This window comes from Lethenteron reissneri, chromosome 24 (genome assembly GCF_015708825.2).
Source record: "Lethenteron reissneri isolate LAM-NWPU_2019-01 chromosome 24, ASM1570882v1, whole genome shotgun sequence".
NCBI lineage: Eukaryota > Metazoa > Chordata > Hyperoartia > Petromyzontiformes > Petromyzontidae > Lethenteron > Lethenteron reissneri.
In genome coordinates, this window is record NC_083802.1 from 7049778 (window position 1) to 7175968 (window position 126191).

Here is a 126191-nt window from a genome sequence, read left to right on the forward strand (position 1 = left end):
TGATCATTTGAATCGCCTTGGTAAGAGCTCATCTCCGTCGTTATAAATGATCATTGACAAATTATAATATTTTTTATTAGGACCTTGTTTTGTAACAGCTTGGATACCAGCTTCAGTTTCTACTGCATCAATGTCTTTTTCCGTCCGTAAATGCCAGCCGTAATGTTATTTTATATGTACTTGCCTATTCCAGGATTTTATGAATAGTATGTATTTGGTAAATGTTAGAAATACCTTTTCTCTCTCAATCTTACTTGCACATGTGGCTAGTTGGCCTCCAAAATGTTATCTGTAGTTCCCTATAACCTCCGTGAACAATGTGATAAGAATCTAATGATCTATAATTCTTCAAATCGGTTGTCTCACTTTTGAAGGTAAGCAAATATGAGCAGACTTTACCCAAAAAACCTAAGAGTATGAATCCTTGCAGTCACGAAAGCTTCAAATCTAGAATGAGCAGAACTCTGTTCTATACATATAAAATGTCTTTGTCCATTGGCCTATTGGCTTTCCAAACCAATATTATCCAGCAGCATGTCTTTAAGCAAGCATACTCTGGACAGGAGACCCGGCATTGAGGATTGTTAAACAAACGCTGCTTTGGTGCCAGATGTGACTGAATGGACTTCTGCTTTTATATGCTTTTACCCATAATTATCACAGCACGTTGGTGTATATAGTTTGGAATAGAACAATTAAGAGATATTCCATGATTGATATTTCACACATGAATTGCATTATAGTGTGTTGACTGTGGTGTGCTCTCAAAAATGTTATGCAATGAAAAGCACATGACAAATAACGCAAATACAGTAAAGTCACATTCCTTTTATTATAGAAACCCAAACCTGCCCATTTGAGGATCAAACAATTCAATGTTTGCTTTGTACTACAGTATTAATACAACGGGTTGATTTGCAAAGTTACAGTATATGTTAAAGCGACCATCAAAACAGCATAAAATATATGGAAACCGTACCAATTTAAAAATTTTCGTAAAAAGATAACGCGAGGCATGACATACCTAAATGAGCACTTTTGGTAAAACGTTCAAGCTAGTTTAAAAATAAAAAAGGACACTCCCCATGTTTAAATTAATGCTTACCCGCCAGTGATTCCATTTACCGTTTCGTACATATAATTTAAACTGTGCATTCGGACCACAGCGTTTCTAAGGCACGCACAATGGACCAACCTATCCAAAGAAAATGTATCAACGTAAAGCACTTCAGTAGCACACACATACATTCTGTACAGTGTGCAGGTACAGTACCGCGTTCGAACGACCGCAACAACTAATTCAATCTCAAACCTACTCAAGTCAGGCCCTGTGTGGGTGCAGCAATATAATTGTCGTTTCTATAGGGTACACAAAAAAGGCATTTGCTTCGATGCACAGAGATTGCTCCTTTAGTCACGGACTCGCGGTCCTCCAAGTGCTGTTCAGGAGCCAATAATCTCATCTTGGAATCCAGAGGGGGTGGGCACAGTCATTGGAGTGTTTGTCTCACAAGCGGAACGTTGCTCGTTAAAATCATGGCTATGGGGCGGACACAACCTATCATCCCACCAGGGTGGCTAAACCAGGAAGTACTTGTGGGAAGTCAACAGCTGTCCTATAGAAATTAGCCTATCTATGCATGGAGAATATGAGATTTCCACCAGTGGCCTGAGCCACTTATGGAGGTGAGCAGCAGCCCTCATTCTTTGTTTGTGCAAGGAGATACTGGAATTGATTTGAGATTATTTTTTTCCTTATGGCACATCTTTTGAAAATGTATTTATTAGTCTACAATAATTATACAATACTTGTAGCACATATTGTTGTTACACACAAAATGCATATTCCAAAATGACAAGCAATAAGGAAAAATGTGTTGACATGTTGCAAGTAGATACTCAGTTGCATAGAATGTGTGGCCAGATGCACATTGATTGCTCATTTCCTTTTCTAGTCATTCTTTTCAGGTCAAGCTGACCTGAGAACAAGTCTCAAGGGCTACAGAAACCAATTGAAGTTGCACGAAATAAGGCCCTTGCCCAGGCATGGAATCAAACTCTGATCAATGATGTAGCAGCATTGTAAGCTAATCACTGTCACACCTCACTCACTGTAGCAAGGTATAAATGTTAAGCTCAATCTACAGTCAACCCATTCCCTGTGTGAGTAATTTACAAGGTCCATAATTTCACGCTGTGAAACGAAGTAAAAAGGCACTCCGCGATGTGTTCTGTGTTTGCAGGAAAGCAAACGTGCAATCAATTTACACCACGTACTCCAGCTTCCATAAAAAGGCTAATGCTTCACAATTTAAGCGTTTTAAATTTAGATTTGTCCTCTGGACATACACAGCAATGTTTTGCATGCAGATTTCATGCATCATTTTTTTTGTAATGCAATTTTACAGTTCTCATTACATTTACATGAACTAACGACTGCTCCCCCTTTGCATCTATCTCACTGGCGTTTCTCTCTTAATGATCATGCCGATTCATTAAACACAGTCGTGCTCCAGCTTCCATGACATTTTCAATATAAAAAAAAACCGTACGATCGCTTAAAAATTACCACTCGTTCAAATGATCCCTGCAACCAATACGCAAGTCCATCAGGCAACCGTTAAGGTATGATTGTGCTACGCAAAGAGACAACTTTCAGCATTAGACATAACACCCAACAATATCACTCGTATGCATTTACAGTGCTGTGCGAGAAACAGACTTCACGCCTCGGTCAAGCAGCAGCAGTAATGGAGACGTGTGATTTTGTGAGATCTGCTCTTGGATTCACCCAAAGGGCCTGGGATCTGATGGTAACGTTGTACTGTCTGACACCTCCACTAATTATCCTGCGCTTTTAAACAGGGCTCCAGCATTCACACATGTGCTCTCAGTGCAAGTAAACGTGTGCACCTGGTTCAATTCTGACCCTGATGACCTTTTTTTCCAGTTGCTGATAGTGGAAATGTTAGTCTACTGGATGGTAATATTATGTTTTGTATTACAGCCATCCAACTTTGGTTATGAATTCCACTTTCAGAAGATACTTTACATGAGAATAATTAAACGTAAAATGAGTCACTTAAATAATTCTGGTTTTAATTAGTACCACATTGAGGCGTGTGGGTGTATTGCTTTTACAACTAAATTGCTAATAATTAGGTGTAAAATGAGGACAATATATTTTGGAGAAATGTTTTGCTCCGTTGCAACAACATAACCGGTTAATAGCCCACAAAAGATTGTTGTGTGTGTATATTTAATATGGTATTTCCATTTTTGTTTCTGTAAAAGACCAATATACAGTACTGTATTATGAAAAGGCATTTCTTATGCGTAAGATAATGTGATTAGTAAAACAAAACCATTGGAGTTTATACATAGTAATTTCATGCAATTATTATGTTTCTGTAACAAAGGGGCTTTGAAAAGTGTAGCCTGTCAATGTCCAATTGTGGGCTATTCGCTGGACAATCACTACAAAACCTTCAGAGCAGAGGTGATTTTTAGCTAAGAAGGAATGTACCGGTAGAATTGATAACAAATCCTAGGCAGGATGGCAGCAGACCATCCATGCAGAAGCATGCAGGCACATTTGGTTACAAACCACATTGAAAATGCTTGCACTGCTTACTTGTATTATACAGGCAAAAACTGCCTAAATAGTTTAATCAGTCCAGAATCCCACACAGCCAGTGAGGTCACCATTGGTCGTAGATTTTTGCTGCGATGCAAAGGTTTCAGAACATTAGGTTGCATTTGCATATGGAAGCGTGTTTTCATAATGCACAGCTACAATGCATAAGTCATTAGATGCAGGATATCAGCCGATAGTATCCTACTTAAACCAAGCAAGAAAACTGTATTCCACTTATGCCACTCGACAAAATTGGCAGAGAAGAATATGATCACGTGAACGCAAACAGCCAATTTGGAGTCGGCTGCCAATGATTCCAAAATCCCAACCACATGAGTATAAAAAATTATAGATTTACAATCCAATGTAAAAAGTAGGAACAGTGATGTGCAGCAGAAAAACATGTTTCCAAATGCAAAAAGGGCTTAACGTTCACACACACACACAACGGTGCATACATTCATACGCACGTACACACATAAACTAGCATGAGAGCACATGCGAGCCATGAGAAAGCTCAGAGTTTCTCGACGTAGTTTCCAGGGAAGAGGCCTTGCTTGTTTCGTAATCGGCCAGTCCACCAGCCGGAAGGATCTGTGACCAGAGGAAACAGAAAACAAATGTCCTATATACAGTGATGAAGTGTCCTATATACAGTGATGAAGTACTGTAAATCCATATGCAATATAGTCCGATGCAAAGCATCAGATGTATAAGTTGGCAGAAAGGCAGTTTGGTAGAAAAACTAATTTAATTGCTTTAAATTTCGATTGAAAGCTTTCGTGACTGCAGGGATTCATCTTCTTGGTTCTTTCAGACGCTGTTTTTCCGACAGACCTGTTCTTCACATGAGGACGGCTGCTTGCGTTGTGGCCGAAACGTCGTCTGAATTATTTTATTATGTTTTATTTTTATTATTTCCCTTCTACGTGACTTTACCGAAAGAACCATGAAGAAGACAATTGCTTTAGTTGAGATTTTGCCGATTTTTTTTACATTGCCAAAGATCTGCATACATTGTCTTTCTGGACCAGGTCTAAAATACAAAAAACAAATCAGGACACTCATGATTCAATTAATGTTCGAGACCACAAGCGTACATGTTTCTGCTCACAGTCATTAATAGAATGCCAGCTTTTACAGATGAAGTAAGAAGTCTTCTCTCTCTCCCACAAGGGAGGGACTGAACAAATGTAGAAGCACAATACGGTTACACTTAAAAGCCAGTGACATCTCAGCCAATTAGTGCTGATCTATCAGCTGGAAAAAAAAGATATCAAGGTCACGACAATCAGTAACATGGCTTCTAGCATAAGTATTTTAATATAAATGCTAATTCATAGTAAACAAATGTTATTTTGCAGATGTGTTGCACCCTTTTTTTGTACAATTGTGTGCACGTCAAGATATTGGACCAGGATGTATGGAGTGTCTAATTTATTTTAATAAGGAGCATGTCCAACGCATATAATTTTTTCACATCTTTATTCTGCTGTGCCATTTGATGGCGGCTTCAGGCCTGCATATGTTTTTCGGGAATCAATGTGTAAATGAAACCAACTATAAATAATATACATACAATTATTTATATATCAATGATTAAAAACAGAGAATTAATTATTAAAGGATTTTTTTTTTAACCAGAGGAAAAACAGATGAATGCAAAACTGCTAGCATTAATTGAATCTCTGCGAAGTTTATTATTTCTTCACATTCTGTTTGGATTTGACTACAATATTTAAAACATGTCCATCATTTGCACTGCAATGTTGAAATTTTCTCTTACACACACACACCACATTGACACTAGTTTAAATGTCATGTTTCACACAGTCTGAGACATTAAGGTGATCATATTTCATCCGGTATTACTAAAGCAGACGTTGTGACACGTGCAGGCACTGTGTGAAGCCTGCATCACTATATTGGAAATGATACTCCGCGGTGTATATAAAATTACCGGTCCATTAGCACTGCTTGACTAGACCAGGATCACAATACTTTACTAACGCCTACGTGACAATATACTATGCCATCCCGTATAGGGAATTTAAAGGTATTACACAATACTGTACCTCAAAACAGTACTGTATAGGACATTGTTTACTGTTTTGCTGGACTTTAAACCGAGGACTCACTTAAGCGAGGCTTCTCGTCTCAGTGAGCACATGGTTAGAATGGTCATCTATCTATTGCCCAGTGCTTATTCCAAGGTTTTTTTCTCATGCCAAATGATGTCTAAAACTAAGGTCCTGCTTATTACAAAGGTATTGCCATATGGCAAGGCATTGCCCAATACTAAATCATTGTCCATAGCCAGAGATTTGATAATTTGGAATTTGGCATTACCAAGGTGTTGCTGCTTAAGCAATGCCATTGCTTCTTAAGCAATGGCATTATCAGTACAATACCAAGGACACTGATAGGTATCACATTTCTAAGTTATTTGCTTCTTAATCCATTAATAGGATTCTATGTATCATCCAGCACTAGCTGACACACTGGTTTCCATTAAGAAATAAGATAAATAACTGGGCTTATATTCGATATAAAATGTATTTGAATATGTTAAGTAAATTACCATTTTCTAAATTTGAATTGTTTGTCAAATAGCCACTGCTGTGATGAGCACATTGTATGTATTTGAATAGGTTGAGTAAGTATCCATTTAAAAAATGTGAATTATTTGTCAAATAGTCACTGCTGTGATTAGCACAGCACATTGTTTTTACAGTACTGTCGTGTTCTGATTACAACCCTCTGGAATTGGATGTAATCTGTCACGTGTAGCTCATAAGGCTTTGAAAATGATTCACTGCCATCCTAAATAAATGTATTCAACAAAATATGAGGTATATATTGTATCCTGTTCATGAGCAGGATAAAAAAAATTTCATAACCAATTTTCCATCGAAGAAAGTACACTTCTTGAAAATCAAGTTAGCTGGAATCCCAAAAATTGTCGGCCAACTGTTGTGGACTAAGTTTGTCTGATATCAGATTTTTGTATATTTAAGCCTAATTCCAGTTTGTTATTATTAGTTACATTTGAATAATCTTTGTTCATGCACTAATTTAATCATTTAAAATTATAAAAAAAAAATTATTTAAATTTGTAAGTTCCACCAGTAAAACAATAATTAGATGTAAATACATATTTCAATAATTTAAGCTAAAGTGACTTTACATATCATCAATTGGCAGTACTTTCGGTGGCATAAGCATAGAGGTGACACTGTGGAAGTGATGTCACTATCTACGATGTAATTTTCGTATCAATCGGAAAGTTTTTTTTTGGCTCATGCGAAATTTCATAGCGAGCTCCATTCATCAATTTTTTTGTGGGGATTAACCAAAAAACTGGAAACGTATTCCAATCCACACACAAGTGATCATTTTTGTTGCATTAACACTTGGCAGGACATGTTTCCTGCCACAGCCTGTAAACCTTCCAGTTACAGTTGACAGTCTTGCTTATTCAGTTTCAATTCCGCATCTTCAATTATGGAACAATAGATTAAAGTTGCGAATTGAACGGTAGATGGATTCGTTTGAAAGAGTACCATATCCTTCAGCAATCTACAAATCAAAAGAACAGTTGATTTAAAGGGATTCGCACATAAGTCAGATGCAAAGAGATTATACTGAAACGAGCAAGTCTATAATGAGAGTGATCTCACAACGGGGTTCTCCTCTATACCCTCTATCCTACAATGCAGCCTGAATACTGATGCTATTTCAAGTAACAGGATTAAGGAGACAATGTACTGTACTGTTCTTATAGAACGTTAATAAGTAATTTTTTTTATCATTTAATCAAGTAGCCACACAAAAAAATTCTACCCATGCTTTGATGGTCCATAGGTCACACTTCCTTTCTTGTGTGATAAATAATTATTGACCATCATTCAGTTAATTTCCATCACTTTTTCATAAGCCGGTATTGTGTCTGATGATCACACGGAGGAATTAATGCAAGAGTAAGTACAGATTTACAGAAACATCTGTAGATGTTAACGGCAGTAACAATTATAGAATTGTACAAATGTAATGATAACAGAAATCGTATCAGCAACCCTATTTACCTGCGAATCATATTACCCATGGGAGCTATAGGGTCTAAAAATGTATTATTATCCATGCCCTATTATTTTTATTATCTATGTTTTCTCCAATTGCAGAACGCCGTCTTATTTTCTCAAAAAAGTGACGTTGCTAAGCAAATTCACAGATTATCTGCAGTTTTTTTACAGATAAGTGGAGTAAATGTTCGGATAACACAGCAGATAACAGGATTCACAAAGGTTCACCCCACCCATATTGTCACGGATAAGAGGAGTTCTACTACAGGGCAGGTTGTGAGTGTAGTGTACATACCTTTGTGTAAACACAGTGAACGTACATTTAAGCTTTAACAATGTAAATTTGTTGTACTTGACTGAAAATATAAACTCAAATGTCTGTACTTAAAATGCAGTTTAAATGGTGTCTGTACACTACCATCCACTTTGCTTGCACAGTAATCCATCAAGTAGAGAACCCTTGTTTGCCTAGGATTCAATAAGTTTAGATTATAACGCTGACCAATACTGATAACAATCTCGCAAGTTCTAAGAATACACTGCAATTAATATCAAATAACTTTCACGTACAATTACGAATAATACATAAATAATAACACGCCTTTTGGCGTCCTCTGGTCTAACACCGTTTTGAGACGAGGCCCAAAAGAAAGCTGTCTCTGGTGTGAACCAATCAGTTTCAAGACAATTCATATATTATCAGAGTATGTTTTTTGTTTGCATTCTGACCACAAGTATTGTGATTAATGCAGACATGATTCCTTGTAAAAGTTTCAATTTGGGGTTTTAACATCTTAACACCTGTTTTGTTGCTAGACAAAAAGGGGAAAACCTATTCTCATAAATAATATTGTCCATAAATGATCAAGTACGGTGTCTTCATTAGTGTAGACACAGACGTATACTATAATGGGCATGTGACAATGCATCAATGTATTGATTATAATCTATTCTAAGCCTCATGATACATGCATCCAATCATGATGCATGCATGCATCCATGCATACATTTAGAAAACAAAACGAGGCACAGAGCAATCGAGACAACAAACATTGATTCCCTTAATCGTGAAAATTAATCGAATCACTGGGGGTTAATAATCATTACTTGCCGACTACAGTAAATATATTCACAGTGACATGTTTGAATCAATTGTCCTTCTTCGTCATCACGTGAACATATTTACCTATAAAAAGAAAACTCATCTTAATTTTTTTGTCACTGTAGTTTAATTATACACAGCGGTATTAAAGCATTGCAGCACAGCGGGCATGAGCCATGCTTCTTTTGGAAAATGTAGTTTCATGGTGGAAAGTAGAATCGAAATCCTCCCGGGAACTTCATTGATAATGACTTTTGCGTAATTTACCAATTAGCATTGAGAATTATTATTTTATTTTAGTGACATTGTGCAGACAGTTGTTATAATTACCCACGAGACATTTTCACCGCCAAAATTTCACAATGCCAGCTCAAATAGGAGAGTGGGCATCACTACATGTGAACAACATTCTAAAATACTCCAGACCATGGCCACTATTCAGACATTTATCAATAGGTGTTTCCCCTGCTACAGCTTTTTGAATGGCACCAGAATGTAGTGGGCCTAAATGTGCACGGTGCAAACTTAACAGGGCCCTTTTGCACTCCTGCCCTTTTCCTTATGACGAAGCAAAGATGTCAGGCGGGAAACATATCCGCTATTGTCACACATCACTCATGCCTTGTCCACGCCAGGCAGCGTTTATGCTTCCCGTAATGGCGTGGAATGAAAAAGCTCCCCATGGTAGCATGTTTCAAGTCACCTTGGAAAGAAAATCATGTGCACTGTTGGGCCTGCTTGGGCTAAGACCTGTGGGTGATGTCTCTAGACACACCCCTGCATTTCCATACCCACCGAGGCCTGTTATGAATCTCGGTGAGATGGCACTTCATTGTGGATATAAATGTAGAAGCAGCAGTTTATGTTTCGGAAAGTATTTAAAGAAATTGTTGCGTTGTTTTTGCAATTTCTCAAACTGTCAACTGAAAATTTTTTAATGATCCTAAATGCCATTTTTTAATTACTCGCAATACATAGTTGGCATTCTGGACTAGTAGGAAATGAACATGGCATAAGTGCCAGTAAGAGACAGCAACACCACTTACGCACTCTAACACCTTCATTGGCTCTAACTGAAGGGATATAGTGCAATGTGAGGACCATGCACACGTTGGTAACCATCACATGATTAATACAAAACCATGGGGAGAAGCCTCTGTTTACAAATCGAGGCCAAGCTGTCACTGCAGACTATGGAATTCATTTCTTTTTCAAGGCTCTGGTAAATACAACTGATCATGGAGATTACATTGAGTGCTACATTGCTTTAGTCTACAATAGCCAATGTAGGCCCCACTGAATAGACTAGGCCTGCTTCCAAAAGGCCCAAAAATATTAATCAGGCCTCTCAACTACTGAATCAGCATCACAGATTTTGGCAAGGCAGAGAGAGAGGGAAAAAAACACATCGTCAGCCAGCGTACGAGACTAGCAGGTAGAGAGGGTACAAATGTATGTATGTTGAGCTTCTTTCTCACCGTACATAGCCAACCGTGCTAATCAAAGGTGCGGGGGAAGGACAGCAAATTAAACACACACAAATAACTGCATGTCAACCGACGATCCACATCACCACCGGCTTGCAAGGAATGCTAATATAAAAGCATTACAAGTTAGGGAGCGGAAGGCAAGTATGACATGCATCGGCACTGCTCAGACACCTGGGCTGATGGAAGAACAGCACGATAGTCACTCCGTCTCGGCGGTGCATGTGTCACCTACCCTCCCGCAGGACGTCGATGACCTCATTGGCATTGAAGCTCAGCTCGTCCGTGTCTTGTGCATCATAAGGGTAGAGGGCACGGCATTGGGGCACTCGCGGCTTGGGCTTGGGCGCAGGCTTGGGGCGGCCGGCGCCCGGGGGTGGCTTGCGCTCCTGAGACAGCCGTCTCTGCAGTCTGCCGTGCATGAGGGAGGGCAGCACTCAATTTTCAGCCATATCAAGGGATGTGATCTCATTAATGCAATGTTGTGTAGAGTCAGGGCAGGTATTCACCTCTGGCTAGTTGACAATGACAATTAGGAGAGCACGTTGACTTAAAATACCAGATAAATGTATTGTACCCATCATGTGTCTTTTGTTGATAAAAATGAGCACCACTGTGTGGGAAGCCAATAAGTCATTGTAATATGAAAATATTATCCATTTCCATAAGAACAAGGCATTTCCTCGACTGGCACACTACCGTCAATGGAAATGAGCATCACCCCAATGCTAATTTTACTCTCATCTGACTTGGGAAATCCACTCAATTCATTGAGACTCGTTACTTGGGGATAATGGAAGAGAAATAAATAATAAATATGGACCAACGTAAGAATATTTTACCTCCACTTCCATGATGAAATGACTCTATAATAGTGCGGAAGCCTCAGAGGAAGTGTACGTAAATGTATATAAATAAAGATGGTGATGATGAAGATGGTACAGTTGTGAAATTATGTGTTGCATGCATGCATTACCATATTACTAAAAGGCAGGTACTGGCAAGCCACACTATAATAGTGGAGCTATTTAGAGGCAAATTACGGCCGGTTGCAAGTTTAGACCGCAACTGTATAAATGTGCTGCAGAATGATGTTTTACATGAAGCTAAGGCAGCCCAAGAGGGAAGATAGGTTCATATCCTGATTTCAGAGCCGTAACTTGTCCAGTAGTTATAACATCTGTATTCACTGAAAGCCAAAACTCACAGACTGTACTTGTAACATCTGCTCAATTTAAGGTGTATAGATTTCCAATACAATGGCAACTGTGGCCCATACCTGTAAATTGCTTTTTTGCCAAACTTTTCGGGAAAAAACAATTGCAAGTAAAAAAAAAATGACAATTTAATTGGATTTTATTGAAACACACGAACGCTTAAAACATTTAAAAACCGAGGATGTGTTCCATTATCAGTGCTGATTCCTGTGGGATATTATCCATGGCTAAATTAACCTCTATCCCACACCAACCACCATGCCTAAGATAACACAATACAATGGATTATTCTTCGAGTGAAAGCGCACATTCATTAGTTAAGGAAAACACTTTTTTTTTACGTCGTACAGACGCTGTGAGCTAGGCATGATTGCTATGCCCTGTAGATGAACCATTATGTCCGGCATTATTTATGGGTCTCTTCAATTGCATGCAATTGTGTGCGTTTACATTTTCCATTGTGTTGTTACTAACTATGAAGACCGCTTCACTTATAAACAGGTCGTAATTTTGAATCCCAGTCGGTGATCGACTGAACTCATCGTCACACTGTGGTGGATAAAACAAGTACTTTTTTGTGGAAAAACCTGACCATGCCATGTTAATGTGGAATTTCCACCAAGGGTTCAAGATGGTCAAAACACTTCCCTTTCTGCTTATTTACTGGCATTGCTCGACTTTGGAATGCCCTTCCATTGTTTCTTTTGCCAAGTTCTTATAGCCTTGCTCAATTCAAGAAACGTATTAACTCTTAACTATTAAATGTTAAACGTTGCTGTTTGTTGCTGGAAACTTTGGCATGTTGGGCATACATTCAGCAGCCGTGAATAAAAAAACACACAAGTGCCACACCATTCTTTGGTTCTTTCGGTTAAGTCACGTCTAAAGATAAAATAATAAATTAAATAATAGCATATTACGACGTTTCGATTGCAACACAAGCAATCGTCATCAGGCAATCGAAACGTCGTAATATGCTATTATTTAATTTATTATTTTATCTTTAGACGTGACTTAACCGAAAGAACCAAAGAATAATTCCTGCAGTCACGAAAGCTCCAAAATTAAGATTGCCACACTATTTTTTCAGTAAGCTACTGACTTACCAATACTAAATGCTGTCTGCTTCACAGTGGACGTTAAAGATATCGTGTCATTCCACGTTTCCCTCGCTTTATCTGGGTTCGGTTTATGTGATTTTACGTATATAGGCTAATCTATTGCTACACAAAACCTGCTATATGCGATTTGAATTCACTCACATGCGGCTATGCCGTTGGACGTGGGACAACATTGCTGTGTGTACTGTATGAGCTGCTCGGCTGACGGTTATCTCGAGCGGTTTCGCTTTGTGTGCACTTTTTTTGGAACTAATCTGCTGCATAAAAAAATTATAAAAGGGCACGATGCACATTGGCACCTCCTGCAAGACAAAACCCGTATGTGTGAAACACAGCGCCTTTGTCGTAGTACTGCGCTACAATAATGGCACAAATACCATAGGTACTCGGGAAAAAACGAAACAAAATCGTCCCGAATGGACTCACCCGGCAGCCCCTTTGTCTGGGACGCGCATGAAGGGCAGGTCCTGGGGTTCCTGTCGCGAGGGCTCGACGCGGGCGCGCGTGCTGGCGCCCTGGCGGGGCAGGGATGGCGCGTCGCCACCGGACTGCCGGTGGTTGGGGTTTCCACGATGGGGCGCCACGCTCTGCCTCTGCTGAGTCATGGGCGCTTGCTGCTGATGCTGCTGCTGTGGAGGACGGAATTGTGGTCCTGTGGGTGCATGACGGAAAAGAGGTTGGTGCGTGATTCGTGGGTTAATGTGAAGTCATTATAATCATCTCCATTGCTGCAATGAGTATTCAACGGATTGTGATTATTCACATAAGAACAATAATAATTTTACAGGCATTTGTCAAGCCTCTACTAGATGAAGGGATACCCAAGTTCTGTGGGTCATGGGGGTTTGTTGACAATACCTTACTGCAGGTTGGTGAGAACTGGTTTATATGTCACTCACCGTGGATGTCAGCTGAAGTTGGTAATCTAACTCTAGCAACGCTAAAGTTATGTTATGAACTGACAGAGTCAGACGTAATTAAAGTGTATCATATTTTAGAAGCAAAACTTTATCTGTTTTGTGAATGTATTGAAAAAAAAAAGATGTTCTAATTTCCGAACACAGTGCGTTCTCTAACTGTGGCATTTTCCCCAGTTGCATAGAGTACATATTCACAAGTGGGTGGGTAGTTTATCAACCGAATATGCTGTGGGATATCCAGATCAACAGTAAAGGTACCACTTTGCTATGATGCAGAATATTGTAGATAACAGCAATGTGATGTAAAAAAAAAACAAAGCGTCTCCCAACTGAAAAAAAATTATGTGCAGCCTTAATATCCATTGAGATACCTTACTTGAATTGTATAAAATTTTGAGATAACATTATTTCAATAAAGATATCTCCTACACATCTCAATACACGAATTAACTATTTAAACACTCTGCTCTGTATGACACAGATACATCGCTTTCACAATATTGAATCACCTGTTGAAAAGAACGTAGGTCATTAAAAATCAGTGGGGTATTTACACACTTATACTTACTTAATAGTCAAATGTCATAGGCGACTGTTGGAGCTGAGTCAGTTGAACGCGTAACTTTCACGACCAATATCCATAATAAAGTATGTTTGGTTTAGATCGCTTGAATATAAATATAAAAAATGGTACTCGAATCTAAATGTTGCGGGTTTACTCTCCAACACACCAGTGTGCTGAAGTAGTAACTAATTGGCGCCTTTTGTTTACGTGACAAACCTTACCAATTGGCTGTGTCGGGTGGTAACGGGTTTGACGACATTTATATTTACGTAATCTAACCCAAAAAAAAAACTTTTTTATGCTGGAGCTTCCTTTGCTCCATATCGTGAAGGAGGAACTCACCAGAATTGGGCCCTCTTGAGGTGCCCTGGCCACGCCCCCTGCCTGCACCACCGCCGTGACTGGCCGTTGCCCTGTTTTGGGGTCGCGACCTCCCGGATGGTGCGTCGCGTCTGGTGGGTCCTGCAGAGTTCCGACAAGCGCGATGGTCAACACACGCAGGAAAATACAGGCCCACGCGTGATGTAGCTGCACATCGCTCCATTGCACTTTTGTTTAATTCACGTTAACGTATGTCGGCTCCACGCCCAAACAAGTGTTGGGCAGCTAATGTCTTAGCCAGTGATGGAAATACCATATTCCTCTAGCTGTCAAGGGTGGTATAGATGAAAAGCCGAATGAGCCCCCAACAGGAATTTGACCTCATGACCTTCCAAGTATGAAAGCATTGCACTGCTACAGTGCTACTCATGTGGATGAAGTTGACCATCAATGACAGACAACTCAATAAAAGGAGTACACACTGCAGAAAATATTTCATATTTCAAGGGAACTGTCTGATTGGCTTATTCAGTCTAAAACCCAAATAACTGCTCCTAAATTTCGATTTAAAGCTTTCGTGACTGCAGGGATTCATCTTCTTGGATCTTTCGGTAAAGTCACGTAGAATGGAAATAATAAAATAATAAAAATAAAACATAATAAAACAATTCTCACGACATTTCGTGAGTAGTACTAATCGCATATCTGCATTTCCCATAAATATGCAAAATTCTTTTGTCAAGGCGCTCTCTCCCCCCCTCCAACCCAGCTTAAAAAAGACGCTCCAAGCCTGGGGTGTGTCATTCAGACGCTGTCTTCTGGACAGACCTGTTCTTCACCTGAGGACGGCTGCTTGCGTTGTGGCCGAAACATCGTGAGAATTGTTTTATTATGTTTTATTATTTTATTATTTCCATTCTACGTGACTTTACCGAAAGAACAAAGAAAACTGCTCCCAATTTTGTGGGAACTCACGGGAGTTGCTGGGCAGGCCCTGTCCGATGGCGATGGTGAACTGCTTTCCGCTCGGCTTGAGCACGGCCACGTCGCCCTGGCCCTGGACGAAGGAGACCTGACGGGGGCCCCCACCACCTGGCCACCCCCCCCAGCCCTCCTTCTTCACCTTGAACTCCAGGCTGCGGCAAACACAAAATATGCCGCAAGGTCAAAACTTTAACAGGTGCGACGATGCATCGAATCACGTGTAAATGATATGTTTTTCGTCATGTGTGTTTGTGTTTGCAGCCACTAGAGAGAGAGGGTGCCTTTGACTTGAACCTGATCATGACCATGAATTGCAACAATTCATTAAATCACTCGGGGTGGGGGGGGGGTGGTAGTGAAACTTTTCACTCCTGAAAAATGTTAATTTTAACTCAAGATCAACGGTGGTAGGTGCGTGTGCAGGTGTGGAGTGACATATGGACCCCTTGCTTGATTACCCGTGCCGACTTGAAATATTCAGAAAGACCTGCCTATGATCCATCAAGGCTTTCTCCAGGTCAGGTTGTGATGAGCTCACAGATACTAAAATCATCTGGATAAAGTGTCATCCGTGGGGTCCATTAGCAAGCGAGGTCAAGGTGAATGGGTTGTGTTGTCCGCATGGCATAGAAATGAGATGGGCTCAGGAGGTATAGGAGGAATTGGAGCAAAGCAGACTTGCCATGAGCTGGTACCAGTGGTGTCCAGATCAGTCGGTGAATAAGGATATTGGGCAGTTGGCAATAGGATCTGTCCACGAATAAAGGAATGTGGAGGACTAATGTTCACAACAACTTGCATAGTCTTAGGCAGGTAGAAAAACGTTTGAGCAGTGTTGCATTTGCCATTCACCAGAGTCTAGTGACCCACGACACCCAACTTGGTCGTGACCTCCTGAAGGTAAACATTCACCACCCCACCAGAGTCTCGACATGCACCTGGTCATTGCTCGACCAAGTGTGGAAAGTAGTGGGAGGAAAGGAAGCTACCGTTCTTGAGATGCAGTGCATTTGTGTGTGGTGGGGTTAATCGGCAATACACGTGAAAGCTGAAAATGCACTTGCCTGTTTGCGAACTTCATGTGCAGCTTGCGCTGAGTCCGCTCCTCGTACCGCTTGACGAGCAGGCTCAGGAACTCGGTCTTGAACATGGACTCCAGCAGGCTGTCGTACTCCGCCTCGTGGACGATGAAGAAGTCGTCTTGTAGGGTGCTGCGTTACAGAACAGCGGAGTGACGTGCACGCAAGAGTAATTTGGACCTCATAATGCCTCCTCCATAGAATTATTTGCTTTCCGCGAGCCCCCTTTGATGCCAGGGATGGCTTTAGGATTGTTCTGTCCATAGGGGGTCCCCGGGTCGGGGATCTAAATTATTTAGGGAGGTGAATGGAACCTGGCACAAAAGCCAACCAAGATGCGAAGCAATAAGCTACAGAGCAGCGGGGGAAACCAAATCATTAACAAATAAATGCACAGCCATTTACCGCTTTAGCAATAGAGTTGTTCATTTCCTGATACCATGTGCTTTGGGAACTGTTATGGTGTTTACAGTAAGCACTCAGGCTAATTGTGAACACGACAATACCCAGTACTAGTGAAACGTAACACGGCACATAGAGAACTGTTTTTCGAAATGGGGCCCAATTATTGTGGCGAATGGCAACAGGAATAGATTTTGAAGCGGCAAAGGTGACCACTGTTGTACGTTTCAATGTTCTCCCGCTCCAATGCGTGTGGTGCAGCGCCCATCTCTCCTGATGGCCCTGATCCAGTGGGGGAAATTCCACGTTTCATATGGTAGGGGCAGCTGACCCCAAGGACAACCACTGCTGACTTGGCACCAAGTATTACTTCGCATTTAACTCAACATCATTTTGACGATTCTCTCTGTGCGTTGACACCCAACTTGGATTTCAGTTTGCAACCTTCCAATTCTGAGTCAAGCACTCTGCCACCTAATTGGATGTTGCAAGTAAAAAAGCACCATGAATTTTGGCTGTCACAATCTCCTACATTCAAATGACTAAATCACCCAGCATATACACCCGATCTCATCAGACCTCAGATGCCAAGCAGGTTTGAGCCTGATTAGTGCTTAGGTGGGTGACCACAGCGCACAAAAAAGTTGTCATAGGACTGTGGAAATGTATGTTGAACTTCTTTCGCACCGTACCTAGTCAACCGTGCTCATCGTAGATGTGGGGGAAGGACAACAAACTAAACATAAAAAGCAGTTCTAAAGAAATTAGTTTTCAATCTAGATCTAAAAGTGTGTAGCTCAAGTGGCTTCCTAATATCGGAAGAGTGTTCTAGACGGCCGCAGAAGTGCATCTGAAAGCGCGTGATGCAGTGACCGTCTTTGTTCGATGGCTAGCCAAAAACCGCTTCGAGAATGATCGGAGTTCGCGTGATGGGTTTATGCTGCTTGACGGGATCAGCGAGGCATTGTGGTTAATTTGTGGCAAGCACTTTGTGTGTGATGAGTGCGACCTGCTTGGCAGCAGAGTTCAGTGCGGAAAAATCAATGTTGTACTGTACTTCCCGCATTCACCAGTATTGTGAAGTACAGTCAAACAGCACCCATGACTAGCAGTGGACTAACAAAAGGGCTCTCCATGTACAATTTCACACATGCTGAAAATTTATGGTCACGTAAAATGACTGGTGACTGTTTTAACGGAGGACCTTTGAACACCTGAGGAACAACACCTTAGACCCAATGCCATGAACTTTATATCACCAATAAACACACGCATGGCTGGCGGGTTGCACCCACGCATTGGGAGAATAATGAGAATCTCGAGCCTGTAACACTAAAAGTACGTTGGCAGTGTTCAAATGTCGATGCAGGAACACGAGTGCGTCACCGCGTGCTGTTGAAATTTGCTTGTAAGTTTGTGCATGCACACGTGCGCGTTCATCTGCACACGTATATGCAGATATGTGTGCATGCTTGTGCACATTGGCAACCATGTATGTATGTTGAAATTCCAGCGCAACGTACATAGCCAACTGTGCTAATCGTATATATGTCCACATGCACAGACCCATACATGTGTACGTGTGTGTGTGTGCGTGTGTGTGCATGTGTCACCCCAATTGAGCACCTGGTGCGGTGTGTAAACATTAGCACTTGGGAGACAAAGGTGGCTGGGCATGGCACAGGCCACCCACCACCTCTTTTCCCATGCTGGCCTTCATAGCTGCTCGCTAACAGCATTTGCCCCAAAAGTCTATTTAGGCTATAATATTGGGGTTATTTGTCTTTCTGTGTATGTGTGTGATTTTGTCAATGTGTATGTGTCCATGCATGTACATGTGCACGTGCATGAGTTCATGTGCAAGCATCTGTGTGTGTCTTTACGCTCGCACGCATAGGCCCATGCACGTGCATGGTGGTGCAGTGATTAGCACACTGTGCTATGAACCTGGCGAGTATTGAGTCCCCGCCAGAGATAACATCAGTGGCAAGTGATATGAGGATCAGTCTGGGGCCTTCCTTTGACCGGCTCACTCATAAATGAGTACTTGATGTGCTATATAAACATCAGCATTGGGGAGACCAGGTATGGTGCTGGCCAGACCACTCTATTGTGCACTGAGCTGGACTTCATAGGTGCTCGCGAACAGCACTTGTACCAACGGACTATGTAGGCCATACGCGAGATCTTTGTAATGTGTGTGCCCACAGCTCACCTGAGCGAGACGCCTTCAATCTTGTTGAGCTCAATGTGGCGCTTGAGGACTTCGCGCACCTGGCCTTTGTCAGGGCCTTTCGTCACCTTCTCACGGCCAATCATATAGAGGCCCTTGGGCGTCAGAATGAGGTCTCGCTTCACGCTCTGCGGAGAAAGACGGGCGAGAGTCCTTACATTAATTAACAATAAAACACGATGGGGAAAAAACGACATTTCAAGGAAGGCGTTCACAGAAAGTGGACAAGTCAAATCAATGGTACAGTACGTTTTTCCACGAGTGGTACTAAGCTAGTGATAGGAATTTGTGAATGCCACATTCCTATGACAGGGACCAGTAAATCCCTAAGATGGTTGCCTTCCTTCAAAGAGGTATTCACGAGGCACGTAACAATTCAGTTCGATTCAGAATCATGATTGGATTCAAGAATCGATATTTTTGTCTCATTTTTACCAACTCGCTTATATCATGTCCCACACGTCGAGTCCTGTTTTGTTCACTCAATCAGCCGATATGTAAACGTAGCATGAGCGCATATCATTTGCATCCATTGTTAATAGATTCTCAAATGTACAATTCAATGCATTTTTCAGAGCATAAGAATCCATTTTAATCGATGAATCGTCAGCGGGTTCAGCTACAAGATCGCGTGCCTCTGCATTTTTACTCTCGGTCATCGACCGTATCTTTATTCACTCCTGTCGCCCTGCATGACAGCTCACGGTGGAACTCTCCGCAGCAGCACGACTTACAACCTCTTCCTCTCTACATCAAGGACCAAGACCATCACTGCCAGGCGTCGTTTCTCCCTGCCAGCCCCCTGCCATCTGGAATGCCATCTCGCCGCACATTGACAGCATTCAATCTACACCGACTTTTAATGGAAATTTAAAGGCCCCAGCTCCCTCGCCCGGCTTTCGAACAGACACCGGACTTGGCGCCGCACTTTAGAGTTATGGTCATTCATGTCCGTGAAATGTCGTGTGCATTATCAATGTTATTCTTATTATCAGTATACACGCCTCGTCCTCGTTATTATTGACTCCAGAGGAATGATGGGATGAGTAGACCCCAACCACAATATTAACTCACAACTTCTACTTTAATTCTGGGCCAAGCGCTTAGCACGCATAAAAGCAGATTTAAATATCTTTCTATCACCAAGTTCCATGTTTTTTACAACATTGAGGCACATTCTGATACATGTCTGTTCTGAACAAAATTTATGGGGCAAAATTTAAGCCAACAAGATATTTGATAAATAAATAAACAATTAGAACTCGTGTTCATTTCTCCACATACAAAAAAAGCTGTTTTTAGTCCATGAGCATTTGGTCTTTTCAGATCAATATTAGCCTGCGGGATGTGTTTAAACGAGCAAACTCCAAACCTGTTTTGACTTTCAGGGTCCTGTCAGCAGTCAGGCGTGTTAAACAAACACCACTGGTTTGCCAGATGGACTTCAGAAATATTAACTTTTATTATGAAGGGATAGAGGTCTATTTTTTTAAATTACCCACATTGATCCACAACAACGCATATTACGTTTTATAACAACTTTAAATATTGTTCAGTAACAAGGCAGAGTGAGATGACCCATCTTCTGACTGTACGACCAAACCCGAGCGTTTTTTCAAGTTGTTTTAGTACCCTTACAACAGAAAACTTTCTACACTCTTTTATAATATTTTAACAGTGACATTCCACCAGGTCAAAAGATAAACACAAAAGCTCGCTGCTTCTCCAATCTGCTTGACATGATGCTACCATTTTCAGTTCACTGAAATCTTGTTTAATTCACTTGCGTCAAACTTGTGTACTGTTAAATTCATGTCGACTATTCCTTCCAGTGACTCTTCTTTTCAGTGCTTGAATAATATACTTGCACAACATAATGCAATGCAGGAATTACATTCCATTTTACTGCAGTGTTCAAGACCGGCAGAAGGAATGGTAATCGAGAGATGGCCTGATAAAACGGAGATGAGGTGAATAAATCAGGGCCAAGTGTGGAAGGAATAAATGTTAAGCACGTAAAATGTCATGTGGCATAAAATTCAGGACAATGTCCTATATTTAATCCAGTGGCCCGATTGAGCTTTATCAGTCTATCTTGATAAACGCAGTTAAAGGAGGGACAATTACATATTTTTTGTTCTGAAATTATTTGTAGGTGGTGTCTACGTTTGGGTTATGAGCGACCATAAATCACGCTACGAGACTGGACAGCCATTCCCTGCCGCTGTTGCTGGCACGGTGGAGGGGACCGCCCGCCTGTGATTCACCACCTTCGAAGCGAGGTTGGTGGATCACGGAAACATCGCCACGTGCGAGGCGACCAACCCGCAGGTCCATCACCACCTGACCAAGGGCCAGTGCAGCAAGTAGGTTGATAAGCTAGAGTGATCCTCTCACATTCGTGAGTTTTAAGGGATTTCGGTTACACCTCAATGCAAAATAAATACTCAACAAATTGTTTGAGACACACTTTCTAAAACTGTAAGCCAGAAACCCCTTCAAAAATCATTATAGCAGTTGAGGCTTTTTAAAATAAAAGCATGTATTAGAATTGCATTTTTATTACGGGTCTTTAACATCCATTTGACCACAAATGGACACTTTGGTAAGTTCTTACAGAATGTAATAGCGAGACTCGCAGTCAGGAGTCTGCGAGCACAACTCCCGGTCTTAAGTCAACTCAGCCCATCATCCTTCGGGGGTTGATAAAATATATACTAATTTGTAGATAGCAAATGGCAGTCATCCCGCAGACACACCATCCCCCATCACGTAAATCAGGAATTTCCACCACCGCTTCGGGGGACGCTCGCGATTGGTCGTTCGAACAAGGAGACCACTGTCTTGACGAAGCCGGTCACATCATCCAGCAGTGAATTCAGAATGGCCGATGGTCGAGGAGAGAAGGGCCCACTCCCGCGGCTGGTGTTAGTGCGGCGAGAGGGTAGCGTGAGGTCCGTACCTTGAAGCGGCGGTCGTACTTATTGACGCTGTCGGCAAAGTCCACGCGGTCGCGTTTGCCCAGGAACTGCCGCAGCTCGGGCCTGTCGTCCAGCCCCAGGTAGTCGCCCACAAAGTTGCGATTCAGACTGTTCCTCCGCCGCTCCTTCTTGTTCAGCAGGATGTCTGACGCTGCGTGGGGTTAAATGGGGGGAGGGGGTGGGGGGATATGACATACAATGGCAGAGAGGGACAGGGTACAAAAAATATAAAGGTGCAGAATTTAGTTTTAAAAAAATTGGACCAATAACACCAATTACATGGTTAGAGGGTGTATAACTCACAACTGCAGTGTTGCCATGCCAAATCTCAAATAGAGGTCGACTCAAACCACCATAATCCATACTCTATCAAATGGGTTCCACTTTGCGGAAGGTCAAGAGTCGAATTTACACCACTGGCTCGAGGTCACCGACAGAGATGAGCAACAACCTCAATGCCCATTTAAGGACTTGTTTATGCCATCGGCATCATGTCCCGACACTAAGAAACGTCCTTCTGGAACTTCCTCACTCGGCCGAGCATCGTCATCACCACGTCAGCTAATATTCCTGTGACATGATGGCATGTAGCTACTTTTACAGTGACTTCAATGGGCCCAGACCACTCACTCATGCTCTTTAAGGAGCCGTTGTCCATATGTCAATCAAACAATATAGTATATATATATATATGTTAGCCCCAAGAGCCAAAGTAAAACTAAATTTACCAGGTCCTTTAGCTAGATCCAGCTGCCAGAAAACTCAAACATAACGGATGGCTTTTCCCGTGCAGTGATCGATGGCTGGGCTGAGATGAGCAACTCTCTCTCTCGACTTAAGAATCAGGTCTCTTCACTGATGGCAAACCCACAGTCTGACACGGGACATTATAAGCCCTCTGAGCCACACAGCCATGTAAAGAATTCTGCTTCCTAATTGCACATTGACAGAATCTCTTTTCAACACCATCTCATTTGCTTCTTCATTACTCCGTACCTAACTCTTTTTATACGGCATCTCATCTTTTACACACACACACACACACACAAGCACATCACGAATTAATAACAAACAATATGCTTCATAATGATCCCCTCACACTCGCATATTAAGTAGACGCCTGCTGCGAGGATAGTGACTTACCACTCCATGATTTAGCGATGGTAATTTCATACTTTGCTTGCATTGTTTCAAAAACAATTCGGCTGTAATGAGCAAATTACAATGAATGCACATTGCCTGCGAGTGCACGGGAACCACAGGGTGGTGGGGTGGGCGGGCACGGAGGGAGCTGCGAATTTACCTCGTCAAAGAGCATAAACCATCACGCAAACTCCGGTCATCGTCACAGCGGCTTTTGGATAACCATCGAACAAAAACGGCCACTGCATTGCGGGCTTTCAGATGTGCTTCTGCAGCCGTCTGGAACGCTCTTCCTTCTGATGTTAGGAATCCACTGGAGCTATGCACTATTAAATCTAGATTCAAAACGCATATCTTTCGAACTGCTTTTTGTGTTTAGTTTGTTGTCCTTCCCGCGCACCTCCAATTAACACGGTTAGCTACGTACGGTTTGAACGAAGTTCAAAATGCATACATACATTCATACAAATGATTTTGCTCAATTCTCAAAAGTCGTGATGTATTTCACACTGCAAATGCTACGCATTAAATGTAAACATATTCTCGCCATCAGAGCTCTTTTCTTAACACCATTAGACCAGGTGGCACGATCCATCATGTATTTTTGTTTCTTAATCATGCATGTTTGTGTGGTCATCAATAGTAACACTGTAAGCAGTCTTGTAAATCTAACATGTAGGTACGATAAATAGTAAAGCCGTATTGCTAATGTAGGCATTCGTCATATAAATATAACATACCCTTGTGTGGCTGTATAGAAGGAACAATGCCGTCTTGAATAATCTATTTACTCAAAATGGCAGTGCATAATTTTTTTAAATGCATCAGCCAGGGTTTCATTTGAGCACCTTAGCTGGTAGTTCTATGGATATCCTGGCTCCCGCCATAGCAATATGCAATTTCCACCTATGATTCAGTGCCACCGAAGGTGACGAACACAGCCCCACATGGTATTTAATAGTGACGTGATGTCAAGTGGATGCACGTGCACCGTCGATGTGAGCCAAGGCTAGAAAATGAACTCGTGTCTCCGGCATCACAGTGCTGTGTGCTAATCGCTATGTCCACCGCTTATCCCACGCGCTCCTGCTGACAATGAATAACTGCAAATGCAAGGCCAATCTTTAGGTTGCAGTGCTGTGGAGCTGCCACACGTTGGCTCTGCCCTCACGGGAATGCCGATGCTTTTTTTTCGTTCCGAGCAGCGCTGCACTCACCTTCCTCCCTCATCTTCATGTACCGCTTGTGTGCCACGTGTTTCCTCCACGCCTTCTGGATGGCACGTGCGTAGCCGTCGTATTTCCGCTCCCGCATCTCCTCAAGCAGGAAGAGCTAAGGGGAGCAATCATCCAATCCCCATCAAGCAAATAAAAAACATAAAACAAAGAAAAAGATACCCCCTCTAGTTTCTGTTGTGGCAAGTGCTGTTAGCAAGGACATATGAGGATGGTATGACCAGCGCCACGCCTCTCCGACTTTGTCCCCTCCCCCACCCCCCAAATTCTGATGTTTAAGCATCGCACCAGTAACTCATTCAAGTCTAAGTCAACCTAGGACAGGCCCAAAATCAGTTAAAAAATTTGTCACTGATGTCAATTCAGATGTCACCTGCCACGAATGTTAGCCATGGCAGGTATCAAAGTGTAGCTAACCGCTCTGCTACCACTCCCCGCAACACTCCACCCACCTAAACACCTGCACATACGCACAGATTTAGCCAAACATCCCAATGCAGGACCTCAATGAAGTTGGTCAAATGAAAGGCACGCCTATAAACATTATACGATTACTATGGGCTGTCAAGGTGCGAGGTTCAGGAGCACAATGGCGAGAGGGAGCCGAGCAAGCAGGCATAGCAGAGGGAGTGAAGGAATTGGGAGGCATTGGAAAGATGCAGAGAAATCAGAGCGTGAAGAAACATCGAAGGAATCGGAGGTAGGAGAGGAATCAAGTGGCAGCAGAGGAAATGGGCGACATCGGATGGAGGGGGTCCACCTCACCGACTCGGGTGCCTTGACGAACACCTTGGAGCGCCCCATCTGGTACTGGTCGGGGTCCATGTTGACGGTGCGCAGGAGGAACTCGACCCCTTTCCGCTCCTCGCCGTGCCACTCGGGCCACGTCTCGCGCGTCAGAATCGCGTACCTGCCCACCCCGCAACGAGGCGTCAACCATGTCGAGCATCCGACGATTCGTCACGCCCAAAGTCACAAGCCGGCGAGTTTTGTCGACAGACCGCGCTGCTTGCAAGTGCGGCTGGTGGCTCACGGACAGAGTTTTACTTCATTAAAACAAGACTCACGGAATGCAGCACTTGTGAGCGGGGTCGAGCCTGGATTTTGCTTGGGTGTTTGGCCACCAAGCATAACAGGTGTTGTAGGCTGCAGAGGGCAACGTTGTTGTGGCCTACATAGGGCAATGCAGCAGGATGCATTGTTGTACTGTATGCATTGCTCCCACATCTATGCTCCCCCACCTTCCCCAACTAACATTGATCAGCAGAGTAAAGTATGGTCAAATACACCCTCCATGACCTGAATGGTGTGGGGAGGCACTCACCCAACAGTGGATGAATAAAATCATGGGCTGTTCATGTATAAAAGTACATCAGACACCCACCCACCTAAGGAGCAGAGGGAGGTAGTCAATAGGGGGCGGTACAGCACATACCGATCGTCACCCATTTGTACTAAGATTGAGCGTTGTTGCTTTGCATGTATTGCCTTTATTATCCCTATGCAAGTCTTGGTAAGTGCGAGTTTTCTCCGCGCCCTGGGATTTTCTCCCACGTGTAAATAAAAGCGCAGAGAAATTGGTCAAATATCCCAAGCAGGAACCTTCTAAGTAAAACAAGAGTCCTAAAAGTCAGTGAGGCTTTCCTATTAAATAGAGAACTACTGTATCGGGATTAGTATAGCTACACAATTTGTTTATTTAAGTTGTGGCTTGGTGTTTCAGGGAGCTGGAATACCCATATTAATATACACAGCCAACATCACTGGATTTCTGCATTCTAATCCCAGGCACATACCCAAGATTAAACAGCATTGTGGAGTGTAGTAGTTGTAGTGGTTTGATCAGTCAGAGTGTCTCCCCACCTCTTGCTGTAGTGAACATTGAGACATACTTACACCTCTATCTGTGGCCAGGAGCCACTCGTGCAAACTCCACATTCCCATGGTGGAGGCCATTCTTTCCAGAGGAAAAACATGGCTGACATTTCTGAACGTGGTCGTCATTTTGTTAAACTGATAGTGCGAGCAAACCCTGGTTTATTAACAGTGATATTCGTTTTACGGGACCATGGTGCCTACCCTGACAGCTCACTTCAGTCTGCAGGTGTTAAATAAGGAGATTTCGCCTCCTTACATCTTCACTTATTTTAACACGTAGGCTTTCGCGACCAATATTATTTATAATCAATGTTTTTGGGTTTAGATTGCGTTATTTATAAATGTGTCGTAACCCTCCACCACCCGACACGGCCAATCAGTAAAAATTACCAGCGAAACGTCGTACTCAAATTGTAAATGTTGTGGTTTCACGCTTCAACACACCGGTTGGGCTAAAGCAGTGAACTATTTGTCTTTTGTCAACGTGACACTTTTTTACTGATTGGCCGTGTCGGGTGATGGAGGGTTACGACACATTTATAAATAACGCGATCTAAACCCAAAAACATTGATTATTAATCTTCACTTATGTAGCACAATTGGGTTGTATTGTTTGTTAAATAAAAAACCCAAGTGTAGAGCAACGGTAACCAATACACACATCACTGTGATTCCTTTTAGTGGATCTCGAACACACTCCGCGATCCATCAGAAAGCTATGATGTACGACCAACAATTACCCAGAGTTTACCCTGTGAAATATGCTAAAGCCAAAGTCCTAGCACCATCTATTGGTAGACGTTATATTTATTTAATGCCCGAATTCTTAGTCCTGGGTTTTTATTTGCCATCGGCCGAAACAAAAACTGTTGTACGCTTATTTTAGTGTTCTGGTTTGTTCTGAGATCCGCGAAAACAATCTTTTCCCATCCACCTGTGAATCGCAATCCACGTATTGTCCAGCATTGGCGTAGACAGCCAATCACACAGACTGGTCTCCAACGGTCTTACCAAACACGGCACTGTGTATATATTTGCTAGCGTTTATATTTCTCTGAAAACTTATTAAGCAGACATAAATTGAGTGAACCTTACTATCAACGGCACAAATAAGGAGCTTAGTCTAGAGATTGTGGCCAAATTTACTCTGAAATGGATGTCAAGGATTAGGACAAAATTTCAGATTTATTCCCAAAATGAAGTTTTACCTCGTTATTGAAGGGCCCTACTTCATGCCTCCACAAGCATTTTACAACCAATTGCAATTGTGAGAAAAAAAAATGTCAAAACAATGTGACTATAATTATTGTACATTTACCGGTTCTGAAATGCGAAAAAAAATCTTTTCCGCAATATTTTGTTGCCTCATCCGCCACATGCAAGTGCATTGTTTACATAGCGCACGTGACCGTCTATAAATCTCTGCTTCCCCAAATACGACAACTCAGTCAGTCGTGCACAATCGTATCAAGGGCAAATGGTGGGGGGGGGGAGGAAGACCATACAAGGCCTTTTTGACATTGCACGCTTCACCACCACACGGGAGCAGGAAACAGACAGCAATTCAGCAGCTCCAGCCTTCCGACTACGTAACGCGGGTCACCTCTGCTCGTCAAATCCCTGCCAGCTGTACACGTTCCAAGAGCAACTCAAAAACAATGCATTCGGCCGGCTTTGCTGTGGCACCAAGATGGTAAGCGTTGATTTAAGAGCCACTGAGATACGTTTTTTTGTGCTGCTCTTGACTCGAGATGCTGCCTTGGTGTAAAGGTTAGCGTACTGGACTTGCGACCTAGAGGTCGCCGGCTTGATCTATCAGCGCCACAGTTGAAACAACGGGACAGGCTCCCCCACCGCCTGTCCGTCCAGCAGTATATGAGGCCAACAAAGTCGATGAGTAGGTCGCGCATGGTGGGATAAAGTGTGGGTACTCACATCTCTTCCAAGATATCTGGCCAGCACTGGAATAGTCGGTCATAATTCCCTCTAGAGGAACTCTCTAGAGCTCCCTCTCGTGGAGACCCTTCTGCATAATTAAATTATTTAAAAAATTTCACTTGAATTCCAGAGTTGAAAATTTATAATAGTAGTTTGTTGCCAACAAAAGTTTCTCTGTGTAATAGGCCGTGTATAAAAACTGCTCAGTGAGAGTTCAGAACGGATGCTGTGCCTCATGACATAATGCCAAAAGTACAATTGTAACAATATTTGTGGGGGAGAAAATGCAAATCCTGGTTGTGGGGTCAACTCAATCCTTCAATCCCTCCGTGATTGATGTCAGGAGTACCATTTAGTACGTTGAGTTAAGAGTGGTTAACCTATTGAGGGAATGGACTGGATTTTAACCACCAACTCTGTCAAGCACTGAAGAGGCCTGTGTGCATTTGAGCATCAGGACACTTTTATTTTTTAAGATCAGACTGGAGCCCACTTATACCAGCCAGGAGAGGAAATGAGACATCCAATCTGCCAGCTGTCTGTGGAAAACTTTAACCACGTGGATATTCGCTCAAACATCTTGTGCCATCATTACTTCTACAAAATCCATTCAAGCACTACTATTTAAGAAATTACACAATACAAGGCTTAAACGTAACCCCATGACAGTATAGTAAGTGTTATTCTACAAGGACCATTCGAGATCAATCTGGACTTTTTCATTCTGGATAATCACAAAAAATTACAGACCAAAAGTTTGTGGGAGTGCTCGTAGCAACAGATGCCCAAAGTAGTCTTGGGTATGTTGAAGGTGTGGTCAACTCTGTATCGTAGACTGCGGAGCAATGTTGCGCAATTAAGATTCTGGTAAAGGTAAAATGCCAAACCGGCTGAAATATATTGCAGGTTTGCTGAAGAGGATTGTTGATATTCTTAGGTTTTTTCGGTAAAGTCACGTAGGTAAAACATCAAAATTAATAAAAATAAAATAAAACAAAAATCACGACGTTTCGGAGGCAACACAACGTCGTGATTTTTATTTTATTTTATTTTTATTAATTTTGATTTTTTACCTACGTGACTTTACCGAAAAAACCTAAGAATATGAATCCTTGCAGTCATGAAAGCTTCAAATCTAGAAAGGATTGTTGATGTTTTGTCAAGAACATAGAAGGATTATGAAGTGGTACAAATTGTTGAAAAATGGATGCGAGTGGGCAATGGATGACGAACGTGTTTGTGCATGATGCAGCGTTGTGACTCACAGAGACTGCGTGTTGAGCAGTTGATTCGGAGTAATTGCCACATGAATGTGTATGAGACTGCCGCAAAACTGGCAGTGTTGGAAGTGTAGATGCCATCATTCGATCGCACCTGATGAGGAGATGAGGTGATCATTGAATGATGATGAGAATGTGGTAGTGGATGCCCTCATTTGGCTCGATACATGTCCTAAAGAATGCAATGTCTCTAATTTAGGTGTTACAACACCAATCGGAAAAAAAACGTATACATGTAGCTGGAGGATCATTGAAAAATACGTAAAGTTTCATTTACTTTTCTTTACATTTTCGAAACTAAGGATGAATGTTAACCTTGAATGGCCCACATACGTGACTCTCTCTGTGGCACTGAAATGCACATGTGAAATGTAAATGATCCAAGCACATGGTTTTCACTCTGCTGTGTTTATGTTATGCCTCTTTTTATGGCATTCTCCATCGTGCCAGTTATGGAACGAGGCCTCAGCCGGTTAGAAAGGATCGCACTGTATCCGACATTGTACACCTCAGCTGTGTGGCCTTGTAAATGTTTGATCAAATAAATAAAACCCACAAAAAAAATCTACGTTTCACATGAACGACTATTCTCTCATACAAGCACTGTTACTGGATGGCGCACTTTCAATGTATTGATTTATTTATTTGAAAGCTACACATTTGAGGTCATGGTAAATGACACACGGCACCGAACCTGCTGCTGACAGAAATGTTACACCTGTGGATTTCTGCTTTAAACCATTGAGCCCTTTGTCAATCGACTGTTAGATGAAGACTACCATATTCCACGCCGGCTATGAAGCTTGTTTGACTATGCTTCAACATGCTGGTCAGTTCAGGTTGATGATGGGATTGGTTCAGGTATCATTTGCTTGTAACACCAGCCACAGCTGGGAGTCAAACTCAAGTTGTTGGTTTGCTTCTCATGTCAGCCACAATTAAGAGCCAAACGGAGGTTGTTGGGCTCACAGAGTAGTGCACACACCACTGTGTCATCACTCCATTCCCAATGTTTAAATATCGGCAAACTATTCCTTTAATAATTTATAAACGCCTATTTAAAAATATTTTTCTTTGTTTAGGCCACGAAATGGAAGTACAACAATGGACTGAGGTAATCCGTGTGGAACTATGAGTGATATCCCCTTGAATGTGCTCGTTTTCTCTGGGTACTCCAGTTTCATCGCACATGCATTTAATGGAACTCACTAAACAGTAAATGTGACTAAGCCTCCTGAAAAAATAGTCTTGCTCTGCTTGGTAAGTACAGAGCATTATTATTTTTTAAATGTCAATGGAGTGACAGCACTTTCCAAGAATCAGCACTGACCATCTCTCTCACAAGCTGAAGACGGCTACCACATCACGGGGCATAGCTGACATCATTTCAGTTTCAATGTGTGTGCGTCACAGTTTCACAACAGCTCTTCGCATTAGCACAAAGTTGATTCCTATCCGGAGCCAAACATCGAATGTTGGGCTCAAGTTTTAATAGTGGGTGGTGTTTGTTACAGTTTCCTATCCTTAGCATGGCTCACAATTAGACAATTGTGAGTTCAAATCCCAGTTGAGAGTCAACTCAGCCCAGGTTAATGATAGAAGTATAACTTTGCGGGAAGCCAAAAAGTGGTTATTCCATGGAGAAATTGGCCTCTGTCATTGGAATGTGGAATTGTCGCCACTGTTCCAGGAACAGCCACTGTAGATGAGCACCGCCCCATTGCTTGTTTGAGTGAAGAGACACTTAAACGTGATTTTCACTTTCCTGTAAAATTCTATGAACCCTTAACCTACCACAAATTCCCATTTGTACCACCCCCACCCTGTACAATTATGTAACATCTCCTGGTATTTCAGTGGCTTCTAATAGCACTGCAATCCACAACTGCTATCATGCATAGCTGACATCAGACTCCATTATTGCTTCTGTTTGGATATGCATGGACATGTTCAGAAGCTAGATTGCAGGTGCAGCAAACAAAGTGTGAATTTTTGTATCGGTCATTTAAGATATGAAGTTTACTTGGTATGATTATTTTACATGCGAAAAAAATGTTACATGTCTGGTTGATTTCTATTTTTAACTATTTACCCTTTTTTATTTTACCAGGTAAAGCCCACTGAGCTATTTAGACCTTTTTCAGAAGCAACCTGGCCACAAATGATAGCTCAATGAAGGGACTTATCACGTGGAAATTTATATCAGCCAAATATGAGCAGCATAGTTCTACCAAATTTAACTCAAGACACCACTTACTCTGACAATTTTGCAAACGTAGACCACCAACTCAATCATATAAATTACCATCAACTACTATCTAAGCTCCCACACATTCCCCAACCTTCATCCCGCATACTCTCTCCATCTCACAGCACCGCGACTGCCACCACCACCACCACCCACCCCAGAGACATCTCCCTCCCAACCCCACGCTCCACGAAAGGCAGGTTCCACCCTCTGCCCTCCTGTCAGGGGGCAGCCAAAATCAGCAGGTAACCAAATGCTCACGCCCTGTTCACACGGGCCCTTTTTCCTCCAGCTGCTGAGAACCGCGGCATAAGTTTGCCATGTGCCATTATGCAAGACGCCCATGAATGTGATGCACACCGAGCTGCTTTGTTAAAGCCCGCGGGCGGGCCAGCGTTGGTAGGGGGAGGTCGTGACTAACCGCCGAATGCCAGCGGGGTTAAGCGCCTTAAAGCGGTGCAAACTGTGTCTCAATTTCACACTCTTGTCCGAATACTTGCAGCGTGAGGCACGCAACAATGAGGGGTTTCTCACAAAGTGTTTGGGGCTGATCACCATTAAACGTAACATGCCACTGCGATTCTGGAGGTATTTTTTGAGGTATTTAGCCGGACATCAATTCATCCGGCCGGGTGGCACCGCGGTTAGAGCGTGCGCCTCACAATCTAAAGGTCGCGGGGTACAAAATCCAGTCGTGGGACAATTCAGCCCACATTCCAACGAGCCAAAAAAAAATGAGAGCACCGTTTACTTTGTTGGAAGCCACCAGTGATTGTGCGTGGAGAAAACCACGGGGAATTTGGATTTTCCACCACTGGATCAGAGTATACGAGTGCTGCTACTTTGCTTATTTGCGCAGGGATGCAGAGACATTTTAAAACTTTTTTACGATCAAACACAGGCAACTGCCACTTGGTGACACTGACAATGCCTGTGTCCCCCCCCGGTACTCACCGCTGCAGGAACTTTTTGAAGATGCGGCGGTACGCGTAGCCCGCGCGGCGCACGCGGATGTTCTCGCGCAGGCCCAGGTACTCCGCCTGGTGCTTCACCCTACGCACGCACGTGCACGTCATAGACCGCGTTGTACAGCACCTCCCAAGAAAACCACGAGATTACAAAGACAAATCCCCGAGAGATGACAACTCTTGTATGACATTTTCCACTGGCACATCCGAGCCGAGTCGAGCCGAGCCAGCGCGGCACCTTCAAGCTACGACTACTTTTCCAAAGGCCAATTGCCGCGCCGAGCTGGAATCAAACTACGACACGTTGAATGTGGCCCGAGGCCAAGCGCCGGCCATAGTCAGGGCTGACGACGCGTTCTTTGGGAACGGCATCAGCGGCACAGCTCGGGGCTTCTGCGGTGACAAAACAACCAAGCGCCCTCTCCTGAGCCCGCGCACGATTGGCTCGGCACAGACCCGGCACAGCTCGGCTGTACGGTGGAAAAAGGAGGCGTCGGTTTGGCGTGGCCGGGCCCGCACCTGCTCTCCTCCCAGTCGCGTGGACGCTTGGTCTCGTTGGGCTTGATGCAGCGGATGTAGTGCGGCGTGCACTTCATGAGCGTGTTCACCAGGTCGTTGGCTTGTTTCTGGGAACCACATGGCCGGACGTCACGCAATGAGCTCCCTCATGCATTGACAAATTGGCACGGCATGCACACAGTGTAAATTACAATGTTAATTATTTATCCGGAAAACACACAATGAGCCTCAACAAAAACATTTCAGGAGGGTCCTGCATTCGGGATGTTTGTCCAATATAAATAATGACTGATTGTAATGTGGGAGAAAAGTGGATTACCCAGAGAAAGCCCACGCACATGGAGGCAATGCTCAACAATGCTATCCGTTGACCACCTTGCAGGATGCAGTTGCTGGTCGCAGTCCGGTTACCAATGAGTGCACACAACAATCTACATTAAACTTGGTTCTGCATATAATTTGGACAAATTCCACCTTTCAGAATTGAAAACATTGGTTTGACTCTCATGCAACAAATGGTAAAATACAAATGCCGATGGAAGGAAAACAATTATTGTTGAAGAGACTGAGCCCGATCACAGGACTGTGGGATTTCCTCCATGGCTCAGACACAGAAATAGAGAAGAGCATTGCCCCATGCACCTAACCTTTAACCAACTATTTTTATTTTCCAAGTAAGGCCCACTGAGCTATACAGCTCCTTTTCAGAACGATACCTCAACAAAGTGGCTTATCATGTGGAAAGGTATCGCATCCAAGTACTATAAACACTTGTTTTCTTAATGTGTAGGGAAAAACCGGAGGACCCGGAGAAAAATCCACATGACCATGGGTAGAACACGCAAACTCCAAATAGATAGGCGTCAGGGTCGGGATCAAACCCACAACCTCCTGTATACCAGGCAAGATAGTTAACATCTCACCACCTGCTAGTCCAGGGAGACTCTTTGACTTTTATACAAATAAGCTTTTGTGATAAGGGCACGAATGTGGTATCACGGCCAAAGTACTCAGCACCATGGTGACCCATGATGTCATGATGGTGTCCGGAGTTGGACTCCACTACCCAGCCCAGCAGTGTCACACGAGAGAGGCTCCTGGGTTGGTGGTCAGGCAACGAGTTGCCATCTAGGATTGCCACTTTCCTAGGATGTCCTCTTTTTGAGACAGCCATCCTGGGAAATCTGTGAGCCTTCCAGGACACTGAAAGTCCCGGTTTTTTGTTCATCAGTTGCGTGATAATACACCACTCAGGACGATGCATTCAAGTATAGTGCTCCACTCTTCCAGAATTGTGAGATATTCTGCTTTCTGTGACATCAGAGATGGCAAGCCTAATTGACAATCATGGTCGGGGAAAACACACGAGGATGGATTGAACACGTTCGTGGGTACGGGCCGTGAGGCACCTTTATTTTGCTGGCTACAGTTGTTGGTCGCCCTTTCTTCTCGCTCTGAATGTTTTCTGGGAACAGCGCCTGGATGAAGGAGCTATGGCACAAAAAGAATACAACAAAATTTCCCCCCACGTGTTTATAAACGTGAACAAAATCACTCAACTTTAGCATGGTATGCAAAGGACAAAAAAACACTTACATAATAAAAAAATTAGGTACATATATAAACAACAGTAATTTGTTTTTACGCATGACAATTGAGTCACATGATTTGTGAAACTCGTAAGCATTTTGCCGTTACACGACGTCACGCCTGTTAGTCAAGCGGGAAGTTTTTTTGTACTTGAGTTTTTTGACCAACATACTGCTCGCTGCTCTGCATCAGTTCGATCAGGTCCGTGAAAAGGACGTCGCGATTCCGCTCGCAAAATCCCTCCACATCGTATGACACCTGGCAGAGGAAAACAAATAAACAGGCATGAATTCCACATTCCTATGACAAGGGGCAGTCTCTTCACAGGACAACGATTTTTGGCTACCCACAAAGTGGTGATCGACTCGCACTGATCCCTACAGTAAACGCCAGGCTAGATGCAATGTCATATCACGATTACTATCTACGTGACTTTACCGAAAGAACCAAAAAATATGAATTCCTGCAGTCACGAAAGTTTTAAGTCAAAATTTAAAAAAACGTTGTAGTTTTTGTTGTTGTGACCTAGATAAATAAAGGAACATCATTAATTGAATAAACACACTACCGCCACCGTCTGTAGCTGCCATTCATTCGATGCAATGAGGCATGATAAATGGTGTGCAATTTCCATTCTCTCTTTATCCATCGTTGCCCTGTCCAAACACGCACTGTTGCACACTGTATGGCATTTGCTAAATTGTTCTTGCTTTGCGATTGCAGATGGCGGTAAGACAGTGGTTACCGAGCCGTTCTATCCAGTAAAACATTTTCACGCTCTCCAGGTCAGGGGTCATGCCCTCTCCAAAAACCTATATTTTGGAAAGTGACCGTTTGCATTCGAGTTGGTGTACTCGTCACCCCTGTACTCATGAAGGTACCCAAGTTATAAGCATGATCGTGCGCTAGCGCTGAACGTGGTAAGAGTCGGCACCTCTGATTAAGCATGATTGGCCACATACTGTGCGAAAGAAGTTCAACATACATACATACATAAAAGGGAAAGGTTCTCTTCGTGTGCGCGTGTCAGGCTGTCGGAGCCGCACCTTGCCCGCGTAGTGGTGAACGATGAAGCCCTGGTTCCAGCTGTTGAAGTGCTCGTGACTGCCGATCTGCGCGCGCAGCTTCTGCAGCAGCGTGGCGTCGGCACCCTCGCCCTTGGCGTGCATCGTGGCGCAAACGTCGTCCAGCACGCTCATGATGCCCGGCGGGTTCTACCCAGCATGAGCCGGCGCACAGACCACACACACGGCTCCCGTCGCGTCGTTCGTCCTCTTACAACATTCGTTCGTATCCTACTACTCTTATCACAGCATCCTTCTTATACCGTTGTCCCATATCGTAGCCCTCGAGCACTCGAGCAGTAGAAATACCGCATTCCTATAGCAGGGGTGCCTGAAATAGGATGACGACTGTTGGATATCCATGACCAATTAAAGCACAATAGCCCGAATTGACACCAGACCGGTCCAGCACTTTAACAACATTACATTCCGTTTAAATATATTACCAATCACTCTCTTACAAGTGAGCATTAGATGACCAAGACTAGGCTTTAGCCTCACTTTACAGTGGGTAAGGTCAATGGAGAAGACCATGACGGATTGCGTATCACGACGTTCAGTTGCACCTACTGGCCTAGCCCGAGGTCCCTTTGATGACGAGCAAGGCAAGACGATTCCTACCACTTTGTTTTCAATGAGGTCGCACACGATCTTGTTGTTGAAGTAGTCAATGGGCGTCCACTTGATGCCTTCCTGCACGTATTCCTCCTGCAGAGATCACACGCGCTTTAGCTACGACCAAGACCTACTACTAGGGAAGACTCGACATGCGGTCACGGTTCTCCGGTCAGCAGCCGTGTCCATGCAACAATAACGACAATAACAACAACACCACCACACCAACCGATGCAACGGCGTCACTTTAAATAAGAATGGAGCCTTGCTGCAGGGGTGATAGCACGCGACTTAGGGAACTTGCAGGAATGGAGCTGCTGCAAAATTTACGATCACTTTTAGAGACCCGTAGAAGGCACTTTCAGGATTCCCTGTTTTTCTGTGTTAATAATACCCGAGTTCCGCCGAGAGGAAGACAACCTTTTAGTTTATTGTACAGTGGTTAATAATATATTATAAAACATTATCCAGTGATCACAGGGAAGGCCTAAGAAGACCAGATGGTGAGATACCGTTTGGGCGGCTCTTGTAATTTGCGTGTTTACCATTATTTAAATTCTTCTTTTCAATAGTATATTGTTGCTCGTCTCTTAACTGTCACTCTTAAATATGCTGTTCGTTTTAATGTTAGGTAAGAAACACTTAAGTCTGTGCTCTCTGGCTTCCTGTGTAAAAAAGTGGGCCAGGTTTTGCCCAATTCCTGGCCAGTTGGCTCAATAATAAACGAACTACTGTGCAGCAGCAGCAGTTGCTGCTGCGGGATATGGCGGAGGGTCGTCGGCAGTCCCTCGGGGTTCGAGCATGACGTCAATCAGGTTTGGTGGTGGCTGAGGAGTCCGATTCTCGATCCGCAGATATTTGGGCATTGAGGGGTGGGGGAACGTGGTTCCAGGTGGTAGTGGGATCCGCGGTGCCAGGGTAGAGAGGGCGTTAGTAGCGTGGGGTGGTGGCATCAACGACTTTGGCCACCATGACATCCTGATCCTTGAACATATTATCCCATTTTGCTATAAAACACATTTATTTTGCTTCCTGAATGTTAGTCATGAAACATAAACCCTTGGGGTATGTTTTACCTGCTCTGCCTTTAGCGTCAGTTCGATGAAAATTTGTTGCAGTTTCTCGTTGACGAAGTTGATGCAAAACTGCTCAAATCCGTTTTTCTGTAACGCAAAGTGAAGCAACGACAAAGAGTTCAGAATTAAAGTCCCGAACGACACAATAAAAAAACGGAATAACACTTGATAGAGCTATCGTGCTGTGACGGTTCCACCTGAAGACGGAAGCTTGTGTTGCCTCCGAAATGTCGTGATTTTTATTTTATTTTTATTTTACTGTTATTAATTTAAATAAAAAATTTTACCTACGTGACTTTACCGAAAAAAAACCTAAGAATATGAATCCTTGCAGTCACGAAAGCTTCAAAACTAGAACAAAATGCCAAGTCGCGTTTGTGAAAATGGCAAGAACACACGAAACGCACAACGCACCTGAAAGATTTCAAACCCGTAAATGTCGAGGACACCAACATTGTACTCTTCGTGGTCCTTCTGTATGGCTCTGTTGATGGCCTGTGATCAAACACAACACCCACACCCCGCCTTGAGAAAGGTCTCAAAGCACACACAGCACTTAATACACCACATAGAGAACAGCGACAAGACAAAGATCCCCTCCTATTACCTTACCAGACTGTAGGGAGTAAGCGCCATACGCGAGCACCTATTAAGGCCAACACTACACAAAAAGAGGGTGGGGGTGGCTATCACCACGCCCGACCCCCTTTGTCTCCCAAGCGGCGATATTTACCAGGTACTCATTTGAGGTTAAGTCGATCTAGGGGAGGCCAAGGGCCGGTTCAAATATTCACTTCTGTTGTTGGTTGCCGAGTTCATCTCGCAGAGTGCTAACCACTCAGCCACCGCTCCCCCCACAAACACGTGTAGACATGCACAAAATGCAGTGACTTACACTAACCTATACATTTGACTTTGGTGAAGAAATGGCCATACATCCCAAGCAGAACCTTCCTGTAAAAAGAATCTAAAGACCCATTTGAGACTTTCCTAGATAAATAAAAGACTATTTAATCTTTTAATTTTCTAAAAACCTAAATAATATTTGAGAACATCTGAAAGCACATGGCGCGGTAACCGTCTTTGTTTGATGGCTAGCCAAAAGCCCCTGTGAGAATGACTTGAGTTGGCATGATGGTTAATGCTCCTTGATGAGATCAGCAAGATACCGTGGTTCATTTGTGGCAAGCACTGTTGTCCTCCCCCCGCACCTCCGATGAGCTCGGTCGGCTACGTATGGTGAGAAATAAGTTTAACATATCATACACACGAGGGAGCCGGCTCGGCCTCCGCTGCGACCGGACCTCACCTCGACCAGGTAGTCGAAGACGCGCGCGTACAGCGCCTTGGCGAGCGCGTCGCGCGTGTAGTTGGCCTGCTCCACGTTGAGCGTCACCTCGATGGTCTCCGACTTGCCGCCCCACTTGCTGTCCATCTGCCGGCTCGTCAGCTTCTCCTTGAGCCGCGCCTGCTCAATCCCCAGCAGGAACGCCGGGAACGCCAGGACTGTCGGAGCACGGTGGGGGAAACAAAACAAAAAGGGGGGTGGCGCAGGGGGGGGGACGTTCATGTTAAACTTTACAGTGTGGCAGAGGGATCATTTAGGAGCCGCAGAGGGCAGTTCAGCAAAATGCATTGTTGTCCTGTACTATGCTCCAAAATCTATGGTGAGTGGAAGGTTGCTCATTCTCCTCTGCTCCCCGCCCCCCTTTGTCTAGAACTCCCCCAGCCGTCCGTCCATGTTGTCGGCTCCCCGTCCCCCCTTCAGGATCAAGACCTTGCTTTTTTTAATCTCGTCTTTCTCTTTCTGCCTGCGCCTGACTGCTTTTACAAAATAAATACGCCCACTTGTTTTACTTAGAGCGTCTTCAGATGCGACCGTATCTACGAGCCGTGTAAAAATCCACGTTGCATTCCATTTAATTGTAAATCGCCAGTGCAGGAGCTCGACGGCGGCACTTGTGTTTGTGTTTGACCCGCGGAGGTCGCTCGGCTCACAGTCGTCGTTCTCGACGGCCGCGTAGTTGCCGGCTTCGCGGAACGACAGGTTTCCCAGGTGCAGGATCCCCGCCACGATCTGCAGCACCATCTGCTGATGCTCGGCAGGGATGCCGATCACTCGCATCGCTTTCTGAAGTGGGGAGGGGGGGGCGGTAGGAGAGTGGGGACACGGTGAAGGAGCGATGAAGGGGCGTGTGTTTGGTGGAGAGGAGGAATAAGAATGGAAGAGAAGGTGGATATGGACATAAACAAGAGGGGTCAATTAAGACCTGGTTTTGAATCAAATAAATACATGGCAATGACCAAATCACCATGAATGTACCCAATGGTGTTTAACCCAGATTGCTTCTGGAAAAGAATGATCAGGAAGAACAATTGGTAGATGGACATAAATGCAATTTAACTGCGGCAATTAAATTATGCCTTTCCTATGTGTTTATGTACTTATTTGTTTGTTTGATGGGAGCAAAATTGATCCACTGGTAGAAAGAGGCCAGTACCTCTGCAGCCTGGTTGCTAAGCGATGGTTACCATGGTTTCCTGGAAGTCCTTGCGGTCATCAATGTCATCGACCTTGTAGGCCCCAGACTGGTTGAGGTAGTAATAGTAGTCTGGTGTTGTGATGCCCAGTGACTCTTTCTGGTCACCCACTGCTGCTTCTGTGAGCTGCAGGAAATACGGGAAGCAAGCAGATAGTTGAAGACAGTGTAAAACATATTCTTGGTTCTTTAGGTAAAGTTACGTAGAAGGGAAAAGAATAAAATAATAAAAATAAAACAATAAAATTATCACGACGTTTCGATTGCAACACAAGCAATGTAAAATGTTTACATTTTTTACCAGTTGTCATAATATGATCAGGTGGAACTGTGGTTAGAGGCAGGGTTGCTACCTATCCTCGCTTTCCTGAGACTGTCCTTGGAGAGGTAGCGGTTCTGAAAAAGCTGCAAGTCTTTACATGCACTGAAAGTCCCTGTTTTTGCTATTGAAGTGAAAATACACCACTCAAAACCATGCTTTTACATGTATTCTAGATTTGAAGCTTTCGTGACTGCAAGGATTCATACTCTTAGGTTGTTTCGGTAAAGTCACGTAGGTAAAAAGAAATAATAATAATAAATTACCAAAAATAATAGAAGAAATAATAGAAATAAAATAATAAATCACGACGTTTCGGAGGCAACACAAGCTTTTACATGTAATTGTTCCCTCTTCTGAGATCGTGAAACATTCTTCTTCCCATGATATGTCCCAGTGTTTTGTTATACCTCAGGAGGTGGGAATGCAAGTTATATGGCCAAAATCAACCGTAAGCTCAGTTCAACCTATTATCACTCTGGAATAATTAAAATAAGTACAGTCTGTGCAGAAACAGGACCCAGCCGTAAGAATGTGGAATGTTCACTGCTGGGTCAGGGAAGTCAACAGTGATAAACACCATCCCTAGGCTCACTTGAGCATGCCACAACGTTGTCGTTCACTGTCATGATTACAAGCAGGGCCCTATTAGTGAAACAAGCACAGTAATAAGCTACCAATTAATGCGGCGGCAGACGACTGTGCCTTATAGTTCAACAAAACGTTTTATAAAAAAGAGGTGCCAGAAAAATACAGTGAAATCTCTAGAGAACGTTTTTTTTTCAGGGGACATGCCTTGTTGAATGTTTAAATGATCATTTACATCTCAATTTCAATCCATTTGTGGATGAAGGCCTTGCCATTATATCCCAGTCATGGGAGGTTGTTTGACCAAACTTCACCATGCTGGTCAGTGCTCGATGGTGAGATTGGTGGTTGGGTGGATAGAATCACTCGCCACTTATAATTGTGCCAATTTGAAAAAAACAGCAATTGGTAAAAAATTTCAAGTAAATCGTAGAAACTGCAATGGTTGCAGAGTGGACGCATGAGCCTATAATAGCATCATCAACCCTGTCATTAACTCTGTCTTACTACAGAAAAATATACAGCAGACTAACATTCGGGTGGGCACGAAACACTTTTCTGAAATCAATGCAAAAAGGCCATTTCTCATAAATGTTGCCCCACTATGTATTTGTTATGAGGCAGTGCCAGGAAGGGAACTGATGGGGCACGTGTGGTCTGAGTTGATACAGACACAGTTTTCCATTCGAAGATGTTTGGCATCAAACAGACGTTTATGAATGGTGACATTTCAGTCTTGTCAAGGCATGGCACTGTGACGCATTTGTTTACTCCCATTATAAGCCACAACCTTTTGCCGTACTGTACTCCCTGCTCAGAATAGACGGATCAGTGCCAATAAAATTAACCTAACACTATTTTTCACTCGTAAGGGTCTGTTTGTTAATGAGGATGGTAATTAAGTATTTAACCAAACAAAAGTGCCATTTACGGTAACCATGCACTTTTTACTCTGGGTAAACATAAAAGACAGATCACTGAGAGTTTGCAGAATGGAAGTGGTAACATCATAGCAGTGCAGGATGGGCAATGCTAAGATGTAGGTGAACAATCTATCATGTTTGTCGGACAGTGTTGTATTAAGTTACTAATGAAAGAAAATGTCCAGCGAGATGAAAATGTCAGTAAATTAGCAGATACTTCGCTTGCATGCAGATGTGTGTGAGTGGGTAGAAAGCAGAGGTGTGGACTCGAGTCATGTGACTTGGACTCGAGTCAGACTCGAGTCATGAATTTGATGACTTCAGACTCGACTTGGACTTGCATAACAATGACTTTGTCCCACCTCTGAGGTGTGGACTCGAGTCATGTGACTTGGACTCGAGTCAGACTCGAGTCATGAATTTGATGACTTCAGACTCGACTTGGACTTGCATAACAATGACTTTGTCCCACCTCTGAGGTGTGGACTCGAGTCATGTGACTTGGACTCGAGTCAGACTCGAGTCATGAATTTGATGACTTCAGACTCGACTTGGACTTGCATAACAATGACTTTGTCCCACCTCTGAGGTGTGGACTCGAGTCATGTGACTTGGACTCGAGTCAGACTCGAGTCATGAATTTGATGACTTCAGACTCGACTTGGACTTGCATAACAATGACTTTGTCCCACCTCTGAGGTGTGGACTCGAGTCATGTGACTTGGACTCGAGTCAGACTCGAGTCATGAATTTGATGACTTCAGACTCGACTTGGACTTGCATAACAATGACTTTGTCCCACCTCTGAGGTGTGGACTCGAGTCATGTGACTTGGACTCGAGTCAGACTCGAGTCATGAATTTGATGACTTCAGACTCGACTTGGACTTGCATAACAATGACTTTGTCCCACCTCTGAGGTGTGGACTCGAGTCATGTGACTTGGACTCGAGTCAGACTCGAGTCATGAATTTGATGACTTCAGACTCGACTTGGACTTGCATAACAATGACTTTGTCCCACCTCTGAGGTGTGGACTCGAGTCATGTGACTTGGACTCGAGTCAGACTCGAGTCATGAATTTGATGACTTCAGACTCGACTTGGACTTGCATAACAATGACTTTGTCCCACCTCTGGTAGAAAGTAATTTTAAAAAGGGCATCTGTCGATGAAAGGATGTGAAAGCAGATATCCTGAAATGGCTGTCTACATATTTGCAGGAATTTTTGTTTCGGGAATTAAGGCTTGACAACGGTGATAGGATGAATGTGTATACATAGCAGGGGAATACCTTTATAATTAGGGCAAGTTTCATTCACTTTAAAACTGTCTACTACCGCTCAAATTGCAGCTTATCCGTGGTTGACTTCTATAGCATTGCCCGTGTACTTCAATAGCATTGTCAATGCAGTCGTGATAATGTTACTATAATGCAAACATATTTCTTCTGAGATCATGTTTGTAAAAAAAACACAAATCAGTAAGGCAAAGACATGGGCTTTAATGAGCTTCGTTGAAAGCAGTGGAGTAGTGGGTCTCTTTTTAATTATGACTGCTATGTTGTCCAGGAGAAAAGCTGCATAACACATTTTTGGGGTTTTATTTGCTTAATTTTAATTATGAAATGCATAATTAAGTACTGAAAACGTGGACATATTGCTTGCTTACAACCCTCCCTCTCCTCCTCCCTGAAAAGGGCAATTAAAACATGATTATGTAAATTGGGACAATGTGCATATAAATTAGAATTAAAAATACATTATTAAAAATTATCCACGTTATTAGATTCTACAAGGGTGTTTATTCAGTGCTCTTCACGAGCCTACATAAAAGCGAATTTTCCATGATGTAGTTCTTTATTAATTGTGTTATTTAAATTTGTGTATAGACAGATTTTTTTTTCGGCAGGAAGGGCTCAACGAGCTATTAGGCTTTATTTCCTGGGCATCCTGCAACGGCGCAGGCGTTAAGCGGTACAGATCTTAGTTATGAACATGGTTACATCAGTCGCGTTACAAACAACGAGTATCGGTCAGTTTAACACGTAGGCTTTCACGACCAATATCATTCAACATATACGGGTTTTTTGTGGGTTAGATCGCGTAAATAGAAATCTGTCGTTAAACGAGTATCGGTACGTGCTTCAAGAATAGGGAACTAGTTGAAGATGCAAAAATATCGAAGTTTTTGCTACCATTAAAACATACAAAAAAACTCAAAGCGTCTTTATCCCCAAAGAATAATCTGCTTGCACCTATTCCCATTGGTGGCCTGACATCCAAAAGTGAAAATTACACATTCATCTGGAGGAAGACAGTCTTAATATACAACAACCACTGTCAGCATTTGAACTAAGAAACACCAATGTGCTCACTGACGACTGATTTCCAAAAGCCCGAGTTACTCCGAATAAAATTATGTTTGAAGGCCCTTGACCTATCAACTACTAAATGAAGGTCTCCTCCCCAAGCCAAGTCGCAGGGGTTATTTGTTCACATGTCACCAAGTTCGTCAATCGGGAGTTGGTGAAGAGGGGAGCCCTAGACGGGTTCAGATTGAATGCGCTACTGAAGTCAGCCTTGGCCAAGAATCAAACCTCTGGTCGCCAGGTTCATAAAGCAGTGAGTCCACTTTGCTTATCATTTATTTCGCACAACCATGTGACAAACCTGTTTAGTTATCACGAAGAAAAAAAAAAACACCTCACATTCTAACCTTTGGAACACAGTAATAAAAATCTGATATTTTGCTTGTTTATTACCAGCGCGACTGAGTTGTGAAAACAGCAGGCTCCTAGTAAATAACATTCTGAGTTCAAATCCCCACCATGGTTGACAGTCCTTTATAATTCAGAAGTAAAAAAATACTTGATTGCTCAAAATACATGCGGGAAAACATACCACATTATCATGGCGGGGGCTGGGGTAGTCTCTGCATAAGACAACCACTGTTGACCCCCCACAAAGAGGAACTAACACTGAGTTGGCCAAGGGATGGGCAGTCCAACTGGAATCTATCTGTGCAGAGCTTTGAGTGTAAACCCTTTATATTGCATGAGTGATTTTCTAGGTAGTCCCGTTTCCTCCTCCCATGTTACAAACACTCAATGGTATTGGTCCAATTTAACACGTAGGTATTGGTCCAACCATCTTATGCAAGAGCTTCCTAAAAACAGAGTCCTGAGACTCAGGGAAGCATTTACGAGGCAAATAACTGCCATGATATTGATGGGCTGAGTTAGAAATATCTCATCTCAGAACCTTCCAGTTGTGAGTCAGATTCTGTAACAGCAGCACCACAAAGAGATAACCCCCAATCTGTGCGAAGAAGAGTTGGTGTGCGAGGGTCATGGGTCAAGGTTCGGGAGGAACAGAGCGGTCATGCCTGGTAGTAGATGTGGAAGTTCCTCTCCTGGGGGTTCTGGCTCACGACCCGAGACTTCTCCAATAGGAAGTTTGAGATCTTCCCTCCATCTGGCTCTCCACCCCGGCTGAATTGGATCTCGAAATACTTTCCCTGCAGGACACACATGACAACAACAATAACAAACATTGGTGGAAAAAAAATAGTTTGGAAAAATGAACTCGGGTTGAGGTGAATTTACAAACAGATGAGATCTCTGGGTTGAATGTTAAAGGCTGCTCGCGATGTCTTTTTCAATGTAACAATCACACCTTTGTTATTGTACAGGGCAAAATGGCAGTTCACTTCTCACAATCTAGTATTTTAAGGACAGTAAATGGATTGAAAACGACAATGTTATGGTAATGACGTGTTTGCGTAATTGGGGGCTGTTGGTCTGTGAAATGTTACCTCTAGCACACTCATTTTATTACTGTATGTATATCAAGTATATGTTCCCGAGGAAAGGTTTGCACATTACCAGGGCAGAATCCAGACTGGAAAGGATGAGGCACTGGTGATTTCCCACAAATTGGTGCTCGTTTAATTGACCCCACACAGGATTTTGAAATCGTAGCTGCCATGTGATCAACATGCGATGACATAGGGTAATGCACTGCTCTGAAAGGGTTCCCAGGAGAGACACATGCTTATTCTCATGATAGCTATTGCAATTTTAGTTCAAACAAATTTTTAAAAAAAGATTCAAGTTCAATTCTATAATCCCAATGCCACCCGGCCATGTGCCTTAACTGACCCGTTGAGTATCAATGAAACAGCAAAACATGCCTCTATAAATGACCATCACGAACATCCATTCATTGACACCCAAGCTCCTTTCAATGTTCCCTGCTGTCATCTCACCGTCGCCTAACAATCCACCCCCCCCATTCATAATCAACGTTTTTGGGTTTAGATCGCGTTATTTATAAATGTGTCGTAACCCTCCGATGATGCTGGATGTAATTACCAGCGAATTGCCCGATGATGCTGGATGTAATTACCAGCGAAACGTTGTACTCAAAAATTGTAAATGTTGTGGTTTCACGCTTCAACACACCGGTGGGCTAAAGCAGTGAACTATTTGTCTTTTGTCAACGTGACACTTTTTTACTGATTGGCCGTGTCGGGTGGTGGAGGGTTACGACACATTTATAAATAATGCGATCTAAACCCAAAAACGTTGATCATGAATAATATTGGTCGCGAAAGCCTACGTGTAAAACCAAATCCCCCACCCCCCATCACCCCCACCTCCCGCGGCGGCCCACCTGTGCAAGGTAAACCCCAGCTGCACGCTGCCGTCGCCATAGCGACGACGGTTGCCGAGATACTCACGAAGCGGCTGGAGTTGTTGTTGCGGACGGTCTTGGCGTTACCGAAGGCCTCCAGCAAGGGGTTGGACAGCAGGATGATGTCCTTGACATGCTGCAACGCAGGAGGGACCGGCGGAGGGACATTTCGAAAGAGTATTGCGAGCAGAGCGCGTGGAAATATGGGCAAGTTGATACGTCAGGAGCCTCGCGTTCTCTGGCAGGCAATGGAAGCAGCGTTGTCGTTTCATAACCAAAAGCTTCTCCATGTTCAAAAGAGGTTTTTGGGTTGCTCCCTTTGGATTACAAAATGAAGAAAAAATTTTTTGGAAATAACATCTCACACTATCATAAGAGGGGAGAATGACATGGAAATGCATTGTTTTGAGTGGCGTATTATTGGATGAGTAACAAAAAACAGGACTTTTAACGTGCTGAGAAAACAGAATTCCCAAAAAAAGGATGATGATTCTGGGGAAAGCAGGACAGGTGGAAACTCTAGGAGGTGCTCATCATCCTTGTCCTACATGAGTCAGTGGCAGACATTTGTGTTTGGAGCCATCTGCTTTAAAGGAAACACGTGTTGACTTTCTACAAAATGGTATCCATTTTACAGACCCTATAAAAAATAATAAGCTCAATCAACACCCCACCCGGGTAACTAATATACTGTATTTCCCGACCAGGTAACTAATATACAATCTTACAGTAACGGGTTGGGCATTCTACAAATGCACCACCCAGGTGGATTATTTTGAAGTCAACCAATCAAGGGTGTAACGATGCAGACTGATGTTGATTCCTATGCTCCGGACATACGTATCAAATTACATGTGCAAGAATATAAGTTGTAATTGTTTGTGTATATTGCATGTAATGGATTCATGTGACCCCTCCCCACAGCCATTAGAGCACTTAAAAAAATTGATTCTTGGCTTGAATCATGACCCTTAATTACGTCAATTCATTGACTGGTATTGCCCTTGTAGGAGTCTATCACCACAGCAGCATCTGTCGATGCTACTTAACTGTGGTAATTGATTAATAACAGCAGAACTTTGATGTCGGAGTGACGTCACGGATCACATTGGAACTCGAAGACTTTGAACAGGTTCAAGACAGAGTGGCTCCAGGCTCAACCGAGTGTAGGGTGGCGCTCATTTCCTCTGGCTGCCCCGAGTCACTGGTGTAAATTCCATATTCCCAAGACGAGTATGACGCACTAAATGAAAGTTTTTTTGAGAAACGTGTGCAGATAACTCAGTTGGAATGTACATAGCAATCAGCGGCCTCCTTCTGCAAAACCTTGGCAGGACCCTCCTGGAAAAGAGTCAAGAGACTCTGTGAGGCTTTTCTGGGTAAACAAGCATAACCATAACAACAATAATAAAAAGGAAACTTGAAGAGATGGAAGCTATCCTAGAGGGCAACATTCTCCGACCTATTTTCTCACTCCAATGGAGCTGCTTGTGGCGTGTTTACAGTGCCGTTCCTCCATTATGCCCATCGCCAATGCCATTCAACTATGACAACTCCTCCCCTCAATGGAGTTATCTTGAGTCGACCTCGATTTAGGAACACTCCAAACCAGGAGAGAGCCGCGGATCTCAGGGAAATTATTTTCCATGTCCTGGCACTCGGCACAGACCGATGAGCACATGGGTTCGAATGCTGGCAACCCCCCATGTTCATGCCCGGTTGTCAAATTTAATGAGTTGATGGTCTCAGCTAGGCCAGCAATGACTGCATACGTAAACATTCACCCATAATACAAGTTTTTTGGGTTAGATCGCGTAAATATAACTATGTCGTTAAACCCGCCACCACCCAACACAGAACATGCCAATTCGTTACTAGTACAGTACACCGGTGTGTTTGAGAGCAAATCCACAACATTTACAATCTGAGTACGACGTTTCGGGTTTAACGTCACATTTATATTTCCGCAATCTCACCCAAAAAACCTATATTATGGATGATATTGGTCGCGGAAGCCTAAGTGTTAAATAAACATTCACTTATAAATTGATTGGTTAATTACGTGAACATATTGCAGCTCTGAAAATAGCAAATTTCAGACTCATTGCCATGCCACAAACACTTTCAGCAGGGCATATACAGAGGCACCTTGTGTGGATAAAAGAGCCCATTGCAGTGGCATATGAAGTTATTCTGTGATATCATCTTACAACACTGCTCACTGTGAGAGTTCTCTATGGAAATGTTCTTCGTCTTTTGTCAAATAAAACAAGAGCATAATTGGAATACGGTTTGTTTAAATTAGAAAAAGGATGTCCATAAAGTAATTTGCTCCAATATGACCGAATGTCGATAGGTCATTACCATCCAGTGAGGTTTGTCTTTGAATGAGCAGTGACCATTCAGGCCTAAGCCTCAGCTTGAATAGTGGGTAGAAAGAGTAACCTGTAATCAGTTATATGCTCATGTTGTTTAAAGATGCCTTTGTACACTACATGTTTTAATTTGACATTACAATTGGGTCACAATGTAAGTCGGTGTTCCTGTTGATTTTAGTATCATAATAATGATGCGTGTAGTTTTTACAACAAAGCCTTCACCTATTCTCATGACTCTTTTTCGGAAGAGTCTTGCATTGGGACGTTTGGCCAATTCCATGAATGAGTGTTTGGAATGGGGGAGGAAACCAGAGTGCCTGCAGATGACCCACATATACGAGAGGATACAGCCCACTACAAAGCTCTGCATAGAGAGATTAAATAATCCGCTCTTGTAAACATAACCTTTTTTTATTCACTTCGTAAAGGAATTCAGCGGATATTCGTATTGTAAACAGTTGTATCAGTAACAATTCCCAAGTGTTATGTTATATTACAAGCGTGCTCAACTTGCTTTTGGATGGATGCAGATTTAATTGCTGACTGCGGGTTGAATCAGCCTCAGCTTTCCCCCACGGTTGCTAAATAGGTACCGCTCTGTGAGATGGCAACATAGGATAGGTTCTACGGATGGACTGGCCCTTACTCTATAAATGTGAAATTTCCACTGCTGACTCAGACACTAAGGAAGATGCACACCACCCAACACTCATTTTAGCAACTAAAAATAATGCGACTAAAAATAAAATAATGGCACAAGTGTGCCGAGTGACTATCATTAGTAAAGGTCACTGTATTAAAGTTAGAATCAAAAACCACTCCACCAGCGGCGCATTGAGCAGCACTCTAAATGTTGACAGGACGCGCGCTCGCTTGGGCTGACAGGGGGAGGGGGGGGTTGAGGGGCGTCATCCTCCGTTCTAATTGATGGTGATGAAGAGCGATGAGATTAGAGTGACCCGAGGCTGCTCCTACCTGCACTTTTGAGCCTCCTCCAGACACTTTGGAGACATAGCTCATAATGTACTTGGCCGCCACCGTCTTGCCAGCACCGCTCTCTCCGCTGGAAAACACAGAGCAAGGTGGTGGTCATGCAGTGCACGCACACAGGGGCGGGAGGTCAATACACGGGGCACTGCAAGTCCATCCTCATTCAGCACGAATGATGAATAGGTTCATCGACTCATGTCGATTCTTAATGTCCATGATACATGCATGGAATCATGAGAATCGATTATTATTACTTAAGCAAATTAGCTACCATTATATTCCAATGATTTTAGGATGAGTAATAGCAAGCAAAACTATATGCTACAAATGAGACAAATTAGATGGTAAAAACGATACAGAATATAACTGAATAATAATATAAAAATGCACCAATTCCACAGCTTGCTTGAAGCGGGGTTAAAGGTTATATAGCTAATGTTCATATCATCATTAGCAGCATCATTTGCCAGGAGCACAAGTGCATTTGCAGCCCAGTCCAGTAAAATAGAAGGGATAGAATCTGAATATTTATTTATACTGGAGGAATCCGATGAGCTATGAAGCTCTTTTTCACAGATGTCCAGTTGGGGTGGGTAAGAATGTTACAACAAACAATACTAAAACATTATAGCAGTGCAAAGTACAAGGCAAACAAATTACCCAAAGACATACAAATAAAACTTAACCATCCCCATCCTACCAGGAAAAGCCCACCGAGGTATTAGCGTATTTTTTCAGAAACGACCTGGCCACAAATCATAGCTCAACTAAGTGGCTTATCATTTGTACATTTATAGCAGCAAAATAAGCTCAATGCATGTTTCTAAATGTAGAGGGAAAAAACAGAGAACCCAGAGAAAAAATACACGAGACCACAAGGAGAACATGCAAACTCCAAATATACAGTCTAGATTTGAAGCTTTCGTGACTGCAAAGATTCATACTCTTAGTTCTTTCGGTAAAGTCACGTAGGTAAAAAATGAAATAAAAATTAATAAAAATAAAACAATAAAAATCACGACGTTTCGGAGGCAACACAAGCTTCCGTCTTCAGGTGAAATATACAGTCTTGAAACGTGATAAATGCACGCTTAACTTCAGCATAATTTGCAGTTGATATAATAAAGTTGAAAAAGTGCTTATATATCCCGTAGTTGTGGTGGTTGTGTGACAAAATGCGTGCCCAATCAAATCCTTCTCGGGTAGATAATAAAGGAACCACATTGTGGGAAATCAACAATGGTTAACCAATGTGTAGTTTGGCCCCTGCCACATTTAAAAAAGTATATTGCACCACTGGCTCAGGACCTACTTTGTGGTGTGTGTAATTCCATCACCGTGGAATTGACAAGAAGCACCTTGAGATAACAAGACAACATCGGGTGCACTCTCACAGCGGTTGCGAAAAAACCAGCAGAAAAAACTCAAACATGTGCAAGTATTTTTTAAGCGAGTGATCCAAAAAGAGTATGGAGAAAATGTTTACCAAGCAGGAACTATCTATAAACACGCGGTTTTCTGATTTATTAACATACAAACGCGTGGCGTTTGTGACCGCAAAAAAAGGCCGCAAATCTACCAGGAATATTTGTTGAAGAGGTGTGACTACCGTGAATTATATAGTTTAAGGGGTGTGACTACCATTAATTCTTAAAAATACATCCATCAGACAAAGAAAAAAAAATCACTCCACCCAGACTTGACTGCAGTGTTCGTTGAAATGAAGTGTGCAGAATTCTTGGATAGGTCAAATTAGCTGCACATGCGAAAACCTCAATGCACGAACCACGTGAGCGCACGTGACGGACCAGGGACACGGGTTTTGTGAAAAACAGGCGGCTCTCAACAGCCCACAGAGAGCAGGCTCGCTAACTGGAAGCATACCAGGTTGAAGAGACTTTCCTAAACAGAAACCAGCTGTGCCCTCGATTCAATACCTGATAGCAAACAGGTTTAAGTTGAAAGGACATTATATACTGGTGCGCCGTAAAAGACAGACTCAAAGAACGCTGTATAGCCTTATAGACTGTTGGGGCATGTGCTGTTAGTAAGCGGCTGATTAATGCTGCTTGCCACAGAAGGGTGGGTGGGGTGTGATGTGGCCAGCACTGCACCCGGCCATCTTTGTCTTCCCAGTGCCGATGTTTACACACTGCAGCAGGTACTTATTAAAGACTCAGGTGTTGAGCTAAGGGAGACCCAGAACTGATTTAGCTGTCACTCGCCACTGATGTGCTGGGAAATGACTCGGGTTACTGCGTTCACAACAGTGTGCGCACTACTGTACCGCCACTACGCGAATATCACATAGCCACATCACAGTATGCGCACATATATTCACAAACATGATGGGCTAAATTAAATATAGCAGGTATCTCTGTAGCTACCACTGGTGATTCCATACATATCCATCCAAAGTGAGACAAAATGACAATATTTGTTATGTTCCTACACAACAAAGACTATGGTGAGAAGATCACTCGCTCACATTCCTGAAGCCAGTCTCATTATTAACAAACCGCTTTAATTGAAGAAAATCATATTGCATACATCGTCTCCAATATGGACTTTTGTTACCAGGACCTAAAACATCTTGACAAATAGAGAAAGAGCAGAGCTTGTTATGGTGGCTCCTATATTATGTAACGACATTTAAATAATTGAAGTTGCCTCTATTAAATGAACACTTTCGGAATCTACACGAAAATATATATCGTTGGCACTGCTCCAGGCCATGGTTTAGGTTACATTCTAATACATGGGGTTAATTGAATGCATATTAGGCACCATATAGAGTAACTCTTATTCTAGATTATGCTTTTTGTCAATTCCAAGTAACAAAACATCTCCAATCTCAAATGAGAAATTGTACATCACTCATCTCTTGTTGGTGGTCAGAAGTAGAAATTACGTGAGTCCATGGTAGGAATAATTCTTCAAAATGAACATTGTTCCCTTCCAACAAAGTGGTACTCATTTTACCAGCTCTAGAGGGATGATTGGGGGTGAATTTACCCCCGGACCTGAAATTCGCAACTCTCTGAAGAATGCCCTAATTCAATTGCCGTTGGGCTTCTGGCAACTGCAAATCTAAAGGAGAAAAAACATTTATAACCATATATGGGCTACCAAAAATAAAATGTTCGGTTCTATTCCGTATAGCATTTTATTTACCAATTCAAACGTGGATTAAAAATAAAATGCAGATATCATAACGACATGCAGAATCGCTGAAGCCAAATGCTTTCAAAATATGCTATTTAAATATGTCAACGGTTATGCAAATGTCTCCAAGCCCCCCTTAAGCTTCCTCACTTCCACCTGGAATATGTGACAAATGGCGCCGTTGATTCTACACGTTCAAAACAATGATGGAGAGTCAACTTAAAAACCGATGCTGTGTCACACACATCTCTTGATTTAGCCGAAGAAGGAATGCTGTTACGTTTCACTCTTAAGAGCTTTTTGGAGAATTTCTCCCCAACATTGTGGGAACAACTGTTCACGTTGCAAGCAATTTGGGGGGGGGGGTCATTCTCACAGAAGCAGCCAGGATGTCTCGGGTTCTTAACACAGTGAGTGTTACGGTCAAACATGCAAACCACCGGTCAATGTGCAAACCACGCCGAGACCCCAAGTTTCCTCGTCCAGCCAGCGGGGCTGACTCACTGCAACCCATGTGATTGCATGCAGAAGTCGTCGTAGGCTGGCAGAAATCTGCGGAAGTTTAAAAGTGCGCGGGCAGATGGCAACGTTCAAAGTTGGTAACGGGTTCAAGTGAACCCCCTCAAGCCACTAAGCCACTAGCGGCCACTTCATTCAGCACAATAAAAAACAATCAGATTTTTTTTTATACTGGAGGAATTCTATGAGCTATAAACTCTTTTGCACAGATGTCCAATGGATTATTGAATCAAATCGCATGATCATTGATTGATTCCTGGGGTGGACAAAACGATACATTCTTGATTTGAAGCTTTCGTGACTGCAGGAATCCATACGCTCTGGTTCTTTTGGTAAAGTTAAGTACAAAGAAGAAAAAATAATAAAAGAAACACGGAGTTTCGGTCACAACACAAGCGTCCGTCATCAGGTGAGAAAATTATCTGCTGTTGTGGCTGATCATTTGAAAACGATACATCCCTAATAATTAGCATGTAAACTCTTAAATCAGCCCAGCATTAGCCCAGTGTGCCTCTTTACATTCCAGCATCACGTTCCCAAAATATGTTCACTGTCCCTCCAACTGTGCTCTACGATGTGCTTCTGCATCTATCTCTTGTTATCTCTTCCTCTTGGGATATATTCATTAAATGGTAATTTTGCAGCCCTTTGTCAATACACTACTTGATGAATGTCTGCTCAGGCTGTCGATCATGGGGGTTATTGGACCATACTTCACCGCGCAGAGCAGTGTGGGTTATTCAAGAGGGGTGCGAGGGAGGTGCAGGAGTGGTGCAGCTAGATCAGTGATGATATCATTCCCACTGCTGATGGGTTCATAACGCAGTGATTAGAACACTGGGCTACCGCTCCATCGCAATCTTTAGCTATATAACGTGGCATACAAAGACCCCCGTATAGCCTAAACAAACGTTTGGGGCAAGTTCTGTTTGAGAGCACCTGTGAAGGCTGGCACGGCACACGATGCGGTGCGTGGCCAGGAGCACACCCAGCCACCTTCATCTCCCCAGTGCTAATGCTTACACACCGCACCAGGTCGAGTAAAAAGTTTGAGGCCGAGTCGACTTAGGGGATGCCCAAAACCGGTTCAGATAATCGTCCCTGGTCTTGACCGTGAGCAGGAATCGAACTCTGGTCACTGGGTTCTTATTGCGGCACGCTAGCCACGACGTCACCACAAACCTCCGATTTGCACGGTTGGCTACATACGGTGCGAAAGAAGTTCAACGTACATTACCGACTATAATCACCCAGAAATGTCTGTCCGTCCCGCGCGTGACGTCACTCCACACGAGGCCCACCCCCCGCGTGACGTCACTCCACATGAGTGGGTGGATTTTTACACTAACGCAGGTCGAGCTGAATTAAATAATTTGTTACGAAAAGTCGCTTCAAATATGACGTTTACAGACAGTGACGGTAAAAAATGTATCTACACACGTGCGTGACGTTCATGCCCACGTGGAAATTTACACCAACGCACAAGGTCGTGCACTCCACATGCCGCACCCCCTCCCCTCGTTAATAATCATGAGCGGGTGACGTCACTCCACGTGCCGCACCCCTCCCCAATTACAATTAGCGGGTGACGTCACTCCACATGGGGCAACCCCCCCCCCCCCCCCCTCATTAAATAACATTTTTTTATTGAATATTTCAGATTTACTGCAATACACACCCGTCCTTGGACCGGCAAAAAAGCTCGTGTATACATAAGGGGCCGTCCATAAATGACGTCACGTGATTTTGGACGATTTTTGACCCCCCCCCCTCGTCACAGCGCGTCACAAAAAGTCAGACCCCCCCCCCCCCTCAAATATGACGTCACAAAGCTCCCCCCCCCCCCAAAAAAAAAATACAACATGCTTCAAATCGCTTTAAACTATTGTCATTGTAGTGCGTATTTAATGTGGCGCTGCACTCTGATGTTGTAGGAGAAAACATTTATTAAAAAGTATATTTAATTAAGCAGAACGCGTTGTCTATTTATTTAAAGTTGCGCATTCTGATGTAACGTCACATTTCTCAACACCCCCCCCCCCTCGTCACACATCGTCACAAATGTCTGACCCCCCCCCCCGCCCTAGGTGCGTGACGTCATTTATGGACGGCTCCTGAAAACCTCAGACAGACCGGCACGAGCAGGTGTCGGCAGGTAGCCGGCAGGAGCCAATCGAGGCTCAAGGGACGTGGGCAGTTGGCACCCACCCAGAGTCCCTCGGACTCGGTAATTCCCACCGACGCGTACCCCTCGCTTGTTTACTACTACTACTACACGCTTTCTATGAACTCACTCTGCCTGTTGTTGTTGTTGTAGCCTCAAATCTTGAAACTCAATTTTTACCCACTTCCCTAATGTGATATCGACCTGCAAACTTGGTATACTTATGTCATACTGATGGCAATGCTGCATTCTATCATTAAAAATAAAACAAAATTATATTATTTTACACGCTTTCTATGAACTCACTGTGTCTGTTGTTGTTGTTGTATCCTCAAATCTTCTAACTCAATTTTTACCCACTTCCCAATGTCGTATCGACTGCAAACTTGGTATACTTATGTCATACTGATGACAATACCATATTCTATCCTAAACATTTTTAAAATATATTTTTAAACAATATTTTGTATATGTTATGTTTCGGCTTGGGTTTAATTGTCCACGCTCAACTGACGTTGCCTGTAAATCACCATGGTTCCCTTACGTTATGGCAAGCTTCGGGGCCACTTCCTGGAGTAGTGGAGTTCTGCCATTACTCGTACGGTACATTTCATGAAAGCGTATTTTAAAAAAAAGTATTTTTAAATATTACTTATTTTTGTTGTTGCAAAGTTTTGGAATGGGAAGCAGGAACGGGGGGGGGGGGAATGTATCCCGCAGGAGCGTCGATAAATTCCACGGCAATGTCGACACACTACGGTCCGCGTGGTGTTTCTAATTTCAGCATCAAACAGCAGCACAATCACGACAGAGCAGGTATTGTAATGCACGCGTTCATGCTTGCGTGTGCAAACTACGACACGTTGTGTCTGTAGGTCACTGGTAAAAGTCAAAGCGTCTCAAAAGCGTTGTAACGAACAATTAATTGAGCTGCAATTGTCTATATAGGTGACCCTAAACAAGCCTTGGAAATTCCACATTCCCAGGGTGGGACTGAGGCTATCCATTGGATGACCTCTGTTGCATTCCCACAGAGATGTATTCATCAACCGTCGATCAGAATTTAAACTCATCGCCATCTGAGATGCTTGTCATGCCACCCGCATGGATTTATCTGCACGTGTCGTTGCTCTGGTTTTGTTGGACCTCCATGTGTAATAGTGAGAAGCAGTGGTGGATGAATTCATACACTCAACTTTGAAGTTAGCAACCTAGGTTGAATTCCTGGTCACAAACATCAACAGTGATGACAATTGATATCTCTCAACCTGTCTGGGGCTTTCTCTAGGTCTACTCAGCCTAACATCAGCCCAGTTTTTTGTGTGAACGTCGGCATTGGGGAGACAAATGTGGCTGGGCATGCTGATAGCCATACTGATCCCTCGTGAGCCACTTTGCCCTTAATAGGTGCTTGCTCAGAGCACGTGTCCATACGGTCTATAAGGCTGAATAGGAAACGGTACTTTTTTGTGTGAAATAGGTAATGCTTTAGATAGCAGTGTGTTGCAAAATAGTCCAAATCATAATTCTTGGTAATGGCCATCACACTGACCACTGGGCATGACGAATGAGTGAACAACTCCTGCAATTAAAGGAGTCGGTAAGACATGACTAAACACTTTTAATTTGTGTCTGTTTATTTTGCGGCACTGGCTGACGTGTCGTTGCATGAGCTGTACCACTCACCCATTACATCACCGTACATGGCAACGTCCAGATATGCAACTTTGTATTGTACACTAAAAAAGTCTGCCTTTGTGGAGATGTGGTTCTACAATGATGAACTAGAGAAATATAATAATAATAAACCATCATCGAAACAATTATTTATCCAGGAAAGCCACACTGGGTCTCAAGGCTCTTTCAGGAGGATCCTGCATTGGGATATTTGGTCAATTCCATTCACGAATGGTAGTGAATGCAAGCATGCATGCATGTGGAAGGAAACCAGAGAACCGAGAGAAAAGTCATCACAAAGACAAAGGACAACTCAGCTCTACCATTCCCTAGTCACCTTTTCACCCTGAGCCAGCAACACCTAGGCAAGCCCTGATTGGTCAACCACCCCATCTAATAACCAGGCTCAAATCCTGCTCACTTCCGAGTTCCAACAAAATCATGCACATTTAAGGCATTGTTGGTCAAAGACAAATATATATTAGCTGTTGACACAATGCTGCTATTCTGCTGTATTAAAAAGGGTTTCTCTTTCGGCTCCAACCACTGCATGCACAGACAAGCTGGTAATCACACGGTGCAAACGCTGCCGATAAAACGTGCATGACAAGGTCCACAAGCACTTTGCATACAAGTGCACAGATATTCAAGCTTACAAAGACCCCCCTGTATAGCCTTAACAGGCTGTTGGGGGAAATGCTGTTAGCGCGAGTAACTATGTTAGGCTGGCATGGCACGCGATGTGGTCTCAGCAACACGTTCTCGACCGCCTTTGTGTCCCTAATGGCGATGTTTACACACCTCACCAGGTCCTTATTTGAGTCGACCTAGGGGTTCAGATAATCGTCACTGGTGTTTCCCGTGACCAGGAATCGAACCTCGGCTTGCCAGGTTCGTATCGCAAGCTTAAAGACACACGCATGCGTGCGTATTAGGCAGGCACTATTGACACAGTTAATGGCACAAAAAAAACTTGCACGCCTGACCGACCTTTTGCGTTAATGGGGTGGGCATAGAGTGCACACAGTACCATAGTCATACCCAAGACCACAAGAGGAAAAAAACAATAAAATAATAAGATTGAAGGGCATTGAACGTGTTCATATTCTACAGAACAAAGCACAAGGATGGGCACACAACTGCAGGTTTAAGATTCATACGTCTAGAACAGTGGTTCTTAAACTTTGCTACAGCCTGCACCCCCCCCCCCCCTTTGGTTGTCAGAAAGGGCATCTTGCACCCCTAGGGGGTGCGTGCACCCCAGGCTAGGAACCACTGGTTTATAATAATAATGATGATGATGCTTTTTACCTCGAAACGCCACGCTTAGTCTCAATAAATGTTTCCAGTGGAATCTGCCGATATTTAGGTCGGCCAATTCCTTTAATAACCGTTTGACATCAAGTGGGAAGAAACCAGAGTACTCAGAGGAAAAAAACATTGCAGAAGATAACACTCAAAGCTATGCAGAAATAAATTAAAGAACTTTTTTTTCTCTCATCCAAGTAGTAAACAGGCTAAGGTTTGATCATCTTCCGAGAACTGGCAAGATCTGGCACATTCAGGGTTATGTGGTCAGATTAAAGAACTGCCAGTCATTCCGCTTGTTTTGTCTGCACAATATTTAACGAGGTTGGGTGAGATCGCTATCGCACCATGTCCTCGTGGGCCAAGCTGTGGTCAAACTCGCAGTGGAGAGGGTGCTACTTAAAATCGTGGTTGGGAGGATCAAATAGGCGCATCATCCATCTGGGGTAAATAAAATCAGCATCACTTTATTCCAAGTCAACATTGGTCATTAGGAATGTTCCGATGCATCGATTCGACAATATTGATTCTTACACTTAACGATACATACATGCGAGAATCGCCTATTTATAATTCATGCAAATCTTATATTTATAATGAATAGAATGGAGAAAAAAAACTGCACCCATGAGACAGAAGAAATTTGAAACAATGCACAGTCGTGGAGGTTGTTTGATCATCCTTCTATGAAGATCAGTGCGGGTTGGTGAAGGCAAGGAAGCACTGGAGCATAGAAGCACAGTACAACAATCGATGATGTTGCATTTCCCTCTGCTGCCCAAGACTTAGTGGTCCTGGCAGCCAGCTGCCTATAACAAGCTGGCCGTGCATGGTGGTTGCCCATCCGAGCGTGAAATCCAGGATTCAAACCCACTTAGTTTATGAGATCTGACAAGATTGCACCCACTGCAAATGATCTGAGTCATAGGTAGACACTCACACACGAGCGCTGATGCCATGACTAATTTTGGAAAACTCTTTCCGCAGACAGGAAGAGGGGAAACGAGGGGACTTCAAAAACGAACACTGGGAAAAATACATCGCATTCAGTGAAGGCACGTTGAGGAAACGCTAAATATCCCTTTCCTTTAGGAAGAAGAGTAAAAAAAAGTGTCAGCCAAGGCGTTTGATCAGTTTTGTTCTGCTTGTCTAAGCTGCCTTGTTAAAATCCATATCCCAGGGTCTCCTATTTCCTCAGCCCATCTGCACAAAATATCTACCTACGTATGCACCACTGGGATTTAGCCATTTACCATGCACCAGGGAAGGGCTTCATTTTGTTCTGTCGGAGGCATTGTGGCGTCTCCTCTGGCTGAGAAATCAGACGGGAAAATGAACAAGCGAGGGGAGGGTAGATGCCCTCAAAAGCGTGAATGTCACACACTGCTTACATGCCATAAAGCCCATGCCAACATCAGTTACGCTAATTGTTATCGCCTTATTTTATATCTTTCGACGTTCAATTATCACTCTGTGGCAAGTTCTGCAGTGTCTCTGCGCGTACCATAATGCTAAGCCATCATCATACACAGTAATAAGAGAATAGCTATGGACAAAATACTCTTCTCCTCCTTGATGTCTGGGGTGTTGAAAACCGAGCCTATTCTCCATCAATGGCTACATCTGCCATTTCTGGGCAATTTCTTCTGATCTGTGAAAGGCAACAGATAAAAGGATGAATCTTCCACCTTATCTGGGTTGCTCTTCCGATATGCGTAAGGGCTCAGGAAATAGTAATAATGTAGAGCTTCGAAAGCGATGTTTGTGCGCTGTCGATGTCGACCGCACAATTGAGATAAATTCGGTGGAAAAGACAAAAATGTTAGAAAACAAGTTTTCGCAATTGAAGTGACCGGTCAAAACTGTATACTATATGCTAGAGCAAAACAATGTTGAAACAATCTTTGTTTGATCTGGCTGGGCACATGAATTATAGTGACTGGCCCCCTTCCACGTGAACATGGAATTTCTACCACTGGCTTAGGACGGCCTTTGCAGATGAGCTCTGCTGCATTGATCACGATGTAACAACTTCGAATTGTGCGTGAATTACATGGGCAAAGTTTACTTATAAAATATATGTGCTTATAACTAACGTCTGGGAAAACGTAGCGGCTCATTATCCTCTAATTGGTGTCGTCTTTGTTTCACTCACACACTCCCCCACTCCTTTATTTCAGTATGCAGCATTAGCAAACATTGGTTGGAAAAACACACACACACACACACTTGTGCCATGCATCCCCGCCTGGGAATTTATAAAGAAAGCCTCACTGTGGTTGAACCCGTGACCCGACACAGTCAAGCCACAGGCACGATGCTGAAATGAGCCACATTTCCCACCATGTGGCGACTTTTTAAATGTTTGCACACGCGCATGCTGTGCAGTGTGTCTGTGAAACTGGAAGGGAGTGTGCGAGTGTCTGTGAGCCGCTGTAATGTTGGACCGCCACGGCGGCTACATGTTAACTACTTCGCCTGGTATACAGGAGGTCGTGGGTTCCATCCCGACCCTGACGCTTGCTGTATATTTGAAGTTTGCGTGTCTCTCTCTCTCATCATCATCACGGTGGCTAGGAGATGTTAACTACCTCGCCTGGTATGCCGGAGGTCGTGGATTCCATCCCGACCCTGACGCCTGCTGTGTATTTGGAGTTTGCATGTCTCTCTCTCATCATCATCATGGTGGCTAGGAGATGTTAACTACCTCGCCTGGTATACAGGAGGTCGTGGGTTTTATCCCGACCCTGGCGCCTGCTGTATATTTGAAGTTTGCGTGTCTCTCTCTCTCATCATCATCATGGTGGCTAGGAGATGTTAACTACCTCGCCTGGTATACAGGAGGTCGTGGGTTCCATCCCGACCCTGACGCCTGCTGTATATTTGGAGTTTGCGTGTCTCTCTCTCATCATCATCATGGTTGCTAGGAGATGTTAACTACCTCGCCTGGTATACAGGAGGTCGTGGATTCCATCTCGACCCTGATGCCTGCTGTATATTTGGAGTTTGCGTGTCTCTCTCTCATCATCATCATGGTGGCTAGGAGATGTTAACTACCTCGCCTGGTATGCAGGAGGTCGTGGGTTCGTTCCCACACCCTGACGCTTATATATTTGGAGTTTGTATGTCCTGGTGGCCACGTGAATTTTTCTCTGGATCCTCCGATTTTCCCTACACATTTAGAATCAACATCACGCGTTCAGAGTGTTTGGCTGCTATACATTTCCACATGATGATCAGCCACTTCGTTGAGCTATCACTTGTGACAGCCACGTCTTTTCTGAAACAGAGCTATGTAGCTCAGTGAGCCGCTGTATATGTCTCCGTGAGAGAGGGAATGTCTGTGAGCGTGCACATATACGTGTTTGTAAATTGTGTTTTTCTTCATTTGGTGGCCAAGAATTACAGCATTACTAATTATGTCCATCGCAACTAATCCTGTCCTTCACGACTAAGAATCGCCCTTAGTCCACAAAACCATGTATAGGCCTATGCCTAAAATGAACAACTTAGAGACCCAGAAGAGGGTTCACTACTTTATCTGGGTGCTTACTGGAACAGGTTTCATGACGATTTGTACAGACTCTTTTAAAAGACACACGAGAACATTAACCTGTTGCCACCTATATGTAAATTTGCATTCACGGTCAGATGCAAAATTAAAATATTACACGCAGGTACAACATGTGTGCTGAATTCACTGGACAGGAGAGTGTATAATACAGTGGAAGTGTGGCAGTACGTACGATCGTATAAATCAACACAGGACAATGCGTTCCTGTAGGTACATTCGTTATAAACCGGGGTACCGTTACAAGCACGGTTGGTGATAACGAGGTAAATATCGCGTAAAGAAAACATTTCCACGAAGGCTGTAAGTACCTGATGATGACGCACTGGTTCTCTTGGTCGATGAGCATGTTGCGGTACATGTTGTCTGCCAGGGCGTAGATGTGCGGGGGGTTCTCGTACTGAGCCTAGTACGGGGCCAGGCCGGGCAGGAGGAGAAGAAGACGGGACAGCACATGGGGGGGTGAGAGTCACGCGACACGAAGGAACGCGCATTTATATACCCGGCGAGTCGCGTGCTTAAAGACACGGCGGAGAAAACATGACAAAAGTAGCACTGCCAGCAAGACGCCCCTGCAGTGGGAAATGCGGGCTGGAGGTAAGAAAAACACGGTAAGTTTCTGACCCGCTCCTACTGGACATCTGTGAAAAAGAGCTTTAAAGCTTGTCGGATTCCTCCGGTAGAAATAACGATTCTGATTCTGAAGAATAATAATGATAATAGTACAATTTGTAACGCGCGCAAATTTGCAGACGTAGTGGCCGCAACTCAGAGGCGCGGAGCCAAGCTCAGAGTCGCTCAAAAGCATGATTGTAGAGGTGAGTTTTTAAGTGTCTCTTGAAGGAGGCGATTGAGGTGATGCTGCGAATGTGCAGAGGGATATCGTTCCAGACTGTTGGGGCTCCACGTTCGGCGCAGCGCCAGTGGCCTTACCGCGCCTTGGTACAGCTCGATCTCCTTGTCGGTGAAGTACGGCATCTGCTTGAAGGGGTTGACGGAGATGAGCACAGGGCCAATGTACGTCTGGTTGAGGGCAGTCAAGGCTTGTTCAGCATCAGCACTGATTTTAAAAACGTTTGGGCCTATGCAATGAAGAAATAAGTGTTTGCATGTTGAACTTCTTTTGCACCGTAAGTAGTCACATATTCACTTTAAGATGTTTTCTTGTTCATGTTTTTGTTTTTTGTTTGTTGCGGTTGCACCCGATTCAAGAGCCGAATGGCTCACAGGGCTATACCTAATAAATTAACTTGAACTTGAAGTAGCTAACCGTGGTAATCAACAGTGTATGGGAGGGACAATGACCGTACACAAAAAGAAGTCTTAAATAAATGAAAGTAAATCAATGAATGCAGGCCTCTCCACTATGTTGGTCATGGCGGTAGTTTGAGCATATTTCACTACGCTGGTCCACAGTACAGGTTTGTGAAGTGGGGGGTGCAGGGCAGAATCAGTTCAGATGTCCATTTAGGGGCACCGCGGTGGTGAGATGTTAACTCCCTCGCCTGGTCTACAGGAGGTCATGGGTTCGATCCTGACCCTGATGCCTGTGTGTTTGTAGTTTGCATGTTATCCCCACGGTCACATGGATTTTTTCTCCGGGTCCTCCGGTTTTTCCCTCCACATTTAGAACATGCGTGTATATAATTTGGCTGCTATAAATGTCCACGTGATAAGCCACTTATTTGAGCTATCATTTGTGGCTAGGTCGTTTCTGAAAAAGAGATATAACATAGCTCAGTCGGCCTTACCTGGTAAAACAAAATTGTATCATTTAGTTTTTAGTTGACACCAAAAGGATTTAAATACAGGTCGCTGGGTTCCTAGTACATTGTGCTAAACATTCTGCCACCGTTCTACCTTCCATAAGGAACACTATACTCTTACTAAATAGTTAAAAGTATGTGTGTGCAAATGGGCCTTGAGTGGCAGCCCTGAGCCTGTGTTTTAAATTCCGCATTTAAATGTTGGGATCCAGTGATGTGCTGCAAATTGAGCCAAGAGGGAAGATGAGCTGATTAGACCCTGAATGAAATTCAACACATCGTTCTGACAACACCAGCACATGGCTGGATTGTAACTCCTTTCGCAGTGTTACTTATTATGCAGCCAGCAGCATTCATTGCACACCGCAGTCAGTCGGAGGATCTCACGTGGTGGTTAAAACAGCCGCCCATGTTTTCAAACTATCGGAAAACTAGGATAAATCTCTGCATCAATAATTCGAAACGAAATTTTTTTTAACCTCTGTGAGCATCACAACTTTAAATACCATGCAAAATTGCACATTAAGGAAGGTGAGAATAATTTTGTAAGTTAGCAAAGTAACGATTAATTGAGTTGCCACAATTTAGAATTGTGATTCAATACATAGGATCAATTATTATTTTCAAATTGGGACGAATTCAGTGACCTCTGGTGGGTGGAAGGGTCATGTGAACCCATTATATGTAACAGACGAATATAGAAAAACATGATTACGCATGCATGCTTGATCGCGTGTATTGTAAGCTAGATGAATCAATAATAATCAACGAATCGATGCATCATTGTATCTTTCACTGCAGTACACTATTGTACATCAAACAACATATACGGAAGAGCAGAACTACTGTTAACACCCCACTGGCTTTAGGATTTTGTCAAACCATGTGCAATTAACCCTTTTGGATCAACTCTCAGGAAGGAAATGAATCTGAATGCTAAATTGCAAACAATTTAAACGTGTTTTTTTCACAGGCATGTTTCTCTAAAAGACTGCTTCTAAAAATACTCCTCAGAGTGAGTTTTTTTTTAAAGGAAATACTGCATTAAAGTTGCCTTCCTGAGTTTACTGCACATTAGGGAGGCAGACAGAGATCCCTCTTCGATATACGAAGGCCCATTTTTTAAAGCAGGCAGCGTTTGACTAGAAATGTTTTCAAATAATCTGAAATAAACTCTTTATGGGGCAGAAGATTTGCAGGCTGCACTCGAAGCCTGGTGACCTGAATTAGGTTCCTGGCTACGGTTCACGAAAATTGGCAAGTTATTTCCGACACCAGTCCAAAGCATGCACCCCCTTCATGAACCCGCACTGACCAGCGTGGTGAATTGTGGGTAAAATATACCACAAGACCAACAGCATGGTGAGGCCTTCATCCAGCAGTGGATTAAGAAAAGGAAGGAGATATACAATTTATATGACATGCAGACTTTAGTTTAGTAGAAAAATAAAATTAGCTTTGGTGGAGACTTTGAAGAGGCATAGTTTAAAATAATATATATTTTTAAAATTACTACCATTTATTATTCTCTCAAAAAAGGCAGTGTTCCCATGCTCACACATGCATTGTGCAGTGTTCATCTCCACTGGAAGTCTTGGAAAGCTATACATTCTATATGCTGATGGAAATTCTAATTTGTTATGGAACAGACAACTTTTTTCCATAGGACAACCCCACTGATATCTTCCGCCCAAAGTTGTAGTTCTTCATTTTATCGAACCTGGAAGGCCGAGTGTCCGAGTCAAAGTCTGATCCGCATTTGAAAAGCATACCTTTCCCAATACGTGTTGATCGCCCAGCCAACTGTGCCATTTGGCCCGGTGGTGTTTGGGTCTCCATCATTTTATATATATGGTGCATAGTTCAGCTTGTGTTCATTATTTTTTTTTTAAGTTTGAAAAACAATGTCCTTGGGCCGTAGTGTCTGAGCGACCGCAGCCACACACAGCTGCTGCTGCGGTGGGATTCTCGCCGACTGACATTGGATCCACACTCTGGATGCTGCCAGGCCGCTGGCGGAATCAGACGAAAACAGGAAAGGCTCTCTGACAAACTTACCATGTGGATTCGCATACAAAGTCTGGATTGCTCACGTGAGCCGGCGCTACAGTTTCTTTTCTCATTCAATTTTTTTCTCTCTCTTTTCAATCTGTCACGGCTGCAGTGCTAAATGCTCGTGTAGTTTTCGCTGCGTAAAGCCCATCATAACGTGGGAGGAGTGATGGCCAAGTGATTTGCGCATTAAGTTACCAAACCGGCGACCTGAGTATGATTTCCAGCCGCGGATAATACTCGACAAGTGATATCTGAATCAGTCCTTGGCCCCTTCCTTCAATAGCCCGCACTGACCAGCTTGGTGAAGTATGGTCAATAAGCATCTATCACCTGCATTTATAACATGGGGAGGCTGTCATCCACCAGTGGGTTAACAAAAGGCTCCGTGTTATTATTTTAATTAATAACCTAAATACAAACACATTCTGGACTGCAGAGGATGGACTCAAAACTATCATCAGTGTCTCCCATTAATGCTCATATCACTCAGGCTAGGTGCAAATAACAACAAAAAACATTGTTGCAGAACTGTTGTTCGTGCTAACTATCCGTCACTGGGTTTCACATCATGGGAAACAAATATGATTTTATCCACCAGCCACATGAGTCAGGGATAAGAGTTTTTACTCAGGAAATCCCGAGGTGTGTATTCATCCCTCTGTCCTGTCATCCCACCCTTGCTGCTGTGATTGGCTGACATGAGGTTACGTGGGTTTCACTACAATTGTCAACAACAGTGCCCACGCACTGAAAACACAGCTGGTAAAATCCATGATACCATTTGGCATTTAATGTTATTTAAAATGTAAATATATACAGCATGAATGACAATTAAATCTATGCCATTATTTGTGTTACTAAAGACAGTGGGTTATTGAGGTCGGGCAATTGAGGAGCAGTTGTTAGGCACTGGGTGACTCTGAGGACTCATGTGGTTTGATAGAAGGGGCAAATTTTTGTCTTGGGGGCACTGAACAACAACATTTTTAGTCTCCGGATTATAAGACTCACTTTTTATTTCCTGTATTTTAAAGCACATGTTTTGGGTGTACCTTATAATATAGAGAATATGGTAACCGCTGGTACCACGTGACTTTTTGTATATGATACAACATTTTAATTTGTCCCAAAGGGCATTATTCCATGATGTTTGCATACGTTCATTTATATTACTGCAGGCATGGAAATATGCAAAAAACAAAAATAGCGATAAAAAAGCCTCTTCTAAACAAGCTCTGATGAAATCTGCGCAGCCGTTAGGGAGAGTCTGTGGGTTTGAAGCAGCATTCCCTTCTGCTGAATCACCGTTTCTGAGGAAGGGGGGCACACCACCAGATGGAAGCATGACTCAGCACGCAGCGTGGAAAGCCAGAGGAAACATTTGGTACCATATCACGTTTCATAAATGTCTGCCCAATATGCACAGTCAGGGAATGTTTTTGTTGGAGATAGTTTGACAAAGGTTTTGTCATTTCAATAAGGGCCATTGAACTCAAAAGTAGTTGATCTTCCCTTCTTAGGAAATAAATAAAAACCCACACAGCAAGCCACTCTGACACAGATGTTGGAGGGATGGGGTGAGGGTAAGTGGCGTCAAGAGAAACACAATCTCAGGTACAAGTATGCTCTTCTTTAGGACACCCATCCCAAAAAAAAACTGCCTTGCAGAGTTTTCATTCTGGATTAACAGGTAGATCAGGAGACTTTCTTAACTTTGCCATTCGTTTCATTGGCACGGTGCAAAACAAAGAACTAGGAACTTGTAAATAAACATCAGCCGGCGCCTGCCTTGAGACTCCACTTGGCGCTCACTGCACTACCGAGCAAGTGGAGCAGCAGGCGGGTGCTGACAGGGCCCCCGAGGGATCGGTAGAGCCCAGCTCACGACCACGTGCTACTACAACACCGCAGGGACCTGAGCAGGCAACGGGACGATCAGCCGAGCGCACCGCAGTCCCACGGCACCTCGGCCGGCAGTCCCACGGCACCTCGGCCGGCAGTCCCACGGCACCTCGGCCGGCAGTCCCACGGCACCTCGGCCGGCAGTCCCACGGCACCTCGGCCGGCAGTCCCACGGCACCTCGGCCGGCAGTCCCACGGCACCTCGGCCGGCAGTCCCACGGCACCTCGGCCGGCAGTCGGAGCCGAACAACGCCAAGGGCAGGAATGGTGTAGTTGCATGCGTGCGGGGTCTGGCCAGGCGGCACCGTGGTTAGAGTCCGCGACTCGCAATTGAAAGTTTGGGAGTTCAATGCTGGTCATTCGTCCTCCGAGGGTATTTAAAATGGGTACCTTCCTTTTTAAGACGTCAAATGCGGGTGTGCTGTGAATAAATTGACCGCTGCCATGGCAACGTTAAATTTTAGCTGCTACCTCAGGGTTAGCTGATTTGGGAATGTTAAAAAATCCACAATAAATGCCTTCAGAGAGAAAGTTAAGTAAATATTGAAATCTTTTTACGTATATTTTTGTCTAAGCACAAGGCACGAGCTTGAAGGAAAACATTTCTATGAAAAGGTGCAAGAAATTGCTCTGCGTTCCTGAATTCCAGGGATGTAAAGGTTGGGTCGGTGGACCACTGCATGACACCCACTTGCAGGGCCAGCAAAGTGTCTGTAGGAGGAGGTATAACAAGTAGGCTGTAGCGTTGTTGGTTTTTTTACCATTATCCTCTCGGATGTGTGCGTGTCCTTTAACAATACAAAAATACTACAAAACAGTTTTTGGACAAACAACCTGAGCAGAGCTCTGCAAAAAGATTCAGCTGAGGCGTAACTGGGTCAGGTCAAGGTGAATTCAAAGAGTCTTTCCCTACTCACATCAGCAATGGAGTAGTGCTCATCTCCAATGGTGACCCTGAGTCAGTGGTGGAAATTCCACATTCCCATGGTGGAGGGAAATTTGTCGACTGGAGTACTGACTTCCCACAAAGCAGCAGATAATTAATGAACTCCGCAGCGCTGACAGACTGAGTCGACCCTTCACAGCTTACGAGCCGACCGCCCTAACCCAAGTGACCAGGCCAGTAATTTTTTATGCGTGAAATATTATTGTTTTCAAAATTAGAAGCTCTGTGTGTTCGAACAGCCATGCTGTGTATGAAGCAGTGTCGCTTGTGCTCAGCTTGTGGGAAACAAGTCGGACGGCACACAGAGCGCAAGCTGCTCTGATGCCGGCTCAAGTGCAACCACAACATGTGCAGCGAGACATAATACAAACCTAAAAGCCATTAATCCACTATCTTTTCACATGCACGTTCACACTAAAAGCCTGATCAAGCACTCTATATTGCCGTAATGCACTGCCTGTCAATACAATTAGAGTGCCAATGTTTAACTATTAAACGACTCTTAGAAGCCATAAATAAGTAGCCTGAACACACCATAGGCAAACTGCCAATATATATAAACATAATGCAGAATGATTTAAAACCTAACGCTTATCAACACCAAGGGCTTTATCTCATAGACAGAACGAGACCATTGGTTTCCAGTCCATACATCAGCATAATAACAATGCATGGCCGCAGTTTGATTCTGCTTAATACATCATATATTTTAGGTATTGTGCATACACAGAACTGTTGGCATCAAAAGCAGGGCTTTTAAAAACGAATGCTGTTAGCACCATCAAAACAATTACTAAATTGAAGTAATGAAGTGTATTTCTAAACACCAGTCAGCTGGATCCATCCGTATCAATTGTCCCGTAGTGTTTGAACAAGATTTCAAATAAATCGAGCAGATGCCGTGTGGCGGCATGCGCGTGGCATGAGCATTGACTGGCCATCGCCGGCCCGTCGCGTTGAAGGATACGAAGATGAAGTCATCCATGTATCTCTTCTTGAGGTTGTCCACGATGGCGTCCTCGCTGATCTTGGGCAGCAGGACCATGTCGTCCACGCCGCTGTGCTTGACATTGTGGCTCTGCCAGTGGTAGCGCTCTTTGCTGCCCTGAGAATAGCAATGCAAACAAATACACACACCATTAGGGAACCGTTCAACCTGCCATCCACTTACAGGATTTTAATCCACCCTCAATTCAGTCGTGTATCGGGCGATGACTATTAGGCAGCAGCAGCAGAAAATCTGCATTCCTATGTAGGGAGGCCAGTTTTCGTACAGGACAACCACTGTTGACCTCCTACAAGGTAGTACTTAATTGCCTGACCTCCAAGAGATGATGGGCTGGGGGTCTACGCCCAACCGGCATTTTAATTCATGGCCTACTCATGTGCTCTGTCACCACGCCCACCTGTAACACACAAGCGGTACACAATTTTCTCCAACGCCATTATTTTCTCTGGTTGCAGATGTTACACCACACCTCGGAGCACACTAAAATGAAAGGACGTCATGAGAAATTGCACAAGCGTCACATGTCACATCGCCACACGTCGATACAACACTCATCATCATCTACAGCTCAGCGTGTTTCTTTTCCGGTCATATCCACTCAGTCCAAAGTCAACTGTATACCACAGTGTCGTGAAGAAGTGACGGATCACAAGCCTTGACAATAGAAAGCCACAAAATGTTTCATTCTCACGGAATAAAATTGTAGTTTACAATCGATAATCGAGTATCGCAGATTTTAAAAAATATATATAGAAACAATCCCCCACAATTCAATCTTGCCAGTGGTTGTGTATGCACTGTACTCTCTGGATTGCAACATGCTCTGGAAAGTGAGATGTCCACGAACTTGTGCCCGTTGCTAATAAAGTTATGCCAAACTGGTCACGTGAGAACACCTACAGGATTGATGAGACGCACTTGCCAACATTTCAGATCCGACCATGTCCGTCCAGTGCTCGCTGAGCTGCATTGGCTTCCAGTTGCCGAGTTAATACATTACAAAGTCGCATCCATTGCACACAAAGTGCGAGCCACAAATGAGCCACAGTACCTTGCTGATTTCGTCAAGGAGCATAAACCTTCACGCGAGCTCCGGTCACCCTTGCAGAGGCTTTTGGCCGGGCATCGAACAAAGACGGTCACTGCATCGCACGCTTTCCGATGCATTTCTGTGGCCGTCTGGAACGCTCTTCCTTCCAAAATTAGGAAGCCACTATGCAGATTCAAATCGAGATTGAAAACTCACTTATTTAGAACTGCTTTGACTGCTTAGTTTGTTGTCCTTTCCCCGCCCCGCCGATTAGCACGGTTGGGTATGTATGGCACGAAAGAAGTTCAACATACATACGGTTGCTTAAAAATACAGAGGGGGGAAAGTGGGTCATAATCTGGAGAATACAGTATGTCCATGTTGGGGTTTTTAGAATGTGTCTGTGTGTACACTGGCTGTGAAGATATAGATATGTTTTGTATTCATGCCGTTCATGAGAAATGTCGTAAATGGAATTGTTTTCATTGCACTACATTGGAATGAAAACAGGGCTTTGTCACACCTGGTCTAACAAACCAGACGTAGGCTTGCAGATTAGTGTACAGCTTCATAAAACGTTATCATTAATATTTAAACACCGCATTGTCCACACCTATGAATATGTTAAGACATGAAACCATTCATTACGTGCAAGACGTGTTTTAATGAATACCCTCTGTGTATATTTTTTCCCTTTCCAAAATGATTGTAAGTTATTGTGAGTATGTGTGTAGAAAAACCACTGTTACGTGAGAGTTAATCAAAGCCCTAACACCTCTTTACCTTCCACGTGGTTCGCTCCATCTGTGTTTCCAGATTTAAAAGACTTTCCATACATGATTGCGACGCCTCATTTCTACATCGAATGTAACGTTCAGGGAAAGCCTCTACTGAAGACACTTGCACTTTAGCCACTTTACAAAAGGAAGGACTACTTGAAGATTCGTTATTACTTTTAACCACAACAACTTCTCCTTTCTGTCGTTTGGAACAAATGGGCTGTCATTGGACCTTGGTTTGTTTGCTAATTGTTGGGTTTTTGTGCTTGGTGCAGTTAATTTGTATCCATTCCTAGTGACGTTTGAGGTAATGCTCTTGCGCTCTCTAATAACTGTGCTCTCACACTGACCACGCTTGGTTAGTGTGGGTTTATAATGATAATAAAAAGTACAATTTCTAAACGCACGGAACACTTCACGAATCGGACGTGTTGTTCCATCGAGAACTCGGGAGGTTTGAAGCTGGAGCTCACCGTCCCTCGTATGCTCGCCTGAACAAGTGAGCCTTGAGCTGCTGCCTGATGATGGTGGATGGTGCTTGGATGATGCGTTGTTATTATTAAGTGGAGAGGGACACCGAAGACCGGTTCAGATATCGCACCTCCGATTAGCACGGTTGGCTACGTACGGTGCGAAAGAGGTTCAACATGCATACTCCATACGTGCATACCAATCTTCGCATATATACTCTTAGGTTCGTTCGGTAAAGTCACGTAGGTAAAAAATAAAATTAAAAGTTAATAAAAGTAATAATGGAAATAAATCACTTGATGCAGTAATTTTAGCTGTGACGGTTACACCTGATGACGAAGACTTGTGTTGCCTCAGAAACGTCGTGATTTATTATTTTAATTTATTTCCATTATTACTTTTATTAACTTTTAATTTTATTTTTTACGTACGTGACTTTACCGAAAGAACCTAAGAGTATGAATCCTTGCAGTCACGAAAGCTTCAAATCTAGAATCTTCGCATATGTTAGCCATGGTTATGGAATTGAACTCAGGTCAGCAGATTCACAGCACAGCTTGCCCATCACTGTACCCGCAAGCTCCACCCAACAGTCTCACATTTTCATTTCAATCATTAGAAGAGAAAAAAAACCTGTTACGTCCATTGGAACACCTAGAGGCTATATGTGAACACTGTACTTACAGAACCCAGGGGGCACGGCTACGCCACTGCCTTGCGTAATGCTGGGCATGCTGAGCAGTGGCTCTCACACTGCTTTCCAAGTTGCACCACGCCAGTTGGGCACGAGGATTGTGCCATCATCGCAAACGCTGCAGGGTGTCGTTTGCGTGAACACAAGGAGGCGTAGTGTATTGTAAACTAAACCAATTTTTTTCTAAACTATTTAATTTTACCAGGTAAGGCCCACTGAGCAATTTAGCTCTGTTTCAGAAGCGACCTGGTCACAAATGGTGGCTCAACGAACGAAGTGGGTTATCAAGTGGAAATGTTTACAGCAGCCAAATAGTGAAAATGCATGTTGCTTCTAAATGTGGAGAGAAAACCCAAAGAACCGGAGAAAAATCCATGCTACCAGGAGGATAACATACATACTCGAAATATACAGGCATCAAGGTCGGGATCGAACCCATGGCCTCCTGTATATTTTTTTGGAATAACAATTCTTGGAAAATCTATACAGTTAGTCAGACACTTCCAATGAAATGTTTTTTTCATTGGAGAAAATCTTTGCTATTTTATGGAGCAAAACAAATACAGCACAGGAAACATTTAATTGGAATTCTGACAAACTGAATGGATTTCCAAAGAACTGTTTCTCCAACGAAGAAGAAAAAAATCCAACAAGGTATATGACCAGTGGTGAGATGCTTAATATAAAGAAAATTATGAGTCTCATGTGTGGTTTAAAGAGTATATACAAAGATGTACACCTGGTCAGAGAACCCGAGGAAGACCAAGAAAGTGACGGATAGATGCCGCAAGCAAATGGACAGAGATGTAGATCACATTGACATGTGATATTCTATTCAATGCTTAATCGAATCAACAACCAACAGATGAATACATTATTTCAATAGTCAACAGTTACAGCTCTAAACACGTGCACACATAACGTGTCCCACCGCAGTCGGGAAAGTGTACTACACATCACAGAACCCATGAGTGGGGCTCCTGAGAATGAGGCCAATGTTTCAAGTGCTCAGCCTCCCCACACTTGACTCGAGCACATTCAGTCCAAATCAAGATGCGGCACAAAAGCGTGGTGAGGGCAGCCAAGAGTCCCAAAAGTCTCGGCGATACTTGGGACAATTTGACACCGCTGCATTTCCCAGAGTTTACCGATGACAAGCACGGGGCCTTATGTAACCGCGCACCCCGGCGTACGCTCCGCCTGCAGGATGGAGACGTTGCGTGGTGAGCGCTAGCGTGGAGCAACTGTGCCGAGGTACATCTCGGGACAAAAGGTTTGGCGCGAGCGCGTACCCCAGAAAGTGGGAATAAAATTGCGCGTGACCACGCACGTGAAGCAATGGAGAGTACGGCTCAGCCGCTGGGTTCCCAGACTCCTGAGGTCTGTCATGGACAACTTACGGCTTGCACTGCTAAATATACAAATTCATTTATAGATGCCCCCTGCCGCCACCCCCCCCCCCCCCCCAACAAAAATAATAGCAGGAAATTATAAAGAAAACAACATTTTTTATTTCTGAGACTGCACATCTTGCACCGCCAATCTCAATATGCTTACTAAACCTTTTGATGCTCTCCTATGCAAGGACATGGGGCCATCGCTTGCACAATATTCACTCACCTGTTGAGAAGAAGCTAAGAGGGGCATTGGAAATCAGTGGGACTTTTGTTAAGTGTAAGAACCAGTAAAGTGTTTATTTCAGTACCCATCTAGAGAAAGCAGTGCACAAAAACACTTTTCCTTTTTGTGTCTGGATATTTTCTTGTCTCATATGTAAGGCTGTGCTCGCCATGCGCATGTGTGCACATTTACTTATGGGATCATGTTCCAATTCAGAGAAAATAACAAGTATTTCATTGTTAACTAGAGCCGGTACATTTTCAAATGAGCTATGGTGTGACAGCCCACAGCAATATACGATAAAACAAACACCTTTTGTTTCAACTGAATCAAAGAAAACTATACCATAAATTATGGTCATGTGTTGTACAGTGTGATACTGTATTAACAAATGCCTAATTCAACCTAGTTTCTATTATTGGTCGAAAATACTGATCTTTGCAGAATATAACTGCATTGACATTAGTATATCTTCCGAATGCAGCCGTATCTACAGACGCTTCACAGGATACATTACTTTTTATCTGTATGCAGACGAGCACAAATGATTCTTAGCTCTTGACTTGAACAAGGGCAACAGTTTCAACTGCACAGAGTTCAAGAGGGAGAGAATTCCAGGACATCAGGAGCATAAGTCGAGAAAGGGTGACCCCCCCATGCAATGAAGGGTGACTTTATTGGTGTAGTGGAAAAAACGTGCCAGAGAGTAAAGTGAGATGAGTAGACTGGGTAAAGACCATAAATAATTTTAGACACAATCACTACACTCCTTTAGTGAATCCGATACTTGACAGGAAGCCAGTGGAGATACTGCAGCAATACTCGAGTGATACGATCACGACTTCACTGTACACGTGAGGAGCCAGGCAGCGGCATTCCGAATCATCTGTGACCTTAAAATAAGGGATTATGGGACACCGTAGAAGAGTGGCGTTACAGTTGTCAAGGCGAGACGTAATGAGAGAATGTTTCTCTACAAAATGTAACTTTTCTATGACATTTATCCTGGAAATATTTCCTGCAGGTAGATGCTGCTACAAAACGGTATTTGAAATGTCATTGGATGTTGATCGCCAACAAATGTATAAGATGGTGGAAAAACATGCAAACACGCGTGGATTCTGTAACGTTTCTGACGTGCAATCGTCCCCAGGAGTATTTAATTAGCGCTGATAACATTATCACAGCCTGTGGCAAGATGATGACACACGTCCAGACATCATGGCAACGAGAGGGGGAGAAGGGGAGGTACCGTGGGTGCCTTGGCTGGTGTCACACAAACTCCAAGCCTTTTTTGCTCTAGGATGTGTGTCCATGTGTTGGCCAACCCTTTGAACAATTTGTTCGGTGTTCAATAGGGTATGCCCCGAAAAGCAACACAACTCTGTAGGAAAGTTTGGTTCATATTTGATCATCTACTACTAAAATTATTATGACCCCACCCCACCCCACCCAAGCCACAGAGATGGACAGATAGCCAGACAGGAGATAGATGGACAGAGCTATTACACACTGAAAATACTTTCAACCGTAGTTTGAAAGCGTAAACAAAATTCTATAATGCAACTATTACAATACTGTATAGACACAATACAGTGATTTATGGAATGTGGATCATTTAAGCGGACCCCCATAACTGTAGGTGTGGGAGGGCGTAAATGGTGATTCAATCAACTGAAATAGCTCGCAGGCAGAATAAGGAGGAGGCTGTACTGTACTAGATTTTAATTTGGGTTTTTTATGGATTAAGCCAAACCACTGTCGCGACCAAAAAAATGTACTCGCCGATTTTAAGATTGCAGCTTTGCTTGGAATTTCCCACTACCCGCATACACAACGGTATTTGCTCTGGAGGTAAATCATGCGGCAAATTGCACGTGGACAATTTAAGGCCGTTTTCCCTAAAACGAGCGATTGTAAAATGCGATGAGACATTAACATCACGAGCTCAGGTTAATTGAGGCTCGGGTTAAAATGCGGATCTGTGCGTACTGATGGTAATGAGTGCACGTCTCAGCAACGGAAGGACACAATTCTCTGAGAGTGGACATCATTTATAAAGATACTCTACTCCTTTAATTCTCAATATGTAATAATTTACCACCCCTTTATCAATCCACGACGAGATGAAGGAACACCCTCCCCACACCTCGTCAGCATAGGTTGGTGAAGAGGGGCAGCCGACGACTTAGAATGGAACTCGGTGACTGGGTTCATAACAATGTGCCACCAGCACCACCTCATTCTCTGTTCCCTTTGGCTAAAGAAAGCCAGCCTCCTCAATCAGCACTGTTCTGAAACAGATTTGTTTGTCAAAAAGCCAATATCATGAGCACATTTTAGAGACGATTACCCCCATTAATCTCAAATGCTGTAGCTAATCAAAGCAAGTCAAAGTGTCTCCCTGACCAAAAGTGCAGAGCGCACTCTCCTCCATTAAAGGCCTCGAGTCAGTCATTAAAGAAAAGAGATATTGCCATGGCCTGGGCCAACCTTTTGGCAGGATAACTAATGTTGGGTTCTTATCAAGTGGTACTCATTTTGTTGATCCTGCAGGGATGATAGGCTCAGTTGGTACCTATCAGGGATTTTAACTTGCAACCATCTGATTTGCAATTCACATGCTTCAATACCAAATTAATCATTACAATGACACAAACGCCTACTCAAATAGAGCATTATGGAGTCCAAGAATAAGCAATCATGAACATGAAATATTGCATCTTAAGGGCAGTGGAAATCATTTGTGTTCGAAGACGTGCTTACTCTCACGATACATGTATTGAATCATGCGCGTGAGATCAATCACTTACGGATTATGCAAGTTGATGCTGAAGTTGCATTTATGCTAACGGAGTGAACAATGCAGTACATGAAGAAGACCAAACACAGAAGAAACTACACAAAGAAGGTGAAAAGGGAAGACAAATTCGAATCGAATCTCAACACGAATCTTGACCCGATCATGATCTAAAATAGTGACAATTTATTTCTTTGGAAAAATGCCTCTACCAACACGTGAATTGGGGCTTTGGTCTCAAACAATTTCATTTGCAAAAAGAATAATAGGCTTTTTTTACCCTTTCTATGTTATTACCATAAAGAGTAAAGTCTCTTCTTTCTTATCATTATGATACTGTAAAAAAGGTCCCATAGACAATTGTATTTGCACATTGATGCGATCATAGGTACACACCTTTATAAGGCCACCTGTGCACTCCCCCATACTCGGTTTGACAATCGCACCCCCCTATCCCCCACCAGCTTTGATAACACTGGTCAACAAAAAAAACCATTTAATTTTCTGGCCTGGACTTTTGCGGCTTTTTTAGACTAATTTCAAGGTGCTGATTCCAAATCTGATCGCAGATTTGCTCTATCACATCTCATTTTTATGCTATCGGCATACCCCATTTTCATTGATTTTACCCGAAATTAACTCTGTCACTTATGATTGCAAGTTGTTGCGAGTCAGTGACTGCTTTAGTGTTAAAATATGGTAGCTGTATTTTCAGGATAGTGTGTTTATAATATCATTTTATGTAGATATCCACATTTATTTAATATTTTTCTTCTGCAGTTTTTATTGAAAATGCAATATTTGACATCTAAAAAACCTGATGTGATAGACAAAAACTGATACCAGATTTGGAATCAGCACCCCAAAATTACCTTCAAACCTTTGGAATACTTTATGCCAGAAAAAGTGTGTTGACCAGTGTAATGCACAATTTTTTTTTATAAGAGTCAAGCAGAAAAGTCTTGAATACGAGACCGACTGCAAGCCACCACAGCGGAGCAGGCGTTGCCATTCCTCACAAGCCTCCTGCAGATGGGGGTGGCCTGAGGCAAGCAGGAGCCGAACAGCAACAAAAAAAATCTCGCATTCCTTCTCCATATAAGGGAAGGCTGACTGTCGATAGAGTTTGGCTGGCAAAAAACTATCCCATGAAAAAGATGCGTTTGCATTGACGTGCCCAAGTAATGCATTACTAAGTGTTATTACGGACTCCCACAATATTGAGTTTCCCCACCCCCCTCTCTCTCTCTGTTACTCTCCACTCGGCGCTGTATATCATCTATTGCTTTATTTAAAGAGGCATGGGAAGGCCTCCTGTTTATTTACTGACTGAGGGACAAGGTCCATTGTGGCTATCGATGAGCTGTTAACTGACCCGACCTTTCACCTTCACCGTTGCATTTATGTCACAAGACAAATATTTTATACGAACAGAGAACACTTTTTTTTTTTTACACAAACTCAACACGTTCTTCAACAGCAACACTGCCCTGAAGAAAACAATAGTCAAGGTCATGGGCAGGAATCCTTCTTCGCAAACTCACATTCATCTCTCTGCTGTGAAGAAGGTCTATTGCCGAATACCTGGCCTGTTATACGTTTCTTTCCTCTTTAGCGAAGCGTTATTGACGAATGTGCGTTCAGCTTTTGTTATTTGTACTTGTACACCCAGGGCCAATGCAGGTATGACAATTATTTTAACATTTTCTTCACAACATTATACCACTGGGCTAAGAATGAGAGGAAGGAACATTTTTAATTGCTCTTGTTTTTCTTCAATAAAGGCCATCCGGCAGGGCACAAACGCTTGTAACATCAACAGCAAATGCGCAGTTGGCAGGGACCTTAAATGTATAACTTTTTTTTATGAGCGATGCACGGAGATCCGTAGGTGCAACAACACAGAGGGCAATGTGCATAAAAGTACAAACTCAAAAGGTAGGACTACGAAAAAGAGAGATTAACAAGGATTTCCCATAATAATAATATGATAATAGGGGTAGACTGGTGGTGCAGTAGTTCCCACGCTGTTACATACCCAACAACCTGAGTTTGATTCCTGGCCACAGCAAACATCAGTGGCGAGAGAGATCTAAAACAATCCCGGGTAAACCTTTGTTAAACCCGCACTGACCATCGTGAAGCATGTTCAAGCAACCCCCGACAAAGCATGGGGAGGCCTTCATCCAGCAGTGAATTGAGAAAGGGCTTTAAAAACTAACAACAGTGATGTCCTCATGAGTATCAGACATTGGAATGTGCAGACTCTATGATCCAAGCAGGTAAGGTAAGAGTGCTAGTTCGTGAGCCCTGAACTGTATAACGTACTGAATTGTGTGATCAGATGGGCAGTGAAATGAGATTAGCAGATTCTGTTACTCACAGCCAAATACACCACGTGGTGTAATATATTGGGGAAAATGTACAGAGAAAATCAGGCACCATCGGATTTTTCTTACAATCTCAAGCCACTGCTGATTTGCAGCTGAACTTCTGTACATCTTAGCTCTGTAAGTGCAGGCCTAAACTGCATACCACACTGCTTTCTTTAAATATAGATTGAAAACTAATTCCTTTAAAACAGCTTTTAGTGTTTAGTTTGTTGTCCTCCCCCCGCACCTCCAATGAGCACAATTGTCTATGCACAGTGCAAAAGAAGTTCAACATCCAAACATACCGTCACTTATTGACCCAAGGTCCCTCTTGCAAAAGAGGTTCGCCGTCTCAACGGGTCATGGCAAACTAAAATCATTCAATCAATATCACCAATTGGTGTCAATGGGTTTTTCTGTAGTCAATAACGGTTATGTAGGTTTGCATGCTGTAAAGTTATTACGACCCAGACCTCCCTTCAAAATGAGACTCGATCATGACGTGCTTTTGCCTGGTCTATTATAAAAGGTGTTTGTTAATCTCTAATTGATAACAAGATTTCAGAGGTAATGGACAGCTGGAAAGTTCCCGACCACTTTCAGGACATCACTCCTCACAAAGACACAACAACCTCGTGTGTTTCTGCAAAGACCTAATTCAGTCCGACCACAGTAGACGATCTGTCCGACCTGCACTCAAAAAGAGCGGCGTTCAACAGTGTGCCAGTTATCGAGTTGTCTTCTCCTGAAACGTGTGAATTAAACATGCACTTGAGTGAATTTTCTCTGGGGAGGTCACTTGTCCAAGAGGATGTGTTCCTTCACCTCAGCGTCCAAAAAAATGCCTTCGGTCTACACTGTGGCCGGTTACACGTGGCTGTGTGTATCAATAAGCACACAGTCGGCTTCCTTTGGCGCAGTACAGCTCCCACAGGGCTCTCTGCAAGAAGAGTGGGTCATTGTGTGCTGTTTTATGAGTAAATTAACCAACGCCAGTATATAAGTAAAATTCCCCACAACAAAAAAGGGAGCTTTTATAAACAAGGAACATGCAGCTTCACAGAACCAGTCCCCTTTTAGATGTGTGGGTAAAAGAAAACAGGAGCTTAATTGTACAGTGTGTTGCATACTGCTAGAGGGAAAGTGTGCTCTCTGCATTAAAATAAGTAAAATATCTAATAGGGGTTTTCCCCTTTTTTCTGGCAACAAAACTGACACCTTTTGCAAGGAATCATGCTTACATTAACCACAATACCTTGCATTTGACTGCAGGTATTGTGGTTAATGTAAGCATGATTCCTTGCAAAAGGTGTCAGTTTTGTTGCCATAAAAAAAAAGGGGAAAAACCCTATTAGTATATTTTGGTACTGGCAAAGGAGGTCCCATGAAGTAGCATATCATTAACAGCTGCAACACAAAACAAATTGTGTGTGGACATGTCGAGTTATCTATTGAGCCCACATTCTCCAATCTCCTTGTCTGCCTCTCACCACCTCTTATCTCAACATTTCTTAAGGTCTCGTCTCTCATTCTGCACTGTGTTCATCTTTCTCTCTCTGTGTACACACACACACTTGGATGCGGGTGTGTGCACACTCACAGATGCCCAGACGTGTTTTAGCCCGGACTAATCCAGCTGCTGTGATGTCAGTGCCTCGTGACCCTGGCTTGACAAGTGCAGAGAAGGGCGAGTCTCAAGACAACTCCCCAGGTCACCACTTACTCACCAGAACCCAGCGATCCCTAAACCTGTGGCCTCGGCTAAAGACATCGGCCACCCAATGACAGGAGTGGCATATATGCAACCAGTGACCAAGCCAAAGAGTCCGACCAACGAAATTCCCAGCCATGGCGACGGTCACTTGTAAATTGCTGTTGCTGGGATGCACGGGTCAGCTCTAATTGGACTCGATCACGTGGCTCGGATCAGATCAATGAACCAATCCAGAATAGATCCGATCCAAATGTATACAGCTACAATTGTGATCAGTCCGTTTGTCCAGATTTAACATTAATTATTGTACAATACAAATACAATACGAATTTGTATTTCTATTTTTGCATGGTAATCGCACAATACTTTGAGATATAAATATAATAAATAACAGAAGCGTTAGTGAACATAGTATATTCATTAAATAATAGAAACAATGATCAATTCACGAATCATATTGTGAATCTTATAGCTATATCACACCCATTGCAAAATATGAGAAAAAGGAATTGATTGGTGTATTATTGAATCCTGACTGCTGAAGTCATATCCATTATTCAAGATCAAATACAAAAGAATCAGAGCGTCTAATGAGGACGTCACCTTATCGGTAGGTACCATTCGCAAAGCATTGTCTAATTTGCTACAAAACTCGGGCCATCAAATTCCAACCCAAACCAAAGGTGCATCGCAAGTGTACACCGTTGCACATCAACCCCCTGACAGGGAAGCACCTCCTGTGAGAAATGCAGCCTGGTGAACGGGTGTACAAGTGCAGCCATCATCATGGTGGCCACGTGTTATGTATATTGCTTGTGGGGTCCAATCTGGTGCAGTATTTGCATCGGTCTCAAATCTGCCAAATGTATGTATGTAGAACTTTTTTCCCACCATATGTAGCCAATCGTGCTATCATTGCCTTGTAGCCGCAGACTAATGCCCGTTTTCAGGCCAGGTGCTGAGTCAGCTTATGCCCACAGGGGCAGCTGCCACTGGGGGTGCCCTTTTTAAAAAAACAGTACTTGAGATGTCATGTAAAGTGCTCGGAGACACCTCAGCATACAGGGCGCTATATCAAAAACAAATCTTATCCACCATCATTATTATTATTATTAATGCTCGTAGGTCGACCTGGTCAAACAGACTGAAAACACAGTATGTTCTTGAAACAGTCTTGAGATTCAGTGAGGTTTGTCTGGATAAATAAAGGGCATTCAACAACAAGAATTTTACACATTCCCAAAAATAAGTATTCTCTTGCATCCACCTTTCAAACAACATACCCCCCCCCCCTGTGCTGGCTTGACTGTGCCACCATGTGTTAATGATTGATTCTCAATAATGGTTAAAATAAATACACTATTTTAGATCAGTAACGATAATGACCCACGGTAGCACGGTGGCTAGGGCACCGTGCTATGATCCCGGCCACCTGAGCTAGATTCTCAGCCATGGCTAACATCAATGGTGAGTGATGACTGAACTGGTCCTGGGTGCCCCCCCACACTAACCCACAATGACCAATGTGGTGAAGTATGGTCAAACAATTCCCATGAATGGCATTTGGGCAGGACCTTCAAACAGCAGTGGATGGACAAAGTGCTGTGAATAATTATTATGTGTATCCTTACATGCTGGCTCATGCCAAGTTACCTGTTACTAGGTGAGATAAGGAATTCAGAAAATCCAGATAAGATAACCCCCGTTAACAATGTGTTCTGGGTACAGTGCTTTGCAAAACATTTCTTTAACGGGTGGAATTATTGCACACACCTGAATCTGGTGAAGAAACGTCTCAGTGTCTTCAACAACAAATTACAATAATGACATGTGTTCAGACTAAAGTTGTGTAATGCTTTTGAGCCACTAGAATGAACGACGATGTGATGTGTGGTATTAAAGGTCTAAAGCCATCAACTGTACATTCACCTGCATGAACAACAAGTCCTCGAGCCACATTACTCATCCGACCATGCAGGGAAAGAATACATTTTATGAATAATAACTGATGATTAAAAATATACACCCCTTTGTCAATCAACTGCTTTCGTAAGGACTCCTCCACAAGCCATTGCAGGTCATGATGAAAGTTTGACCATTGAGTTGTACGAATCCCTTACTGTAGTATGTAATCAGTAAGCGATCCAGCTTGTATAGATCAGGTTTGATGACAAGGCCCTCGGGGGTGAGTGTGATGTGTTTACACCAGACTGGTGGCAGACCTCAACTGTATTGTCGGCTTTCAGGGTCAGATGGGTTATAGAGGCGGCTGCAGCAACATGCTTTGTGCGGAAGGTTGGCAATGAACCACAATTCGCTTGGCGAGTTGAAAGTGATGCAGATTACACCGCAGGGTTAAAACAACACAAAGTGACTCACTACGAGCACTGCCCAAATATATACCAGTAGATTGAGAGGCAAAGGAAAGCAACAGAAAGTAATGGAGAGATCGATAGGCAGATAACATAGCTGGATCTTTTTTTTAATTGAGACAGTCCTTTGGCAATCCACTGCTCGATGAAGCCCCCCCCCCCACACCCGTGTCATTTGTGCGGTTGTTTGACCGCAATGCACACCAGGTGGTGCAGGTGGATGAAGGGGGCAGCCCAGGGTCGCTTCACTTGCCACTGACGTTAGCTGTTGACGGGAATCGAGCTGAGGTCACCGGGTTCATAACGTAGTACATGACCCACCACTCCATTTCCATAGCACAGAAACTACAAGTGAATTCGCCCAAAACACATGCCACAGTGCGGTGTTCTTCTCGTTAATGATCTACCAGTGATTCACCGGGGTTAGGTTCGTACTTTTTTTTGTGACCAAGGCTAAAACATTTTTCATTTACAAACCAAAAGGGTCATAGACCGTCACATTGACGGTAGCCCACTGGCGACGAGACACGGGCGCTTAGTATTCGGATTCAACCACACGACGATGTTGGCGCTTGTGCGTGCGATTTTTTTCTGAGCGTGCCAGTGCAGGTTGCAACATCGCATCGGTGGCGGGCAGGAGGGTGGTGGATTGTGGGCTGAGACGCTGCTGCTCCACCTCATACCGGAATGCCCAGGATATGCTGCGGAGCCAGTTGAGCCACTCGCCCAGAGCTTCCTTAACACCTCGCGATATCTCAGCATGTCTCCGTTTGACGGACTGTACACACCGTGGGGTTTTACCAGAAGCGTTCCAAACCTGCTCGACTCTGCATCACTGTAACGTGCAGGGGGCCCCTCGAATTACTTTCGCGCATGACTGCTGGCGGAAGGGCCTTCACGAGAAGGGAGCTTTAGAAAGCACCTCGCGGGGGTATTTGGCCTCCTCTTCCATGGTGGCCAGACATCTTGGAAGAAGTGCGGAGTACACACACTTAATGCCATTCACCCGTGTCGTCCCCATGTGTACAAAGATGGTTATGGGGGGGGGGGGGGTTAAGGAACTTTTCTACTCTTTCAGCATGATAAACTGGGCGACCAGCGTTCATTTCCCAGCCACAGCGAACATCAGTGGCAAGAGATATCTGAACCGGTCCAGGGCACACCCTCCCCCACCACCTTAACCAAAACCGTGCTGACCAGCGGGGTGAAGTATGGTCAAACAACCCCCATGACGGACATGGCATGGGGTGGGGGCCTTCGTCCAACCAGGAACTGAAAACACCAATTGCAGATAAATTCAAGAAAGCTACAGTAAATAACTCGAAAAATCACAACTCAACACCAGTAGTGACTGTGAAGAGAAGCTTTTCGTTTGGGAAACATAGAAAAGCAGTTTGATTTGCATGAACCGATATATTTTTCATAATTCTTAAGAGACAGAATCACAATCTTTAATTATCCTGGAGAAATCTAATGATCCATGAAGCTCTTTTTCACAGATGTCCAGTAGGGACGGGTCAAAAAGTTACAGCAACAAGCAATCATTGTATATCATTGTACAATAATACAACCATTGCAGTTCTGGCTTCACCACCTGCATGTGGAATTGTCGTTGTTGCTCTGCATCTACTACATCAGCCATACAAAATCAGAAAAGAAAAAAATGCATACACCCTACGATGAATATTGGGTTCAGAAACATGGTTCCGTGGGACAAAAACGAAAAAGTACCCACACGGACAATGCAGAAGTGCACGCTTGGAATTACACTGAGAGACAGAATGAGGAACAGGTTCATTGGCAAACATGTCAAACTGTTAAGAAGAGTAAATGGGCTTGGCGGCAGGGTATGTCGGGTCAAAGGGATGATGGCCGGTGGTCAAGAATGGCGACGGAGTGACAGCCAAGCAATGGAAAGCATCTGAGATTGTTGTATCCTGAAGAAGATGGAGCAATGAAGTCAGCTCGTGTGCAGGTGTTCGGTGGATAGCTGCACCGTAGGATCGTGAGAGATGATAGCGACGTGGGCAGAGATTCATCCAGCAGTGAACTGACCATGGCCCGATGTCAATGGATACACAATAACCTATAACTGTCATTTTGTTTCAATGTTAGTCCTTGAATTACAAGCATTCACCTGTAAACTAAAGCAGGCACGATTCTTAACACTGTAATCTCTAATGTGATATTTGCAGCACGGTATCAAAGTTTGTGTGCATACGTTTTGTGTTTGCATGCAGCGATGTGAGCCAATATAGCAGGTATTTATGTAGATGTAAACTACAAAAACAACAGTTACTGGATACGACATTGAATAAAACAGCCTAGAAATTAAAGTACAGTGAAATCTTCCGCAAACACAGTGTCGTAATACTGGACGTGTCTGCACACGTGCACTGCACGGCACATGTGTAGTGACATAGAATCGGTCACTTAGCAGCATAGCTCTGGTTGATGGTAGTAAAGGGGATCTGCAGCTCACAGCAGCCCCGACTGACATCAGGTCACGTGATAGACCAGAGAGAGGGATCTAGGGGAAAGGTTACGGAAGGGGCACATCGAGAACCTGCTAGTAGGTTCCAGAAGGGGGGCGTGGCCAGGGCGGAGCCAGGCCACGCTGACAGTAGAAAAGGGGCCCCAGGGAGGGGACCTCGGGGCTGTCGTTTGGAGTGGAATCCCCGTCATGCTGCTGGAGTCTTCGTAGGCGTAGGCGTCTCCATCATCTCGGCGTCGTCAGTCAGCACGTATGTCACAAATATCGAAGTCTTTATGTCAATTTTTTACAAAAAGAACTGAACGGTATTAACATTCCAGACAGATACGGCCATGCAAAGTGGGTTAATTAGTGAAATGAAACCGATTAATTAAATGTATTAAAGCAGCAGCAGATAGTGTCACAAATTTAATAAAGCCTCCACAAATTGCAAATTACAGGACAGAATATGGGGGAGAGTTGTCGTACAGTGTTAATCTAAACGGGGCGCTGCAGTAACAAGATGTTAACTACTTCGCCTGGTATACAAAAGGTTGTGAGTTAAGTTTGCATGTTCTCCCCGTGGTCGCATAGATTCCTCCAGGTTTTCCCCCTCCACATTTAGAAACATGCATTTAGAGTATTTGGCCGCGATATATTTCCACGTGGCAAGCCACTTCGTTGGGCTATCGTTTGTGGCCAGGTCACTTCTGAAAAATATCTATACGGTATAGCTCATTGGCGCTTACCTGGTAAGATCAAAAAGAATGTAATGTTTTTTTAGTTTAAAGAGGTCTTTGCTTTGACCCAGTACGACCCCACTTCTATCGCTGGCCAAGGCTGAATCAGAGGCAAGGACCCCCACCTCTCCTACATTAACCAACCCGTACTGACCAGCGTGAAGTATGGTCAAAATAACTCTCATGACTGACCCAGTGTGCAGAGGCTTTCCTCCATGAGTGAACTGACAAAGGGCTGTAAATTATTATGAATACCACAATGCGAGCATCATCTCTTTTTTGCCGAGTAGTTAAAATATCCTCGTAAAACTATCGGTGTTGTATTGTACCCAAATAAATAAACAACGGGCATCTTTTACCACTAGAATACTGCACAAAACAAATGTCCTGTAATGTATATTCTATGCAATAGTTTTTTTCTGCCAACTCTGTAATGTATATCTAATGGAACAAGACTCTGTAGTTCTGACAACCACACCGCAGGCCACACCTGGCATATCATCTGCGGTGCCCCTATGGAATAGAATTCATATTAATAAGTCATTGCAATGGCTAGTACTAAATCGTGAAATTCTGCAGACTCGTCGAAAATATAGTACTGAACCGATACAGGGCGATCATTCACAGAAATCCCACTGAATTCGAATGACCCGCTCACGTTCTTTTAAAAAAGTGAGTGAACGTTGTTAAAGTGATGACTCTGTATCGTACACTTAAATTAGACCCAAAATACGCGTCAAAAAAGTCACATGACTATTGTGTCGTCTATGCAAAAGAAACCATTGGCCTCTTGCTTGAAAAAGTTGCATTCTGGTCCTCTTGAGCCATATATCAATGTTAAAAGGTAGACATAGATATTGTGGATTTAAGCTGTCAGCACCCGGTGAACTACGAAGCCTTTTTCCACAGGCATACAGTGCTCTAATACGTGTACCGAGATTGGGAGGAAACACGTGTCTCGCCTTTGCAACAACGTCACTTTTCTCTACAACTTCTCCCTATTATTTTAGCAGCATATCTGCAAATGGATCGCACCCCCTGTATAAGCAAGAACGTATTCAAATTGGAGAACCCTGGTACAGAAAAGGCACGCCAAAATGCGTTCACCGTAATCATTCACAGCTTCCATTGAATTTGCAGCGTAAGTGGTATCGACCACGCCTAAGGTGGGCCCGCTCTGGCACCACGGGCTGCCTCATTGGTGTTGCCAGAATGCACGGTAAACAGTCCTTGCCGCTGAACTAAACAAAGGGACATTGTTGTTACACTGGTACCCAAAACCGTACCTGTATATATGAATATAGTGTGCATGTGTGTGTGTCGTCTCACTCTGTATCTCCCAAATGGTACGTCGTACGGAAAAATAGGTAGAAATGTCTCTCTTGGCGAGGACAAACCCATAAATGTCGCCTTTCCCCACCCCCCAAATTACGAAATATAATGTACAACCCAAACCAACAGACGCCAACATCATCCAGAAGAGCTACTCGCGTTGTATTGGTAGCATCATGCGGAGGTTCGGTTTCACAGTTTATATTGAAACCCATTCTGCATGGTCCCTTAAACAATGCCCTTTGGCTTCCACGTGGTGACGTCACCCATACAGGGCTGAATTACTTTATGATGTCATCGCACAGTCAACGCCGTAAGTTCAAGAGGGCAAGGGCGCGGTGAAGTAACATCCTGGGCAAATGCATGTGCCAGTGCTAGTTCTCAATATGTTTAAACACACACATGCAAGGCTCACAAAAGCCCTAAACTACTATTAACAGCCAAATCGATCCGCCAACATGTTGATGTTCTCCTTCATATTCTTGCGCTTGGGAGTCGCTTAAGGCAAAGGCAATGGCAGGCCAACATTTTTTCGCTATGAAAGTTAATGCGGTGGGCATTGTGGGGTTATTTATACCCTTAGATTTTTTTCGGTAAAGTCATGTAGGTAAAAATTAAAAATAATAGAAATAATAATAGAAATAAAATAATAAATCACGACGTTTCAGAGGCAACACAAGCTTCCTTCATCGGGTGTAAAAAAGGCACAGCAAAATAATTGTAGTTATTTTTATTTTTACCTACGTGACTTTACCGAAAAAAACCTAAGAGTATGAATTCTTGCAGTCACGAAAGCTTCAAATCTAGAGTTATTTATACCGTTACACAATAAGTTCATAAAAAAACACACACGTTTCGTAACTAAATCTGCACGCTAACACAGCTGCTGTTGCAGTTCACGTGGGTTTAACCATTAATTATGTCGCATTTTTTTCATAGTTGCCTATTAAATATTGAAACGAAAACTCCTACATTTCTCTCCTCCGCCACCACCAACTCTCCCACTCTTAATTTAAACAGCACCAAAGGAACTCGTGCACACTGCAGTTACCCTCAAACATTCAATCACGTGCCCTTGGCAAGAAGCAAATGGCCATATGGTTTCGGAGTTTTATTTTTCTAACCAATGAAAAACGTTTCCAACCTATGGGGATGTGACGACATATCGATTCATATCGTATCTACAAGCTCACGGAATTAACCATGTCACAATTGAAGGGGTTGTTTTTTTATCCATGTGTGTTGCACATAATGGGTTCATATGACTTCTCCCTGCAAACACAAGAGACCACTACATTCACCACAATGTTAAAAACAATCAATTCTAGAATCCAACTGAGACCCTGGTCACAAAGATACATTGAATCATGAAGAGGGGAAGGGGGAAATGCATCGTTACATCCCTGATAGATTACAGGACAGTATATGCTTTTTAATCCAATGTTGGATTGTAGTAGGGTATTTTATTGCATCTGACTGTGGAAATCATTTCTCAATATCAGATGGTTTGACATGGCAAAAGCTGTCGTCTGCAAATATAATTGAGCAATCCACATCTTTTACTCAATAGAGAAAATTGGCTCTTTAATAAAAAAAATACAAGGCCATTAAACATCAAACCACACTTATTAACCATCTTTACTTTGTTCAAGTGTTGTTTATTCCACATACTGTGCGTAAAATCACTCTTACCGCCTACTGTTCTGTGTCATCTAAAATAAATGAATGAGAAATGCTGCCATTGGCAAGTCTCTGCACGTTAGAGTATATGTCGTTTGGCTTTAAGCTGTACACTCAATCAATGTATGTGTATATATAGAAGTTTCCCACTGTAAGTAACCAACCGTGCTGATCGGAGTGCAGAGGAAGGACAATAAACTAAACACAAAATGCAGTTCTAAAGAAATTCGTTTTTCAATCTAGATTCAAAAGTGCATGGCTCCTGTGGCTTCCTTATATCAGAAGGAGGAAGAGCGTTCCAGACTGCCGTAGAAGCGCATCTGAAAGCATGAGATGCAGCGACTGTCTTTGTTCAATAGCTAGCCAAAAGCCGCTGCGAGGATCACCAGAGTTTGCGTGATGGTTTATGCTTCTTGACGAGATCACAAGGTATTATGATTCATTTGTGGCAAGCAATTTGTATATAATGAGTGCGACCTTATAATGTATTCGTTCGGCAACCAGAAGCTAATGCACTGGACAGACATGATCGGATCTTGCAGTACCCGTCACGATACGTGCCAAAGAGTTTTGTACACGCTGCAGCTTGGTAATGGGTTTTTTTGCCAGACGTCCCGTAGAGTAGTGAGCTACAATCGGTGAATAAAAGTACAACGCATGCGCAAAAGCTAATTTCATCACTCCGTCTGCTCTCAGTGGGCGTTCTCTTGGACACATTCTGTTCCTCAGCTGTTGCTCCGTAATTATTCCTGACCATCGGGCCATCCTAATCACTTCTAGTGACGGGTCCTGCACAAGCCCACTTCTCCTAACAGTCAACAATGTCTCTATAACTTGTGTACGTTCTCTAATCCCATGTGTTCCTTTTTTGTCTCTCAAATTAATTCCAAGAATGCATCTCTCCATTGTGAAACTTTTTAGGAATATATGTAAAAAAAATGTTTTGCTCGTGACCAACTTTCTGCAGCCATGTCAGACTATTATTAAAGTACGTTCAAAATTCAAGTAGAACCCTGCTGGAATCGGAATTGGGCTGGCAAATCATCTCCCTTGACCACCTTGAGCCAACAGTGGCAATTCCACATTCCCATTACAAAGCCCAGTCTTTCCACAGTATTTCCAAATTTGAGTTGTGTTTTACAAACTGGTAGTCGTTTAATTGACTCCGGACGGCTGATTTACTGAATGGACCCCCCAATCAAGATTGAACTTGAGTGCTTATATGACTGTGAAATGCTACCCAGCCAGATAAGGCAAATAATAACTAGCAGTACGGAAACAGTCGAGTATGCGGCATGGGGAGGCCCTCATCCAGCAGCGGATTGACAAAAAGGATGTATACGTAGTCTGTACCGTAGTCCGTCTGACAATTGTTGCTATCAAAGGTCTGTTACTGAGACGAATCACGCTTACAACCGATTGCTATACCCAGTATAGAATTTCAAAAGAGCAAGGGCAGCCGTCCATATTGTGCCTCCAGCTGCCAGTAAAATCTATGTGCTCACTCACGGAGCATGCACGTGATTATACCGCGGGGTTCGGCCCGCCTCGGTGCCGCTCAACTGGATGTGCCCGGTAAGAGGACCCCGGGGTGGGTTTCAGAAGCCCCAACCAGGCAGCGCCCCCAAAATCATCGTCGCACAAAGGGGCTGCTGCAGGCTTTGCTTTTAAATAGCACGCCGAGACAAGGAAACGGTTCAATGCAAATACGAGCGGCATACTGATGTTGGCAGCTCTATATGCTGCTTCACATCGAGCCCGACTCTCTCGTATTCTGTTTACCTTTTTGTCTTTTGTAAATTCTGTAACAAAAACAATGGGCGCAGCTGTGGTGCTGTGGTGCAGGGCGCAGTGCTGTGGACATGACAGAGCCGAGTTCAATTCCTTGCCGCTGGCCTAGATAGGTGGTGACAGAGATCTGACCTTCAGCCAATATCGAGTGTTTCCCATTACAGTACTGCATTGGTCATATCACTCAGGCTATACGTCTTTACTACTCAGCAGTAGATTGGCAAAGGGTCATACATTACTTAATTAAATCACTTATGCCTTTTGATTCAGCCACAGCGCATAAGCTCACCGTGCAGTGAACCCAGGGACCTGAGTTCGATTCTTGGCCACAGCAAACATTGGCGAGTGATATCTAAACCAGTCCCGGGCTCCACCCTGAACCAATCCACACTGGACAGTGTGGGTGAAGCATGCTCAAATATCCTCATAACTAAATACGGCACGGGAAGGCTTTCATACAGCAGTGTATTGACAAAAAACTGTACATTATTATGTATACAGTACATTGTAACAATGAGTTCATAATGTACGTGTAATTATACACCCATGGATGTATTTTCATACAATAGGATTTGTTGACTTAAGTTTTTTCGACGCGAGTTATGGTGTCAACTGCCACGTGAAAAAAAAGTTACGTTGACATAAGGTAAAGAATTAAGTTTCTTCCTCCGACAAGTGGAGACCGTCAACTTGACTACGACGAGGGGTTCGAATACAAAAAACAAACGCGCAAAAGCCCAATGAGGCTTGATCAGGCAAGGTCTTGCTTGGGATGTGTTTTTGAGTATTTTTTCACATCAGCCATGATCTATCCACTGCTGGAGGAAGGCCTTCCCAAACTGTCTGCCATCTCACGGTCTCCCAATGCAACAATCAATGCCCCTCCATGCACACGAGGTGATCACATGGCTTTGTGATCAGTGCTTTTGTGAACCTTCGATGAAAGGCACCAAATAAAAATACATTGTTAAATTAGTATTGCTACCATCTGTGTGGTGGCGAGATGTTAACTTCCTCACCTGGTATACAGGAGGTCGTGGGTTCGAACCTGACTCTGATGCTTGCTGTATATTTGGGGTTTGCATGTTCTCTGTGGTCGCGTGTCTTTATGTCCGGGTCCTCTGGTTTCCCCCTCCACATTTAGAAACATGTGTTTAGAGTATTTGGCTGCTATAATTTCCCTACGTGATAAGCCACTTCGTTGAGCTATCATTTGTGGCCAGGTCGCTTCTAAAAAACAGCTCTATAGCTCAGTGGGCCTTAATTTGTAACATAAAAAATAGTTTAAAATTTTCCATCGTTAGTCTCGGCCCTCAGCCATCATCCTCCTAGGTAAGCAATCTCCATGCTCGAACATATCCAATATGCACTTCATTTCCATAACTATTCTTCTTTATTATTACTTCGTACTTAAACACAAGTTTTACTTCCAAATGAACGTGGGACGTTCACCACTGGCTCAGGGCAACCAAAGCAGGTGAGAACAGACTCAATTTGAATACGAGGCGCCCTATAAGTTATAGTCGGCATTGAGCACTTTGAAAAAGCCGGTGTGACCTGACACGAGGGGACAATGCGTGTTTTTTCCCCACAGAAAATATGTTCCTTGGGTCATGGGCTCATGGCTGGGTGGGAGTCATGATCGCCTCTGGTAATGTCACCTGTGACATCTTGACAATTTGTGAGCAGCTAACCTTAACGTGTACCTGTTATGGGCATGTCTTCGTTATCCGTGCAGGTGACACTGTGTCAACGAGCTCGACTCCCAACCGGCACACATCGAGTTCAAATCCTCCTCTGGTTGTCAAATCAGCACATCGTGGGTCACTAAAACGAGTAACCCTTTGTGGGAAGTCGGCAGTGAAAGTGCTATCTGCCAGAATCAGCATTGGCCAGGATTCATCGCTGTTTGCAACCCAAAGCCAGTGAAGGAAATTCCACATTCCCCTGATGGGGGCCCAGTGCGCCAAAGAACAACCACGATTGCTTTCCCACAGAGTGGGAGTCGACCCCCAACCAGGATGTGAACTCGTCACTTTCCGCTTGCTTGCCCAGTGCTCTCACAGCTAGGCATGTAAGGGTGCATAGATTAATCGCTTTAAAAACATAGATTTTTTTTTTGAATCAGAAATAAGTGCATAAATCGTGCATGTGAGTATTAATAATGGACGTAAATCATATGCGATGTCATATTTATGCTAATGGAATAAACAAATCTATACAAGCAAGACAGAACAAATAACTGATTTATGTATGGTATTGAATTGTGAGCCTGAATTTTGACAGTTCACTAAATTGCTGGAGGAGGAAGTCTTTACACGCTTCTAATTGAAACTGACAAGCAAAAATATTGTTTACTAAAATTGTAAAAAAATAAAGTACCATCTCTCTAAAAAATAGATAATATCCACATTGTGGCGTCTAACAGTCTAGACTGCATCCAGTTTTGAAAACCAATGAGTAACATGGTTTCGTGTTGGTGGAAGCAGTTAAATGGGGTTAACAGGATAATGCTCGTTAATTATTCATAACGTGGTAACGCAAAGCCTCGTACGTTGAACAACTCAAGATCAGCGATGCCAACCTTGAAGGGTGGACGGAAAGGACATACATAATGCAATGCAATCTCAGACATGCAGAGGGGGAAGAGAAAGGCAGAGGGGGGAGTGCTTGTGAGTTTTCCGATGCACGAACTCCGACGCTGTGGGACCCCCCCCCCCTCTCCCCCAATTGCCAGGCGACGATCGCAAAAGTTCTGCTGCCCTCTTCTGAGTCACAGTACCCACATCCACCATGGGCCTATCAGACGGCGCAACAAGCAGCAGATGAATCGTTGGACATCAGTCACTTGTACAAAGTAGGCTGCTTTCCGCAGTTTTAAATTTGTCACGATACGGTGGCAATGTTCACGATCACTTTTGTCGAGATCAGTTTCCCGTGATTGTGTCATTTTGCAATGTATGAAGCTCGTGACACAACATGCGCACAGTTACACGTCAAAATATATATTAAGTGAATGTCTGTAAATGTATTAGTCCTTAAGTTTTGATAATGGAAGAAAAAGTATCCTCACTGGGTCCACACATGGCATAACTATTTACAGTCTTTAGAGCTTTCATTTGTTTATTCGCAAATATTGTGTGAGTAAATAAGACGTTAAAAAAATATTGAGCAAAACGAATGATACAATTATCGAGGATATGATATTGTAGAATGTATCGTCATACTATCCTGCCCCATCACGGCAATCTTTTTGTAAACACTGACCCAATATAATCCTCACCAAAAGCGATGCGCACTACTCACGCCCCTATAATTCACCTCCGCTCCTTGCTTTGTTGTAATTTACAGCCATGGTGATGGAGGGGGGGGGACCAGCATCCGTGCATTTCTAGTCCTCTTATCCGTGCAGACGAATGTGGGTAATCGGATACATTTGCTGCCAATTGGGTGTAACTCCATTATTTCTACGTTCAGTCACTGACAATGGGAAGAATCTATGCGTGGTATGAGAAGGAACATTTGTTGGATTGACTCCACGGTGCAGATAATATTCGAGTTGGTAAGAGGCGTCTGTCTCACTGGACCTGCCGATTGTGAGTCAAGCGCTTGAACCACTGCAATACCTGGCATTTCAATGTACTCTTGTGTAACCGGTCCCTTCTTCTTGGTTCTTTCGGTAAAGTCACGTAGAAGAGAAATAATAAAATAATAATAAAACATAATAAAATAATTCTCACGACGTTTCGGCCACAACGCGAGCAGCCGTCCTCGGGTGAAGAACAAATCTGTCTGAAAGACAGCGTCATTCACGTTGTGGCCGAAACGTCGTGATAATTCTTTAATTATGTTTTATAATTATTTTTTTATTTCCCTTCTACGTGACTTTACCGAAAGAACCAAGAAGATGAATCCCTGCAGTCACGAAAGCTTTAAATCGAAATTTAACCGTCCCTTATTATATATCAACGGGCCCAGGTGTGCGAAGGAAACCAAAAAAATATACTTACAGGAATTTGCTCTATCCAACGTAACATTTCTGTGCCATCACATTTTACTTGTTCTGAATGCCTACAAGGCCATCATTGCTTCCATAAGTGTGGCCCCCATTACACTTCTCCATGCAGGGAAAATTGATAAGGTGGCTGTGACATGCAAACCTGTAACCACAGCTCACGCCACAGGGACTTCTATTGTGGAATCGTAGCGGGGCGTGAATGCCCATGCTGAACTTTTTTTCTCTCACAATGTCCACATTCAGATTTGGCCTTTAAAGAGTAACGCTATTCTACGTGAACAGTTTCTTTGTTCGTTTTCATCGTGGTGATTTTTTTTTTCCTCTATAAAAATAATTCACCGTTAATTTAACACACCCAGGTCACGGTGAGGGGCAATAAACAGCGACGTTCAAGTTAAACACCCCAATACAACGGTATTCCCCACCCAAAATAAAATTAAGTGCAATATCATGTCCTTTTATTATACTCTTTGGTTTTTTCGGTAAAGTCACGCAGGTAAAAAATTGAAATTAAATAAATCACGTTTCGGAGGCAACACAAGCTTCTGTCTTCAGGTGACGGTGCTGTGATGGTTCCACCTGAAGACGGAAGCTTGTGTTGCCTCCGAAACGTCGTGATTTAATTTATTTTAATTTTTTACCTGAGTGACTTTACCGAAAAAACCAGAGAGTACGAATCCTTGCAGTCACGAAAACTTCAAATCTGTCCTTTTATTAATTTAGCCAATACCTTTTCCGAGCCCCAATGGTCATTTTAAAGAGTTTTCTTGCACTGGAACGTGTTTGGTAGACAAGACCACACATCAGAGGAAACCCTCAACTAACACACTGTACCTCTATTGGCCACCTCACAGCACAGACGATCGGGAGATTATTGCACAAAACTATATCCACGTAATCCACCAACCTTGCCTCTAAAGGGCTAGATTATAGACGTGCACCATCAAGGTAAAGGGGCAGCCATGCAATTTCTTGCTTATGTCCTGTTGGCAGAAGGGACCCCCCACTCGTGGGAGCCCTCGAGATTGCCCCTAGATGGTATTTTGGTCGACTCTTGCATGTTGAGCAGAAATGTTGGAACATGTGGGAGTTCCCATACTTTATCACCACACACAGACTGGCAATGTGGTGTATCCATTTATTCCGCTGGGTAGATAGAGGTGAGGGGGGTATTAAGAAAACTTGCCCGTTGTATTAACTGCGGCGCAGGGAAAACAAACCAGCGACATCGAGATCACAAGTCCAGTGCGCCACAAAGCTCAACCCAAATAAAAAAGTGAAAAAAAAAGATCATTGGAAGAAAAAAGAGTATGCAAAACGATAAGTCTCAGGGGAAACTTGTGTCGTGTTGACCGGAGAGCAAGAGAGGCAGAGTTTATTAGCAACATGGTCACACGTCACAAGAAGGCCCTTTATTTAAATATTATATAATATCAATCCTGCCACTTTATAAAAGTGCTGAAGTATGCCACCGTGTACTGCAGGTTTAAGTGAAAATAGAAATATAGTAATAATAATAACAAAGATGAGTTTTATTAACAAAGCCTCACAGTTGTCAACATTATTTTTCAGGAGGTACCTCCGATAAGATGCATTATGGTGTACTAATGCCTAATTTGGACGTAAACATACATTTCACTCAATAAATAAAATAAGGTACCGTATATGAGGAGCAAAAGTCACTTGTTTTCTGGCCAAACAGTCCCCTTTGGCCAAACTGCCACAAGGAAATATCTGTCATGTGGATAAAAAAAAAATATATATATATAATAATTTACCCCGTAAAAAGTCGTCTGTGATAATCATCTGGAATGCGTCTGATTTTATCATATTTCAGAGCTAAATAGAGCTGAGCTGAGATAGTACTTGGATGGGTGACCACCATCTCTTAAACATGTGTTCCAGGCTGCTGTCGAGCTACATTTTGAGCAGATGGCGGTGGAGCAAATCCATTGTCTTACTGTACTGTGCTCCAACGTCTATGCTCCCTACCTTCGCCAACCAGTACTGACCAACGTCGTGAGGTACGGTCAAATTACCCCCATGATCTGCACGTCATGGGGAAGGTGACTCAACTGGATGAACAAAAAGTACTGTGCTTGTACATAAGTTAAGACGCGTGTGGGATTATCATCATCATCATAAAAAACAGGGCCCCAGTGTACATTGACTGGGCAATTAGAGTGGAGCAATTTCACATGACACCCGTGAAAGGCCGCTCTGTTTCGCAGCGGGTTCGTAGTTTGTTTTCAAAGACACGAAAATTGGCGGCCTCAGGTGGCCCCTGCCTGATGGGAAGACTCACGGGAGGGGCGGTCTGCCCGGTACAACAGCACCGACTCCCATCGCCTGTGGACATAGCAAGGAACAGGCCACCACTGTACGATCCACTCAGTCCATGGTTCTGACAAACATCATCATCATCACCATCGTCGTAATTGTATTCAGCCGTGAATGGCGTTGAATGGAGAAAATCAGTTGGATAGGGAAGTTCAAGAGCAGGTCAATGAGAACAATTAAGAGAAAATTAAAGATGTATAGATTGGGCACATTCTCAGAGGTGAAAGCTTGAAGGAGGAAGTTCTAGAGGGAAGGATGCCGGGAAAGAGGCCATGGGGCAGAAAAAAGAGAATGCTCATTGACATTTGAACAAAGACAGCCATAGTTGTGAAATGAGGAAGATCAGATAGAATGGACGAACATTTTGAGCCAAAGTCCTGTCATTTAGTAGAGGACTAAAGAACATACAGTGCACAGCCTCGAACATGAAGACACAGATTGGCATCAATGGGGTGAGAAGAAAATGGGAGTACTCCATAGTTTGGGCTGCCTTCTACCACATGGAGGCAATATTAACAATAATTAGGGAAAAGTGAGAATTTATTCACTCTGAGAATCGGAGGGTTTTTTTTGTTTTAAGGGTGTATTGGGTAGTTACCCAGTTAACATGAACGCCATTGGACCACTACCAACTAACTCTCTTCACACGTACGACCCTTGTTAATCCACTGCTGGATGAGGGCGTGCCCATTCCTGCATGGGTCATGAGGATTCTTTGACCCTACGTCACAGTGTGGGTTGGTGAAGGTGGTGAGCAAGTACACGGAAACATAGATGTACAGTACAGCACACCACTCTGATTGCATTGTCACACCGGAGATCACTTTACGATTCGTGAAGCAATCACGTTGTCTCGTTTTTAACGTGTCATTCTCGTTGTTTCTCATTTCCTCTGTCGTGTTTGTACAGTTTTGCCCAATTAGCCTAAAAATAAACCTGAGCATCTACTGTAACTTACATAAATAAGACGTGACTACATCATGGGACCTCCTTTGCCAGTACCAAAATATGAGAATAGGTTTTCCCCTTTTTTCTGGCAAAAAAACAGGTGTTAAGATGTTAAAACACCAAACTGAAACCTTTGACAAGGAATCGTCTGCATTAACCCCAACACTTGTGGTTAGAATGCATCTTAACACCTGTTTTGTTGCCAGAAAAAAGGGGAAAACCTATTCTCATACGTTGGTACTGGCAAAGGAGGTCCCATGATGTAGCTGCTCACCCCGAGTTCTCATTACTCTGATAGTGCGTTGTCTTTGTGCTGTACGCCTTTGGGCGTCCTCTGGTCTAACACCGTTTTGAGACTAGGCTCAAAAGAAAGCTGTCTCTGGTGTGGACCAATCAGTTTAAAAGACAATGCATATATTATCAGAGTATGTTTTTTGTTTGCATTCTGACCACAAGTATTGTGGTTAATGCATACATGATTCCTTGTAAAAGGTTTCAGTTTGATTGGTACTTGCCTAATTAGCACACGCACACACATTGTAGATCGAGTATATTTTAAGTGAAATTGTTAAGTGCGTTGATTCCACCACTTGAATTTGCTCCTAGTTCCCAGGCACACGTGTTCTAAGCTGTCACAGTTGTGGGGCCAAAAACACTAAAAGTAACTTTGGCATTTGACTTGCAGCACACGACAACAATGCCATGCAGTTCTACCAACAATATATGGGCGCTTACCTGGCCTAATTTTAAGTACCCAACTTTACTGGACATTGATACTTTCACACCAACACGTGGTGCAGCACAGCATCATCGTTTGCGTGTTTCCAGTTGCGGTACTGTATATTGAAACTAGAGGCTATGCATTGATTCCCCCCCCCCCCCCCCCATATGAAAGCACTGTTTAAAAACACAACGTCATCGTCATGCTGCAATCAGTGCGCGTCGTTACACAACGATATAATCAGCGATGCAATCCTCTACTTATTTTAGGTTGGAGATGAAATAAAACAGGAAATTCCACTTTGTTAATGTGAATGCCTCTCATTCAGGGACATAAAAAACGAATACAATTTTAAACATGATTTCTGTTAGAGATCATCACTACTGTTTCTTTTGTAATTCACATATTTGCGGACAAGTAAAACATTAGGGGTGTTTAAATGCATCAAATAATATTCTCAAGCTTACGAAACGTGTATAAATTTGCACGTGTAAGAACTAATAAGACCTATATGTTTAATTACATGGGTTCAATTGGCACTTGTTTCCACTAGAAGCCACTACATTCACCACAATGTTAAAAATATATTGATTCTAGAATTGAATCGCTTCCCTAAATTGTAACAATTCACTGACTTGCCGGTGGGGCGGACGGTGGGGGCGTGTGGGTGAGAATCGTTAAACCAGTAGTCAAAACCATCATTCTTCTTTACTGTCTTTCCACGAATGTACGGACGTTGGCTGCCAAGGCATCCACCATGGCCCAAAGAAAACCTTGAGTGTCCCAGGACATACACTAGTAAAATTCCCTCCCCCCATCATAGGCCACCGTATGCTTCGACATTCATTCCTATTGAGAACCGTACACGAGGGCTTGCCAGGATCGGTAGCTCGTTCCAGTCCAAGACTGTCTGATCAACGCCACGGTGGTTTTTGTGCAAATGCAGACATACACACCGGGAAATACCTGCTGAAAGCAACTCTCTTTCACTTCACGGTAATTATCACTGCTGCATACAGGCAGGCCTTCCCAGACCGTCATCATCTCATGGTCTGACGATGCAACAACGATCCTTCCGAGCTATTGCACACGAGCCGATGTCATTGCTGCATCCCCACGGTCGGAGTACTCTGGCGTGTTCTCTGCTTTTCCCTGCCACTCCATCTTTAATCTCAACCACCTGCCATCATACCTTTCAGCAACATGTCTTGCCCAAGCCCCCGTACTTTTATTTGCAGTTACATTTACGTCTCTGACTGGCTTATGTTGTCTGATCCATGTAGAGTATTTATCATTCTGCATCGCTGTAATTCCAAACACGCACCTCTCCTTACTTGTTTACACTTTTCAGCAAAAAACAATAAAATGTTATCAACGTTCAACTGTAATTTCAGGTACGGTAATAGAATCTTGAGTGGGGCAGTCAGTCACAATGAAATGGTCTATGTGTCTAAAACCAATATAAAGACTAGCAACCATCCCAATTGAGTGGGAAACCGCTATCTTTTATTTGAACAGAGTGCTTAATGATACTCTTACCAGATGCCAATGACTACTGACAAGCAAGGCCAAGACAAATTTATATTACAAATACACTGTATGCTACAATTAATGAGATACAGCCAAACGGTTGAGAATGTAAATTCAAATCTAAGTGGCCCCATTACTTACACAGCATTCATATTCATTTCCTGCCCTGAGCCAGTGGTGGAAAATACACTTTCCCATGGTTTTGACAAGCCTATCCATGCGACTTCCCACAATGTAGCTCACCAAGTGGCACTCATTTTATTGACCGTGGGGATTGTGATAGGTTGTCAACTCTAGCTGTAATGTGAGCACAATCTCACGAATAGCATTTTTATAATCTACCGCCTGAATTATATATTTTTAGTCCTCATTGCTTCACTGCTGGATGAAGGATTCATCTTGTTGTGTAAGTGACGGGAGTTTGGTTGGCAATACCTTGCCATGCTGGTCAGTGCAGGTCAGTGAAAGGACAAAGGAAGACCGGTTCAGATATCACTCGTCAATGATGTTTACACCATAGCCTGGAATTAACCCCTTGTGGTTGGGTTCTTACCACAGCGTGTGAATCATTGCGCTATCACTCCACCCACCAATATATAAACCAACTTACTGTATATAACTTACAAACATACCTGGAGGAACATAATGGCTGTTTATATTAAATAGACCATCTGTCTTGTTTAATTATAGCTTCCCATGAGCTACATTAATTCTTAATGCCTATTGTGTAAGCACAAATGTTTAAATCAAAACACACACACACCATGGCTCGGGGTATGCTCTCTTGAAAAATCACTGCCATTAATTCCCACTCATAAAAACTAATAAAGTCATTTGTATATCCAGAAAAGCCTCACCGAGTCTCAAGACTAGTTTTTCAGGAGGGTCCTAAATTGAGATGTCGTCAATTACATTAAACTAACACACGACTCATCACTCTGCACATACAAAGTATACACTCCATAGTGGGAGATGGCATAAAATGTCCAGCAATCACGCCATGCCACCACGACGATACCTTTCGAGTGACAGACTTATAGCTACGCAAACACTGCTGCCCCTGAAGTGACTCGTCCGTTGATCTCTACCAAATGAAACAAATTATATATATCTGGTAATGGCTGCTGCGTTGGCAGTGGTGCACCAGCACAATTAATAAAAAATAAAACTAGCACTTGTCAACAACGCCACCTGCTTAAGGGCCATGAAGAAGGGCCACTGCCCGAAACGTCGCCGATTACATTTATTCGTTTTATTATTTTTCTTTTAAGGCAGTGTTGGTTGACGAGTGTGTTGACCTCTTCCAGGTTCACGCTTAGCGGCCCCGGTGCCCTCACCACCGCCTGCCATGACCTGCGTTTCAAGAAACGTTTAAAAAACAAAAAAATCCTGTCACCAGCAAGAGGCATCCCGTGGCGCGCTCTCACTTTGTTTTGTTCTGGGACAACAAACCCTGGTGGCGGTCGGCAATGAATGCGCGTGTGGTGTCTTGCCGTCCACTGCGGCTGGCCCCACTCCATCGAAACTCGGCCCACATCCTGCCCTGACGGTCAGAGTGCCTGTAGCACTTCCTGCATTGGCTTCCTATTTAATTAATCCGATATGATGCACTGTACAGTGCACCGCATGCTTCCTTCACGAGCACCGCTGGCATCGCAAGGACGGTGCTACCGAGTTGGCAGACTGGCAGCGTCGTCGTCTCTGGTGTGGAGTTGTGTGTGCTCCAAGTTCAACTTCAATCCATTATTATGGAGTTTGCTCATGGTTCTCTGCAAGGGTGAATATCCTTTTAACAACAGTATCCTATTATCTGCACTTACGCATGTCACTTATTACCCTTATCCACACACCTATGGACAAATCACGAGGCATGCACCTGATCTCGTCAGATCTTAGAAGTTGAGCAGAGTTGATCCTGCATAGTGCTTGGATGGGCAATTACCATGCATAAACAATGTGTGATATGTGCTCCTGGTGGGCTATGTTGTGGGCATCAAACCCATAGTTGTAGTGTACCATGGTCCCATGCCTGCTTCCACACCTGGCGACATGAGTGATTCCCAGCCACAGCTAACATCAGTGGTGTGATATCACAAACTAGTCCCAAGCCTCTCTCAAGGTTGACTAAGCCTTAAATACATGACTGTTGTGGAAACATCAACACTATGGATTGAGCACTATGCAAATAGCCTTCCTCGACCAGACATTGAGATTGTCTTAGCCAGCCTTGAATGACTTAGTCCACATTACATGTGCTTGAGAATAGGCAAACGTGTGACCATGTGCTATGCCCCGTGCAGTAGAGAGCTAACAGGATCATTAAGTATTCACCTTTGATGGCACGTGTGGAATTCTGGAAACCTGCAGAGGTCATGGGCACACGAGGTCTAAATTCATCCCACGGTCACTGGTGATGGCACTGAAAGTTACAAGCGTGCAGTGTCAAATAAAAATACGAGTCTCCGGAGAACCTTTGGTGTAGACGTCTGCATTGCACATGTGCCTCCAGATGTCTAATTAAAATATAAATGTCGACGAATTGGCAACCAAATTAGAAGAAACTAGTTCACAAGCAAGAGGGATATTTTCGCACTTGCATTGGGCATATTCTAGATCAATGTTATTATTTGAATACTGTACAGCCCCGTTGTTACTCAACTAAAATTGTTATAAAATTGTTAATCATCTAAAAATAAAAGAGTTTTTGTTTTCACTGCTGGATGAAGGCCTCCCCACATGGTGAAGTGAAGGAACTGGTTCCAATATCACTCGCCTTAGATAGCACCCATGGGTGGGAATCGAACTTATGGGTCGAGTTCATAGTGCAACGCGCTAACCGGTATGCCATCCCTCCCACCTCCATTATGTTCTTGCCTGCCAACAAATAACACTATCAATGGAGACTCGCATGTTTGTAATACTGTACAGGCAAGGTTAGTTACCCAACGCTCCAGCAGAAACCAGCAGTATCTTGTGTTTAAAAAACATGCATACACTGGTAGGACACTGAAAGAATGGCTTGTAGCAATGTGTTGTTTCTTCATCAATTAAACTCTAATTCTTACACTAAAATTACACGCGATTAAATGTATTTAAAAGTTTTTTTTTTTATAATTTATACGTAAATTATATGGAAACGTTACTTTTTAGGCTCGTGATGCTGACCCGTCCATACTGAACATCTGTAAATATAAAAGAGCTTCAGTCTAACTATTCTGATTCTGAACTCTGATAAATTATGAAAAGAGTGTAACATTAAACACATTTTTGGATTAATATTAAAAATAAAAAATTCTGACAATTCATGGCATCGCAGGTGGAGGGGAAAGAGTCATTGCATGCCTTGTGAATAGCCTCTCACCACAACAACAAAGAACACTACGGCTCTTTTCAGCACTGCTTGTTCAGATTGGATGGGCAGAAGGGGACAACGCAGTCCCCTTGGGTACAAGCAGCGCCACACCCTGCCTCACACCCTGCCACTTCCATCACCTTTGCAATCCCCAAAAGCTCTTGTGTTTCATGGCGAGCACGTCACTGGACCTGGCTGAAAGGCAACACCCCAAGGGCGGCGACTCGCGCGGTCTCCTCTCTTCACAGACCGTTGCGGGCTCCGATGCCGAATTCAGGCCCCGTTGCCTCTGCCTCTCTGGGGCTTGAGGCACAGCAAAGTGCAAGCCACTCGATTACGTTCGCAGACGTCTCACAGTGCAATCGTAGAGCGTCGCCGCTTGCCGACAGCCTGCTATGCATTTGAAGGCAGCATAATAATCGTTTAATTGAACAGATGTAAATGTAATCCGCCGGTAGGTGAACAAACAAACAAAATCTTCAAACGAGGCTGCAAACAACTCGTGTTTTTCCCCACCAAAGTTTTCATTCAAGGGAAACACGTTATCGTTCGGCTTCACATTCCTCAGTGTGGCGCTCAAACAGGCACATGTGGTTATTATTTTTTTTGTCTTTTAGTGGGGGGTGTGGGGGTGGGTGTTTGGAGGGTGGCAGCAGCAGGATTTTTTGTGGCCGCCAACACACGAGCTGAAATTTCTCACGATAGCATCTCCCGAGACCGGACCGGCCACGCAATCCGAATGCCTTGCCAATCGGTGCACAACTCTGCTGCCCGGCCAGAGCGAGCCCAAACGAAACGTTGCCAAGAAGCCCTCTCCTCTCTCTGCCTCTGCCTTGCACAAAGTGTGGCTGCCCTCACTTCTGTTCCACCCCAGGCTGATAAAGAGCAAGCCCCCCACTCTGTGTGTTCCCATCACACCACACGGTTCTTGCCTGCCCCCCCCCCCCACGTCCAACCAACCCTAAGGGGCCGTCCATAAATGACGTCACGCGATTTTGGACGATTTTTGACCCCCCTCCCCCCTTCGTCACACGGCGTCACAAAAAGTCAGAACCCACCCCTCCTCAAATATGACGTCACAAAGCTTTGCCCCTCCCTCCCTCCAAAAAAAATAAAACATGCTTCAAATCGCTTTAAACTGTTGTCATTGTTGTGTGTATTAAATGTGGCGCTGCACTCTGATGTTGTAGGAGAAAACAGTTATTAAAATGTATATTTAATTAAGTAGAACGTGTTGTCTATATTTATTTAAATTTGCGCATTTTGATGTGACGTCACATTTATCACCCCCCCCCCCATCATCACACATCGTCATAAATGTCTGGCCCCCCCCCCCCCCCCGAGGTGCGTGACGTCATTTATGGACGGCCCCTAATCACAATCTCTCCTACTGCCTCCCATATTTGCATGACAACTTCGATGTCCGCGTGAAGATTCTTTATTTTCCCAACGGTTTTATTGAACTTCGCTTGTGTGTGTCGAGGTCAAATCTTGTAATCAACAGTTAGTTGACTTCCTGTTGTCCAATCAATTCCAAATTTAGCACGCGCACTCAGATCCGGTGACAATGCACGCCTGTATGAAAATCGGCATCAATTCATCAATTAATTGCCTCTTTTCAAGCAATTACAATTTTTGTATGGACGGCTTATTATTTATATATTTCTTTGGAGGTCAACAACCCCGTGGTCCCTAAACTGTGGAATCGGCTTGCACAAACCGCAGGCGCCACGTGTCTCGGGCACCATTGACGTACTTCTCGTCCGTGAGTTTAACGAAGTTGTTAATAAAACCGTTGTTTTAAAAAAAACTTTTTAAAAGTAGTTTATTGTAACGTGAGTCGGCCACCCGCACTAATCGGAGATTTAAAAGTGCACAGTTGTAGTGGGCTTCTCCAGTTCATCAATGAATGAAGGCCCTCTCTCCCACTGTGTGTTGGTCATGTGCGTTGCTTGAGCATATTTCACCACAGTGCGGATTGACACCTAGTCTCCGTTTCCAACACTGTCATGTAATTTTTTTGTTCACGATGAAATAATAATCATACGTATGGCATGGCTGGTCTTTTTTTTTTCCCTTTCACAACGCCGAAGTAAATCATTGGGCCTGCGTTCAACGGTCACTTGGTGCACTTTTACTCGAAAATGTGACATGTGTTTACGTATGAAACGCTCAAAAATAAACTGAACTAAAATAAAACTTCCTGCTTCCGGCAGTCTCTGCACTGTCCTAAGAAAAAAGTTTCTGACTGAACACGCAGATTACAGGCGGTGGCACAGCTGCAGCAATGTTCAGGGCTGAGTTACGTATTAATTTCTGCTATGTCACAGGGTTTGGCATTGACACCAACGGTGTCACAAGAGTTTGGGCTACTTCATCCAGTGGTTTTTTTAAACGATTTTAATTTTGTATGTGCAGCTAAAGAAATGCATGCACTGCGCGATAAATACATTTGGTTATGACCAATAATGGAACGTAACCCCTCTAGCAATTTACTGAATTGTGACGATTCGGAAGGTGGACGGAGGTCGTAATTGTATTCAAGGACTGGTTATATTATATGGTGTGGGTTTTACCATCACAGTTGCACTGCTTCACGTTTTTTTGGGTCTCGTTTGCACGTCTTGGTTTCTCATCTACCCTAAATCTAACATTTGCATAGAATCTGCAGAAAATTTGCATTCACGGTAAATAATGAGCTCTTACACAGACAATCCTGTGCATGTACTGTCAGATTACATTTTAATTGACAAATCAGTTTCTTCTCATTTATACGTCAAAAGTCCATTGTCAGCGATTTTTATTGAGTTTTCATCGTAATTACTTTATTACCCTAACAGATCCTTTAGTCAAAGAAATCATGAACTTATCTGGCTGCGTGGCCCTCAATCTGAAACTTTCAAGGTCAAATCCCAGTCGGGTATCAACTCAGCCTAGTATCTCTCCGATGGTGTAAACATGCATTCAGTACCTATTTCTAGGGAGTGAACTGTGATTGTGTTATGCAGAGAAAGACCCCTGCCATATTAATGTGGGACTTCTAAAAATATCTCAGTGCTACCAATACAAATGAACTCCACGTCAAGGTTATTCGAGCATAAAGACACTGATTTTGAAAATCAACAGAAAAAAACCAACAACCGACCTACACTAACACAGATCAAAGTATGGTGTATTGCATTGTGGGAGAAAAAACACCCGATGCCCTTTAAAGTTCAAAAGAACACATGTTTAGTTGTTTTTCTGTTGCATCACTAATCTTCTATTGTAAACAATGGGATAAGTAAAAATAAAAGGATTATTTTGCTGACGTGAAAAAATTTCTTTGCTTTCCAGCCAAAATTCCCTTTTAAATTGTTTACTTATCCTGTTATTTCAAGGCAGTATATGGGTATAATCTGTCCTCAAATATTGTCTTTAAACAATACACATGCACTCTCCAATTGTCAACGGAAAGCAATGCCTACCACTGAAAAAAGAAATAGCCACCATAATCCTAAACATTTTATTTTTGCAGTAAATTTCAGAAAATGAAGCTAATGTTTTAGTCCTCTGTTTCATTCTGTTCCTCTGGGCCGTAGCAGTTGTAAACACCGAGCTTTGACTTTATTCAAAATATTGTCCACAGACAATAATATGGTTGTAATATCACCACACCATTCTGCCATTCTTATGTATAATGTATGCACTGAACAGACTATGTGCCTATTTACTAACCCCAGCTGCAAATGGTCATGAGTCAGTGTCGAAGTAATGGCCTTTAACAGCTGAAGGGGCCTTGTGAACTCACTTCATACAACATATGCAAATATGAAAACACACATTATTACACTCGATCCGATGCCTGTATTACTGTCAGCTTAAGAAATGATGTCAATATGTGAATCGATGCATCGTTGCACTTCTTGTAGACATACGCAAGGGTTCCAACACCACATTAACCCTTATTACACCGCGGGGCATGATCAAAGAGTGCTCTACACCATAAAGCAGATGTTCACCCAATGGCATTGTTTGCATTTGAAAGAAAATGCAACCATGTGCCAGTGTCAAGATTAAAATCCAAAGTTTATAGGCAACTTTTAAATATAATTGCGTAAAAAAACCTAATAACAATAATCCTGTCCTTGCAAGTTGTCTAAGGTCAGAAGCCCTTGCAACAATTTAAAAGCGTTTCCTCATGACCAAACAAGCCGTAAGGAAGACAATAAGCATATATACGATGCACATAAAACATACAGGATATGCGTACATTATTTGGATATGTGGTCATCCAGAACAAACAGTACAGCACATTTAATGACGCAATACCCGAATCCACAAACACAACGGAGACGACATCACAGGGATGCAACTCCACTGCTGCTGACGCGGATATATATCTCGCTTGACCACCTACATGTGAAATTGTAGTTGTTGTTCTGCATCTACTACATGAGCCATACAAAATAATACGTGGATATATTGCTAGAATGGCACACAATGATGGCATCATTTTTCATTTCAGTAAAAACTGCTTTCTCCCATATCAACTTTCAGGAAGCAAAACTTAATTAACCCTTTCCTGTTTGAAAAAAAAGTTAACTAAATATATAAATAAACCAGCTGCTTGTGTAATCCGTCCATTGCAGTGTACACTGGCACAAAACAGAGGCACACATTTACGTATGACGCATGACACGTTTCCCGGAGCCATTGAGGCTCCCACCCATGTCCTACACACAACGCTGTCTGTCCAAGGCTCAGCCCGTGTGTGTGTGTGATGTGGCATGTATTTGTGTGCGTTATGCCAACCACTCCTTCAAAATTCAGCAGCCCATTAGCCACGGGCATGAATGACGGCTTTATGTTCTCCACTCGGCTGATTCCTGGAGAGAGGACACTGGAGAGAATCCCACTGTCGTCAGGATGTCAAAGGAATCTCTGGGAAGAGATGCTGACCCCTAAGGTCACAGCGAGCCTCTTGTTGGTTCTTGGGAGTGGGGCAGTTTTGTGGGGGAGTTGTGGCGAGTGTTACTGTCTGCGTGGTGTGATGTCAGCAATAATAACATGAGCATGGTAAAGTCCTTTTACTATTACTCAGAGACGAATGAATCACGAAGGCTTTTGCGTATGGGACACTCACTCAAAAAGCTGTAGGTATCCAATCCACAACACTGCTATACGAGCTTCGATTGTGCTCTTAACATGACATGAATGGGGAACGCAGCACACAAATATAGTCGACTAAAAGCGAGATATTAAATTCAATATATATTGAAAAAAGTGGCAATGTTTTGTGCATATACATTTCCTTATGGTTAAAACACCCACCTAATTAGAACTGTAAAATGTACAATAAAATAGCACATCAAAAACTCCTTTAAACATGCCTTAATTGATGCAAAGCAAAGCGTGCTTTTCATGAATGAGATCTGTTCTTTTTAGTACTGTCCAAGACGAATCACTAGCGGGGTACAAGAAAACAAAGCGGCTGAACCATTCACCATGTCCAGCTGCTATTTGACAAGAGGCACTGAGGTGAGGCTAGCATTGGCACTTTCATAAAATAGGTCTCTGCCCTGGGTCTATTACAAACACAGTGACAGTATTCTTGTATTACAGAACACACGTGACACACACGTCAGTGCTAAACCATGACAGTGTACAGAACACACACACAAATACTGCACAGAGCAGTTCAGAACTATGACATTAGCAAAGTGATTTCAAATCCTGGATTACCTGTAGCCACAATAGCTGTATAATTCTACGTCTGTGACTTAAAACACACAACTCTCATTGATAGTTATGAAAGTCGGCTAGGCTAGCCAGCACCCATCTGCCCACAGTTTCCTCCACACGAAGTAAAAACTCCTCTAATGAATTGATATTAGACAAACATCCCAATGCAGGAACCACCAGAAAAGGGTTTCGCGAGACTCGGTGACGCTTACGAGGTTTACAATTACAGCAGGTAAAATGCACATTGTCTTATTGAGTAACAGCTAAAACAGTGCTTTACAAACAATAGTGGCTTGTTTGTCATGAGGGCTAACAACTTGCATGTTGTTTTACTTGTAACATCATTTACTTTCTCTTTGTAACCTCAATCAAATAGGAACAATTTAACTCCGAATACAAGCGGCGTTCATAATTGTTGTTGAGTGAATGATGTAACACTACCACTCTATCCGTGTGGATTTTAGCTTATCATTTAACCTGACGTTTAAGGCAACAGCCCTGTTTTTAGAAGAGAACATGTGATACTGATTTAGGTAAGTCGTGTTGTTGCGATATGAAGTTTATATATTAAAAATAATAACACGCGTGTTGTTTTACAGCATCTTTTATGCAAAGGAGAATGTGCCCAGTGTTATTTTGTCCACGCGATCACGTGCACAGTAGTTTGTAAGTGTACTCTATAATGCACACAAGTCAGCTGGGGCTTTGTTTAATTTACAAAAGGGGTGGGGGGGGGGGACACAAATAGATGTCAGTACTTAAGTTACATCTGGTATTCATAGGTGGTCACCGACTAACCACTGCCGAACCAGCACCCGACCCCCCTGGCACATTCAACAGCCACTAAGGGAGTGTGTCGGTGACCACCGTATGAAGAAGAACACCACTCATTTAAATCCCCCCCCCGAACCTTGTATAACAAATAATAAAACAAGAATCACTGGGGGGGGCACACGCCGCACTACAACAGCAGCAGCACTGCAAGGCGTGCGGACCACTGCCTGCTGCCCTTCCAACTTGTCGTGGATGTTTAATTGTTGTCTTCATTGAAGCCCCCACACACTGCCGATCCACCTACGACGTTGCCTACTACGCTGGGTTTAAAGGCGCAACTCCCCCCCACACACACACAGACACACAGGCACACACCCACAGACACACACACACACAGACACACACACACACAGACACACACAGACAGACGGACACACACAGACAGACACAGACACAGACAGACACACGCAGACACACGCACACAGACAGACACACGCACACAGACACACACACGCAGACACACGCACACAGACACACACACGCAGACACAGGCACACAGACACACACACGCAGACACAGGCACACAGACACACACACGCAGACACAGGCACACAGACACACACACGCAGACACAGGCACACAGACACACACACGCAGACACAGGCACACAGACACACACACAGGCGCACACACAGACACACACACACAGGCACACACACTCACACACACACAGGCACACACACTCACACACACACTCAGGCACACACACAGACAAACACACACAGACAGACACACAGACAGACACACAGACAGACAGACACACAACCCCCTGTCCCACTGCGACACACGAAACACTCAACACACCAGGCACTCGCTGCGCTCTCTCTCTCTGTCTGTGTGTACAACGCTCACATCATCATCATCATACACATTGTACCACATCATCATCATCATACACATTGTACACCACATCATCATCATCATACACAATGTACACCACACCATCATCATACACATTGTACAACACACATCATCATCATCCACATTGTACAACGCTCTCCGTGCGCACAGCGTACACAATAGAGCGCTACACAGCACCCTTAACACGCGAACTCTCTATATAATACACAATGTCGTGTCTACAGACACATACCACACAGCACGCACTCTATACTACACACACACACTAATGATTGCACTACCCTCGACACACACACACCATACACACAGCACATGATCTACAGATACATACCATAGACACCCGCGGAGTTACACTATTACACAACGCAAGTAACACAGCATCAGACCAACAACACAACGCGCAGTTTTGCACGACAGTATAGAAACAGTACTACGACTTTGCTGCGCATGGATATACATGGTGAGTTAGTGGTAGTGGTGATGGTGAAGATGTAGGTGAAGATGATGATGTAGGTGATGATGAAGATGTAGGTGAAGATGATGATGTAGGTGAAGATGATGATGTGAGTGAGTGATGATCTTAATGATGAGTGGTGATGCAGCTGGTGGTGATGATGATCGTGAGTGATGATGATGTTAATGATGAGTGGTGATCTAGCTGGTGGTGATGATGATGTAGGTGAAGATGATGTTAATGATGAGTGGTGATGCAGCTGCTGATGATGATGATGTAGGTGATGATGATGATGATTTGGTGATGATGATGATGATGTAGGTGAAGATGATGTTAATGATGAGTGGTGATGCAGCTGCTGATGATGATGATGTAGGTGATGATGATGATTTGGTGATGATGATGATGTAGGTGAAGATGATGATGTTAATGATGAGTGCTGATCCAGCTGGTGGTGGTGATGATGATGTAGGTGAAGATGATGTTAATGATGAGTGCTGATCCAGCTGGTGGTGGTGATGATGATGTAGGTGAAGATGATTATGTTAATGATGAGTGCTGATCCAGCTGGTGGTGGTGATGATGATGTAGGTGAAGATGATGATGTTAATGATGAGTGGTGATGCAGCTGGTGGTGATGATCGTGAGTGATGATGATGTAGGTGAAAATGATGTTAATGATGAGTGGTGATCCAGCTGCTGGTGATGTTAATGATGATGTTAATGATGAGTGGTGATCCAGCTGCTGGTGATGTTAATGATGATGTTAATGATGAGTGGTGATCCAGCTGCTGGTGATGATGATGTGAATGATGATGTTAATGATGAGTGGTGATCCAGCTGCTGGTGATGATGATGTGAATGATGATGTTAATGATGAGTGGTGATCCAGCTGCTGGTGATGATGATGTAGGTGAAGATGATGATGTTAATGATGAGTGGTGATCCAGCTGGTGATGATGTAGGTGAAGATGATGATGTGAATGATGAGTGGTGATCCAGCTGGTGATTATGTAGGTGAAGATGATGATGTGAATGATGAGTGGTGATCCAGCTGGTGGTGATGATGATGAAGAGGGGGAGTTGAAGACACTTACCATGATTGCGCTCCTCCTCGCGTCCACTCCTCTTCACTGAACAGTTCCAGCGAACTCGCGCTCCTTCTCCGAGTGGGAGGCGACGAGGAGGTGGAAGGTGGTGGGTGACACGGCAAGGGATGAGTAGCGAAAGAGAGAGAGAGATGTGTGGATGGAGGTGAACACAACGAGAAGTGGAGCCGGCACGGCCGCCGTGAGAACAGCCAGCCGGCCCGTGTAGTGATGGAGAGGAGTGGAGGGCGGGGACGAGGTGAGGAGGGGGGTGGTGATGATCGTGGTGGAGGAGGAGGAGGGGGGTGGTGATGATCGTGGTGGTGGAGGAGGAGGGGGGTGATGATCGTGGTGGAGGAGGAGGAGGGGGGTGGTGGTGATGATCGTGGTGAAGGAGGAGGAGGGTGGTGGTGATGATCGTGGTGTAGGAGGAGGAGGGGGGTGGTGATGATCGTGGTGGAGGAGGAGGAGGGGGGTGATGATCGTGGTGGAGGAGGAGGAGGGGGGTGGTGGTGATGATCGTGGTGAAGGAGGAGGAGGGTGGTGGTGATGATCGTGGTGTAGGAGGGGGGGTGATGATCGTGGTGTTGGTGGAGGAGGGGGGGGGGTGATGGTGATGATCGTGGTGTTGGAGGAGGAGGTGGGGGTGATGGTGATGATCGTGGTGTAGGAGGAGGAGGGGAGGGTGATGGTGATGATCGTGGTGTTGGAGGAGGGGGGGGGGGAGACGGGTGAGGCTCGAGGTGTCCTGTGGTGGCTGGTTGGCTGGGCTTGTGGTGGGGTGTGAGAGCCGGCGGTGGGTGGGTGAGGTGGGGAGGGTTTATTGGTAGGTGCATCGTAGGTGGGGCTGGTGGTGGTGGGACGGTGAGAGCTCGTGTGTGGGTGAGGGGGAGGGAGGGTGGGGGGTGAGGGGGAGGGAGGGTGGGGGTGAGTGGGTGTGTGTAAGTGTATGTGTGTAAGAGTTGATGGGTAAGTAAGTGTAGGTGTGTGAGTAAGTGTAGGTGGGTAAGAGTTGATGGGTGGGTAGGTGTGTAAGTAACTGTAGGTGTGTAAGTAAGTGTAGGTGTGTAAGTGTAGGTGTGTAAGAGTTGATGAGTGTGTGTGTGTGAGTAAGGGTGGATGGGTCAGTGGGTAAGTGCAGGTGTGTAAGAGTGGATTGGTGAGTGTGTGTAGGTGTGTAAGTAAGTGTAGGTGTGTAAGTAAGTGTAGGTGTGTACGAGTGGATGAGTGAGTAGGTGTGTAAGTGTTGGTGTGTAAGAGTTCATGAGTGAGTGAGTGTGTAAGTAAGTGTAGGTGTGTAAGAGTTGATGAGTGCGTGGTTGCGTAAGTGGAGGTGTGTAAGTGTATGTGTGTAAGAGTTGATGAGTGAGTGTGTGTGTAAGGGTGGATGGATGAGTGGGTAAGTGTAGGTATGTAGGAGTTGATTAGTGAGTATGTGTTTAAGTGTAGGTGTGTAAGAGTGGATGGGTGAGTAGGTGTGTACGAGTGGATGGGTGAGTAGGTGTGTACGAGTGGATGGGTGAGTAGGTGTGTAAGAGTGGATGGGGGAGTAGGTGTGTACGAGTGGATGGGTGAGTAGGTGTGTAAGGAGGTGGATAGTGGTAGAGTGGATGGGTGTAGGATGGGTGAGTAGGTGTGTAAGAGTGGATGGGTGAGTAGGTGTGTAAGAGTGGATGGGTGAGTAGGTGTGTAAGAGTGGATGGGTGAGTAGGTGTGTACGAGTGGATGGGTGAGTAGGTGTGTACGAGTGGATGGGTGAGTAGGTGTGTAAGAGTGGATGGGTGAGTAGGTGTGTACGAGTGGATGGGTGAGTAGGTGTGTAAGAGTGGATGGGTCAGTAGGTGTGTACGAGTGGATGGGTGAGTAGGTGTGTAAGAATGGATGGGTGAGTAGGTGTGTACGAGTGGATGGGTGAGTGTGTGTAGGTGTGTAAGTAAGTGTAGGTGTGTACGAGTGGATGGGTGAGTAGGTGTGTAAGAGTGGATGGGTGAGTAGGTGTGTACGAGTGGATGGGTGAGTAGGTGTGTACGAGTGGATGGGTGAGTAGGTGTGTACGAGTGGATGGGTGAGTAGGTGTGTACGAGTGGATGGGTGAGTAGGTGTGTACGAGTGGATGGGTGAGTAGGTGTGTAAGAGTGGATGGGTGAGTAGGTGTATACGAGTATGGTGGGTGAGTAGTGTGTACGAGTGGATGGGTGAGTAGGTGTGTACGAGTGGATGGGTGAGTAGTGTGTACGAGTGGATGGGTGAGTAGGTGTGTACGAGTGGATGGGTGAGTAGGTGTGTACGAGTGGATGGGTGAGTAGGTGTGTACGAGTGGATGGGTGAGTAGGTGTGTACGAGTGGATGGGTGAGTAGGTGTGTAGAGTGGATGGGTGAGTAGGTGTGTAAGAGTGGATGGGTGAGTAGGTGTGTAAGAGTGGATGGGTGAGTAGGTGTGTAAGAGTGGATGGGTGAGTAGGTGTGTACGAGTGGATGGGTGAGTAGGTGTGTACGAGTGGATGGGTGAGTAGGTGTGTACGAGTGGATGGGTGAGTAGGTGTGTACGAGTGGATGGGTGTAGTAGGTGTAGATGGATGGGTGAGTAGGTGTGTAAGAGTGGATGGGTGAGTAGGTGTGTACGAGTGGATGGGTGAGTATGTGTGTAAGAGTTGATGAGTGAGTGTGTGTAAGGGTGGATGGATGAGTGGGTAAGTGTAGGTATGTAGGAGTTGATTAGTGAGTATGTGTGTAAGTGTAGGTGTGTAAGAGTGGATGGGTGAGTAGGTGTGTAAGTGTATGTGTGTAAGAGTGGATGGGTGAGTGGGATGGTACGAGTGAGGTTTAGTTGCAGTCATTGTGTGTGTAGGAGTGGGATGGTACGGGTGAGGTTTAGTTGCAGTCATTGTGTGTGTAGGAGTGGGATGGTACGGGTGAGGTTTAGTTGCAGTCATTGTGTGTGTAGGAGTGGGGGAGTTCATAGGTGCTCGCTCACAGCACTTGCCCCAACAGTATGCTAAGGCTATACGGGGGATCTTTCTCTTTAAGGGTGATTAGGTATGCGAGTGTTGGTGTGCAGGATTGGATGGGGTGAGTGTGCAGGTAGGATGGTATAAGGAGTGAAAGAGGGGGGTGAGGGATAGCGTGAGTGTGGTGGAGGTGAGGTGGGTGTGTGAGTGTAAATACGAATTTGAAGCGAATGTAGTGTGACATTGGGTGCGGTGTAAGTGTGGGTAGAGAGTTTAAGTATCAATGGGCGAGTGTGGATGTGGTGGTGAGTGTGGGTTAGTGTGGATGGTGGTGTGTGGTGAGTGTTGGCTATGTGAGTGGTGAGCGTGGGATAGTGGATGTGGTGTGTGGATATTTAGCGTGGGATCTTGTGGATGGGGTGTTGTGGAGTGGCACTGTCTCAATGTGGTGGTGTTCAGGCGTGAGTGGGGCTGTGTGTGTTGGGTGTGGAATTGTGAGGACTGTCATAAAACATTTTTGACACAACAACAACAACAACCATTTTGTGGTGGCTTTGACATCACCCACAACGCCAATGGGCCGGGTCTGGTGTCACTCATCAATCATCCAGGGCACAACACGCATAACTTAGTACGTGTGCATTTTTAAAACCAGAATATGTAGCTGTACAGCGCATAGAAATGTACTAGTGTGTGTGTAATGCAGGTCTTTGTCTGGTGGATACACAATCGCGCATCCACCCACACACTCACCACACCTACACCCATCCCCACAGAGTACGGATATATTACACTGCACAGACATACTACATCAAGTAATGCATTATTTAAAAGCAAAGAACTTCATGAAAATAATGTGCGTGCTTAAAGGCAGATTTCATACAAAGACAATGACTCCCCCTGTCGCCTGAACAGACAAACCCGGCAGAGACCCCAGTGATAACGATTATCTAAACTGGTGCTGGGCCTCCTCTCGGTTGACTCAGTCCTTAAATGAGTACCTGTTGCAGTGTGTTTATATCAGCACTGGGCGTGGGTGTGATCCACTCACCCCTCGTGTGCCGTGCCAGCCCTTTCATGGGTGCGTGCTAGCAGCACTTATCCCACTAATCTGTACAGACTATGGGGGCGGTCTTTGTATTTATCTTTATCTTTGCCTTGTATATACTGTACTGTATAATACACATTACTTTGGCGATATGCTGCATGTGCCTTCGGTGTGTGTTATGTAGCCATATACCGTAGTTTATTATATAATTCAACAGTGGATTGACACATAGGGCTGTGAATACATTTTTGTTTATCCTAAAATTGATGCCTAAAGCACGTATAATTGTGAATACACGCAATTTTATTGCCTTTTAAACATGACATTTTAATCAAGATGGTTATTAAGTGTTCAGGTTTAAGCCTTATGTTATTTTGCTGCCATTATTTATCTTACATTTGGTGGGAACATTGGATTGATGATCCCGTTCGTGAATTATCTAAATGTGATCGTAATATGGTAATAACACAAATGACTTTACACGAAGTGGCTTGTAGATTTATTTGCGATACAATCATACGGGTTACAAAATATTTGTCTAATTTTTGTCTCAATATTAAACCGATGATTTGGTGATGCTGCTGCTGCTGCGTTGGCAGTGGTGCATACGCAAAATAAAAAAATAACTCAACACATTTGTCACTAATTCTGTGGCCTTAAAAGAAAAAGTATATAATAGGTGACATTTTGGGCAATGGCCCTTCATAGTATATCAAGCATAACATGTTTGCTTATTCATGCATTACTGAAAATGTATATCAACAATAATTTCTCAGCCTCTGAGAAACCCAGTCCTCACGGTGTCATGTCAGTTATGGGGGATGTTTGACCATGCTTTACCACGCTGGTCGGAGAATCGAATTCAGATGGCAGGGTTCACAGTGCAGTGCAGTGCTAACCATTGTGCCACCACTCCACCAAGTCGTTTTTCAGTGAGGTCAAGTTTTTGTTCACGAGTGTTTGTTTGCTTCGAGTAGAAGTTAACCAGACTGTAGCACAAAAACGTTAACGTTGTGTAGTGTGCGTATATTTTAATATCGGCAAATTGAAGAACACAGACACGATGGAAGTATGGAATTTCACAATATGGAATGAATCTGTCACTAACAATTCAGTTACTCTATTGTCAGTATACATTACATACAAATTGAACTTCACAAAATCGCTGAGGATATTATACGTAAAAGTAAATAGAATCTTGAAAATACCATTACAATAATAGGAAGTTATTACTTTTCTTTTTCATTCCTAATAAATATGAGTGCCTCTCACACTGTTGCATATACAGTATCACCATATGATATGCGATCAGTACAAGCCATGTCACCCTGTACGTAAAAAAAAACCCAGCGGAAGAAGGTGGCAGTCATGAACGATGATATCAACCATTATATTTGTGTGTGGCGTTTGTGAATGTGTTGTGACTGATATCGCCACAACCATGCGTGTGCTGTGCCAGTCGCGATGTCAAGGCCAAGGGTAGCTATGGGTTGACATTTCCACAAGATTTGGGAATCGGACATCCTCCGTGGGGTTTACCACATGGAAAAGTCATAAATTGTAGTAAAAGTGGGATAACGTAACCTTAAATGTGTGATCATCTAACAAACAAAAAATGTTCAGTTTCAGTATGGGATTTTGGGCAGTTGTGACCAGCCCTGTGGTCTGAACTTTTGACTCACAAGTTTCTGTTTGTGAGATAAAATCTACAACAGGGCTCAACTCCGTCCATAATTCGTCAACAGTGACTTTCTTACGGACGAATTGGCCACTGCTGTGGGATTATGGAATTCCCACCACTTGCCTAGTGGCGCCAACAGGGATGAATGAGCAATGGATGCCCAATATGCTTTTTTAAAGCCAGGAATGCCTGAGTATCAGTACTTTTAGAAGGGGCCCTGCTCAGTTTTGCACCAGAGTACGAAGTTTCTAGTGTTTCCCAAGTGAGTAATTTGAACCCAATCTACTTTTTCGCCATGTTTAATGAATCAAATACGAGGGGGTAACACCCAAAGCTCCGCACAAATGTATTCAATCACTTATCGAATATGTTGAATCTACAGTACAGTATATTCCGTGTTTATAAACCGAGCCCATTGCTGTACTGCCATCTCCTGGCCACCTTAGAAGCAGTAGATTTTTACAATGTGAAACAAAAATAAAACGTTAGAATTTTTGTGGCGCAATGCAGTCACAACGCCTTTGCTAACCATGTTTGACCAGTTTTTGATTGGCGTTGTACACTTAGCACGACAGTATTTTAATTAACAAAATTGGGCTTGAACACCGACTACAAATTCGCTGACAGTTCGAACCATCACTGATTGTTGGTGAGTTTCCGTGATGAAATCGTGACTTGTTAACGTCATTAAAGCCTGATCAGCAATCACCACGTGATTTGAGTGTGCAAATGAATTTCGCACAAAACAGCATCCGATTTACCTGCCTAATTTTTCAAGCAATGCCACGAAAGTGGAAAGTCAGTTCAATAATTGGCTTTTACTGGAGTCTATAATACGTCCGAAACGGTATTTAAATGTATTGCATGTTAAAGTCTGCAACTGAACATTAAATAAAGTTACAAGCTACATTACAGTACTACTGTCATGTATGTAGATGCTTTCACCAATCTAAATCGATATTAAGTCTATTTTGTGTTGCTGCTGACTTTATCTGTGGTGCCAGAATAACAAAAAACGTATCGCACTCGTCAATGGCACTGCCTTAAAATAAATATACAAGTCGAAGTTTTGGGCAATGGCCCTTCTTAGCACACAGAGGCCAGAGAGTGGATCAGAGTTGGTCACTACACTCTGGTAGAGTCTGCACTGCACTTTAGAGCAGCATGAAGAAGGGTCATTGCGCGAAAGATCGCCTGTCTCTTTGTTCCATTTAATGCCACTTGTCGAACAAAGTGAGTTATTTTGCCACACGTACAAGGAGTGACGCTCCAACGTGAAGTGAGCGTGTAGCAATGATGCCCTCTAGTGGCCACGTGGAGGAATCGTCAAACACATTGTGCCGGGATGGTGAACAAATAAAGAGGACAAGGAGCGCAGTGATACACTGGAAAATCCGTTTGCATAATTCTAGATTTGAAGATTTCGTGACTGCAAGGATTCATATTCTTAGGTTTTTTCGGTAAAGTGACGTAGGTAAAAATTTAAATTAATAAAGGAAAAAGAAAAATCACGACCGTCACAGCAAAATTGTTGTGACGGTTCCACCTGAAGACGGAAGCTTGTGTTGCCTCCGAAACGTCGTGACTTTTTTATTTTATTTTACTGTTATTAATTTAAATTTTTTACCTACGTGACTTTACCGAAAAAACCTAAGAATATGAATCCGTTTGCATATCTACACAAGGGCCGTCCGTAAATGACGTCACGCACCTAGGGGGGGGGGGGGTCAGACATGTGTGACGAGGAGGAGAGGGGGGTGAGAAATGTGACGTCACATCAAAATGCGCAACTTTAAATGAATGTAGACAACACGTTCTACTTAATTAAAGAAACTTTTTAATAAATGTTTTCTCCTACAACATCAGAGTGCACCGCCACATTAAATACGCACTACAATGACAATAGTTTAAAGCGATTTGAAGCATGTTTTATTTTCAAAATGGAAATATGCTTTTGGAGGGGGGGGGGCAGAGCTTTGTGACGTCATATTTGAGGGGGGGGGGGGTCTGACTTTTTGTGACGCCGTGTGACGAGGGGGGGGGGGTCAAAACTCGTCCAAAATCGCGTGACGTCATTTATGGACGGCCCCTTACCAGCGAAACGTCGTGCTCAAATTGTAAACGTTGTGGATTTACTCTCCAGCACACGCGTGGGCTCAAGTAGCCACGAATTGGGGCGTTGTTGACGTGACACAACCCTTACTGGCTGTGTCGGGTGGTGGAGGGTTACGACACATTGATACTTACACGGATCTAACCCAAAACCCTTTATTATGAATAATTGTTGAGTAGTTGATAGTTAATTGGGGGGTTACAAGACATATGGACCACCCTGAACATCTGCCTGAGGATGTTGACGATAGTGGAGATGATGCGTTGAGTTGATCTCAGCTGCGTGTGCCCTCCGTGACCACTGCACGTAGACTGCGTGCCGTTCGGGGTTCCTGGGGGGTCAAGCGGTTCGATTTCGTGTCCAAGTTGAGTGATGCGAAGTAATACGGTTACCACGATTTACGTGTCCCCCTCTTACGTCGTTTCGCGAATACGTCTTCACGTTATGAACACCGCTACCCGATTTGCGTTGCCTCAACCCCCACGCTTACGTCTCAGACAGCATCGTCGTCTCCTCCTGCTCCCTACACGAACTACTTTGTGTCACGCATAACTAAACTACTGTAGTGTAGAGGACAATATATTATTAATCACGTACACAATGTTGGTGAGTTTTGTTTACAGTGCACTGTGTCTTATTGTACCCTGTATCATTTGTGTTTAAGTTTACTTTTGTGCGCGAGTGTTGAGTACAGTCTATGTTTTAGTAATTCAATATAACGTCGTGTGTACGTCTAGGATGAAGATGCACGCATTAGAACGGAGCTTCACCGTAACCCTCCGTTGTCTTTGTTTAGCTCTCGTGGAAAAATTGCTTTGACTTACGTCGTTTCGATATTCGTTGCACCCTTCAGGAGAACGCATCCCCGACGTAAAACGGGCATGACCGTATTTTGTTTTACATCAAGGCAGTGTTACCGACTAATGTATGGAGGGTTTTTGTTGTTGTTAATTGTGCTTGTGGCACCACTGCTAACGCACCAGCACCTATTAATTGGTACTGTTGATGCGTCCCTTCACAACGCGCCTCGCCCACTCTATCCACTGAGCCAAACGCGCACAAGGCTACAGGGCAATTTCCCAAAACCATAGCCGATTGCATTGTAGTGTTCTCTTATAAAGCATAATTTGTACTTACCTATATCCAGTACTGCATTACTACAATCCTAGTCACCTTTACATGTTGAAGCCAAGTGCATGCCAATATGGTCAAGTGGCATTGTTGCAAAGTGTTAAATGTGTATTTTTATCAGGGTCTGTGGTTATTTAATTGTAACTCAAGACCATAACTCTCACACAGCATGGCCAGGTCCTCGTCCAACAGTGGGTTGACAAAAGCCCTGTGCACAGTGCTAGAATGTCAGCCAGAATCATGTCCCTTGAATCAGTGGCGGCTCCTGCAAAATCTCTCAGGGGGGGCAAATGTCTGGATGATTGATAAGGATAAGGTCCACCCATGCAATGAATAAATTAACAGCTTAAGCATGTAAAGGCAACTTCATTTCTTTAATATTAATGAAAAATAAAGTGACTCTTACAATACATCTTGTTTGTTTATATACTCACTATTAAAACAAACCACTCAAGTTTATTTTATTAAAGATTCCACTAGGTAGCGATAAATTATATTGTTGGATGAAACGTGCTTACGTATGATGACGTTAGCACGTATGATGACGTAAGCACGTTAGGGCGAGCCCTCCGGGAAGCCATAGAGAATGCATTGGAGCGCCCCCGTTCGAAAAAAACATCTTTGAATGTAAGTCTATGGGGCCACTCGGGGCGATTCTCAGCCGTAGTGAAATCGCCCAAAAAGAGGCGGTACTCCACAGAACGTGACATGACGCTGATTGGACTATATCCAGAGGCTGACAGTGACGGCTAGCGTGACTCTGTGGTTGAATGACATTGGTGGTGCGTCGCCCAATCGCCCTAATGAACAAACCGCCCCTGCCTTGAATCCGTTTAGTGCACCAAATCTCTTGCCTTATATTGTCTTCGTGATAGTGCGGAGGTGTTTATTATTGTTACGTCATGGGAATATAGAGGATAATAATGTTGTAGTGCCGTATGCCTATAATTCTTACTCCAACCCATCCTAGCAGCGTTCCAGAATATAGAGATATTAAGCCCTGGTTGTAGTGGTAGTGCCTTGTGCTATAATCCTTACTCCAAGCCAACCTAGCAGCATTCCAGAAAATACTGATTGAGAAGTTAAGCCGTGGGTGTAAATGCTCTTTCATTACAATATATACTGTCAGTTTAACACGTAAGCTTTCGCGACCAATATTATTCATAATAAAGGTGTTTTGGGTTATATCGCCTTATTTATAAATGTGTCGTAACCCTCCACCACCCGACACGGCCAATCAGTAAAAAAATGTGTTACGTTGACAAAAGACAAATAGTTCACTACTTTAGCCCACTGGTGTGTTGAAGAGTGAATCAACATCATTTACAATTTTGGAGTACGACGTTTCGCTGGCAATTACATCCAGCATCATCGGGCAATTTGCCAGAATGGTGAAGCCCTCCACTTGCTCCCAGTCTTAACACACCGGTGGGCTAAAGTAGTGAACTATTTGTCTTTTGCAAACGTGGCACATTTTTTACTGTTTGGCCGTGTCGGGTGTTGGAGGGTTACGACACATTTATAAATAACGCAATCTAACCCCAAAAACAACCTTTATTATGAAATACATACCGTGTTAAAATTCCAAATAGCCTCCCCTCTCAAGTCAAGAACTCTTATATCTTAAAACACATGTTCAATCAGGGATGGCATGCAAAAGCGGATTGATGCATGCAGAGGGTAACACTGAAGCAGCGCACGTGACCCTCGCTCCACCGCAACGTGTGCCCCACACTGGGTCCTCATGGAGGGCCCGGGAGGGAAGAGAGAGAGAGTCGTGGGTTCAAACACGTCCACAATGATCGACTCCGAGTGACTAAGTGGTGACTTCACAGGTCAGGTAGGGGAGGCATTGCCTCCTCAACCGTGAAAAGAACATTTTCCAGTTTTAATTGGGTTAAAACACCCATTCATAATAATAACAAACCAAAACGGAATTGTTATTTAAAGGGTATCACTGTTCGCGTGGGGGTTGAGCAGTGATTTGGTTGATTGCGCACTGTGCTGTGAACGTGGCAACCTCAAATATCGATTTAAAGCTTTCGTGATTGCAGGGATTCATCTTCTTGGTTCTTTCGGTAAAGTCACGTAGAAGGGAAATAATAAATTGTATTTTAATTGTATTTTATTATTATTATAAAGAACCAAGAAGCTGGCAACCTCAGCCTTTTCAGCCACGGCTACCATCAGTGGCGAGTGCTATCACACTCAGTGCTGATGGGGTCCCCCTTCACCAACCCACGCAAAGATCTCCCGTCTCGCCTTCACAGACTGTTGGGGAAAGTGCCGTTAGTGAGTGCCTGCACACGAGAGGGGTGGGTGGCCAATGCCACGCCCGGCCGCCTTTGTCTCACTAGTGGTGATGTATACACACTGCACCAGGTACTCATTTGAGGCCGAGTCGATCTAGGGGGAGCCCAGGACCGGTTCAGATGATCGCTATCACTGTTGTTGGCCGTGAGCGGGAATCGAACTCGGGTCAAATTGTTAAAAACCACCGTGACCAGCATGGCACGGGGGAGGCGTCGTTCCTACAAATGGGGACGAGAGGCTGACACGTTTTTTGCATTACTGTTAGCAGACGATTTAAAGCTTTCGTGACTGCAGGGATTCATCTTCTTGGTTCTTTCGGTAAAGTCACGTAGAAGGGAAATAATCAAATAATAAAAATAAAACATAAAATAATTCCATATCTGCATTTCCCATAAATATGATAAATTCCTCTTGATATGCAAATTCCTTTGTCAAGGCGCTCTTCCCCCCCAACCCAGCTTAAATATACGCTGCCAAGCCTGATGGTGCCCATTTAGACGCTGTCTTTCCGACAGACCTGTTCTTCACCTGAGGACGGCTGCTTGAGTTGTGGCCGAAACGTCGTGAGAATTATTTTATTTTTATTATTTCCCTTCTACGTGACTTTACCGAAAGAACCAAGAAGATGTTAGCAGACGTGCGAAACAGCAGAAGTCGGAACCCCGCTGCAGCTGGTGTGCAATACTTGTAGTGGGATGTTTTGTGGTTTAAGAGTAATGCAAAATAATTAACGGGAGCGCGTCTCTGCACAGTTTGGAGTTGATCATTTATGTACCGACTTGACTAGACTTGCAATGCGGTGGCAACTGAAGTGTGAAGCCGTGCAACACACTAAAGACGTATCTCAATTACAAAGCATTACATTGTCACTCTTACATCATATATTACAATAGCATGTAACATATGAAGACATATCTGGCCGGACAGTGCTGTGATAGACGAATGAAGTTACGGATGGAAGGCTGTAAGTTCCAATCCTGGTTGAGAGTTCATTCGAGGACAATGAGTATCACCTTGTA

The 126191-nt window shown here is 43.7% G+C and overlaps 1 protein-coding gene across 1 annotated transcript; it reads right to left on the reverse strand.

Moving 5' to 3' along the window:
• Positions 1–813: 813 nt before the first annotated feature.
• Positions 814–114246, reverse strand: LOC133346476 (unconventional myosin-Ie-like). The gene is made up of 28 exons (XM_061558087.1): positions 113948–114246; positions 70159–70296; positions 63456–63545; positions 62834–62928; positions 50104–50191; positions 46797–46886; positions 45441–45572; positions 40218–40352; positions 39684–39816; positions 38995–39191; positions 38100–38180; positions 37686–37772; positions 36616–36702; positions 35977–36144; positions 35103–35188; positions 34750–34831; positions 33341–33447; positions 32808–32906; positions 25275–25419; positions 24492–24606; positions 22113–22282; positions 19133–19278; positions 16501–16647; positions 15428–15588; positions 14474–14593; positions 13073–13298; positions 10544–10719; positions 814–4231 (listed from the first exon to the last, which is right to left on the reverse strand). The coding sequence occupies exons 1-28, from the start codon at positions 113948–113950 to the stop codon at positions 4155–4157; spliced, it is 3381 nt and encodes a 1126-aa protein (XP_061414071.1). The 5' UTR covers positions 113951–114246; the 3' UTR covers positions 814–4154.
• Between the last annotated feature and the right edge of the window lie 11945 nt (positions 114247–126191).

Bases quoted from the DNA above. Each gene is read 5' to 3' on its own strand.
- LOC133346476 (XM_061558087.1), bottom strand. The intron at 24,607-25,274 runs GTGAGGTGGACC...TGCTCCCCTTAG, and splicing joins TCGTCAAGGCACCCGAGTCG to CTCTTCCTGCTTGAGGAGAT. The intron at 16,648-19,132 runs GTGAGCTGTGGG...TCTGTAACGCAG, and splicing joins ATTGAAGGCGTCTCGCTCAG to CACCCTACAAGACGACTTCT.